The 144,179-nt window shown below is 39.6% G+C and overlaps 1 protein-coding gene across 2 annotated transcripts; it reads left to right on the top strand.

The window, feature by feature from the left end:
- Positions 1-40,721: 40,721 nt before the first annotated feature.
- On the top strand, positions 40,722-136,574 carry KLHL14 (kelch like family member 14). 2 transcript variants are annotated; one of them, XM_037154520.2, is made up of 9 exons: positions 40,722-40,778; positions 42,741-43,730; positions 70,451-70,572; positions 113,675-113,764; positions 121,157-121,235; positions 128,726-128,916; positions 128,996-129,154; positions 132,154-132,311; positions 134,455-136,574. In XM_037154520.2, exons 2-9 carry the CDS (start codon positions 42,784-42,786, stop codon positions 134,593-134,595), a joined length of 1,887 nt encoding a protein of 628 aa, XP_037010415.1. In that variant the 5' UTR covers positions 40,722-40,778; positions 42,741-42,783; the 3' UTR covers positions 134,596-136,574. The 2 variants fall into 2 exon arrangements, with proteins under 2 accessions (XP_037010415.1, XP_037010414.1); XM_037154519.2 differs by lacking the exon at positions 40,722-40,778 and adding an exon at positions 41,185-41,262.
- The last annotated feature ends 7,605 nt before the right edge of the window (positions 136,575-144,179 follow it).

The following is a 144,179-nucleotide window of genomic DNA, read 5'->3' as shown; positions in this document are numbered from 1 at the left end:
GACATTCTTTTTATCCATGTTTTTAGGTAGAAGTTTACTAGAGGTAGAGGCAGGCAAGAAGCAACTGTTTCACCATATCCCACCCTGGTCTCTCCGCTCGGACCACGACAGTCATGGTTTGAAAACAAAAAGTGGTAGCAGAGTAGAAGAGGAGCTGAGGAGAAAAGCCCAAAGCAAGGGGAAATTGTTCTCTTTTAGTGTCTATGAACTATGCTCAACAGACAGAGACCACCCAAACAAGAACCGGGACCCCTGGAGAGCTTCTCCAATTTTAATATATATATATATATACCACAGAATTCATCTGAATGACAGTTCTGATTCAGAAGTTCTAGGCCAGACCTGAAAGTCTGCCTTTCAAACAAACTCTCAGGTATGGCAGGTGCTGCTGTTCTGAAGCCCACACTCAAGCTTGGCTTTAGAAAACTAAAAATACTGCTCCGAGATGAACAATGACAAAACCACCTTCAAAATCACTACGCCTTTTTCTGTGATCTAAATTCACTTATTTGCCAAGAAGGCAGGGATTTCAAGGCTGAATTTGAGGAATGCATGTTGTCAAATTCCTAATCCAAAAGCGGAGAAAGGAGTGATTAGCTGTCATCTGTACTATAAATTATGTCAGCTAGAAAGGATATCATGCCCTGGCTGGTGTGACTCAGTGGATTGAGTGCTGGTCTGCAAATCAAAGGGTTGCCAGTTCAATTCCTAGTCAGAGCACATGCCTGGGTTGTGGGCCAGGTCCCCAGCAGGGGGTGCACAAGAGGCAAGCACACATTGATGTTTCTCTCCCTCTTTGTCCCTCCCTTCCCCTTTCTAAAAATAAATAAATAAATAAAATATGTTTTAAATAAGAAATAAAAGAGAGGATGTCTTTAGAGAATTTCAGCCCTTACTTGCTGTCTTTCAATGGGCTTTCCAGAAATGCTGACTAATTTAGAAGATACAATCAAATTTGTTAAGTCACCAGAAGAGAATAAACAATGCCTAAATGAATGTTCATTTTTTTAATTTATACAATATTTATTGAGAACCCACTATATCATGGGCACTTGGCTGGGTGCTCAAGATACACCCAGGACCTAAGCAGACACATTACTTCATGTGGAGAGACCTTGGCAGGATGGGAGAAAACAATTTCTCTCAGGGTCCAAAGACAATTTTCCATGGAGAAGTCTGAAGGTGCAGGAGGGTGTACCGGAGCTGCCCCCGCCGCCCTGCAGTAGTCTGGAGAAGAAAGGAGACCAAATCTGAACTTAACTTAGAGTGAGTCTGGGCTTGGGAGCAAGTTACGAATTCTTCCCCATATTTAACACCCATTCCTTTATACCTAAACCTTAAGTAAATCCTCATTAAATTTACAATATGATATTTGCAAATGCTGTCCTGTGGGAAACTGGGGCAGAGCTCATGCAAATAAGGTTCAGAAAAAAGGAATGATTCTCCGCTAGGGATGGGCTAAGGATGGCAGGCGCAGCTGCCAATAAAGTTAGCTGTCCTTAGTGGATCCGCTTCCTCCTGAGGGGCAGCTGAGTACAGGTGACTGCATGGCGGAGAATGAGGAGGCCAGGGGAGAAGACTGGAGTCTGTGCTCAGAGAACATGCAAAGCAGCATCTTGGGAAGCTCCCTCAGACGTGAGAACCAGTGGCTTTGGGGCAACTGCATGTGTCTCATACCATGTGCACCGACTCTGTAGCTTGACTCTCAGAGTGTGATCTGATTTTCCTTATTTCTAAGTTCTTCCATGTATTCAGAACACTGAGGCCATTTAATTAAATACTGTCTTGCTAGTGCCCTAATCTACAGTGGTCACAGGAAATTTATTATGAAGTCGACTTTTCATTTTTGCTTATTTCTATCCTTTGCTCCTCCTCGTCTTCTCTGTCCCGTTTGCCCACAGCGTCCACGACTCCATCTGCAGTGCAGCCCACGAGCACTATTTCATCCTGGGGGACAGTCCTTCTTTGCCGCCTGCACTACAGCAGCCGTGACTGGAGCGGCACTTGCTTAAACAACAGTATGTCATCGAGACACAGGCTCTTTTAGGGTCAAAGGCTCCTCTCATGATCTCCTCTCCATTTTTCTCTCCAGAATCACTTTTGTTGATACACAAAAGTGCCTCACAAAGGTCCCGCTTATTCTACAAGTAAACTTTTAAAGCGAGAGGTTTCCAATTGTAGAACACTTTTGAAAGCTGAATCTGGGCCTGTGGATGACTGAAACAGAACTTACTGTCTCTAAATTTTAGGAAAATGCATAGCATTTAAGTCGAGAGTATTTTAAGGATTAGTTGGTAGTTTTGTTAATTTCAAAATATTAGGGTCTCTTAAATAATAAGTTCCTCTAATGAATTTGGAACATTGTGTTTGAACATATCTTGAAATAATAAAACTACTGTATAAAAGAAGGAACCAAATATAATAACAATTCCCAGTGAGTAGATTACAGAGTTAACAGCAAGTTTACTTTGTGAGGCTTACACAGATGTGCACTGATGAAAAAAATTCTTGGCACAACTGGTCAGCAAAAAAACTGTGTTTACTGAAAATCAGTTATTGCTACGCACTCTGCAATACCTGATAGATGTCATGTTGTTCTCCTGAAAATGGGAATGGGACTGTCCTTCACCACTCAGGTGTACAACGCCCAAGGGCACTGCCCCATGGGCTGCCTACCAGCAGCTCCCAAAGGACCAAGACACTGGTGAAGATGGGAAGACTCTCCAGACGATGATTCGAAAGCCCTGACTCAGCCTTGAGGGCAGGGGGAAGAAGTTAAGGAAAAGACAGGAGAAAGTTTGTCTAATTGAGACCCATTCTAATAGTTTGTAAAATAAACAAAAAGAAAACTAGGGAAACCTGGTAAGAAAGAAACAACTAAAAGTTTGTGCCAAGTTATTTTATGATGAGGGAATTCGGGGGGAAACTCAGTATAATTCTCTAGTATCATGTACAGGAAAGTAGGATCAGAAATCTTTATTTTGAAAGCTCCTTTGCTAATCTGCTTTTCTAAAAGTATATTTTGTTTATTTCTATGTCAACTTCCCTTCTCCTACCCCCTCTTGCATATTTTAATAAATATTTTTATCAATATGCAGAAAAAAGACACAGATCATAAGTGTGCAGTTCAGTAAACTTTTATGCAATGAGCACACCTACATAACCACCACCCAGATACAGAAATAAAAACCATCACCAGCCCAGAAGCCTCCTGTGGACCTCTCTCAGTCCGTGTTTCTACCTCTTCCTCCGGAAGTTACACTGTCCTGACCTGTAACACAATAGATTAGCTTTGTCTCACTTTCCATTCTATATACATGAAATAAAATAGTATGTACCCTTTTGTCTCTGATTTATTTCATCCAACATTGTTACTGAGATTTGCATTGCAAAGAACAGTGGTTTGTTCATTTTTATTGATGTGAGGAATTCCATTGTGTGAATATACTAGAACTCATTTCTCCTATTGTTGATAGACAATTGAGTTGTTGCCAGTTTTGAACTGTTATGAACAGTTATGAATAATACTGCTATTAATATACATATATTAGCCTGTATAGAATGTATCTAGCCTTATAATATGAAAAATAGAGCCATTTACTGAAGAAGATACAAGATACAAGAAACATTGTACACAGGACAAAAACTCTTCAGTCCCCTTTAAAGTAGGCACCTTGGGACCTCACACAGTTCTCCCAGCATTTCTTCCACTGCTCAAAACACTCTACAAAATCCTTTGTTGCAATCACCATCAGCTGCACCATTGTCTTTTATAAAGTGTCCTTTCTGGAGTCTGTTCTATAGGTTTAAGAGTCTATCTTGCTTCAGCGAGTGGCTTAGTTAGTTGGAGCACCATCCCATACACCAAAAGGTCAAGGGCTGATTCCCAGTCAGGGCACATGGGACGAGGCATGTATGGGAGGCGACCATTTGTATCTCAAATCTATATTTCACCCTCTCTCTTCCTCTCTCTCAAAAGTCAATAAGCATATCCTTGGGCGAGGATTAAAAAAGAGTCTATATATAAATGTCAGGTCCATGCTGTCTCATCATAAAGATATGCTAATAAGTTCTTGATATCTAGCACCGTATATATTCCCATTTTGTCTTTCATGATTTTTTTTATCCCTGCATTTTGCATTGTCACATACACTTTAGAGTCTTGTTGATTTCTACACTCTCTCCCCCCACCTCAAACAACACCTACTAGAATTCTGACTGGGATTACATTAAATAATAAACCAAGTTGGAGGAAGTTAATAATTTATTGAATCTTTTAATCTTGACTATATTATGTCTATTCAATTGATTAAATCTTTAATTTCAATGTTTCATGGTATTCAGTGTAGATCTCTTCCTGGTGAGCTAACCCTCTGATCATGAAATCTCCCTGGTAGTTTCATCTTTTAGTTTCATTAAATCTTTAATTTCAGTGTTTTATGGTATTCGGTGTAGATCTCTTCCTGGTGAGCTAACCCTCTGGTCAGGAAGTCTCCCTGAGCCTGCACCTCTCTGATAGCGGTGTGCTCACTGCAGAATTTTCTCTTCTTTTTTTTCTAATTTTTTTATTTAGTTATTTTTCAAGTACAGTTTTCTGTTTATTTCTCCCATCCCAGCCAACCTCCCATGCCCCCACCTCCCTCCCATTTCCACATCCCCTTAATTCTTGTCCCTGTGTCCTTCATACTTGTTCCTCTAAATCCCTCCCCTTTTTCCCCTTAAATTCCCTCCCCTCTCCCCTCTAGTCACTGTCCCCTTGTTCTCTATTTCAGTGTCTTTGTTTTTATTTTGCTTGTTTGTTTGTTTTGTTGTTTAGCTTCCTGTTAAAGGTGAGATCATACAGTATTTGTCTTTCACCACCTGGCTTATTTCACTCAACATAATGCTTTCCAGTTCCATCCATGTTGTTGCAAAAGGTAGTAGCTCCTTCTTTCTCTCTGCTGCATAGAATTCCATTGTGTATAATATGTACCACAATTTTTTGATTCATTCATTTACTGACGGGCACCTAGGTTGCCTCCAACTCTTGGCTATTATAAATTGTGCTGCAGACTGGTACAACAATTATGGAAAACAGTATGGAATTTTCTCAGAAAAATAAAAATCGACCTGCCTTTTGACCCAGCAATTCCACTGCTGGGATTATACCACTGCAGCATTTTCTTCCCTTTTGGCTAACAGTGGCACAGGGTCATAATCATAGTTATTTTCAAGTCCATGTCCTGTACTCCACTATCTGACTTACCTGTCCATCTCTATTCTATTTATTGTTTTCTGTTGGTTTTTTGCTACCTGGTGTTTTCTTCTGGTGTTTTTCTGCCTATTGATTTGTTGGTGCTGTTGAATACCAAATATTGTACATGACAGTCTGAAGCTCTGCATGATGTCATCCTCTTGGAGAGATGATTTACTTTTGCCTCTGGTGAGTAGTAAAAAGAGGGGTGGTTTATACTAATCCAAGTTTGGATGGACTCAAATTTCCATTTTTGTGAGAGCTCTTTTTCGCCACCTCTATGGGCAGAGTGTAGACTTCAGGTCTCAGTGAAAAACTGACATGTTTCGCCCTGGCTGGTGTAGCTCAGTGGATTGAGCATGGGTCTGGGAACCAAACAACTGGGTTCAATTCCCAGTCAGGGCACCTGCCTGGGTTGCAGGCCAGTTCCCAGCAGCGGACACATGAGAGGTAACCATACATTGATATTTCTCTCCCTCTCTCCTTCCCTTCCCCTCTAAAAATAAATAAATAAAATCTTTAAAAACACTGGCATGTTTCCTAGGTCCTGCTTTCTTAGGGAGCCCTGAATTGTAATTTTGTTTCTCTGGGGCCACAAGACTCCTGAACATTTACTTGGCTTGCCATCCTCTTAACTGATGGTTTCTCCTTGGCTTTTCAACCTCTCAGCTGATACTAATAAATTAACAGATGCCGTTGCTCCTCAGGACTTGAACTCCTCAAGCTCTGGCTGCCCACATAGCCCTGAACTCCAGTGTTCATCTTCCCAGCATTGTAAAGCTGCCCAAGACTCTGCTCTGGTTTTGAGCCCTCAAGCCCACCCCACCTACAAATTGGCACATGCACGGAGGGGAAATGTGGCACGAAACACTGGGGTAACCTCGGTGCACTTCCTCCTCCCTGTGTTCATGGCCCCTTCAGTAGGGACAGCCTTAGTAACTATTCTTACCCCCAACTTCCAACTCGAGGTTTCATACCTCCAATCAGCGACTTTTCAGGCTTCTTCCAGCTTTTGTACTTGTGCTTGACAGGAGGACTATTTCAATACCAGGTAGTGTCAGAGCCAGAAACATCACTCACTCACTTCTGAAATAACATTACTTTAGAAAAGTTCAGTCTCCCTCGGCTGTGCTGAGGTGAGTAGAAACTACAAAAGGATTGTTTGCTCGGAGGAGGGGGCAGAATAGTATTGCAGAATATTTCCAAGTCTGGCTAAGGTGATAAAAGATTTGACTCAAATGAGAAAACGCAAAAAGAAAACTGTTAAGGGAAACTTAAGTGTTAGTGGTACAACCATCCCTTTCTATCAAGAAGTTTTCTTTCTATAGTATAATGATCAAGAAAAACAAATAACTCGCACATAAAGCCTCTAATTTTGCAGGCGTCAGTGCCGAGGATTTAAACAGGTGGTGCTAGGATAATCCACCTCGGGCAGATCTCGTGAATTAGAGCCGTAGTGATTGGGAGGTGTGTAGACAGGGCTCTGTGAAGGCGGTACACAGGCGGTACACATAAAACTTGTGACTTCAAGGACGATTCTTCAATGTGCCATTTCCCACACTTTACCTCCTCCGCCGGGAGAACTGCCTTTACGTGGACGGGACTGTGTGACCCATCTGCCCTATTGCGAGATTCAGCCCAAATGCCAACACTAGGGTTTCCCGGCTCCTCTGAACACCTAATTCACATTTCCTGGACAGCTTTTATGGAACTCGCATCTGTCTTACTAACATTGTCTTTGTTAATGAATGCTTTCTCCCACTCAGAATTAAATCGCATTGACATCAGAGACTGAAATGTTTTCACCGCCGTTTCCCCTGAAGTACTTTGTGTGTATAAATAGTTGTTGGCAAAATAATTATGTTGAAAAGCCTAACTATAATGAAGGGCTGTATGGCATTCAATATAAATCAAATTACAAAAATAATTCTCTCCACTTGTACTTGGGGATAGTTCAATATACCAAAATGTAAAGATATAATAATACAAAGGTGAAGCGTAATTGCACGCCATTGCAGTGTGTGTGAGTGTGCTTATTGGTAGAAACCTCCTCCCCCCTAACAATGGATGGCCAATTGTGGATCATTCGTGCTGACAAATTCATGCTTCATTTGTAATTATCTATGCTTATTTGCATAAAAACAATTCAAGTAAAATCCACAAACATATTGTTTGAGTTCCTACAATGCCAGACTCTTTGTTGTGTATTATGAGAACCACAAACAAGTGTAATACAGGGCGAAGCAAAAGTAGATTTACAGTTGTTCATGTAGAAAACACTACAATTATTGATAAATAACTACACAAGAATAAACTCCGTTTCATGTACTCACAGCTGTAAACCTACTTTGCTCCACTCTGCATATTAACCCTGCTCTCAAGAGGAAATATTGAGGTGTTAACACATTAAAAATAAAACTATTGATACAAGAGTTTTAAAAAATAACAATTGAAGGGATGTCACTAAGCAATACATGATTAATTACCTAATGAATTGTAGCGGCAATCATTGCTTTAGGAACTGGCTGCAGGGTGAGCACGTTCTGAGGAGGCCGTGGCCAGGGGTGCCGCTGGGGGAAGAACATTTGTGTTCTGCATGGAAAGCCCAGGTGGGTCGGGGGTTGGGCGGCTGCAATCCAACCCCAGCTCCATTAACCAAGCCCTCTGCCCTGATGCAGCCTGCTTCAAACTAGAGAGGAGAGGCCTTTTTCTCATTCCCACAAAGACACAGGATGTACCAGGGGACCCGGACTGAGTGGGATTTTATGGAAAGGGCGACATTTGAACAGGGACCTTATGAAAGGTGTAAGATTTGAACAACTTTGAGCACCAGTGTCATGTGTTGTGATTCCAGCAGAAGTACCATAAGTATGTTTGGAGGCCACTTGTGTAGGAAGACTGTCGTGTTCAGCAGGGGAGTATTTCAAGACAAGGAAACATGGGAAGATATATGAATCTATGCATGCATGAATAGTCTCATTCTCCAGGAAAAAGAGTATAGGATATGTTTTGTGGCTATTGAGAGCCGGTAAATGCTTTTGAACAGTTTACAATTGATTGGTGTTTTTGCAAGATTTGTCTAATGCAGGATATGAAGTGAGTGGGAGAAGTGAGAGACACGAGTCTGGGCTTCTCATTTGGACACCTTGTAATCACCCAGGCACCATGTGATGAGGGTCTGGTCCAGGACAATGGCAGCTGTAATAGAAGGACAAATGAAGAGAAATACAATAAAAAAGTGTAAGATGGCCCTGGCCAGGTGGCTCAGTTGGTTGGAGTGTCATCTCATACACCGAAAAGTTGCAGGTTTGATCTCTGGTCAGGGCGCATACTTAGGTTGTGGGTTCAATCCTCAGTTGGGTTGAGGCACATGTGGGAGGGAACTAATCGATGTTTCTCACATTGAAGTCTCTCTCTCTCTCTCTCTCTGGGTCTCTGTCTCTCTTCCTCTCTCAAAAAATCAATAAAAAAAACATATCCGTGGGTGAGAATTAAACAAATAAAATTAAAATAAATGCAAGATAATTAGAAAAATAAGAAAATTGGGAAAATCAGGAGGAGAGTTTTATTTACAATAAAGGTATTTTACTTATTAAAAAATTCCTTCTTTAAATAAGTTTAATGTTTCTTTTTTCTATCTTAATGTAATGTATTCAGTGGTTTTTCTTAACAGAATTTCACAAGCCCTCAAAAATTCTTCAAAAAATTGTATTTATAATTGTACTTATATCTTGAGACTCAATGAGGTTGCACAGTACTGTAAGATGGCTAAAAGCATGGCCTCTGGAACTGGACTTCCTGAGTTTTACTGAGGCTCAGCACTTGCTCCTTATATGGCCTTGGAAAAGTTACTTCATTTCTCAGTACCTCAATTTCATCATCTGTAAGATGGGGAAATAACAGTATTCCCTGGTGGGATTGTTGTAAGGGATGAAACATCACCTGGAACACAGTGTTAGTCATTGAGAATATTCTAATCCTTATTATTTTTTATATTTCTCAGGCCATATTAGCCTGGGGCTCAGAAAATGGTCTCAAAGTCTACTTAATATTTCTCTGACCCCATTAACACCTACTTTTCAAGAATTTCAACCTTCCTCCTCAAGCTGCCAAATAAAAAGTCCTGGAAATCACAAGGAGGTATCTCTTTGGGCCTTCAGGATGCCCAATTCCTTCTGCCTTAGGTGCTCATAATGGCATTACGTCAGGTTCCACTGCTGCCCATCAGAAGCTCTGCCATCGCTGATGCCAGCATTCAATTTTGAGGGCTTTTAAAGGACACCATAGAGAGTGTGTCATTATCAGTTCCACCACTGCCAAAGCCACCTGCTCTAGTGCACTAGGACCCTCCTAGGACAGTACGACTTCTCCTGCTTCCCAGTAGAGCTGTAGACATCTTGGCTGCCGATATTAATGCTGCTTATATCTTGTGTTCTTATCCCTCAGAGGTGGGGAAATGGCTCACTTCATTTTTACTTGGTCTTCTTTTTCTATGCTGCTCACCCCAAGGACTCACATTCATATCCTACTAACTAACCAACTGGACCCTTCACATGACAAGCACCCGCCATACTTAGAATCTCCCTGATGATTTGAAATTACCCTTTGCCATTGAACCTCCTTAGGAGGAGGTCTTTCCTAAAAGGCTACTTTATCCCAAAGGGCAACTCTACCTCCAGAAGCCTGTCAAGATTTTGGGAAATACAACATGGGCTCAAGGTGGAATTCCTTGTCCAGTTGACTCCAAAAAATATGATAATGTTACAAAGCAAGACCACTTTTCTCAAAAGGATCGAATTCATAAAAACAAATATTAACACGAGGAGATGTGTTTTTCTATAAATGAAAGCTAGATGATGAACAGAAAAAATATGTGGAAGCATTAGAGAAATAAAAATAGTCAATGTGATGCAATTTCAACCCCCTGACAATGACAGATAGACCACAGGAATGGAGTCAGATGGATGCTTGTCTCTGAGTGCGTTGCAAAAATGTTCCCTCACACAGCTTGTGAAGCAATCAACAGGACCAGGGGCTATTCTGGACTTAGTCCAAGGAAATGAAATAGGTGAAATGAATACTGTAACGTGGAAGCTAATAAACCCCTAGGGGAAAGTTATCATAATATCACCAGATTGGAACACACTTCTGAGAATATTTGTGAATGGTAATAGAAGTATAAAAATATTGGAAATGGGGAATGAGTTTAAAAAAAGTTGATTGGAATCAACTGTTGTGCACTATAATGGAAAGGTATACAGTGCTGTGAAAGAACATATGTCATTTGCTATCCTGAAATTCAATTCTAATAACAAAAGTCAATGTAGTCTCATAAAAGTGTGGTAATGGAAATCAAAAACAATTTCCTTATTTAAAAACACTATCAGCTTTGATATAGGATTAGAAAGAAGGAGAGAGTCATGAGCAAACTTCATATGTTCGTGAAGTGAAGTTTCAAAGGAAGCTGAAACTTCCTTTGAAATTGCAGAAAGGGCGGGGAATATGGAGTCTGACTGCCCCAACTTCATGAACTTCATGACACTTCTCTCATTCCCCTCTATACAAGACACCAAAATACCTGTTTTAAGGTAACTGCGGTCCACAGTAAGTCCAATCAGTCATGTGAAAGCACTCTCATGGTGGATGACCCTTGGGTAGATGCTCAACAAACATCACCTCCACTCCTTTTATCACCCTTCCTTTCCATGGCCAGCAGCGTACCAAATGTTAGCTCTCTTTTCTCATGTTCTTCTTTCTTCTACCAAGATAGTAGTATCCCCATTGCCAGGCCAGCTCTTAAAATCTGATGGTCCAATGATAAAGACAAAAGAGTAGAAATGGTCTTGAGAAATCTCGAGAGAATAAAACATATAAATGAACCACATGATAGAAAATGCTTTCACAAGCTGGCAAACAGTGATCCAGATTAAGATAGCTCTAAACTATAAAAAGAGTTAGTGATGGATTGATTTTTCAGTGTATAATGGAGACATTAGATGGGCAAGACCAAATGATTTCTAGTTTCCTTTCAACTCCTGTCTTCTGATTCCAGAAGGACTGGCTTCTAGGGAGTAGGGTTGGTGAACCACAGCAGCCTCCTCAGATCTGTGGCCCCTAAAAGGTGGGCAGCACAGTCTCGGAAACACACAGGTGCCACACATACATGATTTTCAAAAGCTACCAAAATTGTACATTTTTAACATGAGAGCTCTGTTCAAGCTTACACAAGGACCTACACAATAAAATCAGGAGTAATCTATCTATCTGCTATTTTTACCAAGCTCAGCTTATATGGTATAATCAAAATGTAATTGTATTTTGGTCTTCCCTCTTCCTTTAAAATGTATCCAATGGGGAAGTTATACCCCGCCATTAAATATCCTCTTCACTTTTATTTTTACTGTTTAGTAATAGAGAGTTCTAGGTTCACTTTAGGTTTAATAGTCAGATGCCCATTGCTGGTAATTAGTCAAATTCTACACTTGATTTAGAGTGAAATCTTCTCCCATTCACCCACTGCGGGAGTTTTGGGTAAGCTGCCTGCCACCTGCAGGGCAGGACACTTCTTTGTCCAGTGTGACGCTTCTGTTCCTCCTATCCTACTCATTAGCTATGGTTTCTTACACCTCCTGGTTGCAGCATAGACAGCCAGAAGCAGAAAAGTAGGCAGGATAGATTCTTATATGAATCGGTGTTGCTTATACAATCTGGGCCTGGAAGATATTTAAACTGACTCCTCCACTCCTGGAGATAATAGTGGCCAAATTTGGCAAGGCCCCTGCTGGTCACCTCCAACTCTATCTCTATTTTATGCTTCTCTTTGAAGCCCCTCTCCTCCACACACCCCAACCCCTACCCCAGCTTTGGTCTCAGTTCTCAGATGGTCCGTTCAATAGCAAGTTTTTCTCAGCTGACATATTATTGCCTCTTTTAGACCAGCGACTTTGCTAGGACATAAAAAAGCTTTGGGCTATTCCTACATCAGATCTCTTTCAGTCCCTAGGGGTTTACCTCTTTAAACTTATGGATGAAAAGTTCCTTTCTGGATGCAGCAGAGACTCACCTCCACTTGGCTGCCGAGCCACCTCTCCAACACATCTTGTCTGCTCTTCAATGTCCTGGGCTGAAGTCAGACCCAGTCCACTCTGGGCTCAGACCCAGAGAAGGGATAATAAGCAATCCTTTATGCTGTCCATTACACCAAGTGAGGGCAGGAATGTCCACAGTCCTCTTTCCTTAGAGAAAGAGGATTATGTTAATGCAGCTTTTCCTGAGAGATGGTCCTCGAAATGCTGTCCCTTCCTTTTCTCAACATTTATGCACCTTCCATTTTAGTTTTCCCTTATTGTCAAGCTCCAAGTTTGTGAAACCACCACTAAGTCTGCTTTAAATATACAGATTTTGATTCAGCACTCACTTTGTGTGCAATATCTATACTATCATCCAATCTTGCTCAAAACAAAAATTAACTTCCTATTACATATACACATATCAAATTAAAAATAAACACTGGATAAAGAAGAATATCCACTATTTTAGTATTAAAGAAATATTGCACCAAATTATGAGAAACTACTCGATTGCACCTGCAATATTGAGGTGTTCATGTATTCATTCATTCATGTATTCAATATTAATCGAACATATGTCATATGGAGGTACCATGCTAAGTTCTGTAACCACAATGGTGATAAAAAAAAATCATTGTTCCTGCACAGTCTACAAGGAAAGCATCTGTCCCATTTTCACTTGCCCTTCTTATTTTACAAATAGAGACTTTATTAAGTTCTTGTCCTCTCAGTTCAGCTTGGGAAACACACTATTTTCTTCAATGTCAGCCCATATGAGGCAATTAAGTTAACATATATATGAGAGAGCCAGTTCTTGGCAAAAAGTAACTGGAGTATGTGATATGAAACTGTTACTTAAAGTCCTTGCCAAGGTTTTGTGTTATTCAAACCTGAAAGTTCACTTAATCAGAAGTGCCTCTGGTTGAACACCATGGGTCAGTAGGTGAAGCAATGGCATGGAAAGGACTCTGGGAACATGAATTTTAATTTGGTTCTGCCTCTGACTGTGACCTTGATCAAGTCCCCAAACTTGTATCTCAGTTTCCCTGCTATAAGAGTAGTGGAAGTTTATAATGAAATTGGTTGAGTGTTGTGCTGTTTTCTTTACATCTAGAGAAGGCAAATTAAACCAGAATATCTGTTTTGTGTATATTGAAACTGAGCTACCAAAAAAAAAAATCAAAGGATGTTTCTGGATTCAAATAGTGAATGAGAAGCCATGAAAAAGTTGGAGCTGAAAATCTAACTCTCCAATCTCTTTATCTTGGTAATATTCTCGACAATGTTAAATATGAGTTCAGGTTTTAACATTTCTGTTTTTATTTCTTTCTACTGTCTTACACAGAAATGTTCTATCTTCACTCTTTCCCATCCTTAGTAAAAGAAATACATAAACTGCTTCTGGAGGCCATTTTTTTATCTTGTGGTTTAAGGATGATGTGAGCTAAATGAAACGTACTGAGGCCTTTTTATGAGTCAGACACTGCCAGACATGAAATGTACAAAATAATATGATCAAACAGGGCATACAGTTATTGAGGCCTTACTACATGCTGAGTGTTTGGGTGGATTTTTCTTTTAATTGTCAAAACAACCCCTCTAGGGTAATAACTATTCCATAGATGATAAAACTAAGGCTCAGAGTGGTTAAATATGCTTCCCGAGACCACACAGCTAGTAAGTGGAAGAAGCAGAAGTTTTCCCGAACTTTCTAACACTGGAGGCCATATTCTTATCCGCTTAGTATCCTGCCTTGCAAAGATAAATGAGATTAGATAGAACCTCCTGTGAGGTAGTTCATGGATGAATGGAGGAGAAAGATTCATAAATAACTGTTATGGAAGTACAGAGAAATATGCAATTAAACTTGTTTAGGGCTGGAGCAAATGGGTGTGTAAGAAAGTGTTGCAAAAGACTATATATGACTTTGAGGGGCAAATGAGGGGTTGGAGACAGACGTTCCAGAAACAACATGATGCTAAGATACTGCAAATCTCTAAGGTGTCTTGGGGAAGAAACTCTGAGTAGTTAGTTGAGTAGTTTGAGCAATGTAGAATTGGTTCCTTCCTTCCTATGGGTTCATCTACTCTTAGGCCTTGCAATGGCTACACCAAACCTGAATGTAGACATAAGATTTCTAACTACTCTGCCTTCTTGCCCAAAGTTTATGGGTTAGGGATAATCTACAACTGCAAACATATTACCAACTTTACATCAGCCATTGAGAAAATACCACACAACCTGTTCCATTGCCCCCCAAGTAAAAGCATAAAATTCTGAAAGAACTTTAATTAATCTATAGATGAATGAAATTTGTATGATTGTGGAGCCATCAACAGACTGATGATAGCTTTTCAGACAATGACCTCCTTGTCCCTAACTTCCAAGTTGGCCCCACGCTGCATGCGATACCAACATATAGGCAATGGAATGAGTTAGGGTTCAGAAAAGGGTGCAAAAAAGTGCTATTGAAGGTCAGAAAATGGGAAGGAATAAATAGTAAGAATGAGAATGCAAGCAGACATGAGGAAAATAGAGAAAATTCCATTTAGAAACATTTCTTAAAAACTATGATAATCCAGGCTCAGATGTAGGCTAGAAAGCAGGGAACTTGGCCTTTATTTGATGTTATTTTAATACTTTAAATAAAGTGTTATGAATCCCTAATATAAAAAAGGAATAAAACTAATTCTTTAATATATTGGCATCCCTCAGTTTCTGCATCAGAAGTCTTCTACTTATGTCAGTTTTATTTCTTTTCCTTCTTTTTTTCCTAACAACTCATGGGGAGTAGTTTAAATAGGATTTAAATTAAAATACATTCTAAACCATTCTACAGTTGGGTATCCATTTGGTTTAAATCCTGACCACATACACAAATTAAAGTCTTATCAACTTTATTCACACATAGGAAATCCAAAGAATCATATTGGAGCTCATTTTTGCATTGTTGGAGTATGACAATGTAAAATGTTTGCCCCCAATGAGTTATACTTAGAACAAAATAGAGAAGGATTTAGATTTGCTGTCTTCCTGTTTGTAAACTTCCAGTTTACTTTCTGGTGTTTCATTTCATCTTACTAGATGGCTATCTCTGAGCATAAGCTTAGAAACATTTTATACAGGGGTTTTACATATATTTCTTCATAAGCTTATATTATTGTTACTTATCAAGCTTAATAAATAAAACAATCAAAGATTTTTTGAGAAAACTTGGAGAAAAATCAATGGGAATAGCCAGTTAACTTTGTAGAATATAATATTTGCATTCTGAAAGGGAAAATAATAAAATTCCTAAATAAAAATATCCAGGTTTGTAATAATGAGGATATGATAATAATAATGTCTACAACTAATAATTTTATATCTATTCTCTTTAACTGTTGAATTTTTTTACTCTTAGATGGTGTCTTTCTTATTTTATACTTGGAGAAGCCATGTCTTTAAGACATTAAGTACCTTACAGAAGATCACATAGCTCATAAGTAGTATAACATGGACTCAAGTTCAACTCTACATATGCTAAAGACTGGATTTTAACACTATATTTTATGGCCTAAAAATTAAGTGACAGATTTAATCCCGAATAACTATATAAATCCAGATTCACAGACAGCTGCCAAATTCTATATTTTAATGCTCTCACCAAATACTTAATTCTTTCCTCTATCCTTCATGTAATCTAAAAACTCTCTTCTTGTGGACTCAGACTGACATGCTTATCCCCATAACCAGCTCTTGGCCTTAGTTTAGAGCCATGTGAAGTGCTGTGAGTCAGCACCAAACTCATGCTATCTTGTGCCTATTATTCAGGCCCTCTGAATGGCTTCTAATATCTTGTTAGTGAGGGATTCTGACCTGGACTCATGACCCCATGTTGCCAAAAACTTCTTTTATGCCCACTTGCGTGTTCCAGAATCCTAATCTCAGTATCTGCTCCCTACTGCCTGTCTCCCAGGCTTCTAGTCCTCTTTCCTCCTAATCTCTCCCTCAGCTGACCTCTCTGTCATTAATCAATGGTCCACTTGCCAGTACTTTTTGGGCCTAACCAAACTCCCAGCCCTGGTCCTTATGGCTTTATCTCTGGTCCCTTGTCCCCAAACCCTGTTAGAACATGCTTTGAAGCAACAGTTTGGTATTTCCAAAAAGAATAATCAGTTTGAAGCTTTCCCAAACATAAACCTTGAAAAAAAACAAATCCACAAAACCCGAAACTGAAGATACTGGCACGCGTATCACATGTGACTCTATCATGGAACCAGTCACAAGTCCAAAGAGGAAGGTGGGAAGGAGGGCACAGAGGAGAGATCAGGAACTGGCTTGAATGGTGTACATTGTCAAACATGCAATTGTCTATGTCTAGCTTATCTCTCTTAACTTACAATCTCTTTAAAGAATACTTGAACTTCATTCCATTTTAAAGCCCACACAATGTCCAGAATAATGGTCCAGAATAATGGACCAGTGAGGAACTAGTTAGCCCTCATAAATATATATGCAATTAATTGATTGACTGGCTCTTAATGAATTTACTACAAGCAGCCTTTTGATCTCTTGGTTTTCCAAGACCATGTGTAGCACCTGAATAAACAAGTAAATAATGCATATCAATAACCCTTTTTATCAGTGTACCTTCCCTATGCTGGGAGGATTTTAGAAGCCAAGATAGGACTAAAATTATCAGTCTAGTGGTCTGACATTCATCTTCACTTCCTGAAAGGAAAGGAAAATTAAATAATAAATTAAAGGCAGGCAAAGATAACACTAGTCCATGTAATTTAGGCCTATTCTCTCTCTCACACACACACACACACACACCTAATCTTTCAATGTACATCTACCTCTGGAGAGATTAAAGTGAAGTATAACTCAGGGCAAAAATTAAAAGAGAATAAAACATTCTATTACCAACATCCATTTGGGAGCAAATGGAAAATAACACTAGGACTTTGAAAATGATTGGGTTGGGTAGTCCTGAGGATTTCAAAATGAACTGCCTTCCCCTCTGCCTTCACCGTACAAAGGAACAAAGAGCTGAGGGGCCATGTTCTAGCCAAAAGCCTTTACACGTTTGCATTATTGAGGTAAGGGACTGTGAGGAAGGGACTTAAAAGAAGAGCGTGTATTGTTCATGAAGCCTTTCAAGCATTGCAAGGGTGGAATTCCATCTGTTCAGTTCAGTTCAGTGAGCCGGTTCACTTTTAATGGTTCACTGAGTTGTGACACCTAGTAGAAATTACAACCAATGTTTTTTAAAAAACCCTTTACATGATCATTTATGAAACTGTGTCATTTATGAAAGTTTACTTTCACAAAGTTTTCAGCTCCTAGTGTTTCTGCTTTTTCCAGAGCATCTCTCTTTTGGTAGAAATATATAAATAGATAGATAGATAGCATTAAAAATGACACTGAAAAAAGGAATGTCTTTGTTGAGCTCTGTTTTGAGCACTGGCTTAATTTGTGCATGATTTCAGACAAACACAGGAAGTCACAAAGCTTTCACTCAAAGTTTGCATTCACCTAACCATGAGCTCTTTACCCGTGAAAAAAGCTACAAATGACTAACAATCCTTGAAGGAGCTTAGCAGATACTCTACCTGAGGAACAGGTAGAATTCCACTCTACTCGGTTGAATGACTCGCTGAACAATACCAAGTTATTAAGTTTTTCAGGAGCAAGAAGGTGATGGGGGAGGGGGCGCCATCTGAATCCTGCTCAGTGGCATCTTACAAAAAGCCTGTGTGCTCACACAGATCCTTGTAGGAGGCCATGTACTGATCAGCAATGATTGTGATCTTAGATCACCATTTTCACTTACCTAAAGGAGAAGAATAAAGTGGTGAAATGATATAATGGCACAGCGATGGATGGTTATTTGCCATATATTTTGCACATTGGGCAAGATGAAGGAGAGCTCTCGTAAAAAAATTCAACAAATAACAGAGTACCTTCCCCCTAGTCAGAACAACCCACCTCCAAGCTGCCAGACCTCCTTCTCACGGGGTGAGGGAAGCATGCAACCTTTTGGAAAAAAAATAGAAAGGAATGCTTAAGAAGGATTTCCACTGCATGCACTGGAGATCTAAAAAGAAATGGAAGTAAATCTCTAAAACAGAAATCTAAGGTAGAAGAAAATGCAAAACAGCTGACCACATTAGACACCAAGTCTACTTGGTTATGTCTTCATCATCAAATGCCAATGATGTTTTTGTCTCAACACACATAAATCATAAGTTTCAGTTCACTTCAAAAAGTAGTTCCAGCATTTTGTTATGATCAGTACTCAGTGAAGGAAGGGGTATACAACACAAAACAGATGAACTATCCCTGAGTCTCAACAACAGAGAGCTTCCTACTGGAAATACCATTTCAGCAAATAAAAAAATTCTGATTTTTTGCCAAAAAAGAAAATAATTCAAAATTAATGACTCATTTAAGTGATACTTTGACCATTTTTACTTTCTACACATCCCTAGATTACAGTTTTTATTTTGCAGCTCAATTTACCGTATTACTCATCCTGAGAACTTCTCTTTGAACTGTACTCTTGTCTTTCTTCAACATCACTTCAGATTTCATCAGTACCACATCAAAGCAGGTAGGGTAGAGAAATGTTAACTGAGAAGAAAAAAAATCTCATGTGAGCTTTGCTTTTCCAAGGTCCACTCATATTTCTTAAGAAATTTCTTCCTCTGGATTTTTTGGCTGTAGATCTATGGATGTTTTTGTTTTGAGCATGTCCATTTGCATTTGTCCCAGACCCTAACTCTCAACCATCCTCCTCTTCCATAAGAGAGACTGGACAGCTAATTTCCAGCAGGTAGTAAGCTAGATCAACAGCATGATCTCTGTTAATATTTAGAGAATTTGATGTTCTTGCTCTAACTCTTTTTAGCCTATTTCCTTCTTTTCCAATTTTTTTTCATTTTGAATAGTGAACTCTGTTAAGCAAATAAGTTTTTGTCAGGTGAAGACTAGTAAGTGACTTAGGAAGCAGCTAATAGGTTAATTCTGTTCACTTTAGCTATTCACTTTTCTTTAAAAAAATGATATAAAAATGCTTTGGGTGCTGCTAATCACCTCAATAAAGAATAAGCACAAAAATATCTCTGTCATTAGGCCTGACTTTTGATTAAAATCTATAACAAAAGAAAGTGCTTCTCTCCAGAAATGAATATGGAAATAAAACAGCCTTTCTCCTTTGACAAGAGAAAACAGTCAAATATAAATTTTTAAAAAATAAGATGCTTCTGAGTACTGTCTGAAAGTAAAGATCAGTTATTTGTGTGTTTGTGGATTGAATCTTTGTTTGATATGGTCTCAGAAGCTAATGTGGGTGGCGTTAAAAAATCACAGCATGATTAAAGATTGCTAGCATGCTTTATCAAATGAAAAGGAGAAAAAGAGGAAGGCCAGGCCTCACTAACTCCTTGGAATTTCTGGAAAACACACTGACCATGAAGACTAGGAGAATAGAATGAACATTCTATTCTTCACATTTTAAAGGGAGCTTTTCATAGTGGTCTTTGTTAGATACTACGAAAAGTTTGAAAACAGGTAAACTCATTGGGATGTGGGGAAGAAGTTAGAAAATGTCCAGTTCCCTGAAAAATTGATCCTTTTGCCCATTCAAAAAGTAACAAATGTCAAAATTTGTGTAATAATTTCTAAAGTAGAGAAGTAAAATAGGGATTTATTGGACAACTATTGTGTTCCAGGCATGTCACATACTTGCTCTCATTGAGTGTTCATTCAGCCCTGCAAGGGAGATACGACTGTCCTCATTTACTACACGAGAAGGTTGATGCTCCATGAGATTAAGTCGATGTCCTCAAGTCACTCAGCTGGAGAGTGAATGGGGGACAAGAACTCAAACTCAGGGCAAACTGGCACCAACCCTCCTGGTCTTGTGACTACACCACACAGACCTCAGAGACAACTAATGTTGGTGTCTCCAACCCCTGCATCCTTCAGCTCTCCTTCCCCACAGGAAGAGCCTCTGACAGCTTCTCCTTCCAGACCCCAACTAAACAGATCCTGGATTTCTCCATTCACAACGAGGTAGGTACAAATGCCCTAAACCAGTATCTGGATTTCCCCCCATGTTTTCAGCCTTAACTGAAGGGATTTTGTTCTAAGAGGAAATTCTGGCATCTGCAGGAAATGACAGGAGGAGAGGCGTTCTCCTTGTGACTTCCTCCTGGTTTACACAAAGCCTCCCTCACTCATGTACAGCTTTAAATATGAGTGTGTGCAATGCACCATGCAGAGTTCAGCAACATCTTTTGGCTAACTAGCTGACATTTTGGTGCCTAATAAAAGTGGACAGAGCCTGGGGGAGTCAATTACAATAAGGGTACTGAGCTAGAACCTCACTGCATAAGAAAAGGAAAAATAAAGAATAAAGTGGCTAGAGTTGAAGGAAAAGTGTAACAGGTAAGCTACAGTAATAGTTATATTAGCTGATATCATAAGCATTGTCCTTACAGTCATGGGATGACTTATACTAGCTGAATGTCCCTTACCCCATGGCTAGTAGATTTCAGACATTGTATTTAGTACACACACACATATGCATACACAACTCTAAAAAAGCAATCATAAATTCAATATTTATGAGCCCTTTTAAATTAAAGCAATTAAAATTACTTGGCACTGAGGTTTTTTTAATAGTCATCTTGAGATCATTTTTTACATCCTGGGGTACCACAGAATCAAAGTACCTTATGCTAAAACTATTTTGGCCTTCAGACAATTAACTCCCCGAGGAATTTAACAGAGGGGCTTGTTTATAAGGGAGACTCCCTTCACATGTCTCTTCAGGAAGTCCAGGAACAATCTCCACCACAATCCACAGGGATTCCCTATGACCTTCAACACAGCAATTTTAACCTTGGCCTTTCCTGCCCACTGTGACACTTGCCAAGATTGCTGAGATCTTCCCAAGAGAGTGTGAGGAAGAAATCAAGATGTTGCCAACAGTTATTTTCACATAGTCCACACTAGTGATTCTCCCACTTTTTGCTTCAGGAACCTTTACGCTCTTAAAAAACATTGAGTACTCCAAAGAGATTTTAGTTACATGGATTAGACCTATTCATATTTAGCTGAGCAGAAACAAAAAGGTAGACATTTAAAAAATATATGCAATAATTTATTTTAAAACAACCAACCTGTTGCATGTTAAAATAAATTATAACTTTATGAAAAGTGACTATTATCCAAACTAATAAAAATTAGTGAGAATTGTGGTATTTAAAAATGTGTTTGCAAGTCATTTGAATGTTTGGTTTAATAGAAGAAAATTAGATTCTCTCCTGTCTGCTTCTGCATGCAATTTGTTATCATATGTCGGTATGGTAGAAGCATATGAAGAAAATCCACACTCACAAAGACATTGTTGTAGCCATTTTAGATAATTTAAGATATTCCTTTTTGATATTATATTAAAACTTGACAAGTGATCATTTTTTTGGATCAGCCGTGTAGTAAGGAACATGAAATTATATTAATTAACTTTCTATACTCTGTTACATTAAAATCCATTGGCCTACCTCGCATTTTTATGACTTCTTTACCCATGTATGATTTTGTATCATCAAGCATTAGTATTTGGAAAATATTGCTTCAGGGAATTATGCAGAGTCTTGTTGACACATACCATTATAAATATTTTTTAAAATCACCTATTAATGGTACCACCAATTTCATTGGCTGTTTAAATCATGTTCATGGTTTGAGTGCAAGTTTTCCAAAATTTATTTTATCACCAAAAAGTTTAAATTTTATCCTTGACAATAAATATCAGAGATATTTTTCTTGAAGTAACAGTTTCCCTTTGTTCATCATCAGGAACAATTCTGCCATATATCCAAGTCTGAAGATACCTCTCAGTCATTCCTTCAAGTCAAGTCATATTACATGAAAAAATGGCCAGTTTAGCTTGCAACTCGAAAAGTTGCACAAGAACTTTTCCTTAGGACAACTGTTTTACTTTGAACTTCCCATTTTGTCACACAGAATATTAGACATATATGTATTCAAGGTTAAGATGTAATATTGCTTCACCAAAGATGTTTGTAAGTCATACTGACAATCTTTTGAAACTAAAAGTGCATAGCATTTAAGAGTACAATGATGGCTAGTTTAGTGTGGCGCCATGGCCTTAATCCTTACAAAGGCTCTGGCGGTTTTACCCACATTGCTCTCCACCGGCAGTACAAATGTCAGCATGGTAAAAATGCAATTGTCTTTGCTTGTTATAAAAAGAGTTTTGACCTTGTGGACCCTCTGAAAGGATTTTAGGCACCCCCAAGGGTCTACAGACCACACTTTAAGTACTACTGTGTTATACAAAAAATTTATTGTGCTTGTAACTGCAAGAAACTTGAGGAAACTTAGAGCTACTAGAGATTCTACACTCTTGCCTTCAAGTCTTCTCCGTTTTACTGGCGGTATTGTTTAAAAGGTATGTAAGTGTTCAGGTGACAGTTTCCCAGGTGAATGAGTGTGTTTTAGTTAGTGCTTTGTCTGCTGGCTCCTTTCACTTACTTGACTTTAGCCCCATATTCAAAAATCATTTGGGTTCTTACAGCTATCTGTCTTCTCTTGTGTTCTGAAGAGTTGGATTGCTTAATTGTTCCAGAGCAGATATTGTGTCTTAATTCATCTTCAAATTCCTAGCATGTGATTCTTCATTAAGTGCTCAGGGAAAATTGAGGCTCAGTGAATTAAGGGATGACAGGAAAGTAATCTTCCAGGGTGATATGGTTCATCTTTATTTTCTTACTGCTTATTTAGGGTAAGTAGTTGATGGTGATGTGGGAATTATTTAGGAATCTAAGGCAGGGTCATTTTTGGGACAGTTATATCCTTTCTTTGTAATCTTTATATTTATCATTAAGACTGCATGCCACATTCCTGTTGCTAAAAGAAATGCAGGCTATCCGAATGTGCCTGTCTAGTTCCTTTTCTTCTAGCATATGAGAATTGAAGAGCAGCTTTATTTTGAATCAGTAGAAAATTGTGTATGACTGTTCCTGATACAAATTGTAGAAAACCTTGGTATTTCCTCAGATCTTGTGTGAATCTTCAGTGCACTAACTGAAGAAACTTGTAATCAAAACAGGTTTGAATTCTTCCAGTGTATGCTTAGGAACAGCAATCCTTCTCCCGTAGTTGTTTTACTTTGTCTCTGGCAAAAACTAATAGATCAGCCAATATTTATATATTCTTTCATGTTTTACAAATCATTTCATGTACACTCTCATTTTCTTTCAAAACAAGAGTTATCACACATCAAGGACATTCTATTCGCCAGTCTCTAGTCCGGAAAGACAACACACACAGTTCTGTTTGATGTTAACAAGAGCTCTGTGAGGCAGGTATAACTCTCACTCCCAATACACAGATGAGGAAACTGAGGTTAGGTGGGATAAATACGTTGGCCTTCTAGCTGGTAAATTACAGAGCTAGAACTTGATCCAGTTTTTCAACCCCAAAGCTTGAATTTTGTCCACTAAAGCACACTCCTGGAAATTTAATTTTGTTACTCTTATTGAAAATACTCCAAATTCTTTATCAGAAATTTGTTTCAGAACACTGCGGTTTGGGATCTGCTGGTTGGGGAACACTTGCAAAAGGATTTAGAATCTTAGGATCCATGTTATCTTTTGAGTGTCTGAGCGAAGAAAGAACATCATCAAACCCTGAAATATTTGGTTAGGATGGCAGTCCTGAAACATCAGTAAAGCTATTGATTCACACCTTGCATACACTTAGCACTTTAACTAAGTGCCAGGTTTTTAAGAAGGGTTTCACTTTACTTTCTCCCATTATCTAAAACTTTTAATTTTAATCTTTAATATTATTTTTGAAATTATTATTTGTCATATTTGATATACTAATAGAACATAATATTCTAATTTTATTATAGGCATAATAAAAATGGCTTTAAGAATCATTTGAATCACTTCCTAAATATTATCTGTACGATCCTGAAAAAGTATATTCTCCCATCTAATGCTATTTAATACAAAAGAATATCTGCCTAATCAATGTGACCCAGTAGCCCTCTTGGGTTTATGTTTCCCACTCAAACAAAGACAGTAAGTCCATCTCTGCAGTGCCTCTGTAAGTCAGTGAGCGCTCACTCTTGTCGAATGTCTTAGTGTCAAATATGTAGTTAGGAAACCGAAATGTTTTTCATGAAATTCTCTCTTTACCCAAAAGGATTTGGCCTAAAACTCTGTAGATTTTCCCCTTAATTCACTAATGTATCATACTTAGATATTATTCATCTAGGTGTTCATTTATTAAATAATTTTCCTTTTATTAAGTATAGTTTCCACTGCCAAAGAACCAGAGACATAGAGACAAAGAGAAGGCTAAAACATGGTCTGTGACAGTTTGTGTTTATTATTTTTTCCTGCAATTAAATTGCACTGATTCAGATGGTATATTTGAATCCATTGCATAATCAAATGAAATTTTAAATGTGTCAGCACTTTGAAGATTGAAAAAATACTATACAATGTTAGCTGTTATTATTATTAGGGCTATTTTAGCACAAATTGAGTCATCTTACTGCCTGGTCCAGTTATCTGGAGATTGAAGATACATGAGATAAAAGTAATATAATTAAATGTTCAACAGCCAACATGTAGGAGTATCCCTAAGATTTCAGTTGTGTGGAAACATTAAGAAATATTAATCTTCAAACATGTTTGGTGGATTGATTTGAAGATACAACTAGACTCACTGTGCAAGGCTGGTTCTTCTCAAACTTGAATGGACCTGAGAATCACCTACAAGTCTTGTAAAATCACAATTGTTGGCTCCCAGCTCCAGAGTTTCTGATTCTGTGGATCCCAGGTGGAGGCCAAGAATTTGCAGCCTGAATAAGTTCTCAGGGGATGCTGGTGCTGCTGGTCCTGGGGCCATACTCCGAGTGTCCCTGTTGTAACCTAGGACATTGGGCTCACACTAGAGCTTGGAGTGTGAAACTTAATAACAAATTATTTGTGCAAGTGAATCAGCAGCTTTCCCATTAATCAATGTATCAATAAAGGCAACCATGTTAAATGTTGTAACTACATCCATAGCAGAATGAGAGAGAAGAGAAAAAAGGAGAAAAGCTTCTAATAAAGGACTCATAACTGAGCCAACATCAGTGAAGGAAATAGAGAATCTTGCTTTTACTGCATTTGAATATTACCTTCAGAGTCATGACTGTAAGGACTGGAAGTGCTACAAAGCTAGCGACTTGATAACATCAGATCTGGAAACAGAAAAAATAAAAATAGTAACAGAAAAATACAATCTTTCCTCCCTGAAGGTAAAAGGAACACTTTAAGTAAGCTCCAACTGTCTTTAAGATACTGCATCCCATCCATATGTAACAGCCCTCACCTTAAGTCAGATAAAGGTTAACTTCATGGAGCATGGAGGGCACCACTAAGTGATCAATTGCTTTAATAGACAATCTAGATTCTTGCGTGCACATCTCTCCTTGGGGCTGCTGCTCTCCCTCGGACCCCTGTGGCCACTTAACCACTGCACATCTCTCACATCTCTGTAGACAACAGATAGAAGCACACAAACCTTTCTAAAATTCTAAGCAAGACCAGGATTGCCCACACCCCCCACCAACTCTTGGACTCACAGAAACACAACAAAGTCACTGTTAACATTCAGACACAACTCTCACCCTGCCAGTTCCTAATGATGCTTGGGAAAAGTTGGGTCATCTGAAATGAAATGATTTTGCCTCAAGTTAACCTGTGATCCTAAATGGGGTCTGTAGCAGTTAGGATGCTCATTCTTCTATGAATTACAGTGACTCCTTGCCCCTCTTAAGAAATTAAACACACGGGTTTTATTCTCTCATATAAAACAGATCCAATCAAAGGCAGTCCAGATGCAGTGTGATGGTTTCATGACATTATCAGGGCCTCACATCCCTTCAGGCTCTTGGACACCCCAAGCCCAGGTATCAGCCTCGTCTTTGTGGTCCAGGAGGTGCAGCTGAGGTTCCAGCTAATATAGACACATTCCAGGCAGCAGACAGGAGTAAAGGAAGTAAAGGGGTGTGCTTCCACCCTTCAAGGGGGACATTTTATATGTTGCACACAAAAGCCCCTCTTGTATCTAGTTGTCAAAGGGCCTGGGAAATGATAACTGGGCAGCAAGCAGCTCAGGTGAAAATTAAGGTTTTACCATTAAAGAAAATCATGGATATTGGGTTAGCAAATAGTAATTGCTGCCATCAAGTCCAAGAAAATTAAAGTTCTTGCTTTCCATCATAGAAAGGAGTAAAAGGGTAAAACACAGCAACATTACAAGTGTGGGTCTCCCACTTTGCAGAACAGAAGAGCTCCTTGGAGTGCCTATTGAAGTTAGCACTCTAATTTGGTTATTGTGGTCAGGAGGTACCAAAAACCACACTTTGAGAAACTCAGCTTTACAACTTCATTACCATTTGTCAGCCATCTGTCTGTGACTGCCTGGAATGCTACTGATCATCCCTTGATAGCAAATTCTGTTCTGTTCCTTTTTTTACTCTTTTATTCCCTATAATTAGTCTTACAAATGAGATGGACACACTCCCCAAAATATTTGTTCCATTCATACAGCAAAGTTGGAACGATAATGACACAGAGCAATGCAATAAGCCCCTCCTTGAAGGCACAGGGTGAAGGTCTTCCCCAGGAGGTGTTAACTTGGGTTCCAGAGTTGTAGGAGCACCAGGGCCATGCCTCTCCGTGACTTTGTTGGCTGGAAGCAGCTGGATCAGGCATGGCAGTCAATCTAACTGTGAGTGATTAATAGCCAAGCAGAATCTCTGGAGCTTTATTCCCCAGTCTCTGCTCTGCTTCCCCTTTAAGACTCAGGTAAACGTCGGAAATGGACCTAGGGATTATAGCTGACAAGGGGTAAATGCCTTCGTGTTGTCCTCCAAAGGTTAAGGTTCCCCAGACCCAGTGGGAAGCCCCAACCTCCAATAACCATTAATCCACTCTATACTGGTAGAAGTGAGCATATTTATGACTGCAGTTACTAAAGGGTGAAATAAAGATTAGATTTTAGTTAGGAACGCAAAGCTTTTGAGATCAATACAAGCTCACTGCTGAAATCAATCTAAAGTTTGGAATTTTTAAGTAAAGATTTACTGGGCTTCCTTGTACAGTTAATTTTCCAAAGGGAAAATAAGCTCAGAAATGTAATGTAGTAATCAAATTGAGTAAACACTAGTTAGTTTCTACACTGACCTTGGTTATGCACATGTCAAATAAGTGTGTAAAGCAATAAAAACGCCCATATTATAGACTGTAAATTTGCCAATAAACAGGTAAAACCAAAATACACATATAGATTTACTTGATAAAAACACTAGCAGCTACATTTGCCTATTTGAAAACAGAATCAATAGACATTAATAATGAAGTTATTCGTGCATTTCCCTATTACTGTGAATATTAAGTGTTTCAATTATTTCTACTTAGTTTGATAGATAAACGTATAGCCATATTTTATGAAAGTTCAAAAATAGTATAGAATTGTTCTTGAAAACAAAAGCTACCATTTGGATAAAAGAGCAAGTGGACTGGAAACACGTAGCTTGTTATTCTCCTCTGGTGTTCATGTTTGATGCATGTATACAATTTATTATGCAATTTCTTGAGATTTGACAAAGTAATTGTCTGGCAAACCATAGCTTTAATGATTTTTTTCTGTTTCGTATGAAAAGATGGTAGGTATTTTAGGAAAATGGCTTACTGGGTCAGTGTCTACAAGCCCTCTTTTGCTTGTTATATATCTGTAAGTTGTGGATACCCAGGGATATTTCAGGAGGAGTGTGATTCCATGTAGTAAATTCATTTTTTTCAGCAGAGTAAGTGCATGAAAGCTTACAGTAAGCTGTAACTTCAGAAATTATTTAAGCTACTCCTGGGCCCTCATAGTGGAACTGCGTATCTTCTTGGTAAGGTAGGGAGGAGAGCATCTCCCACGTGAAGGTGATACTGGAAGGCAGGTGCAGCCTTCGGTTAATTTCTGAGTAGACTATTGAGATAGCTAGCAGATTGGTGTATTTTCTGTATGCATCTGTTAACGGTAATACATATTCAGTTGTTAGAAAGTAGAATGATCAACTACGCCTAACTTATTTGCTGCTCAGACTTATTTGCCACCATTGGCTGCCAGGAGGCCAGAGGTGGGCTTTGAAAGCCTGTTCGCCTAGAGTATTCTCCTTCCATTCACTCCACACTGTGGAGCAGAGCTGTACGAGAATTTGAACTCTGTGGACGTGTGTTGCCCCCTTGAAATATTTACAAAGTAGAGCGAATTTTTTTTAATTTGCTTAATGTTGGCATCTGCCACCTGGTGCCTCACTCTTGGGAAACATACAAAGCCACTGAGCAAACATGTGTATATATTATTAAACAGTAGAATCCACTTGGGTCATAGGAGACATGCAATGTTTCTTACTCCATTAAAGCTATTACATAGTCCTAAAGCAATATTTTCATATATACCCTCTAAGAATGGGTAAAGTAATTCTTAAGTTTTACTAAGTACACAAATAGAGTGATTAGATATACACTATGTGTATATCTATGTATGCAGGCATGTGTGTATGTAATTGTGTAATTCCTGTGTGCATACATATACTACGTACATATATATACATATACAAAATCACCATGTCTACCCTGGGTTGGAGAACCTGACCACTTAAATGCTTGTTCAGATGTCTTGATCAACAACAAATTATTTTCTAAAAAACTTGGCAGTTTTCAAAGTGCTTTAATAAACTAAACTTTTATTAGGAAATTCACTTAGCACAAATACCCTGTCTGCTTCTGACATGCAGCCTTGGGAATAAAGCAATTTGGAATGCACTGCTATCATAAATCCAGATGGTTTCAATAGAAGCTAGGTTAGCAGTTATGATACCAGAAATGTTTCTAGGTTTGTGCAGATTTCAGAACCATACTGATGACAGTTATATTTAAATGATCAAATTTCCAGACAAGGCCAGTTCTCCCATTGCACGAAATCTCAAAACACTTAAGACAACGAATGAGCACAGAAGTCATCTTATATATAACATTACATATTTTGTTGAATTAATGACTGAATAGTGAATGGAATCTGTCCATATATCAACATAACGGAACAAACAAGTCCAAGTCTCCTGCCCCGGTGGTGACAAGTTAATTGCCTTCGTGGCTCTGGATAGAGAGTTGAGCCTTTCGGAGACACAGGATTCTTCTAGGCCAGCCAGGATGGGGACTGATCAAACAGAAGGAAGTTCTAAGAATCTCAACTCTTCATTTCATACAAGACTATCCCTAAACACAAAGGATTCACAAGGAAAGCTACATTCAGTCTGCACCTTTGTACACCAGAAAAATCCACCTATTTTCATGGCTACTTATTATAGACTTGAAAGGGTTCTCAAAGAAGCAAATGCATGTTACATACAAGGACAGGTACACCTTCTCTGGTGCCTAAAATAACAAATTTTTAAAAGCTAGCAATACCATACCATTGTAAAATCCACAAAAATAACAATTTTAACTAACTAACTAACTGCCTAAGACACTCCTATATACACTCATTCCCTTGATTTTTGGCTTCATAGTCTTCAATTGCATAATAGCTAAGATTTTATTTTCTAGAAAACAAAAATAGATCACTTAGTCTTTCTAGTCTTTAACATATTGATCAAAATCTGTGTTTTTATTATTAATGGCTATAAAATGTCTTTCAACTTCCCAACTTGTATGTATCAATAATATGATGTACTTGGGGAAAACTGCATTTTCTTTCATAAATGAGCTATAACATTTCAAGTCTTCTTGTTTAGGGAATTGTCTTTAAATATCTTCATATTCTTTAAGGACTTGCAATCATATAGGTTCACATTACAATACAGTTTCTGAACCAACACTTTCTTGCCTTGGTGCTGTGTGAGTCAGCATAATGGAAATCAGAACACCCTGGTAGTCATTCTTTCATTAAGGAACAACTTAATTCCACATGGGAAGTAATTGTGAACACATAAACGCATCCTACTACATGCTACCAACCCAAGCCACAGTAAATTCTCAATTGTAACGTCCCTTTAGCTGTATCTCAGAAATGCTCAGGGCTCCTCTAACACCATCTTACATGAGGGATATATCGAAGCGGAAACAGAAAGCAATCTTAATTGTTTGCAATTGAAATGTCTTATTTTTGGAAAATTAATACATTGCTAGTTCCCCTCCCACAGTTCATGCAAATGAGGGGCCTTTCCAGGGTTTAGCCCTCTCTGATCACTGAATTGGGGTATAATCTGTCTATGGGCTCTCATCCTTAGGTTGGAAGGCCCCAGCCCTCTACTTACTTTAAGCGAATTTACCCAAGCTCTGCATTATGAACTGAGTGTTCATATCCCAGGCCTCGGTCAGCATTTTCAGAAAATAGAGACTCAGAATTTGAGAGATTTAGAGCTAAAAAAATATATTAGCAACCACACAACCCCCCCTCCCCACTCCACAGATACTTTTGCATTATTTTATCAGTTTACAAATTATTTTGACATATGTTAGCTCCTTTTTTTTTTTTTCTTTTTTCTTTCTCCCTCCTTCATTGGTCAGATTGTGGCCTAACAAAAGGAGGTGGTGGGTGCTTTTTCTTATAGCTTCTCCACAATAGGCCTGTGTCTGTGAACTTGCTCTAAGGTAAGACTCCTGACATCTCTCCTATTAAATAGACACTGGATTTTGAAAAGTCCAATCGAAAAGATATTGGACTTTAATTGCGAAGTATTCATTTTCCACATGTCACACTGAAAGCATTTGAAGCATAGCCCTATTATATAGAAAATCTGAACATCATTACTAAAGGATGTAGTATATTCCTTCATAAGAGCACTTCTTTATATCCTGTGAGAGCTCTTTATACTCTAACGTCTCATCATTCCCCAAATAGGACAACAGGGTTCCTGTTCTTCCTCTTCATCACATTGTTTCCCATATAAACTGTTTAAATTAACATAAAGTTGGCTAGTAATAGAGGAGAGTTGAAAACATCGACGTGAATAATGTTTAGCTTAATAAAGATATGGATAGTTACATATAGAAACATTCATAGAAACGCGTGTGTGTACAAGGTTGTTATACATACAGATAGTTCCTTGCTTTTCAGCTAATAGGGCCTAAAAGAAGCACCCTGCTAGCAACTAGCACACCTAATGCTCACATTTTCCTTTCCAATACCATTCTCTAATAAAAAGGAGTCCAGGTTTTTTGGAGAAATTATTGATTCCAGGACTGGGGCATGAAATATACAAGATGACGTGTAATACCTTGTCATGCCATGAAGGAAGGAAGGGAATGAGGTGAGTAATGATGAGAGTATGTCAAGAAATATAAGAGCCAACTGCAAAACCTCCCAATGGCCAAAGATAAAACAGTTTGAGCAACAAAATAAATTGGTATTGGATTATAACACAACATACAAAATAAATACCCACAGGTCCATAGTGATATAAGTGAATGAATGAATGAATGAATGAATGAATGAATGAATGAATAAATAAGGGAGAACAGACAAATTTCCCTTGCAGACAAGTTTTAAATATTTCTGTAGATATCCCACCCCAGGAAGCTGGAGCATAACTCTCACTCCTTAAGCACAATAAAGTTATTATGAATATAAGATATGAAGAAATTTGCACTAAGACAAAAACTGGGAGCAAGAATAAATAGATATTTCAAGGTATAAACAGATCATCTGTAAGGAAAACTAGACTAAGAAACTTAGATCAATGGGCTAGTGAATATTCCAACACAACAATAGCTACCTTCATTTTTAAGAATTAGTAAGATCCATTTTTAATTTTTTGAGGTCACTCCCCGCTGCTTTCCACAGTGGCTGCACCAGTCTGCACTCCCACCAACTGTGAAAATGGTGCCTTTTCTCCGCATCCTTGTGAGCACTTGTTGTTTGTTGATTTATTGTTGACAACCATTCTGACCAGTGTGAGGTGATATGTCGTTGTGGTTTCAATTTGCATTCCTCTGATGATTAATGACGTTGTGCATCTTTTCACATATCTATTGGCCATCTGTATTTCCTCTTTGGAGAAATGCCTATTCAGGCCATTTGCTCATTTTTTAATTGGATTGTCTGGGTTTTTTTGGTGTTGAGTTTTAAAGTTCTTTATACATTGGAAGTTCTTTGTAAATAAGGAGATATTAACCTCTTATCAGATTTCACTTCTGGGAATTTATCCCAAGAAACCCAAAACACTAATTCAAAGAATATAAAAATACAATAGCCAACCAAGATTTGGAAGCAGCCCAAGTGCCCATCAGCAGATGAGTGGATAAAACAACTATGGTACATTTGCTTATTAGAATACTACATGACTGTAAAAAAGAAAAAAATTATCCTTTGTGACAGTATAGATGGACCTGGAAAACATTATGCTAAGTGAAATAAGCCAATCAGAAAAAGACGAAACCATATGATTTTGCTCATATGCAGAATCTAATGAAGAAACTGAGCCAACAAACAACATAGAGACAGACTCACAGGTAGACAGCAGGCTGACAGCTCTGGTTAGGGGGTGGAGAGACCCAGTGTTAAAGAAAAAGGGCACATGGACATGGACAACAGTGAGGAGATTGTGGGGAGAAGGGGTGGGTGGAGGGGAAAAAGGGTATAAGGGGGGGATGATCATGGGAAAATGAATGAATGAATGAATGAATGAATAACAAGTATTGTCAAAAAATAGAAAATTGAGGGTGGAGAAGATTAGAATAATTTGCAAATTTGAGTAACACTTTATGATAAACACACATTGTCTTGCTTATAGGAAAATAATTCCATGCTTCTTTTTTAATGAACATTTAGAATATGGCATTTCTACTGTAAAACAAATACTTTCCCATAAACTTTAACTCTTCAAAAATGTTTGATGCATTAAAAATAATTTATTTATGAACATAGCTAGTATAATTTCTGCTATATGTTCAGAATACTTTCAATTTTTGATTCATTGTCTGTTTATGACTATTTACACAAGGATGACTGGGTAAATATCTCTGGCCTCAAGCTTCTGTGCATTTTCCCAGAAGAGACAATTTTTTTCTTTTTCTTCTTTTATTGTGTAAACCTTCATCTGATTCCACAAGTGACTAGGAAAGTTCCCAATTTTTTAGGGGGGAATATTCATTCTAGTCAGTTCTTCTCAATGCAACCCTAAACAGTAGTTAAACAAAAATTCTCTCTCTCTCCAAATACTGGAAAACCAAAACGAGAAAAGTGATTTGTCCAGAGCCAGATAATGTCAAAGACAGAAGCTGAAGCACATCATCCTCTCTCATTTCAATCATTGCCATGAAGGCCTGTTGCCTGAAAGCTACTTGTCAAAGTCAGGACTACAGTCCACACCCTATCATGAAACTGATTAGTAACAAATAGCTTAACCTTTTACCCAAGAATGTACATGAAATTCCAAATGTTCCCCAAGATAAAAGAATGATGGTTTTTAAAACTATGGGTAAATAAACAAACACAAAGCACCTCAAGAACAAAGGCAAAAGTAGTGGTACTTTTGTTAAAAGTGACCAGTTGCTTCTTGACTAGCACCCTGAATTGTTGCAACCCTGAGAAAAACAACTTCTTTATTACTTTCTTCCCCTAATATTTGTTGAGCACAAGACAGAAAAGCTAAGAGATCTTTCTAGCTACATATGTTTATTCAGTTTTTATTTTACAAACATTTACATTGCACTCAGTATGCATCTGGCGCTGTTCTAAGCATTTTTACAAATATTTACAAAAATTTAAGTGTCATACAACCCCAGGAAGCATGTGCTATAATTATCTCCAGTCTTGGATGAGAAAACTGGGGAAGGTTATATGCCCAAGGTCACAAGGATGCAAAGTGGCAGAGCAAAGGTTCAGACACAAGTGGTTCTGCTTCCCAAACCCATGCCTGGAATCACAACACTGTGCTACCTTTGTTCAGCAGTGCAACGCGTCCAAAGAGGGAACTGCTCCTTTCGGACGTTTAGAGCACTTTGTGGAATGATGGTCGAGATAAGTTAAAGATTTGAGGAAAGCACTTGCTCGGGTCCCAGTGAGCTCTTATCTATGTATTGTGAACAATAAATTGTTTATTTTGCAATATAGTATTATTCATTTTTAGACAATAGCTTCATAATCAAGAGACTAATAGCACTTTAGTCAAATACCCAATACAGTCTAATTTTTACCTTTTAAAAAAGATTTTATTTATTTTTGAGAGAGAAGGGGAATGGAGGGAGAAAGAAAGGGAGTGAAACATCAATGTGCTATTGGTTGCTTCTCTCACGCCTCCAACTGATACCGAACCAGGGACCTTTTGGTTCACAGGCCGGTGCTCAGCCCATTGAGCCACACCAAGTAGGACCAGTCTCTCATTTTTAAATATTCCCTTGTTCTTTCTGCTGTTAGCCTAATAAATCTGAAAATTCTCTATTACTAGTCTACCAACATATGTATGGAAGAAGTACTGTGGGCAAGGCACATAGCTATGGACCATGAGAGATTCTACCAGACACAAGTCTCTTTCTCCCAAGAAGCTGATAGTCTAATTGAAATCATAAAACATATTTCCTTAAATAAGTGACTAATAATATAAAGCAATAAATAATAAATATCAAAAGAGTATTATAGATAATAAGTGCTATAAGGAAGTTAGAGGCCTACATCTTTCTGCTTCAGTAGTTCATTATATATACCCTACTTTTTAAATTAATTTTATTTAGCTATTTTTCAAGTACAGTTTTTTGTCTATTTTTCCCATCCCAGCCTCCCCCGCCCCCTTGCTCCCCACCTCCCTCCCATTTCCACCCCCCTTAGTTCTCGTCCCTGTGTCCTTCCTATTTGTTCCTCCAAATCCCTCCCCCCTTTTTCCCCTTAACTTCTCTTCCTTCTCCCCTCTGGTCACTATCCCCTTGTTCTCTATTTCAGTGTCTTTGTTTTTGTTTTTTTTTCTGCTTGCTTGTTTGTTTTGTTGTTTAGCTTCCTGTTAAAGGTGAGATCATATGGTATTTGTCTTTCAGCACCTGGCTTATTTCACTCAGCATAATGCTTTCCAGTTCCATCCATGTTGTTGCAAAGGGTAGTAGCTCCTTCTTTCTCTCTACTGCATAGAATACCATTGTGTATATGTACCACAATTTTTTGATCCATTCATTTACTGACGGGCACCTAGGTTGCTTCCAACTCTTGGCTATTGTAAATTGTGCTGCTATGAACATTGTGGTGCATAGGTTCTTTGATATTGATGTTTTAGGGTTCTTAGGATATAATCCTAACAGTGGAATACTCCATTAGAGTAATTATCACATCTTAATTATCCACTTAATGGGTTTAATTTACCTGCTTGTCCCCTTCATAAGAATGTTAGCCCCTTGAGGGCAAGGATGTAGTTTTATTCATAATTGTATCTCTAGTTTAGCACTTTGCCTGGTATATAATAAATATTTAACTTATGCTTGAGGAACGAATGAATGAAAGAAGTTCACCCTCAGGCATTTCTTTTGTGACCACTGCAGCCGAACAGTTAATCCTTGGAATCAGAATGTATTAGCTTAAGTATCAGCTCTACCTTTGAAAAACTGTGTGACCCTGAAAATTTTACTTGATTTCTCTCCACTTCATTTTCTCATTGCTAAAATTATAATAGTACTGTTCTTTACCAGCTTATTTTGCTATGGAACAAATCACCCCAGAAACAAATGGCTTGAAACAGCAGCCATTTGCGTAGCTCAGAGTTCTGTGGGTCAGTAATTCAGACTGCGTTGGTTGTCCTGTCTCTGCTGGGCTCATTCATACACCTGAGTTTAGTTATCAGGTCAGCTGGAAGTAGGTGGTACACGTGGAATCTCGTCTACCACCAGGCTAACCTGGGCTTTTTCACATGGCAGCTGGCAAAGGTTCAAGGAGGGAGAGTCGAAGTATACACGGCCTCTGAGGCTCAGACTTGGAATTGACACGAAGTCACTACTGGCATCTCCTATTGGTCAAAGCAAGTCCACACTCCCGGGGTGAGGAAATAGGCTTCACTCTTGATGGGAAACCACAGCAAAATCACATCAAAGCAGGGTGTTTATACCCAGAAGGATGATCTACCACACTCTCACACAGGACTAGCGAGAGGATTAAGAAAATAAAACACCTAAAGGATTTAGACTAGTGTCCACCACACAAGTAATGAGCTCAGTAAGTATTAACTATTATAGTATTAAGTTAATTACTAGTATATAGTAATACCGTAACTATTAAGTCTTATCCTGCTCAAGGTTGTCAGGAATAGTTTCACAATGAAAATGTAAAGAAACCTGAGTTTAATCTTGAGAAATAGGTGGGATTTTTATGTGTAGAGAACCCAGGCCACGTGTAAGGACACAACATAAGCACAGACACTATGCTGTGAAAGTGGAATATTGTTAGAAAACAGCTAACAACAGACTCCCCAGAAGACCTTGAATCAGATCCTGGGAATCCAGAATGTTTGCCATAAAATGGGGTTTCACCTTGGGGCAACAGTAAATCATTGGCTTTTGACAAAATGCTAGCCATTAACAGCATTTCTTATCTTTTACTGTTATTTCACATTTTCTGTTATTCGGTGAGCTTCTTGATGCTGATAGCTTTGTGATAGCTCTGGCCATGTCTTCCCAATATTTAAAATTAAAAAAAAATAGAAATATACGAGCTTTGTCTGGGTTTTCCTACTTCCTGGCTTTAAGGAAGCTCTGAGGTCCTTCTGTACTCAAATCTGTTTCATCAGTGAAATGGGATAATTTCTCTCTTTATCCATCTGCTTCACAATGTTAACAATCTTAAAGGTCAGGCCACAGGAAATAGTATTTACTCAAGAAAAGAAACACAAAGGAACGCCAGACCCTGATGTTTATACTCACAAAGCCCCATCAGGAAAGTCAAGAATGGGGAAAATAAATCTTAATGTGGCTGCCCCTTCATGTTAGGTGACAAAAAAACTTCTAGAACTACCCTGAAGATAACCTTGAGCTTGTCCAGCCCAGTGAGACTCCCTGACACCCCTGGGTCCCCGCCACACTGAAGGCTGACCAGACTGCTCCGAGTTAGTGGCAGCGCTAAGTTGATTGCTCAGTGGCAACCGTTTCAGAATCTTTCTACTGTACATAGTTTAAATGCACAGTCACTGACAAATAATTTTGATAATTCCGTCCAAGGATGAAGACTGCTTGAATTAGATGACTTACATGATCACATTTAATTTTTTGTAAGACAATTCTGGCTTCTCTTACGCCATGTAGAATCCATCCTGCTGAGTGCTCTTGACTAGTCCCATCCTTCCTGCCATTTTAAAAACAATAGTGGCGGAGATGCAAGCCTCTGATGGTGCTCAGCAGGACAGATCAAACACACAGATGCAATTTATGTACGTTAAACAGTGAAGTAGGATAAAATTCAGATACTTACAACCGCTTAGGAGCAGGCATCTGATTGCTGCAAAATGAATCTTTCATAACAGGATTTATTGTACATAGTGTCATATCATTTGTGAGTTCTGCAATAATTTCAGTCAAAACCAGTTGGAGGTGGGAGATTTACATTATATCTATGATAGTTTATGCACAGGTTATAAAACGATGTCTTTATTATCAATATTTTTAACTGTAATTTTTCTCTGTAATTTTAAACATTCTCAAATAGTATAACTTTAAAGCCCAGATGAAAACAACCCAGCTGCTTTGGAATTGCACGGCCTCAAATCCCCTCACTTTCCATTCCGCCTTTGTTAAAAAGCAATACAATTACAGATAGTCAAAATTTTTGAAATGTAGCTTTTATATTGTTGGGAAGCAACAAAGATCCTAGAGGTCATCATGAGTGACCAATATATCCTATCAGAAAAAAAAATTCAGAACAGATATTTTGAAGTCTACAGAACACACTTAAATGGCTTTGTTTTAGAATGGAAAGATGGTAACAATTTAAGTGATCGCTACTTTTATTTGCCTTTGGATTTAGTTCCAAATAGTTCATTGGAAACTCATAAAAGATCAACATCAAAGCACACAAAACAAATTGTATTTTGCATGTTACAAGAATTTGATACCAATCCTTATAGACCTGATATCTTTAATTGCTAATGAAACAGAACCCCCCAAAGGTGCTATGTGATAGTCCCACAATCTTCCTATTCAAGACCTAAATAAGGGAAATGAAAAAAAAGAAAAGAATCAAAACAAATAATAGGGCCCAAAGACCTGAATAATCTCTCTTTACCCTGCTTTAAACAACAAAAAATCTTCTTTTGCCTTATTTCACCATGTATTTGGGCCTTTCTATTATAAATATGAATATGAGAATGTAGCATTTCAACAAGATTAGAATAAAGAAGTCTTACCCTTAGATAATCTAGGACCATGATGGAGAAGGGCCTTTGTAAGGGAAACATTTTCAGATAGATCCTTTTTCATCTATTCAAGAGGAAATATCCTATGTGCATGTCAATGTTCACCATTCTCAGTGGGGAAGTCCCTATTTCTGAACCAAAGAATTTCAGGTTTCCCCCTCCCTTAAGCAGGTGTCTTTCCATCTCTCACAAATTAAAGAAGAAAGTAAAAAGACAGCCTTTCAATGGTGCCCTGATGTGTATTTCAGTAAACTTATTAATCAGAGCACATATAAATTGGAATGAATCATATTCTCATACTCAATAGCAAACAAAACTCTATTTAACTCCTGTCCAGCTTTCTTTCATGTTCATCTTGTTCAAGGGTATACCTTCCTATTTCTGCTTCTTCTTCTTTTTTTTTTTTTCCTTTCTTTCCTGGACAGCTCCAACCCCCATTGACAACCAAAATACAGGGCTATAAATGTAAAGGTGCAATACATCATGGGGTAAGTCTCAGGAACGTGTCCTCTACCAAAATGCACACGAAGCTCTCTAGTACGGGTAAAATCCTGGAATCCTGTTGGGGTTCATTTTGCATGCTAAGCAGGGTTAAAATTGTGAGCTCTGTGTGGTTGTCCTTATTTATCAGATGAGCTACAAAGTTGAAGGGTTACCTCAATGAAATTGCAGCTGAGTGCCTTAGCTCTTGATTCTAGCTCCTGCAAATCAAAAAGTCCTAACTGAAAGACAAATCTGACAGTATAATCTTCTAATAAAAAAGTGACTTCTGAACCCTTATCTGTTGAATTGACAGAGATGGTTGTTTAACCAGACAAAATGATAAAGAAAATATGGTTTCCCACAAGATCATAAAGCTTGAATAGTGCAGGGAAACAAACATAAGGCAGGGGGCTTTCACCCATTCTGTCTACCAGTTCTGCTTCCCCCACCCCTTGACCTCTGGGGGTGCACTCAGCCACTCACCTCATAGACAACAACAGCTAGTGTCTTCCAAGTCAGACCCCACCCCCAATACCAAGACACTGCAAAGTGGCATCTTGGCATACTTTGACTCAGACGGTTTCTGCATTTCATAGTTGGGGTGGGGGGGGTGGAAGGGAGAAGCAGCATACCAATGTAGTGAAATCTGGAAACAACAGCATATATACAGACACAAAAAAAAGTTTGCATATTGCACAGAGTGCTTGAAGATCATAAATCTATGCATGAGAAAGATGTAGTGGAAATTTTGGGGGGGATTAGAGTTTATTTTTGTCATCTCTCTGAGACAGCTACTCATTCATCCAGATCACAGCTAAGAAAAAAGCTGGTCACAGAAATTAGCAGTTTCAGCTCAGCAGCGAAGTCGCCAGCCTGTGAAGGCAGAGAGAAATTGACTAATTAGCAATGCGCACTAAAACTTGACGGTTCTTTATAGAGAGAGAGAGAAGAGAGAGGGAGAGAGAGGGAGAGGGAGGGAGGGGGGCTCGCTTTTTCCCCTTCTTTCTTCCAAAGATGTTTGAAATCGCAGTCATTTACGCTCGACAATTTTTACAATAGCCTTGAGCCATAATTTTGCGAGTCTCTCCAGCATCCATCCCCCTGTACGGTCTCTCTCTACTGGCCAAGCACGACCGTTTCTCTCCCCAACCGTGGATTTCCTATTACTCTCGTTACGACTCACTGAGCCCCAGGCCCAAGGATAATGATGTGTTGTTTCTTGGTAGCATAATTTGTCACACGTACATTTTTTCTTCTTCTTCTCTTGCAGAAAGCTCTGCTCCCTCTCTCTCTCCCTCTCTCTCCCTCTCTCTTTCTCTCTTTTTCTCCCTCTCCTACATTTTCTTGCTGTTGCTAATTCATGGTGATCAAATGATGTACGACAAAATAAATTGTAAAGAGTGACTGCCAGGAGTTGGGAACCAGAAGGTGTTTTCCCCCTCCCAAGGAGAGCACAAACCTTTAAAAAGGAAGGACAATTGATTTTTGGGGGGGAGCTTAAGTGAGCCTTGACTTTGCAGCTGGTTGAAAGCAGGTAAGTTTCTGGCCTTGTGTCTGCCTTGCGTGTATTTGTTGTCTTTGGGGTTGTTGGTGGGGGGAAGGGGTGGGGGAGGGAGTCCTGGGGAGGGGGGCAGTTGTGTGCAAACGCTCATAAAGATTAAAACTATGGCAAGAAATAAGCAGATGAGGGGGAAAGGCAAAGGAGAACAAGAAGGAAGGGTAACAGGAAAAGATGGGGGTGGGGTAGGGGGGAAGAGACAACGAAGCGGAGAGAGTGAGAGAGGTATGACCTGGTCCACTTAAACAGAGAGACTCTGGGAGATGTTTCAGAAAAGCCAGCGCTTTGGGGGCGAGTGTGGGGGGGTTGCTGCCGGGGGAGGGAGCTCGAGAGAGGTTAGGGTCCACCTGGAACGGGATGGTAAAGTGAGTGGAGAGGAGCCCAGTCCGGTATGAATAGGAAGCCGGCGATCCAGGACCGGCGCCAGGCAGGGCAGAGTGAGCCGCAGTGGAAGGGGCAGGTCCGGCGGGGTTCCTCGGAGCCGGGCGACGGCGGCGGCTGTCCCCGGCGGGCGGGCGCGCGGGCGGGATGTGGGCAGAGGGTCCCTTTCTGCTCAGCCCTAGAAGGTGCAATTACAGGTTAAGGACCCGGCATATCGATTTCGCCTAGCCTCCCCCATCCTGCCCTCCTTTGCCTAAATGTGGGCGGCTCAGACTTTTTACAGAAGTAGTTCCAGGGCCGGGGAAGTGGGGGTGCCCGAGTGGAGGGGGGACGCTGGGGGCTGTACCGAGGGGCTCGGAGGGAAACTGCGGTTGCGGCGACGGTGCTGGTGGGATGCAGAGTCCCCTCAAGGAACTGCGTCCCCCGCCCCACCATTAGACAGCCCCCCGCCCTCAACACCTGCGTGTTAACTTTGAACTTCTCACAGTTATTGGAGTTAAAGCCACTGCGCCAGGTGCCCGGGAGGGAGGGCCCGTCTGCCCGAATCCCTCCTGCCTATCGCTCTGCACGCGCCCCAGTCGCCCCACTTCCAGCTCCTCGTCTCCCTCAGTGCCGCCCTGCGAGGGAAGGGGAGACACTCGTTGGAACTTCTGCGCCTTGAAATGCGGAGGGCGGGGGAGAGGGGCTGGGGGTAGGGGGCTGGAGGGATCCCCCTGTCAGGTTTAAAGGTGTCTCTGGAAAATTAGTAAAACTGGGTGGTAACGAGGAGACCAACAGTTTGCAAAGCAGAGAAGCAGGCAGGGCCGGGGTGAGGGAAATGAGCTAGAATTGATAAGGACAGCTCCCGCCTCTGCCGAGTCCACTGAGCTGGTCCTCACCGCGCTCCACTGCACTTCCTCGGGAGAAGAAAGGGCTTTATCTGCTCCCTCAGACTATTAACCCAGGAGTTTCTCCGGGTAGCACGGATAATCGAAAGGGCTTTTGGAGGGCTAAGAATCGCCCACCCGCACGCTTGTCGGGGCCCCGTTGCTACCCCCCAAAGCTGTACCAACTGCGAAAAGCAAAGCTGCGGGCGCAAGTTGACCTGGAACCGCCTCCATCTGTCGCCTCGGCACTCTCGGGGCACCCCCGGCTCCCCACTCCCCGGCCTCTCCCTTCATCCGGCCCGGCATGGACACAAGCCCACGAGGCGTCTCGGCCTCAGCCGCCACTTTGCCGTCGCTGCGACCACTGCTGTCGCTGCCAAGAGCCGAGCTGGGGCGGTTTTAGGAAAGTGAGGGACGAAGTGTGTGGGCGGTGGCGACAGGAGTAGCAGAGAGCAGAGCGGGCGCCCGGACCCCAGGCGGGGCCCTCCTGGTGGCGCTCACGGATCCGGCGCCTTCAGACCTTCCCCCCAGGGTCGCGGTCTGGAGGCGCGCTGGGCCGGAGCCAAGCAGAGAGCACTGATTGTTGTTCTTCGCCCTCCCCTCCCCTCCACACCCTTCCCCACCCCGGCCACACCCCACCCCCTCCACTACCCTTCTCCTCTCTCTCCCATCCCCCACCCCTGTCTGCCAGGCTGGAGGAGGGTTTAAAGCCAGGTGCGCCGAGTCAGCTCGCCATGTCCAGATCCGGGGACAGGACATCCACCTTCGACCCCAGCCACAGCGACAACCTGCTGCACGGCCTCAACCTGCTTTGGAGGAAGCAGCTGTTTTGCGACGTGACCCTGACGGCCCAGGGCCAGCAGTTCCACTGCCACAAGGCCGTGCTGGCCTCCTGCTCGCAGTACTTCCGATCTCTCTTCTCCAGCCACCCCCCTCTCGGGGGAGGGGTCGGCGGCCAGGACGGCCTGGGGGCCCCCAAGGACCAGCAGCCGCAGCCGCAGCAGCAGCCGTCACAGCAGCAGCAGCCGCCGCCACAGGAGGAGCCCGGGACTCCTGCCTCCTCCCCCGACGACAAGCTGCTGACCAGCCCCCGGGCCATCAACAACCTAGTGCTGCAGGGCTGCTCGTCCATTGGGCTGCGCCTGGTGCTCGAGTACCTCTACACGGCCAACGTGACCCTCTCCCTGGACACGGTGGAGGAGGTGCTGTCGGTCAGCAAGATCTTGCACATCCCCCAGGTCACCAAGCTCTGCGTGCAGTTCCTCAACGACCAGATCTCGGTGCAGAACTACAAGCAGGTGTGCAAGATCGCAGCTCTGCACGGCCTGGAGGAGACCAAGAAGCTGGCCAACAAGTACCTGGTGGAAGATGTGCTGCTGCTCAACTTCGAGGAGATGCGCGCCCTGCTGGACTCGCTGCCGCCCCCCGTGGAGTCGGAGCTGGCGCTCTTCCAGATGTCCGTGCTGTGGCTGGAGCACGACCGCGAGACCCGCATGCAGTACGCGCCCGACCTCATGAAGCGCCTCCGCTTCGCGCTCATCCCTGCCCCGGAGCTGGTGGAAAGGGTCCAGTCAGTAGATTTCATGCGCACGGACCCTGTCTGCCAGAAGCTGCTGCTGGACGCCATGAACTACCACCTGATGCCCTTCAGACAGCACTGCAGGCAGAGCCTGGCCAGCAGGTAGGAGACCACAAAGAGGAGAGCTGGGGTGGAGGTGGAGAGAGAGGCCGGAGGGAGGGGAAGGGGTAGGAAAGAGGAGGGAGGTGGGTAGGCTGGGCTGGAGGCTCAGGCAGGCTGAAAACAAACATAAACAAACAATTCAGGCTGTGTGGGGGAAAGTTGGTGTCTTAGTCCCTGAAAGGTCAACAGAGAACTGGTCTATAATAGCATCCTTAAGCACTAGAAAGCCCACATTCTCAATATCCTCAGAGCCGGAAATGTGGGACTTGTGGACGGAAATTGACAGACAAGTGGGGCCAGAGGCCAGGGCAGTTAGAAGTGCAGCTTTGGAACCCTGTGTGTCCCGTCCTCCCTCCAAATCAAAATGAGCTTTGCTTAAGGCAGTGGACTCTGCCTTGAGAAGTCTCCCACCCCTTCACCTCTTTTCCTGCCTTGGGTGCCTTGGGCCAGCAGAAGTGCCTGGTGTGCTGGGAGAAAAAGGCTTACATTTTCTCTGTCAGGAGTTCTAGTTGTTTTCTTGGGGTGGAGGGGGTGGTTTAGTGCATGGGGTCAGGCCCCTTTGGAGGTAGAGCTCCAAAATGCTTTGTCTATTAGGGTCTCTACTGGAAATTGTGGCATCACATACCCCAGCAAACTTTTCTATCTTATGGGAAGGCTTTCCTTTTCACTTTCAAAGTAGAGCAAAGCCAGAGATTTCAGGGTATCAGAGTGCATCCCGCCTGCCGGCTCCCATCTCAAAGGGGAGCAAGTTGAAGATTAGGAGGAGGGGTGTCACCTAGCTTCTTAGTTCTGTGCACCTGCTCAGAAGTCAGAAAGAAGTTGGGGAGATGTTGTGGCTGTTGTCGTTATGTGGAATCTGTCCCTTGTGTGTATTGCAAACAGGATTACAGGTCAAAGGGGAGAGAGAAAGGATGCTTTTAAAAATGCTGCTGAGATTTTCTAAAAAAAAAAAAAAAGACGGTAGGATTTAACCATCATGTTTTACTGGCTCCAATTTTAAAACCCTTTTTGAGGAGCCCAAGAACAGGGTTGCTTTCTCTTTTTAGAAAAAAGAAGCAGTATCTTTTCAGTTTCTTGTGACAAGACATTATGACTGCAGAGGCCAGGCAGGCTACCCCAGGCTAATCCACTGGAGTGTTTCGTGAGAAGTTACATGGTTTAAAATTCCATGATAGCATTTTCCCATTTAGAAGGATGTCAGAAGGATTGGGTCCACCATGTGCAGTCTTGTGGAACTAAATGTTTATTTTTCCCATTGTGGTTGGCGTTTCTGCCAGTCCCAGAAGACTGAACTTTCAAGAAATGGAAGATATTCTCTATAGCTGCTTAGGCCCCACTAGTGTTCAGGTGAGGCCCACAGGAGGCATGGGAAACCTTGAACTTAGGGACCTTGTAAGTTGATTTTTGCTAATATTTGTGAGAGCTGAGTTAATAAATTGTGGTGTCGAAAGATGATGGCAAGATAATACAATAGCACAAGCAAAAATCCAAATCACTGTGGGCTTGAATAGTGAACACAGAGTCCAAGTGGGAACAAGAATGTGGAATGTGTATCTATTTTATAAGGGTTTTTCATCTGTCTAGAGCTTACCATCAAAAGCTTACCATCACAATTGTCAGCTTAGTGTGATGGGCAAATGTCACCACACAATGGACAGTGATGATTAATATTCTGTTATTTAGCCTTTATAACTTCTAAATGACCTACAAGTACACTTAAGTTAGCACAGAAAATACATACTAAGGATTCAGACAACATAGCTGTAGTCCTGGACATACATTTATTCCTATTTTTTAAAATATGTATTATCTAGTATAAATTCAAAACCCCAGAAGGATGATAAAATTAAAATTTAACTTGTTTTAAGAGTAATGTTTGGAAATGAGCATTATACATTTGGTCCAATAAATAATTTCTGAAGCCCTCTGTGTACTTGTATGAAATAAGTATGTCTTAGGGTTCAAGGTTAGAAGAGTTGACTTTCAAAATGTAAAATCTACTTCCACCTTAGTCTGGATTCAGCACACCAGCTGGGGCCTGCTGGCTCTGTGCTGGTGGAAGGCGGAGATGCCAGGCTTCCCGGCCCTGCGACGACACCTTCCAGGGTCACTGGGCGGTGTCATTTAAAGGACATGTATTGGTGTCTAACCACTGAATGCATACAAGTGTCATGGATGCTGCAAGAATCTGATGCTTCTGTGTAGGCAGAAACTGTGTTTTCCTTTAAAAGCAGAAGATACAGAAAATAGTTCATGTGGACCTATTGTTGATCTCAAATTAACATAATTTAGGTTTTGTTACAGTATTGATAACCATAGTAATTTAATTTGTAGGTACTAATGACATTATTCTAATGTTAATTCACAGAAAGAATGCAAGAATGATCATCAAGTTCTTAACTTTAATGTAGCAATCAATATCTTTATATCAGACTATTATTATGGTATCAGTGCAGTGCAGAAATGCTCTTCCAGACTCACATGTGATTCAACAGAGAGATAAATGTGTTAAACGATTGTTTTTGCAATTGCATCACTTTTATTGAAGATAGTTGAATGGAAGGGCATTCATTATATTTATTACTTTTTGTCCACTTGTAGTTCTTTCTGGTCAAAATACCAAAAAGTTCCTCAAATTCAGAAGAGGGGTTGGAAAACTAAAATTGATCAGTCAGTTGAAATAAGAACAACATATAAACAAATAAAATAACTTCAAAGAAAATTGACTTGTTAAGAATATGTTATGTATAGGAAATAGGCCTATTGATATAACAAAATTTAACCATATTTATAAAAATTATTAAATAATTTTCAATTTTTATTAAAACTAGAAAGAAAAAGCAACACAATTATAAAGACTATAAATACTCAAATTAATTTTCAATTTTTGCTCTAGTGGCTTCATTTTTTTCTATGTCATTTATGCTCTGATTCATATTTTATTGTAGCAGACAAGCATTAAGGATAATAAATTAAAAATAAAAGACTTATTTTCATATATTCAAATATTTACATAACTAATTTAAAACAATAAGACTTGAGTAGACAAAAAGTAAAATATTTTCAAGTATTGTTTCTTTGTTATTATGGTTCTGTTCTATTGCAAGAAATACAAAACTTAAGAAATAAGTTCTTGAAAAAGTTTTGGAAAGTGATTATTAAGAATTTCTAAAGCATGAAAATTGAATTTAATAAAGGGATAGGACACACAATATTTAGATCACTAAGAAGTAAACATCAGAAGACTTAATATCTAAGTGTATCTTAAATAACCCAAAGTTTCTTTTTGATTTATGTTTTTCTAATTTTAATGCCTAATTTAGTAATTGTCCCAAAAAATCAAACTGGCCTGGACTAATTAAATTTTCTTTTACATTTCCATTGCATCTCACACAATGTACCAGTTGAACAAATGCTTATTGAAAGCCAAAGGAGTTAAGATTATAAAATTAAAAAGCCCCCATGTGACACTTCACCAATGTCCTTCTCAATCTACATTACTATTGTACATGACAAAGATCCATTGAACCTCCTCCAGGAAAACACCTGTAGTAGAAATGCATTCATGAGAATGATTACATTTTTAAAACATTTAACAACCAGCTGTTACAGTCCCATGTAGAGTTCTGTATTAGAATATAGTTTTTAAGATATTATATTTTGTAGAAAACATAAGACTACCTTATAAAGATTTTGCTTCCTACAAAACATAGCCTATTTAAGGATTTCACATAAATTAATGTAAAAATCTATTTAAACATCAGGAGTACTAATAATCTATTTGCTAAAAGGACCTGCAATTATTAAAAAGCCATTAGATTTTCTAACACACAGTTTTATTTCTGTCTTGGGTGTTTAGAAAGTGTTGCTCTAAATGTAATACGATATTCTCTATTGGCTCTCTTTCTAAGAACTGAATAACAACCTTAGCAAAACAAACTAATCTTGTATCTAGGCATTCTCTAAATTGTTACTTTGCTTTATACCAATTTGATACCCTCACATTAGAAGTTGTTAGGTAGTTAGATTTTCTTTCAGAACTTACTCAACCATTCAGAATACAATTTGTTTACTGCATGAAACAGGACCATTGATTACAAAATTATCTCCTATACCACAGGTGTGGGAGACAGATAGTTATATCCTATAATCAAAAGGCAATTAGAGTAGATATTAATACATTGTGTTGGCGAAGAGGACATATTGACAGAAGTGGACATGTTCACATTTTAATTTTGCTTATATTTTCCCATATTTAGGAACATGTGGAGGTTTACTTATTATCTTAGCTAATTTCTAAATATCTCAATTTTTCTGACATAAAAATGTAGTAAAGAATGTTACTTTATTTAGAACAGCTATACTTCATACCAGATGATGTTCTAAGTATTTTACATATTAACTCATTTAATGCTCATAATAGTTCTAAGTGATGGGTACCATCATAACTTCATTCTGTAGACAGGAAGACTGGTGCACAGAGAAGTTCAGCATTTCGTCAATAATTGCACAGCTGCCAAGTAGTAGAGCCAAAGTCTGAGTCCAGGGAGTGTGGCTCCTCAGTCTCTGTTCTCATCCATGGCGTTCGGCTTCTTACTATGGTTATCTCTATGCTAGGATACAATCTGGTGATCGTTCTTAGAGTTATGTATAGACTGAAGACTTTCCTTTTAAAAAGAAACTTATGAGGGTTAAATATTCATTTATCTGGCTTTAAAAGAAGTTCAGGAGAGATACTGTTCTAAGCCTGGGGCTGACATTTTTTTCCTGTAAAAGGCCAAATAGTAATTATCTTTGGCTTGCGGGGGGGGGGGGAGAAAGGCAGGTTGTCACGTGATCTCTGTTGTCACCACTCTTCCCTTGTAGCACAAAAGCCACCATGGAAATGCATTAATGAATGGGCATGGCGGGTGACGATACAGTGTCATTTGTGTACGCAAAATTTCATGTACGTTTCACATGTCATGAAATATTATTCTCCTTTTGATTTTTTCCAACCACTGAGGAATGTGAAAACCATCCCCTCCGTTGCGGGCTGCACAAAAACAGGAGGCAGGCTGGATTTTTTTCCATTTTTTTCGAAGTTTGCTTACCCTGTTCTTGGCACTTAGGAGCCATCACTAAACAAAATGGACACAGAATTTTGTATTTTTTCTAGTGGAAAGAGTCCCAGTGATCGTTTTCCATACACTTGGAGAGAATTCAAGACGAAATAATTCTACCCTGCCAAGTTAAAATTGCAACTTCTCATAATAAGACTTAAAAATTTAAATAGTAATTCCAGGGAAGTAAATAGTAATTAATTAAAAACAGTGAATGAGTTACTCATTTTTACAAGCATATAGATGCTTGGATATAGAACCAAGTATAATAGATTGGTCATTATTCAGAAGAGGGTTAAATATTATTTCCATGGTAGTTTAATAATTTCTAATTGGAAATTAGAGTAGCCATGTACATTTTACACACTGCTCTCTTTGATTGACATGCATGTATTCAGCCAACTAATCTAGGCATATAAATGAACATGTGAACAATTATTTTTCTAAATGCCAACCTGTATTTCCAGCTGCTTTGATCAAAGGGCACATGTTGTCAGCACTGCTGCCCTCTGAGTGAATCAGCTGGGCTAAGTGCAATGTGTCTGTAGGGGCTCTCTGCTCTGTCCTAAGGGGGTAACTCTGGAGGGGCACTCGAGCTGTTGTGGGTTTGGCTCCTGTGTGTTTACTCCCCCACTAGACAGTGACTGCTCCGAATATTTCCATCGAAAGCACTTAACTCCCTGTCTGATCTTGACCCAAAAATATGAGTTCAATACGAATTGGAATTTGTCTTGAGTACAACTGAGGTCAACTCTCTAGGATCTGGCTCAGCTCAGTGTGAGAGGTGAGCTGAAATTCTTTCACACCGGTCTGCCACAATTAGTTATTAGTTCTGCGATTAAGGGGTTAAATAACGAGTTTGCTGAGTTTTGTCCCTATGATAGGGACTTACTGAAAAATAGAATGGGCCAATATGTTTTAAATAAATCAATAAAAATAAGAACTTTCAGTTTAACCATGGAAAAAATGATTGTGAAAATAAAACAAAGCAAAACAAAGCCTTGAAATTTTGACATAAACCAAAAGGTTCTTGCCCCCACCCCTAGATTTCTGCACACTGCGGGACTAGGATGATATCAGCTTCGTTTCTGTGAGGGCCATAGAAAGCTGTTTGTGTGTGTGTGACACTTACAGGTAATGAACGCAACAGGTAGCATCCAGAATTACCAAAATGCCTGTATATTTGAATAACATAAAACAAAATTATTCTAATTGGAAATTTATTCCGTATCTGTTTTGTTTCAAGAAAGCCATTTTAACAATGATTGTGCCATAAATGTTTATACCTTCTGTTATTCATTTAGAATTTCAGAAAATATATCTATTGTCACGTCCTTTCCATTCACTTCCAAAAGCGTTCATGATGCTGAGTTGCTGATGACTGCTTTAAGACAAACAAATAAACGCTGTCATGATGGGGGCAGGAGAGTGAGCTCACCAGGGGAAGGACTCTCAGTTGTAACACAGATGACACAGTGACTATGTCCATTTTACTGGAAGCATCAGAATTAATATTAGTGAAAATAGGGTTAGAACTATTTGCATCATTAGAGGCAGTAAGATACTAGAGTTAAGTCTGCAATAATAAAGGAATGAAAATAGCAACTATTTATGATGTGAAGAAAGAAAATAAATCACAAGAAAATGAAAAGAGAAGAAAAACAGGCAGTAAGGAAAAGGCAATAAAATATGGGAATTCAAAGAAATTATTAAGAGAGAAGCAATCTGAAAAAGAAAAAGAAATAGGACTTAAAGAAGGACAGGCAAAGAAATTCTACTTGGAGATTAGGTGTTCAATATTTGTTGGACAAATAACTACAAATGTAGAAGCATTTATATCACAAAATACCCAGCTTTTATCATTTAGAGGTAAACATAGAATTCCATTAAAAGAAAAACACAGTCCTTGAAAGAATAAAGTGTTTCCCAAAAAAAGGTCAATCATGGTAACTTCATTCCTATAATGTGATTCAGTTCAATAATTATGTATTTGTAATATGAGTTAATCAAGACATTTAATAGGAAGCTCTTTGTTCTTGGGCTGAATGCACTGAATGCAGTCTTTTCAGAAGTGTCAGGGTTCAAAGGGGACAACCTGTTATGCCAACAAGAGGAAATGAAAATATTACTACGTTCTTTGTAAAATCATCTTAATTCCCAGAGTAATTGGAACCGATAGCAGAACTGAGTAAAAGGGGACCTTCGCCACCTTGGGCATCTTTTCTAAACCTGTACCCATGACCGTGTCATGCCTTGCAGTGGGAGCTGGAGATGATGCATTGCTATTTGTCACTAAGAAGAAGTTCTGCTATTGACTGGCCCCTAAATTTGTACTGAGCATGTGTAATGCTCCAAGCCCTGTGCTAGGTTCTGAGATGCAGAGTTGAATAAGACAGACATGTTCCTGACTTCATGTAATGTACAGTGTAGGGAAAAAGAGGAGGTAATTACATAAGTTAACCAGAGTGGTAGCACATGCTACGGATTAGAAACAAGTGATGTGCTAGGAGACAGTAAGTGCTGCTGTGGGTGCTGCAACCTGGTCAGTGCGGCCAAAGACTTTCTCCTCTCCAGAAGAAGTTAAGATGAGCCTTGAAAGATGAGATATCCAGGTAATGGGTCTAGGGGGAAGACAGCATATGCAGCTGGGGAAAGCACAAGCCCAGAGACCAGAAGATACAGGAGCGTCTGGGCAGAAAAGAGTTTGGTGCATTCCGGGAGCTGAAAGGCGGTACATGTGGTTAGAGATTGAGCAGGAAGTATTGTCTAAATCATGGAGTAATTTGTAGGCTCTGCTAAGGATTCCCCCTTCCATGCATGAATTCCATAGTGCAAAACTCAGCATGTTTTTTACCTTCAAAATCATAAACCATGAATGTATGTTCTACCTCCATGTTGGCTGAGTCCTACATCAGTGAAATGGGTTATAGTTCTAGTCACTAGCATTTTGCTAACAATCAGCTGAGACAAAGAAAAATCTAAGTAAACAGAAGATGCTCTTTAAAATTAATCTGTTACTGATTTAAAAAGATATGTTAAGCAAAATGGACCCGAATTCACATTTTGCGATGAAGAAAAATTGTGAACATAGCTGGGATTCCACTGATAGCACAAAATTCATAAAACCAGGAGAATGGGGTTGAAAAGATCCCAAAGGTGACCACAAGGGCATCAGAAAGAAGTGGGGAAATCAGAATTTCTCCCTGTTATCTAAAATTTATATATAATTCTTTAAAAAGAAGGCGACGGCCTTTTCAGCTGTTCAGGTCTTTCAATCCATCCTTTCATGGAAGAGAGTCCCTCTTCTTTTTAATCTCATTGACTCAAACTTAGGGGTTTCCTTTGCTGCTGCTCCCAGAGCCTCCCACAGACACGTGCCTGGGTCCCTGCTCCCAGCGCGCCTGCCAGCGGGCTGGTAAATGGCCCCTGCCCAGGGACTCCGAACTTCCGCAGCTCAGCTGGGCCACCGTATGGAGACTGGCGCACTGGAGGCTGCAGTGAAGTGAACTGAAGAATCACAGTCGGTTTCACTTCCCCGCCTTATGTGCCTTTAGGTGCCTCTGAAGACAGACAAGGCCAGTGAAATGGAGAAGAGGAGAAAGAAAGCACTGATATTAAAAAGGAAAGAGTCCTTTAAAATGTAGAGGCATTGTTGGAAAATGTGGAGAGATGGATGTGTGTGTATCCACAGCCAACATGCATACCGTTGGGTTCCACCTTTAAATGTTCTGTGCAGTGACTTCTGAGATGTGTTTTTATAGATAAAGGTCTATTTTGTGTGTGAGGATGGATGTGGAACAGTCACCGATTTCACAGTCTGGCACTGAGTGAGGAATTATTGGGTTGGGAAGGTCAATTTTTTTTGCCAAAAATGAAAATAGTCATATTTATAAATCCTGCTTAGAACAAAGCAGCAGACCACTGTCTGGTCCTGATTTTTAGCACCCTTCAAAACCAACCACATCTGACACCACAGGCAAATGGAAGAGCTTGGGAGAGAGAATGCATGATCTGTGTGAGCCAGAAAGGGAAACTTTAAAGAAAAAAATTCCAGTGTTTTAAAGATACACACCAGGACCTCAGCACTTTCTACCTCACACACATTAACAAGGGCTCATCGATACTACGAGGGATCCAGCCAATATTGGTGTATTAGAGAGGCAGAAGTGTGTGCCTCGTAGCACAGACCAATTTGGTGGATTGGTTACTATGACAACTGTACCACTACTGTCAGTGGCAATTCCTGTAATCTCCCTGTTTTAAGGTTTTCACAAGTGTTCACTCCAAAATGACATCTGCAGGCAGGCACTACAAAATAAAGCTAGTAGATACAGATATAAATATATATACAGATACAAATATAGATATATGAATGAGAGAGAAAATATGACATAATAGGAGGTACAAATAAAAAGGTATCTTAAACAATTCTATTGCATAGAAATTAAGACCTAACAGTCAGATGCAGGTCAAACCCCATCTTGGACACTTACAAGCTGGCTTTCCTTTGGTAATTTATTTAGCTTATTTTCAGTTTTCAGACTGCTTACCTATAAAATGCACATAATAATACCCACCTCATTAAGACAATTCTGATTATTGGAAGGATTTGTATATAACACATTATAGTGCCTGGATGTGAATACTTGATTAGTAGTTTTTATTTTTAGAGCAATGCTTCTGTTTATATATAATTGCCTTTCTATTCGCTTGTGAAGACTCTCAGTCCATACATACAACATGTTCATTCCAGAGCTGGATCCCCACAGCTTGAGTCCCAAGTGCTGATCTAATAGGCATATTAGATGGCGGGCCATTTGGCCCACCCGTGACCAGTGCTGCAGTCTGTTCCACCCTCCTGGTTTACCCCTGTCAGCAATTGGGAAAGTTAAAAAAACCTCAGTGGATTCAGAGTAAACACTTTATTGAGATATATTTTGCATCCCATTCAATTCACTCATTTAAAGTGTATAATCTAATGGTTTTAGTATATTCACAGAGTTATATAGCCATGACCACAGTTAATTTTAGAGCATTCTTATCACCTCCTGAAAAGCCCTATACCTGCAAGCAATCAGCCTCCATTTCCCCCACCCCACCCCCCACATCCCTAGGCAACCCCTAATCTACTTTCTGTCTCCACAGATCCATAGATTTGCTTATTCTGTAAATGTCATATAAATGGAAGCATACAATATGTGGTATTTCGACTGATGTCTTTCATGTAGTTTAATGTTTTTAAAGTTCATCCATGCTGTAGCCTTTTATGGCTGACCAGTATTCAACTGTATGGATATACCACCTTTTCTTCATTCATCAGTGTGGGACATTCGGGTTTTTCCACTTTTTGCTCTCATGAATAATGCTGCTATGAACTTTCATGTACAAGTTTTGTGTGGACGTATGTTTTCATTTCTCATAGGCATATACCTAGAAATGGAATTACTGTGTCATGCGTTCTAAACACTAAAAAAATGTTTAAGCTTTTGAGGATTATTTTCCAAAGCAGCTGCACCATTGTGCATTCTCACCAGCAGTATGTAAATGTTCTGATTTCTCCACATCTTTGCCAACTCTTATTATCAGTCTTTTAGACTATAGCTGTTTCAGTGGGTATGAAGTTTTATCTCCTTGTGGTTTACATTTCACTAATGGCTAGTGATGTTGAGCATCTCTCCTTGTGTTTATTGGCCACTGTTATTTAGTTAGTTATTTGGAAAAATGTGTATTTAAAATCTTTGGTTTTTTTCTGTTGGTTGTTTTTGGGGGTCTTTTTTTATTGAGTTGTGAGAGTCTTTAGAGCATTTTTAGTTGGGTTTCTTGTGGTGCCTAGATCATAGCCAGGGCCACCTTCTGCAGGAATTGGCGGTTCTATTTGACAAAAATGACAATGCATGTAGACGTATACTGGAAAACTCTCCAGGTACTTTTATATGGCATATATGTCTATGATTAAAAATGTTGGTGTTTGGTGGTTGATTTTGTTGTCATTTGTTTTCTTTGTGTGATTATCTGGGCTTTATTCTCAGTTAGGCATTTATTTCTTAAGTGGTAGTCTGGACTTGGGGTAGCAAATCTTCTACTCAAAGAAAAAATGACCACTAAGTTATTTGCTTAAGTTTTCTTAAAGACACATAAGGAAATTTTTATTCAACCTATACAACAACTAGTTGTTGCTTATACAACAACTATTTTAGGGAAATGAGATAAAATTCTTTGACTGCCAAGACAGTAAGTAAGAAGAATATGTCAAAAAAAAAGCAAACATAAGAACAGACAGCCTCAGTTGAAAGAGGATGCAGTGTCCCTTATGGGGTTCAGCGGGAAGCAGCCCAGCCCGGGAGTTTCAGTCACAGCTGAGATGCAGCTGAGGCCTCCACTTTACACATCACCTGGGCAATTTCTGACATGGAGAAGCTCATCATGATCATAACTTGTCCAGTTGCATCTTTCTTTGTTACAGCCTCCTTACGAGTCTCCTTAGAGACAAAAAAATATGTGCAGCTCTTGATAAGAAATTACTTACTACTCTTAGTAGGTTATACTGTTACTTCACTAGCTGTTGTTTTGAATGTGTGGCTCTGGAAGAATATTCAGCAAACCATCTTCTAAGTTTAATGTTTATGCTTCTGGACAGAACAATTTCTATTTCGATCATGGATCTCTTTGAACAATCAAATTCTTGCTCTCTGTTAGAGGGTTTACTTCTCTACTTATAACAAAGATGACTTCAGGCTATCGTCATAGATCTGAGTGCAAAATGATACAAATTTTAACATAACTTTTTTTATCTGGATATTCAAGGGTCAAAGTGTTAACAAAGTATCTGATAATGTTATGGTGTTGTGTATGTTCTACCAGCAGATCCCAAGAAAGCAGATAACCTCTCTAAATTAGTCTTGTGTGTGTAGGTGTGTGTATAGAAAGCAAGCATCTTCCCTTGGCAGAAGTTTTGGCGACACAAAGGAGGGAGCTCGTTCTAGGCAGTCTCTTCAGAACCCCTAGAAGCCTAATAAACTTCAACTGTTACTCATTCTGATATTCAAAATTAGGGGTGGTTGGGGGAAGCAGACAAAGCAAAACTGAGATATTAACCACTCTAATGCACTCAGATGAATTCAAGGTTGGTGATTTCTCCAGAGCTACGAAGCAGCCGCCTAAACCAGCCCCAAGTAGTGTTAAGTCGAAATCCACTCCAAGGAAAGGCACCCCTTGCACAGGAAAGGAGCCCCTCAAACCTTCAATCAGCTCAGTCAAACTGAGAGCTCACGTTCCAGAAAAAAATCGTCTTTTTGATCTAGAAAGAACCTCACTGCAGATGTTTCTGGAGAACACTTCACATTTTTTATGGCAAGGAAATTTTAGAGTCTCCGAACATATGAAACACTGAACATTTCTGAAAGCCCAAGGAAATGTGTATCTATACCCTTATAGACACTAATTAAAGTCTGCCACAAAAACTTATGCAAAACACTTCTCTCCACTTAGCTGTATCTGTGCTTTCCCTCCTCATTGCCCTCCCTCCACTGGAACATTGCTACCCATGAACATTCACTACCTGTGCCCAGTAGCTGCACACCAAACAGAAGTAGAGCAGGAGCCTGCCTCCTCATTTCCTAATTCCCCATTCAGAGGGTAGTTAGTTGGTCTACTGCTATAAAGCATAGCTGTTGTGCAGTGAAAATTAGGAAGCCCCTTTATCAAGGCAATAATGTGAACTCGACCATAGAAGGCTCTTTCTCTAGTGTCAGTTCCCACAAGTGGGTGTGAGGCTCAAAGGTCCTCAATTCCCACAAGCAGTGTGAGACTCATGCCCTACGTTCTTCTTGGCTGGACAGTTTTGTTAAGAATGGCTATATTCGACTTCTTGAGTTGCCATAATGGAATAACACATGCTGGGTGGCTTAAACAACAGAAACTTGTTTTGTCACAGTTCCGGAGGCCAGAAGTCCAAGATCAAAGTGCCAGCAGGGTTGGTTTCTGGTGATGCCTTTTTCCTGACTTGTTGATAACCACCTTCTTGCTGTGTCTTCACATGCCCTTCCCTCTGTGCGCACAGGGAGAAAAAGAGAGAGAGAGAGAAACACTGACTTGTTGCTCCACCTATTTATGGGTTCATGGGTTGACCCTTGGATGCTCCTCGATCCAGGATTGAACCCACAACCTCAGCATATCTGGATGATGATGCTCTAGCCAATTAAACTACCTGGCCAGGACCACTTTCTTTTCTTACAAGAACACTAGTCTTAAAGGATTTGGACCCCACCCTGATAACCTCATTTAAACTTAATTACCTTGTAATGGAGGTTAGGGTTTCAACATATGAATTGGAGGGGAGACACAATGTAGTTCATAACTAGGGTCAAGAATAAGACACAAGGAGTCAGAAAATATGTTAGGCAAGCTAACTGAAATGTTGCTTTTCAACTGACTTTATACAGGCAAAGCTATATGGGTGGTTGAGCAATTATCCAAGTTAGCAATATATTAATAGCTCTTCCAGTAATACAAAGCTAGAAGAGAAAAAATGGAGATCCTCTTTCCTCCACCCCCCCCCAGAAAAATCTCACCTCAGTAGTTCTCTTAAGAACCAACCATAGAATTTTTTTAAAATAAAATATATCTTCTCCGGCCCTACCCCAGAGATTCTAAATAAATCAACCTGTAAAGTGGACCCAGGAACCTGCAGATTTAGAAACATCCCAGGAGGTTTTGTTACCAGTGGTTTTTAAATCACACTTTGAAAATCATGGGACTAAACAAGTAATTGGCTTGTTTTTCAGTTTGCTACATAGCTATAGAAGATGGGAGACAAATACTGATAGTAGCTCATTGAAAGAAAATCTTGATGAAAATTTGTTACAAAATTAAAAGAAATCTGAATAACTCACATAAAAGAGAGAGAGAGAGCAATGAGTCAGAGGGAAATTTACAGAAATTACAAGACTCCAGGGATTTATTTCATGGTGGTGAAATTTGGGTACCTAGCACTAGAGATTTTTCAGAATGATTCAAGCCATGCAGTAGAGTGTCCACAATACAGTGTCAGAGAATGCAGTAAATTTCCCCGGAATAATTTGTTTCTGCCTGTCCAAGATCTAATCACTAAAAAGGATTGTATAACGGTTTAGCTGATTGGGTGGGTCTTGGAGGCTTCTGCACATGTGCTTTGGAGGTGATGGATATGGGAGGTTACCCTAGACCTTGAAGAGCGCTGGAGCTGAGGTTTACTTAGTTAGCCCCTCCAGGGTTGGCGAAGCAGCAAAGAACAGAAAGAACTAGCTCCCCGTGGGGAGGGAGAGGAAGAGAGGAGGAGGATGAGAGATTCCCATTTCACTCCCAGCAGCAGGGTGTCTCTAAGCTGGATCCCACAAGCCACACCTCATTGTCTCCACAGTGCACACGCACCCCAGGCCTGCCGCAGTCCCTCCTGCGTATCTATCCCAAAATAAGGGTAACCCTTTTCATTTATCTTAACCCCAGGATGATTTCATAGACTCATTCTTCCCCTAAAAACACATGCTGACCCATTTAGAAGCTATCAGCTGAAACTCCCTTCTCTGGAAGACAGGTACCAATTTGTTGCCATGAATATTCCAAGAGAAGCCTGGAGTAATCTATTTGGTTACTAACTAACTTTTCTCACTGTGTCCCTGCACGGCCACTCCTGCGGTGACTCTCCCACTGGAAACAGCCTGCTTGCCAGGAGGCTGGCTCTGGCCCCTCGAACAAGCTTCCTCATTTCCCACCAGAAATCTCTCCCTGGAGTTAGAGTAATGGACAAAATCAGTTCCTAGACCATCAGGTGAGGTCTGGCCTTGCTTCCCTTCCTTATCATCCTGAATGGCTGAACTTCTTTCTTTGGAATGTGATTTTGTTAAAATGCTCATCTTTACTGTTATGCCCTAGACACTCAGGCAAGTAATTTGCAGGGAGGGGGTGTTATACCCTAAATTTGAACTGTCAACATTATTCTACATCATTGTGTCTTTCTGCATTTTTTCTTGTGCAGCAGGCATCAAAGTTTCCCTAGGTCAGGAAGTCACTCATCTCTTCACAAAGCCGGCCAGATGGGAGGCAGAGAGAGAGAGCAGTCTCAATAATGAGATTGGTTCTCAGGAGGCAGCGGCGTCTCATAATTGGGCTTTATTAGGAGTTTAAGTGCAGGCATTACATATGGGTTCATCACTAACATGAGAGTGATGCTTTATCTCCTTTTGCCACTAGGCTACTTTTCGACAGGCTGCACAGACCCACTTCTCTCCTGAGCAAGGAGAAGCACTGGCTGTTATCACACAAACATTGCGGGTCCCCTCCCGCTGGTTGGGTAGCAAGCTTCTGTGCTAGTGAGCAGAGAGACCCTGCATCCCACTTGCAGGAGGATTAGTCTAAGAGGTAGTACTCACCATACAACCTCCTCACGGGGATGTGGGGAGGATTCATGAGATGGTATTTCCATTGCAGTTTATGCCCTTCCAAAGAAAGGCACTGAGTCCTAGATATCAGAATTAGGGATTATATAGGTAACCAAGAAAAAAAGATATTGAGCCACTTCTAGTTACTGAAGGAAGCTTAATTCTGGGAGGTGGGGAAGGAGGAAAAAGCAGTGAGTAGGAAATTGGCCAGAAGCCATTGTCCCTCATGAAGCAAAGGACGAGGAATGAAGTGTGAAGGGCTTTGTGCAGTATAAAGACAGACCCATTCTGGCCCTTGAGACTTATAATCTAAGTCTTCTGGGAACCTTACATTCATGATTCAGATGAAGACCTTAAGACTATTCTGTCATTTTTGTCTCTGCCATCGTTAGTCAGTCTATAGGTTTGGTGCCCAGAAAAATGTGGCAAAAGCATAGGTGGACTTCTACACCCACATGCTGAAGGACATGGTGGTATTCTGGAATTAGTATATGTCAGGGAAGAAATGTGGGAGGCCCCTACAGGGGCTGGGCTGGGCTGATGGAAGGTGGTTAATTAAAATGACTAGGTGCCAAGCTACAGCCACTAAAGATGCCGATCTCATAGTCAAACATGTAAGTAGCTGAGTTGGAATTAATTAGGTTTTCAGAGGTCCAGATTTTAAAGTCCTAGTTTCTTTTATTTATTATAGTGAGTCTTCAACTATGGCTTACCTCCCCCTGGTAGGTTACGAGACAATTTCAGATGGTACACAAGAAAACTTTTTTCTAATTTACTTTAATAGTTTAGGTATCACTATATTTTATTATATTACTAGATTTTAACATGTAATAGAGCTAAAACTCAATTAACTTATGAAGCCCATGATTCAGAAATATAATTGCTTAGGGCACGATTCTCAATACTGGTTGCACATGAAAATCATGCAGAAAGCTTAAAAAAAACACCAGTGATAGGTTTCATCCTACATCATTAAATCAGAGAGGTACCCTCATTCTAGATACATTTTCTAAAAGTTCTCTAAAGAGCAGCCAACATTAGGAAGCACAAGGAAAGACTGAGATTAAAGACTTGTTTAAGTGAGTAGTTTTAAATAAAATATTAAGTAAGCAATATAGAATGCGGATATGGCAGATATAATGAAGAGCCTATGTCGTGCTAAAAACTGAAATTCGGCAAACCTCCCGCCGCTGTGGGTGGCTCCTGTCCGAGTGGGCAGCACTGATCCTGAAGAACAAAATGACAAACAGAAATATCCAGTCAAAACGGTGGGTGTGGTGGTGTGGCAACAGCGAGACCGGTTATTTGGACCTGATGGAGTAGGGAGAAAAGACCGAGGGGTTTGGGGCAGGGCTGGGTGAAGGCGGCGGGTTAGGTCTGGGAGTTAGTCAGTAAGACTGTCCATTGCCCAGTATGCTACCGTCTGACTCTTCCACCCTGGAGTCCAGAAATGGGCCTTTCCCTTGTTCCCTTTTGCCTCTGACACCACCCCCACCACCACACTTGCTGACCGGACCTTAAAACAAAGGGGAAAAGAGGAAGGGTGATAAAGACTCTGTAATGACATGTTCCTGGGTAGTCCCTGTGATCACAAGGGACTTGGACTCTTTTCCCCAACTCATTCTTTTATTTGCCATTTCTCCAATCATACAGAAAGCATTTATGGCCTCTCTACTATATTGCTTTTAAGTATAGTCAGAATTTTTCTCAGTGAACATGCACTGTCTTTATAATATGATCAGACAAATTCCTAAAAGGACTTCATTTTAGAAAAACAAAGTATGTCCATGACTGACCACTCTCTAGTCATAACAGAGCCAGACTCCAGGTGGGAGAAATGTCAGGAGACAGGAGGCAAGGCATGTCCAGCAGCGCCTGAGAGTCTCAGAAGGGCGGTGTGGAAAAGCCCTGGAGATATTTCCTCTGCGAAATGGAGGAAATGAAACCCATCCTGATGCACTGGAAAAGGTGCCTGAGACCTTTTTCCTCTATCCTTTCATCTGTTAAATGGGGATAATGATACTTTGTGTTTACCTACCTCAGAGAGGCATTATCAGGTCTATTTAAAGGCTCTTCCCATGAAAGCTGCTGTGTAATTACCAAGAACAACTATGATAAAGAAACCTAAATACAACAGCAAATCAGCTGGAACAAACTCTCAAGGGAGTTTACTTCTCTGGAAAATTTTAAGAAAAGGGTAGCAGCTCTCCTCTGGGGACTTTGGGCGCCATTCTAGCTGGAAGTTTAGGGAATGCTGCCCGCTCTTCCAAGTGTCCTCCTGGACGACCACCCAGGACCTCCTCCGCTTACTTTCCCCAATGGTCTCAGCAGTTTCCATCTGAAGCTCCTCTTCCAAATGTTTTCAGCCCTTCACTCGGAAACTCTTGTCCCCAAAAAGACGCTCAAGCAAGGCATTTACCTCTGAGAGAGAAAGAGAGAGAAACATAGGCAGAGGCAGAGAGAAAAGGGAGGTTGAAACTTGTATTTTATAGGTGGTAGGATATAGGGAATTTCTTAGTAGTTTTGGAAAAGGGGATTGGAGTTGATCATTAATGTCCAGTTTTGCTGAAATTCATCAGACAAAGAAGGTTGGGTCGATTAGACAGAAGCAGGAGTTCAGATGGCAAAGACAGCACCACAAGGACAGCTGAGGGAGGGCCAGCCCCGCTGAACTGGGCTAGTGGGAGTGTGGTTGGGATGCAGAGACAGATCAAGGACACATCACAGCTCTAGAGTTCATGGCACTTGGTAAACATTAAATATAGCAAAAAAAGGGAGAAGAGTCAAGATTACCATAAAACTTGGTGACTTGGATATCATAGGTTTCGATGACTTCCTTCCCAGAAAGACAGGGCAGCCAAGAGAGTGAGTAAATTGAATTTATGAATGAGATCTGGATCAGTGCCGCTGTAGGAAGCCTAATGGTTTTTATTTTTATGAAGCACGTTTACGCAGTGAATACAAGGTGGGGCAAAAGTAGGCTTACCGTTGTGAATACACAACACACAGAGTTTACTCTTGTATTATTATTTATTAATCACTGTCTTATTTTCCACACAAACAACTGTAAACCTACTTTTGCCCCACCCTGTATTTTGGCTCTTTAAAAATGGTGGAACCTATGGTATCTGCAAGGATTCTAAGCACCAAAAAAAAAGGCAAAATTCCAAGCACTGGTTTTCAACCAAGTGATTTGTAAGGTTTATAATTCATATTTCAATTGATTACTATGGTAACCCTGTAAATATTTTCCATGTGCAGCCCATATCCCAGATCTGATATAAAGATCTGATAAAATTGCTATGGAGATCTACAACCCCATGTCCTATGGAAAGCCAAAACGCATCCCCGTTCCTGTGAATCCCTGAGGTTTGCACCTTCCTGGCTTTTCCTGCCTCCTCCTCCTCACCACTGTACATCACCCCTGTTCCACCAGATGTGAAATTGCCCACCACTCACTGCTTGTGTAAAATGCTGAGCTATCATAGGTTTAGTCAAGGCCACTGAAATCGGAAAGTCACAGGAAAGAGTCGTAACATTCCAATCTTCCCCAGCCTCTTCCTCCTGGGTTATGTTGGGAGTGTTCATTTTTATCTCCCCTCATTATGCAGAGAGGCATCAACAGCACAAAGTGGCTTTTATTTGTTGAAGAGGGAGGTTTTCTTTACAAGTAGCAAAGATTTATCTTCTCATTACACTTAGATGACTTCACTTAATCCTCAGAAAATTCCCACTTCACAGATGAGTTAATTGAGGCTTGAAGAGGTTGAGTACAAGCCCAAGGATATAAACAATGAAGTGGCAGAAAGAGAATTTAAACCCAGGTCTGGATGACTGTTAAAATTAACTTGGCCTTTGAAAGATTGAATAATGTTTATTCACCCCAGTTTACTTTGCCACTTTAAAACCACTTCATTTTTCATCAAAACTTTGTTAAAAAAAGAAAGTCCACACTCCCCTAAAGACCATGTATGGGGAATGATAGAGTAAAAACGTCAATGATTTGGTATCATTTCAGAGAGAGTCAGGATAATGAAAGTAGCTGAAAATGGAAATGCAACTCTATTGTTTTTAAGTGATAAAACTTACATGGAGACATAGGCCACTTGCTTGTCGCGCCTGCAAATTACACAAAGGTGTAGCTAATACTGATGATGATGGCCGTAAGGATGAGGAGGACGATAGTATTTATTCAGCACTGTTTTAAATGCTTTACACATATTATTTCTTTTATCCTGAAAGTTTTTAAAAGACCTATCTTAGGTCTGTTGTTTTCCCTACTTTATAAATAAGCTTAAAGAGAACAAAGAGGCCGCCCCAAGGTCACTCAGTGTGGGACAGCGGAAGCCAGGTGTCTCAAGTTAGCTGAGGCTCACACCTTAACCACCAGGTCCTGCTTCAAACACTGTGGTGTTTTCAGTCGATTTCCCCACTAGGACGGGGGTAAGTGCCACGAGGAAGAAGGAATTTATCCCTGTCCTTCCCACCAATACCTCTGGTGCTTAGAACCGGACCTAAAACTTAGTAGGAACTCAGTAATTATTAAAGAATAAATGAATCAAAACAAAGTGCCTAAACCGGTAGAGAATAGGAAAAACATTACAAATAGTAATGCATTTGGTGTTGGAAATGTTTAACTAGAAGAAATAGAGGATAGGGAAAACCTGGCTTGAAAACACTTGGCTTTAAAAAAAAAATCTCTGTTTGTAGTGAGCTGGAAGCTAACAGGAACCCAGCACCGAGCTGTGGCTGCTAAGACTATTGTGATTTTAGAAAACCTTGAAAAAGGTGCATATGTTATACCACATACCACATTTTCTATATTGTGGCAATCTGACCTTCACATTTTTGGAAGGGACAATGACAGTGTGGAGCTACTCAAAGGAAATGGACAGTATGTTAAGGGAAACGAAAAGTTTTTCACAAAGAAGTGGGCATTTTCTTTTTTTTTTTTTTTTTTTTACAAAACTTTAAAATTTATAAATTAATATAAATGATTAATAAAAATAAACAGCAAGTCAGAGAAAATTCAAGCACAAAAGAAATGGTGTTTCTTCTATTAATTCTTAGTTCCACAAGGTTTTTCTTTCTAAATTATGACTGAAACTTACATCACAGAAACTACTGTTTTGTATCAATATAAATTTTCTTAAAATTTTCACTTACAAGTTTAACTTCATGATATTATATAGTGGCTTTCACTGATTGATTTCCTAAGGTTAAAAAGTTTTACATTCTTATTATACACCAAGATTACACATGCTTTTTAGCTTTTTTTTATTATTTTTTAATTTTATTTAGTTATTTTTCAAGTACAGTTTTTTGTCTATTTTTCCCATCCCAGCCTCCCCTGCCCCTTGCTCCCCACCTCCCTCCCATTTCCTCCCCCCCTTAGTTCTCGTCCCTGTGTCCTTCCTATTTGTTCCTCCAAATCCCTCCCCCTTTTTCCCCTTAACTTCCCTTCCTTCTCCCCTCTGGTCTCTATCCCCTTGTTCTCTATTTCAGTGTCTTTGTTTTTTGGGTTTTTTTTTTCTGCTTACTTGTTTGTTTTGTTGTTTAGCTTCCTGTTAAAGGTGAGATCATATGGTATTTGTCTTTCAGCACCTGGCCTATTTCACTCAGCATAATGCTTTCCAGTTCCATCCATGTTGTTGCAAAGGGTAGTAGCTCCTTCTTTCTCTCTGCAGCATAGAATTCCATGGTGTATATGTACCACAATTTTTTGATGCATTCATTTACTGATGGGCACCTAGGTTGCTTCCAACTCTTGGCTATTGTAAATTGTGCTGCTATGAACATTGTGGTGCATAGGTTCTTTGATATTGATGTTTTAGGATTCTTAGGATATAATTTTCAACATGGGAAAGAGAAGCCATGTGGCAACCACCTCCCAGCACTTGAAGAGCTGCCATGACACAGGGATGAAAACTTGCTCCTTCTCTCCAGAGTTTTGGGTGGATTTTCAGCTCAGCATTAGGAGAAAAAAATCTATCTAACACAGCTATCTACTGGACAGCTGTCCATTAACTGTCTACAACAGAGTCAGTTCGCAAAAGTAAGGCCCGTTTCATTATGAGTTTTTAACTGAAAACAATAATTACTTATGAAAAAACTACTAAAAGGATTTCTACATTATATAGAACACCAGACCAAGTCAGTGGCCCCGTCTGCCTGGCTGTTATAGAATTAGCTGAAAGACTGTGCAACTATTGTTTTTTAAGGCCCCATCCCATTGAGTCATAATCTCTGGGAATAATGGGAACCTGAGAATTTACGTCAAGAATCTAAATTTTGTAATCCTCTCAGTGATCCTGTTGACTTACCAGACTTGGAAATCATTAAACTAGATTACTTTAAACTTCTCTTCTAACTCTCTGATTCAGTGATGCTTAGAAAACTACAGAATATTTTCCTTAATAAATAAATGAGAATTATTTATAATTTGTAAAGTGAATTTAGTCTAAATGTACACTGGTAGCTCTAAACTGCTAACAGGGTACCTGACTTCTTAAATAGGTTAATTTTTTTCTTTCTTGTTTGTTTGTTTATTTGTTTGTTTGTTTTAGAGAGGGGAAGGAAGAGAGAGAGGAAGAGAAACATCAATGTGTGGTTGCCTCCCACACATCCCCCTCCTGGGGACCTGGCCCACACCCAGGCATGTGCCCTAGACTGAGAATTGAACCAGTGGCCCTTGGGTTTGCAGGACAGCACTCAATCCACTGAGCCACACCAGCCAGGACAAAAACTTGTCTTTCCATCTAATGATAACTTTATGCATCATGGAAAGAAAAACTTTATCTGGCCTTTTTCCCAAGTATTAAAGTTCCAAATCAGTGAAATAAAAATAAATGAGACTTTACTGTACTTAGGAAACCAGTATGATGAAAAATTTGTTTACACCAGGAGGTTTTAGGTCATTCTTCAATCATTCATCCCGGGAACCAAAGTACATATGCGCATGGGTACACACGCACACACATGCACACACACAAATGTGACACATGGCAAATGTTGGGCAATTACTGAGCCGGAACAAAGGAAGTCTTTAGATCCCATCTCCTTTTTAACCACATGTTTTTCTGTGCAGGAATCTAGGAACTCAAATCAAAAGCATCCAAGTACTATTTTTAATCATAACATACTCAGCTCTTTGTTTCAATTTCTCTAATTCCTCACCTTGTAAATACATTACTTCGGTCAAGGAGGTGCTAAGATAATAAGTAAAAAGAAGTATTTTTAAGATATTAACATATCTGAAGAGAACATACACATTTTGCCTAAATTGTTTCCCTATGTAAAGAGCTTTTGAAAAGTAAGCCATGTTGCTATGTGAAGGAACTCTAATTATGCAATAGAGGCATGTTCGTAGATTTTGCCTAATCTAAAATTAAACCTGTAAGGCTTGGCTGGAATTATTTAGAAAAGAATCATTGAAACCCACTTTAGCAGGTTAATTCTCCTAATTTTGTTTTCCTAGTTCACAAGGTATCTTTTTTCATGCTGTTTTCAAATTGAAGTTCACATATACCTAACAAATAGAATAATAATCAGAGTTCTCAATATCTGATACATATCATTATTACCTGTCATTATTGTAATTTTCACTATTATAATTGCACATTGTAAAAGGAACAGAAGCTTTTCTACAGGAATTATTCACATGTATTACTTTCTAGGAGTAACTGAATTGTTGACATTGCACTTATATGAAAGTAAAATATGTAATGGTTTTTCTCATTTGTTTTGTTCTAGGAAATGTAAAGTAATCTTTATTAGGTCCCTTTATAGACCCAAAAGGTTCATAGTTTTATGTAATGTCCAAATATACACTTTCTTATAACAAGGCTGAAAAGATAGCCAATAAATTAAAGTAATAATGTTCCAAGAACAAAATTGTAAGATAACAATTAGGTAGTGAAGTCCATTTAATTAGCTTGCATTTATATCCATAAACTCAGCAAGAATCTCTATGAAAAATATAACTTTTCTTTTTTAACTATTTAATGAGATCTGGTGTGTTGAAATAAAGCCCTCTTTATACCATCAATATCTAAAGACTGAATAATAACAATTTACCTTAGAGTTTACACAGAACTTTCCTTTTTACTCCATAGTAATTAACCCTAGAGTCCAGTTCACCTGGCTCTAAATTAGAAGGTATAGTAAAATAAATATTAAAGATTAAATTTGTATTTAAATAAGACCTTAGCCTGATAAAGTAGAAGGCCTGTGTCCAAACAGTTCCGCCACTTGCTCAACTGTAGGAACCGCCTCCAGTCCCCGTAGGGCGAAGCTATTACACCTGCCACATAGGGCTGTTTCGAGAGTCAACGGAGGAAATGGTGAGAAAAACACTCCAATGCATTTTGTTGTTTTACATGTTCTTTCTTCTGTACTATGCTACTTCTCATGTGTTATTCTCTTTTTGGTTTCTATGTGCTTCACCTTCACACAGTAGAATTTTAAACTTCATTTAGAGTTAAGTCAGTACTGGGTTGGGAAATTGTGTAGCAAGCTGTAGAAACAAAAATGTTCTAAGTAAAATATCATAACAAATTGAAAGAATAATGACATAAAACATGCAAAATAGAATGTGTCTTCCCTCATGAAGAAGGCCATACGTAATGAATTCAAAGCAATGCTCCTTCCCAGACAACACACAGCCAATGAGGGTAGATGGGAATTCCTCACTTCCCTGTAATTCCTCATCACAATCCCTGACGAGGCCTGGATGGTGTAGAGATTTATCTCAGTTTGTGGAGAGCTTCCATTGCCACTATGCTAGCTAATCCTTTGAATCATGTCATTGTTGGCAGGGTAGAGGTTACCATTTGTCAGCTGTTCGGTGACTTACATGTTGATAGTCTCAGTCCAGTTCTTAGGGGACAGATGCTAATGACTGGCTCTTTGGGCAGAGAAGACAAAGGTTCTAGTTTTTTCTTCATCTGCAGAGATGGTCCATTTAGGTCAATGTTGAAAATCACCAGTGATTGGTCCAGGGAAGCTGCCTTTATTAATTAATAAAACGACCTTACAGACATATTTGAGTCATGCAGTTATGTCCCTTTGTCACTCCTGTAATGCATTTTAAAAGCAGTATAAGTATTTAAGTGGTAAAGATTTCATTATATTGCTTTAGCGACACCACCACTGGAAGGAGCCCTTTCCCCTATGTCTAACCAGCAGATATTGGTCCCTCTGCCCACATCTGCGGTCTGGCAGTACATAAATGTGTCATGTCACGACAGCCACAGAACTGTGACTTCCGGTTGAACAGGTCTGTCTACACAAGGTAACTGACAACAACCTAAAAAAATTTTTTTCTCATCTTGATTTCTCTTATACTCACAGAGTGGTTGATTAAACCAGTGGTGGGTTAAAACTACAGTATTAAAAAATAGTCCTATATTACTTCTGTAACCATGCATTTAAGAGATTATATGACACATTAATTTTGTATGTATCTCTTCAATGTAAAAGAGAGGTCCCTCCTGCCCTGAGTTTCCTTAACCCCTCTCAACAAACCACCCCAGTCACTGAAAACGTCAACATATGAAGCTCTTTGCTATTGAATTCTCTTTTTATCCCCCAATTATTGGTCTACAAGGGTACACATTTGAAGTACTTTCAATGCAGAGAAGTTGGGTTTTTTGTCTGTGGCAGAATTAACATCACACGCCGATGCCACATTAGGCAATTCTCCTGTAAGCGTGGTTCCTCCTGCCAACGAGTCCCTACTTGGAGTTTCTTCAGAAGGTATTCTTCCTACTGAGGCATACACAGTGCAGTCAGTGGTACCAGAGTTTCATTAAAGGAATTCTCTTGTTCCCTTTCTTCACATGGAAATGCTGTTAACTGTATTAAGCTAACTCGCCCCACGTTAGGTTCTTAACCAACAAACAGTGCTTCTCCGCAAGGGCATACTTCGCCAAGCATCCTTGAATCTGAATGACGGCTGAATACATAATAATGGACTCAGAGCCACACTGTGGGTTGTGATCATATTTAAGAGGAACCCTTTTGTACTTGTTGACTTTTTCCTTCAATCATGCTTGTTCTGTTGCTTTCACCACCACCTTCAGCCTTCCAAGTAAATGAAAAGTTCAATTACATGTAAAGAGACAGTTAAATCAGCAGGCCCCCCGTAGGGGTCTGGGCCTCCCCTCCCTGCTCCAATCACAAGTGTGCTCAATCCATTACTGTTCCTGAGGATGTACATCCATCAGGCCGAGTCTGCCGGCCAGGGTGCATCCTATAGCTTTTACTGCATATGAGACGGTGCAGGCCTGTTCTCAGGAACTGCCAGGCAGACTGGGAATCACAGTCACGGTTAATAGCAGTGAATTGCCAGTTCTTGATGGGTGGATAGTCACTCCTTTCAGTGGTTGCCCCCTGGGGGAGAAGGTAGGAAAACAGAGGGAGGGAATTAGAGTGACTTTGCACAGTTGAGCAGGTTCATGCCGCTGGATCGGTGGCAAGCATTGGCAGGGCTCCACTCTAGGGAGGCTCAAAACAACCTCACAGTCTCATTTTTACCAATCGGTGCTGCTGGGTCACCCGTGGTGCCCGGGGAATGGGGTGGTAGGCAGGGGCGGAGAGGGGAGTGGGAGCCGGGAAGGGGAGGAAGGCAGAAGTCCCAGCTAAGTTAAACAAACAAAAGGTCCTGATCATACTGGTTAGCCCACCCCAGTTAGCCCTGGGCTACTAATTGCACCAAACTTGTATTTGAAGTTCCCTGGGTGATTAAAGAGTTGGCTCACAAACTCTCTGCATAACCTTAATTTTTTCAAGGTTCTTTGAGTGGAGAATGGCTTATAATAATGATTTTGACTAATACGATTTTTGACATGCAACTTTAATGCTTAACCTTAGTACAACTCCAGAGCATTTCATGTGTACTCAGCTGTAAAGAGTGATGATTTAAAGGGATAATATAAGAAAAAGGTCGTTCTAGAATGAACCTCTAACAAATTGCATAAAGGGAGCTTATTATTCCATGAGTATGGGGATATGCGGCTCTTCTGATCATTTTTCTGCTTGGTTCAAAAAGAATTTGTTGAGACACGAATGGGAGAAGAAACAGGAAAAAATGATATCGAAATCTGCAAGCAGGGAACATTCTTTTGATGGTTATGATTCCGATGCCACAGAAAAGGCTCTACAGTAATATGGTTATTCATCTCCTCTTTTGTTTTGGGTGAAGAATTCGTTCTAACAAGAAAATGCTGTTATTGGTCGGAGGACTGCCCCCGGGGCCGGACCGCCTTCCCAGCAATTTGGTTCAGTACTACGATGACGAAAAGAAGACGTGGAAAATACTCACAAGTGAGTGCCTGCCTTCGTTTATTTACCTACCTGCGTATTGCACGTTAGAACTGTCTTGAGTTATTTGAAATCATGGTCAATCAAATTAGACACTTTATTGATTTGCAACTCTTTGGAGGTCTGTTTATACGGCACCAGGAATTGAGAGTAAGAGATTAAATCAACATTGCAAAGGTGGCCAAGTTGGTAGTGGAATAGGCCTAAATTAAAACTGGCCTAAAATCACCAGGAGTTTTTGTTGCTGTGTGTGCTGAGATGGTGAGGGGGGTGGGGGGGTGACCAAGATATTCCAAAAGAAAATCTTTAGTTATTTTCTTGTTCATCAAGAAGTGAAATGTTGGCTAATGGCATTGGTAAGTTTTCACATCAGATTGGTTGTTCGGTTTATTGGCTCAGTAACTAATATTCCTTTTGCTTTTTAGACATTTTACTCATTAATTTTTAGTCTGCAGAGCTTGGTTTTCAGAGAAACACCCCCTCTATTGCGCCACAGTTTGGACAGACAGATAGAGTTGTGGCTTATCCCCAACTGCACTAAATTGTGCTTGCAAACTTCCACCCAAGATCTTCCTCCCTCCCTCCTTAAAGGGTGATTGTGTTTTACAGCGAACCTCTTGCCCTGGGCACTGAGATTTGGAACTTATTGTTATATTGGTTATGATTCCCAATCTGATTCAGTCATGGAATCAAAACTCATCGTTTCCTGAGTGCAGCGGGCTGTGTGCACCAGCCCCTCGTGGGCACAGTGGCTGCCCTGGTCAATAAAACCAAATTCTAACTGTCAAAATTTCCCAGAGCTGTATAAATAAAATAATAAATGAGCGATTTTGATCCATAAATCAAAGCCATACATTTAAAACTGACAAAAGGGAAAGTTGGGCTTTCTTATTGCATATGTCTTTTAAGTGGTTATATTTATCAATTTTTTAAAAAATCACTTCCTTTCCTTGTACTGAAAGCCCTTTAAAATAGTATAAACATGACAACAGTTTGCCCATAAGAGCAGAGGAGGAGCAAAGACATATGAGGTGGTGCTTGAAATAATACATTTTGGGGCTGGCTTATCCCAGCTGAACCTGCGGTAGCATTGTCCAGAAACTGCCATAAGAAAGCTCCCTGACACCTATCCACTACGGCTGTAGTATACAAGTGGTAGAGCAGTAGCAGTGAGATTAAGAACAAAAAAGGGAAAATACCTTAAAGATGCCTTAAAGTCATTTTTAATCTCTTTTTGACAAAAAGAATGACTTAAATATCTGAATGCACGACCAAGCTGTGTTGTAAAGATTCATCAGAAACAAAAGCTAAAGTAAAACTAAAGAATTCATTTTCTAACACTTGATCAATAGAGAAAGCCTATATACAATGAAATGTGAATACGAAGAGGAGGAGAGGAAGGACAAGAGATTTCCAAAGGGAGATAGAGAAGGAGGAGCTAAGGGACAGGGTAATAGTAGACCCAAGCAATAAATGATGTTCATTTACAAATCCAATTGTTTTTCTAAATATGTGAGGCCAAGTCCGATGCACTATTTGTTTGAAGTCTTTCTTAAAGGCAGAAAGACTAATTACGGTAGTGTAAATGATACCTAGGAAAAGTCTTATGTTCATTTTGAACAATGTTCTGAGATGGGGTAATCATCCAGCTTAGTGTCCAAACTGGGACACTTTAGAGCATGACATGGGGACCTATTAATTACACTGGGACAACAGGTATGGACTGGCACATATGGTCACTCTACTCAAATGTTTCACAATACCTGATAGAACTTTTTGCTTAGAGAGATGTAGTAAACAAGCATGAACTTGAACCAGTCACACCTGGGTTCAAACCCATGTCTATGACCTTAAGCAAGTTATATACAAGTCCTGAGTCATGGGTACTTTACATCATAATCTGAGTATTACAAAAACAAAACTGTGTTTATAAACCATCTAGCACCTAGCATGAAGTCAGTAAATTGTAGGTACTGTTGCTGCTATTGTAACACCACTACCAATAGTAGTGCAAGAACTGCACAGGCCTTTACACCTTAGGCTTCAAACAACTGATGTGCTCCACAAACGGGAGAAAAATTGCACCACAGCAGTCACAACACCTGGACCCCCTGCTGCAGAGCAGGGAGTCTATTTTCCATTGTTTTTATATGTTGGGTGTAATAGTCTACTAAGAAGTTGAGATGAGTGTCTGTTGACTTCATTCATTACATTTGAAATGGAAGAAAGTAAAGACATAATATGTAGAAAAGTTCTTACAATGTGAACACACTTAAAGGTCTTGAACTTTTTCCTATGTTCAAGCATAACCAGAGTTTTGAAATAAATGTCTACACTACTCATACTCCATTTCGTGGAGACTTGTACTTTAAAAAATAGAGTTTACTACCTGCTGGACTGTGACCCCAGGACCCCAAGTGCAGGCACAGTTTTTAGGTTTGCTGGACAAGTACACACAGTTTATTGGGGTGATTTCTGTGGCTGGTCTGAATTTTCAAGTTAAGGCACGTTATTTGGCTTCATTGACTAAATAATGTAAGGTTTCCGCATTATTTGAACCATCTAATCATAATAAAAAATGTTTCTCATTGGAATGAGAAAATGTCCAAATTCTCCCCAAATACAACACAACATCAGGGACTGCAGAGCTTCCGGCTGCCATTCTTTTGACACAGAACAGCTGCTGAGCTAATTGGCAGGGAGGTGAGGATGACGGCCCAGGCCAGGGGGCAGCTCCTGGTTCGGGGTCTGCTTATTGACTGAATGGCCATCTCCATACTGACTAACAAACAGGCTAACAAGCAAAACCCAAAAACCTGAGGTTAGCTGGAGTCTGTGAGTCTCAGGATCCTTTGCCCACTTGGCTGGGGCGAGCATTTCACAGCCTGTCACACAGACACGCTCCTTTTAAAAAGAGGCAGGAGCACAAATACTCCCCTGCAGAAGCCATCGTCTTCACACACATTATAGAATTAAAAGGAGGGTCAGTCATAATGTTTCTTGGATCTTATCCTGTTGTGTTACTTATATTTTAGAAATATAGGGAGACAGGGGCAAAAGGGGGAAAATTGGGATGACTTCTATTGTTTGTAATAGGATATACAATAAATCAATAAATAAGACATATCAAAAGGGAATAATCCTGTTATATATTAAAATATCTACAAACAAAATATACTTTTAGAAACACTACAGTAATAATAAACATTTAAATAACAATAAATTGACTAAAGTGAAGATAAATGAAAATAAAAATGCAGTTCCATATAACATAAAAAAGCAAAATTCAACAGTCAGCCAACCAGTGGTTTGATTTACCCAAACAACAAAGGGAACAATAATTCTCACCAAAAAGACTCTTTTGGTAACATGCTGGCACAGACTGCATTTTTGTCCTCCTCTTTGGAAAAATCACTTACTATAACATTATAAAATTAATCTTAAGAATAGTGACAGAGCTCCCCAGTCTCTTTGAGAAAAAAATTTAAAAATTACATGTAAAAATGACTGTAAAGCCCTTTTGTAAGTGTGAAATGTTAAGTGATAACAATAAAATTGGCATTGTTGTTCTCTTGACTGTTAATAATACAAGGGAGGTTAAAATGCACTTCCATTCATTTTTATTTTACAGTACTGCTTTTGTTGCATTTCTCACTCCTGCATGCAGTCTCCTGTTTCATTCTTAACTTATTAGAAAGCAGTACAGGAGACATGAATACTAAAATGGCCAATGCAAAAAAAGTGCCTCCTGCACATTGCAGGCCCTACATTCCTGATGCAGAGATTGAACAGAATTTCCCTGGCTACTGTGTACTCTTTTTTTTTGCATATTTCTTACATATCAAAGTTCTTTTGGAGTCCAAGTGTGGGAAGCTGTGGACATGCCTCCCCAAGACAGCACCGAAGAGCTGTCATTTCTAGTTGCAGAACCCACTGACCAAGTTCTGTACTGGTGGGTACAGAACTGACTTCCTCTGTTCCCAGGGCCTGATGTCCTCTGTCCTACATTTCAGATAATGACTCTACTTTTTTAGGTGTTTCTTACTGCTTTCTGTGAGGAATAATAGTGAGAGGCTTCCAACATACATATTTATCTTCCCCCGTGCTAATGGTGACTTCCTGCTGATAATATAGGAGTGAAAATCAGAAGAACTAAGTTAGAAAGGCGTGTTCCTCCTTTTGGCCAATGTAAGTTCCCTTCGTTAGAGGTCAGGGGAATGCCTCTTTTTCCCTCTTCCTTCCCTGTGATTTGCAACTCCGTTTTCTATTTTCAAGTGCAAGAATTTGGGGACTTGTATTTTTAAGTCATAGAAAATAAAGGAAACCGTTGTGCAGAGGTTTCCTGGGTTGCGCCCTCTGGTCATGGAGGATAGCTAACTTGATCACCTCCGTTCAGGAAGGGTACTGCAGCTGGGTGTCATGGATTGTTTTAGCAGAGTCACAAAGATCAGAGGCCGGTACGATCTTCATACCTTTTAAAAAATATTTAAAAATATAATTTCCACAAGTTTTGAAGGAATAGTACAGAGAAAGCAAATCTTATATAAGACATTGAACTTCAGTTCCCAAAGATTATAGGTTTGATCATATCTGATGTCTGAGCAATGGAGAATGGTTTAATTGTTGATTTTTCGAAGAACAGTAAGCCTACACGCTGATGCATTCCATTGGGCTCCTTTCCTCGGACCTTCTGTGTCGTGATTTCAGTTCATTTTTTTTCTCTGAGGATGTGTTAGGGGGAAAGCCAAGTTCATCAAAAGCAAATAATCATTTCTTCTTCTTATTTCTTTAAATGTAAGTTCAAACAAAGTTTTTATACCTGTGGGTTTCCTTTGACCATACTATCTTTTTTACCAAGAACCAAAACCCACAAAATTACTTCATTTAATTTCATTTCTAAGCAGGTAGGTAGAGTTCATAAATAGTGCATTTCTCACTGCAGGAGCACCTCAGATAACAATGAGATGCTTCCAGAATGATCCTGAAAATGCCTGGGCAGAATTTGGACTTACTTATGGACCTCATTTCTTCATGTAGTAAGCCATTATTGAACACCTGCTCTGTGCTGAGTGGTGGAATGTAAATAAAACCATCTCTCCTCTTAAGAACCTAAAGAGTCCATTGTAATGTAGCATGCTAAGGGGATAGGGAAAGTTCATATTATAGGAGTACGTATATAAAGGGGGCCCTGATCTACATATGAGAGGTCAGAGAAGCTTTCTTATAAGAGACCAACTGTAAAATTTGGGGGGAAAAGTGAGTAGAAATTATCAAGGCAAAAAAGTAGATGAGAAAGTACTTTAGTAACAACAGAGTCTGGTACTGAGAATGCCAAAAGGCAAGAGAGAGTTGGTGCTTATAGAAATTGAAGTGAAATTGTACATCAATAGGAGAGTCAGAGATTGGGGAAGTATGTGGTGGGGCTGGAGAGTTAACCAAGAAGCATATTATATGGGACTCTTTCAAGGAATTGTTAAAATGGGTTCAAGAATTAAGAATTGAGAGTAGGGATTACCCTTCTAATTTTTTTCCAATGTTAGTGAAAACCCAGTGACCTAAAGATATTATTTATAATAGCATGTAGTTGCTCTCTTTTAGCTTGAAACTTTTTATTTTAGTTTGTGAAGTAATTGTTTCCATAACTTGGGACAAAAAAAGATAGAGAGAATTGTGTTTGGATTTTTAAAATATGCTAGCATCTAATTTTACCTTCCATGAGCTCAATTCTAATTTGAGATACATGGCTACACATTGCTATATATCTTGAATTATTTGCTACTATGTATTCATGCACCAGTGCATTAGTGGATTTTTTCATAGATTTTTTTAAAAAAAATATGTGTGGTGGTCACTCCAAATACTGTATTTTAAATAAGTTGGTGCCTAGAAAAACCAGTTGACTTTATTTCTGATTTATACCCCCCTTAAATATAGCAGTTGCCTTTTTTCCAGGAAATAGCACATGCACAGATAATTTTGATGACTCCTTTACACACAAACGGTGGTATTTACTACTGAATCTGGCATGAAGGAAGTCGGAGACATGAGCTGCTCAAATTTGCTTCTTGTCATTCCCAGGCAAATTGCAGACCAAGGCTGGCAAAACACTGAATGTAAGGACTGAAAGGTTAAATGATCTTCTTGTCCAGCCCTCTCACTTTGCATATTCGTTTCATTCATCCAACAAATATAATTGATATCTTCTGGATAGCAGGTATTGCTCTACACACAGAAGATGCAGTGCTGAGTCAACGCAAACATCATCATTCCTTCATTAAGCTCAGAGTTCAGTGGGGGAACCAGCATTAATTAATAATCCCAGATAAAGAGGAAGCAGGGGCTGGGAGGGGGCGGCAAAGCAGGGGGATGGGGACATCTGCAATAGTGTCAACAGTAAAAAATAAAGAAGAAATACATCAGTAAACCCAGATAGCAATATATAATAACAAAATGTGACAGGGCTCCGAAGAGAGGGCATAAAATGTATAAGTTCTTGTAATTAAGTAACCTGATCCAGTTTAGGAGTCATGGGCAATATCACCAATGAAGTGGCATTTAAGTCACTTAACTTAAAGTTAAGAAGGAGTTACCCAGTTGCCCAGGTAAAGATGTGAAAGAAGATTGCTCCAGGTTAGCTAAAGTGCTCAGACCCTGCAGAAGGAAGGTGACCGAACAAAGAGTGAGGGGGAGATAGATGTGACATGTGGCTAAAGACCAGTGGAAACCAGACCATGTGGGCACTTCTATGTTAGGTTCACAATTTGGGCTTTTAAGTCAGTGAAAGGTGGCATCATACACAGAGGCACACGATGACTTGGTGGCAGAACGAGGAACAGAGCACTAGTCTCTGTATTTCCATCAAATGGCGCTGCCTCATGCACCACAGCCGTCTGTCTCACTAACACATGCCGTTAGCCGAGAGTCCGAGCAGATGAATGGCCTTGTACCTCCACTGACCCATTTCGCCCATGCAAATGTAAATGGATCCAGCATAGTACCACATTCATAGCATAGAACTAGTATGCACTAATTGAATGAATAGCCTACCCCTAGTGGTCAAGTATATAATCTTGGTGACATATCACTTGATGTGAGTGATAAAATTTGAAGTAGTGTAAAAAATGAAACAACACACACACTCACACTTACATATACCTACCCACATGGAACAACATCTTTCCAGACAGATAGTCCTACATTAAAATACACCCCAGACCTCCGCTGACGGTGAGACTTTGGGCAGGCCACTGTCTGACCTTTCTCATCTGCAAGGGAAATATAATCCTTAGATTTATTGTGAGATTTAAATCAAATAATACAAATAAAGCTCTAGACATTATCAGCAATATCGTTGTTCCTCACTAAACTTTTATTCTATTTTAGTCTAATTTGCATTTATATAAGCAATCAGAGCAAACCAAAAGACAATCTTATCATCTACTTTTATCATCAAGAGTTTGAGAAATAAGACATAACCTTTGTTACAGAACAAAATTTCTATTTCTAGCATGAAGTTTCTGTGTATCAGTCAGGATGGGCTAGGTTATGCTATGGTAACAAACATCTCCAAAATCTCAGGGGCTCAAACCAACAAAAAAATTATTTCTCACTCATGCTACATATGCAGCACAGTTGTCAGAGGGCATCTGTCTGTCGGAGTCTTTCAGGGACCCGGGCATGTGGGGCTCCGTCTTGACATGTATCTCTACCATCAGCACAGAAGGGGGAAGAGAGTGCCCCAGTATCTGGACATTAGATATTCCATGTCCTGTCCATGCCGTGCTCAGACTACACTCACTCCTCCAGAGGAGACAGCATCCCAAATCATTAAGCTCAGTGTCAGTCCCTGGTGAGGGACCATTATCCCAGTACCACGTTCATTTGATCTGGGAACAAACTAAAGCACAATTATGGGGTCCCCTCACATATAATGCACACTGATAGGTTAAGGGCAGGATCAGCACAATAAACACTTTAATTTGGAAAGAGCATAGCAATTGAGCAATCCCACCTAACAGCCATTGTGAAGAGTGATATCCAAGTTTGCATTCCTTGATGGAGGCCTCTCTAATTCTGCTCATTGTTCTCTATGGTCCCTGCCTCCACCCTGTAGGAGATTTTTCTTCTCCCCTACCTTCCTTGGCCATGTCTGAAGCAAACCTGACAATATGTTCTTCCTGGGAGTGGAAGATTTTCTAAGTCCATTTCAAGTCTGTAGGCATTTAGGAGACAATTGTTCTCTTAGGTCTCTAATTGTCACAGCCATTTTAGTCCAGGCTGGTGGATCTTTTGGCAGTTAATCCTCCAGAAAACTTAGCTGCCTTCTTATGTTTTTTTATCCACTCTATGGCCAGTGTTTGTATTCACAGTTTTTTTCTAGTATACTTCTTAGATTGCTTTTTCCTTTGGTTTCTTGTCCCCATTTTTCTCTCCCCTCCTCTAATACTCTTTCTCTACAGTCATACATCCACCAGGCTTTGATGGAATAGCTCCCTTTTACTCATTTCCCTGAGTTGAAAGAGGTTACTTCACGGAAACTTTCTTCTAAGACACTTTGATGCAGTGAATTTACTCTGAAAGTCATATCTTTAATTTTGTCTTTGCCAGTAAACCAAGTTTTCATTTACCTTTTTGCTCTAAATTCTTCTCATTTTGTGTATGAGACATAAAACCAAAATGTTTAACCCCATGAGGCTGAAAAGCTTTACTTCTTTCAATGCTGCCCACTGCTAGACTGTTGGACGCTATTTTCTTTCAGTCCTGCTCATCAGTGAGCTGTGTTTTGCGGGATCTCTCGTTTTTGCAGATCTCGCCAAGTGCAGCCAACAGCAAATAGCACACCATCAACATTCTGTTTTCCAGCCTCTCCCCTCTGAGAGGTAGATGTTCATTAAATAACTGATTAGCCATCCAAGTAAGGGCAAACCACAGTTTACCAAGTGGTTTTCCATCCCAAAATGTGCATTTCCATCCTTCCACCCTACAAAATCAACTTCCTTGGTCATCAGCCACTGGATGCTCTTGATACCAAGGCCTGCATCAGTCAGATTAGGCTAGGCTACATTAGGTCATCATAACAACAATTGCAAAATCCTACTGGCCAATGTAAGTACAGATTTGTCTCTTTCAATGTCATATGTCTATGGTAGGTCAGTGGGGGTCTCTGTTCCACACCTTTTCATTCCAGGACTTGGGTTCATGGAAGCTCCAGGATTTGGCACATCACCATTTCCGTGGCAAGGGAGAGGACAATTTCACACTGACTCTTTGTGTGTATCCCTTGAATTAACATATTTCATTGTCAAAAACAAATCACTTGGCCACACCTAACCTCATAGTGCAGAATAGAGAAGTGCAATCTTCCCAAATTCTCAGGAGGATCATCAAAATATTGGCTTAATAGCCCTAATCATTACAACAGTGCATCCTTATGTTCAACAAATACTTGGTTCACTCTTCTTGTCACATGAAAAATATTCTCCCTTCTCCAATGAGCATTCATTAGGCAGAAGAGATAGCTGCTCCATGCGTCTTTCCACATTTTCAGCGTGATCTCTTGTGAGGACTGATCTTTAGTCAGAGAAGATTAGATGCCTCTTATCTTATAGGAAAAGTTTAAAATTGCATTTCAAAAATTATTATACTGCATTTTAGGTGGAATATTTTAAAGTTAGGCTCCCCTCAAAGAGTTTAAACATGTCTGTTATTATATATAATATTACTATTTTTATTGTTTATTATCCATAAACTATTATACATCTATAATATAGTTGTGCAAATATGTAAATTATATAGATACATGTAACTCCCATAGAACAGAATGGATTTTATCATTTAGAGCCCCCTTGTTGAAAAAGAATTGAAATGACTTTCAAAATTACAGCAAAAAAGATATAATTGGGATAAGTGACTATTATATTCAAATATCTTTATCATAACAAAAAAGTAATTAAAGCAAAGTGCAAATAAGCACACTGTTTCTGTTTAGGTTCATGGGCTGGCTCTGTGGTGGAGTTAAGGACCAAATCTGTTTTTTCATGACTACTGGGCCGGTTAGAAATTTTGGTTTTGTGTATCATAGGAATAACTACTGCTCTATGACTACACCCTTATATTTATTAATTATATTGGTCTTGATGGAGCAAACAGTTGGGCTTCACAGAAAGATGCCTTAATAGCCTGGCCACATGTAACTGTCCTTGACAATGGTTTTGTGAAAGGCGAGTCCAGAACAAGCACTTTCTTACCTCCCTGTCTAGGTATCAAGGCAAACTAATGCTCCTTCCAGGGTGTGCTAATTATTAATCCTCCTGACATGCTTTCTTTGGTCATTAAGTCTTAATTTCTTTTAAGAAATATGAGATTACATTCCAGTTCTTAGCTAGAACAATAATCATTGTGAGCTTCAAAGACTGAAATCTTCTCACATTTTTATGTTGAGAACACAAAGCACTTTCCGAAAACCCTACTGCTAAGGCAATGATGTATCACTTTCACTTTCATTATATGTTTTTAATCAGAGCGTGACTTCACACTAGACAAAGCGATGCTTTATGCATGGTCTCACTTGTTTTTGCTAAAATCTTTTGACATGATTAATTTTACTTTAATGCTTTTGTCTTGTTGTAATGGTAAGGATGATGGGTATAAACCAGGCAAAAATACATGCTTTTCTATTATAATGCCTCTGAGCATTAAAAATATCTTAGATGAAAAGGGAAAAAATCACAGGAGACTGGTCCAACTGGAATTAAATTTCTTGCTACCTGAACACAGAGTACATGAGATTTTTTAAAAAAATGATTCAGTCATTGTTTTCAGTTTTATTTTTGGTATTTTTATAGCAATTTATTCATCTGTATGATTAGATCTGAAGAAGAGGAGAGATTGTAGCTCTCGGATTTCTTGATCTCATTTGTCGCTTTGTAGCACTTACCTCCTATACAGTATTAAGGGACCAAAATATTAACCGATTCAATACAAGGTGTATTTTGACCAGATCAAGGAAAAGCCAGCCGTACTTCTCCATGGTGATGCCTGGCATCAGATATGTGTTAGTTTTCAGCTGTTCTACTTTTCAGTCTACAGGAATTAAACACAATATCCTTTGTCCAAATTACAGAAAAGTAGTGATAGGGAGGACTTTAAAAAGAAAACAGTAGACCACTCAAAAAGTGAGGCCTGCCTTGTGAACAGCTGTTCAAGTATCAGTTTTACCATATTCACTTTTTCTTTTACTAAATGACGGAGTTGCTTGCCCATATTACAGGAGTGTGAGACCTTCCTTTTTTCTACCCAACTTGTCTGCTTGTTTTACTTGCCCCTAAGTAAATCCTATTACAATAAAAATGTCATCTGACGTTGCCCAGTAGAACTGTATGCAATGATGGGAATGTTCTGTATCTGCACAGTCCAGTGGGGCAGCCCCTAGCCATATGTGGCTATTGAGTACTTCAAATGTGGCTAGTAGGAAACTAAATTTCTAATTTTATTTCATTTTAATAAACTTACCTTTGAATAACCCCCTGGGACAAGTGGCCTCTGATTTAACAGCACAGCTACATGGCAGAACATTCACTTAGGAGAGCTGTCTGCCTCCCGCACTGGTCCAAACCTAGTCCCCAGTAAGCAAGGAAGAAAACAGATGCCCTCGTGAAATAACTAAATTCGAAGAACACCCAACGAACCACACGTAAGCCCTCTCTGACGTACTAGGGTTTCATCTGTTGTTTTCACATTCTCTCCACAAATCCCCACTTTTTCTAGTTTACCTGAAATATTCAGTTCTTGAGGCTACCATAACAAAGTACTAAAAACTTGGCAGCTTAAAACAACAAAAACTTATTCTCTCACAGTTCCAGAAGCCTGAAGTTCAAAATCAAAGTGTCAGCAGGGCCATGCGCCCTCCCAAGACCCTAAGGGAGGAATGCTTCCTTTCACCGTCCTAGTTCTTACTGGCTCCCGGCAGTCCTGGGTAGTCCTTGGCTCGTAGCTGCATCATTCCAATCTCTGACTTGTCTCCACATAGCCTTCTTGCCTGTGCCTCTCCTCTGTGTCTATTTCTAAATCTCCCTCCCATTTCTCTTATCACGACATCCGCTTCAGAGCCTGTCCTAATCCAATTTGATTGTATCTGCAAAGACCCCATTTCCAAATAAATTCACATTCACAGGTCCTGAGGGTTAGGATTTAAACATATGTTTTAGGGGACACAATTCAGCTCTCTACACCTAGCAAATGATACACATAAGGAAGAAACACAGCACAACAAGCAGCTGTCAGGCACACGTTCTAGGAACTTCACTTGCATTTATTCAAATTGTACAGCGTAAGATGAAATCTTACAGCGTTTAAATCTTATGGTGTTAGGAACTATGGCTATTTCCACTTCAGATGAAGAAATGGAGGCAGAGAGACATTAAGTAATTTGCTGAAGGTCACACAGATGGTAAACGACAGAGCCAAAATGTGTACCCAAATGAAGCACCAGGGCCTGCCCGGCTATCTGTTTCTCATTACTGTAGGAATAACAGAGTGTGGATTGTGAAGGAAGTTAAAGGAAAAGCAAGATTACACGGGCTACTTCAGCTTTTCATGCAGAATAAGATATTCTTTACACAAGTATACTAGTATGCTTGTCTCTATGTTGCACCTTCCCCTATCCCCTTTGTTATTAATTGAAGACTACAGGCAGAGCACTGTATTGGGTTATTTCTAGGTGAAAGTTATTTTAGAATGGGGTGATCTTTCTTCTGGGGGACTTGCAGATCCTGCCACTGCTTTCTGTGAGTACCTCCTCACTTTCGAAAAATCATAATTGCAAAATCCTAGCACCACAACATGATTTTTTAAAGAGGGGAAAGCTGTGTATCTATGTTCTCTCGGTGGCCTGTTTTATCTGGTATTAACGATTCTGAGGTATTCCTTGGGTCTGTGGTACCTGGGGAAACCTCACACCTCTGTTTCCTATTCATTCATAAATGTATTTGAAGTCTTCATTACCATAATCATTAACTTTACAAAACACCAGTAGCTGCTTGTGCATAAACGTTTCCTTGGGATGAAATTATTTCTCCCCAAAACCCAAGTCATTTTTCCAACCTGAGTGATAATCAAAAGACATGTGTGCAAATGAATTAAAGAGAAGCCAATGGTTAATTGCTTTCAATCTCATTACTAAATTTGCAAGGTTTGATATCCTATATTGTGTTTGTCGTAAATACAAGTAAATAGGTTTCCAGATCTAATTCAGAAAACAATCCAGGATGGTTCTCATAAGCTGGATGAGTTCTTTCATGCCTTACCCCAGTTCCAGCCTTGAACTCAAAGCTTGAGCACACGTGGATTCAAGATGGAACCCGACGGTGGCGCTACCCAGCACTTTCCCAAGACAGATTAACCTTCCTTGACCTTTAGAAAATGTTTAAGTTTTCCATACTGTTATTTCTTTAAAGAACAAAACAGAAAAATAAAATATGTATCCCTTTAGGAAGCAGTTTTTGTTTCTTTAACCAAAGAAAGTTTAATCATTTACAAATATGATAGTCAACTCTGATTCTATCGCGCCCTGAGGGAGGTCAAGGATGAGAGTTCAGTCCCTCTTACAGCTCAGCTAGCTCCGCATAGAGAGAATCCTTTTTCCAGGGCGCACACAGGCTGCACCGCAACCAGATCCCCACAAGCGTAATAAGTGACTCTTGGTAATGGAAGCCCATTGAAAGAGAAGATGGAACAGTACAAATCCATTAACGCTACTGGAAAATAATAGGACGTTTATTTTTCCTAGAAGTAGGTCAGTAACATCATCCTCGTGCGCGCGGCTTCCTTACGCGGAACCGGTGGGGGCGGGGAGAGCACAGAGCGGTGCTCCAAGGTCTCCTGAGTGTCGCTTGTTTGCGGTGTATCACATGGCACTTGACAGAGTGCGAACACATGAATATAAACAGATTTCCCAGAACAAGTAAGTAAACAAGATAGGAAAAGACTTCTTCTTTTCAGAAAAATGTGTGAATAGCACTTGCCTTTCCAGGACTCAGCAACTTTTTTCATAAAGGACCAGACAGTAAATATGTCGGGCTCCGAGGCGGGGAGGTCTGGGCACAACGACTCAGCTCCGCCCACGTGGCGTGAAAGCAGCCACAGACAATGGAAATGAATATGACAGGTTTTACTTTAAAAAGACTTTTAAACACTTTATTTATTAAAAAGAAATGGAGGGTTGGACTGGACATGCAGGAGGTAGTGTGCCAACCCCTGTGCTGTAATCTAAAAGCACATTTATTTTATTCACAAATCACACTGCTTGGTTGTAAAACAATACTTGTTTGGATAATCATAACCAACACTGATTATACTGACTAAACCCTTTACAGGTGGTAGCTCATTTAATACCCACAACAATCCACTGATACAAGTCCTACTAAGACACACATTTCATAGAAGAGGAACCAAAGCATAAAGAGGTAAAATAACTTGTCCAACACCATGAGGCAGAGCGAGGTTCAAACTCAGGTAGCCTCACTCCAGAGGTCACACTCTTAAGTTACAAGCTATACCAACTCTCGGGGAATGTTTTGTGACCCATCCCCTTTAACATCAGACAGAACCCACTCTGAACAGAAACGAAACACTTCCTCTGCCCACAACATGGAGTGGACATGGGAGCTACCGCATTGATTAACTTCACTCGCCTGGCCTGGCTCACAGGGTATACCCCACAGACACAGTACAAATATCACATCAGGGGATTAGCTTACCTGCTTTCGAGGGCCAATGGGCAAGTCCCAAAAGTAGCTCAATTTCGGCTCATTAGCCATGGGGTCTTGCAGGACTTCCTGCTTCTGCTGAGACAATATCAGCCTTTCAGAAATGGGTCCAGCCCTTTAATGCATGTGCTTAGATTTTTCTATCTTTGAATTTGCAAATATCTGTAACCTAACCAGCCTCTTTTCAGAGTATACATGCAAAATAAGGGAGAGAAAGACAAAGAAGAGGAGTTTTGATTTTTAGCAACACCAAATGGTAGTGACATATTAAATGAGCACTTATTATGCAACCAGCATTGTGTTTAATATGTTACATACATCTTATTTAGTGCTCACAATATCCCACGTCCCATTTTAATGCCCTTGTAACTACCCTAGTAAAGATTTTAAAAACAAAGGCGTAGGAAGACTTACAGTTAGTAAATATATGAGCAAATATTCCAAGGCATGAATCTTTGACCCCAAAAGCTAAATGCTTAAGCACTGCATGGCACTGTCTTTATGGAGGTGCTCTCTCTCCACCTCCATGGCTTGAGGCTGAAATAAATGGAGAACTTCGACATGCGAGACACTGCGCTGTGAACCTTATTATGGTTTATCTCATTAAATACTTAAGAGTGCTTCACCTACATTGTGAGGTTGAGATTATTCTTATCCCCATTTTGTTGTTGAAGAAATTCAAGGTCAAGCAGTGTGTCCAAGCTAGTTTGCAGTGGGGCCAGATCACAAACCCAAGCAATTGGCTTCAGAGGCTACCTCTCACACTTGACATTATCCTGTCCCTAAAATATTCGGGATAAGAGTGGCCATATATTGAAGGCTCCCTAGGATAATGGAAATGTACATGTTTATTTATTAGATACATTTTATCCTCATAACCACACTTGAAAGTATCCTTATCTACTCCTTCCAACTTTCAAGCCTATCATTTCTTGGGTCCCCCATAATAACCCTGTGAAATACACAGGTCAGGCAGTATTATCACAATGACATGTGAGGAAACTAAAGTTCAGAGCGGTTAAGTGACTTGTCAAGGTCATGCAATAATTGATGAATTTGTGACTCACACTGGTGGCTTCTGACCTAATTTAGCTCCGTGTTCTTTCTATTAAACCATGTTCTATGGAACCTTATTAGGAGTTCTTTGACCTGTAACTAACATTATTTGATCTCTTTCTAGTATGGTATTTTTTTCCAACTGGATTATTTAGAAAAGTATGTATCAGAAGATTTAAATCACTTGAGCCATTTTGAATGAAAAATAATTCACTCTTAAAAAATAAAAATAATTCACTCTTTGTTTTCGTAAAGTACAGGGGTTAAAATTCACAAGGTTCCAGGTTAGAGCTAAAGCATAGTTGATGAGCAACACAGGGTTCCAACAGGAAACAGATGGCACTGTTTAATCAGAAAGCTGCTTACAGCCCTGGCTGGTGTGGCTCAGTGGATTGAGTGCTGGCCTCAAACCGAAAGGTTGCCGGTTTGATTCCCACTCGAGGCACATGCCCGGGTCGTGGGCCAGGTCCCCAGTGGGGGCATGTGAAAGACAACCAATCAATGTTTCTCAACCTCACTTCCTTCCTTCTTTCCCCTCTCCCTAACAATAAATAAATAAAATCTAAAAAAAATTATAAAGCTGCTTACAGAGGTGTGGGCAAGGGCTGAGAACACCTCAAGGAATAGTGTATCCCTCCCCCCAGGGCTAATTACAGTGGGTGCTGTTACCACCTCTAGGCCTGAAAGGCAAGGGGAGGGAGCAGTGACCAGAACCAGAGACAGGGAAGGCTGTGCTGAGAGAACCATTTAATAGGACCTTCATTCAATGAAGAAAGGCAGCCCACACTGACCCAGAGGAAGGAAGCCAGGGGAGGAAATGCCTGACCTTCTGGCTGAAGACAGGGAGCCCCTAAATGTCCTGCCTAGTGCCACTGGTGCCCGGAAGAACTGAGCAGGGTCACTGGGGATAGAGAGTGGATCTGTAGGGACAATCAGAAGATACCCGGCATTCACCAGTCATGAAGCTTCCTTTTATTAGAGACAAAAATCTGTGATTAAAAATGTCAAAATATCAGTTCTTTGGAACTGCAATACCTAGTTTGGCATACCAAAGCTCCTTAGTACCTGAGTTGTTCTATATTTCTTATTGGGTCCAACTGGCCCACTACCAAGTGAACAAACTGGAGTGCAGGCAGGTAGGTATCAAGGCGACAGTGACATGCAACCATCAAGCCTGTCCACCAGTTACAAGTCAAGCCTGTACTCTGAGGTGTTCTAGACCCATCCCACACAGCAAGAATGACTGTGAATGTCTGTTTGATGTTTAAAAGATCAACTAATATTCATCTTCCTCATGATTCTCTTTGCCAATTGAAGAAAGTCTCCATGTACAGCACTATGCTTTATACACATTAGTGTGACAAAGTGAAAATGAGTAGTTTGACTCACCTTTATCAGAAAGCACAAGTGGGGTTTGTGGTGAGAACTGAAACCACTGTCTTCCATAGAGTAGCCCCTGTTGGGCTGTGAGTTCCTTATTTACAGAGCACGGTTCTGCGGCCGTATTGCCCTCTCCTTTTTCCCAGGTTCCTTTTCTCTCTCTCTGTCTCTTGTCATTGTTGCTCATATCACATTAGATTTGAGGCTCTATTTCTGATGTTTAGAAAAGGCACTAAACATCTGAGAGATGGTGTGGGCTGGGGTCTCCTGACTGTCACCAGATGCTGAAGGAAAAACCACTGCCTTGAGGGTCCAACAGGAGAGCCACGCTGTCTTTAGTTCAAGGTCAGATGGGTATTTGTGGGCTTCAGTGGGTGAGTCGGCCAAATGGGTTCACTGTACTTGAGACTATCGAAGAAGGCTTCCCCAAAGTTGTGTGTGGGGGGAGAATGAAGTGTACCATATTAAAATTGTTGTATCACATAAAGGCTTTCAGATTGGTCACTGAGGAAGGCCAGTCGTGTAAAAAATAAGTTTGAGTAATTATCCACTTAAAAGAAATATGCCAACGTTGGGGTAGAGGAGTCTTTCCCTCCAGTGAACTTCTGTAAAAATGTAAATTTCATGGACATCAAGCCTGAACAAATGCTCTGGGAATGTAGGCATCAATAACAAGTCATTTTTAATGAGTATTATTAACTTTAATAGAACTCTAGTTTGAAAGTCATTTTTTCCGTTCTTTTACCCCTTAAAAATGGCGTCCATAAGGAGGAGCTTCCCTGTTACCTCTGCACATTTTTGGGGTGCGTGGTGCTTGGGACAGCAGGCTGTCAGACCCCTGCCGCACCGCCCCCAAAGCTGCCCAAGGTGGGCGTCACTCTGCAAACTGCTAAAAAATGCCCAGGTGTCCTCTCAGCAGAATTTGAAGTGTACACTTTGCCACTTTCGTTGCCCTGTGACTTCTAATTTTATCTCAATGTCCAGAGGTGTGGAATTGAGGGTGTAATTGTTCTAGCAGCTTAAAGATGGGCAGCCCCACAGCCCTAGCACACTCCTGGCCCGCGTGTGAGTAAAGAGCCTTCTCTTTGGAGAACGTACTTTGTTCTCACCTGTACTTTTCATCTGGCCACTGTGCTGTCTCACAGTTTTCTCACATTTTCATTTGATAAACGCAATGTGAAGAGGATAATCTTAAAATACTCGTGCTTCAGAGGCAAGAGAAGAGGAAGAACTTGAGGAGGAGGAGAGTATTCTTAACATAGGTGAGGAACCTTGGTGGGCCTGGTGATGAAATCACATGGAATGCAGTGGGCTTTGTTTGGCAATGGCTTCTGATCCAGAGAGAACCCATTCTGTGCTTCTTGTACTGCAAACACATCCCTCGTCTCAATGAAAGTTGTACTTATCTAGCTAAGTCATTGTTTCAATACAAAAATGTAGCTTTGCAAAAACATACTCTCTCATGCACCTTCCCGGATGCCTCTTTAAGTGCTAGTTTTTGGCAGAAGGTTCCCCACAGCCTTTACTCATCCCGAATACCCTGCCTGCACTGTGGGCTCCTGACAGTTGGTGGTGGACCACACTAATCTGTGTTTCCTTCCCAGAGCTCTCTCTTGAAACTAACTACTTCTGCATTTCCAGTTGCCTCCTCCTCACCTCCATTTGGCCTTAAATTTGTCATCTTGCCTTCAAACCCATTGTCTTTGTCCTCTATTGCAGTAAAGCACATCTTTATCTCCCCAACCTGAAAACCTGTGTCATCCCAGCCTTGCCCCCGTCTTCATCCCATCAACAATGCTGTCGCTCTCACCTTCTGTATTTGTTTCAATCATTTCCTCATCTTCATTCACACCGTTATTCCCAAGCATAAAATCATGAATGAGTCCCCAAAACACAAGAGGTGAAGTCCAGCTCCTCTGCACAGCTTCCAAATCTTGCCTCCCCAGATATGCTGTTTCTCCCACCCTGCTCCTTTCCCCCCTGGTTCCCCACACCACGTGCAGATCTCTGAAGTGCGGTCCTTCTGCCGCCTGGGCCATTGCTCGTGTCCTTTCTTCTGCATGAGGTGCTCTTCCATTCAGCCTAATTCCACACTCTTTGTGTGACACTTGCTCAGTTCCAAGCTTTGTGCTAGGAAATTGAGATACAAGTAAGACACGGCCCATATTATTAAGGCCTTTCACAGGAAACAGAAATGAATCGGTTCCGCATAATGTGATAGGCCCAAGATAAAAGTCGGTCCAGGGAGCTCATGCCATTACACCCACTTGGCCATGAACCTCCTTCCGACCAAGTGCCAGGGTCACCCCTGACCCACCTCTAACAAGTGCTTGCTGCCTCCTCTGTGTTGTCACAGTGCCCCTCCCATACTTGCCTGGGAAAGTTTATCATTTTGTATTATACTTGTTCAAATGTCCGCCCTCCTATTGTGGAAGCAAGAATGTTGCACCTTTTTTATCTTTAGAGCCACTGTGTAAATCACATGTAATATTTATTGAAGAAATAAGCAAGTAGTGCTTAAACAATAGCAACTTTAGCAACCTTGGTGATCAGCAAACTAACAAACATCAAAGTCTGTTTTTCTTCACATTTTATTTATACAGTAATCAGTTTGGATGAGTGTTACATCCAAATGTTCGATATATACATATATAATGTTATATAGTGAGTCCCCAAAGTTGTTAATGGTGAGAGAAATATTCCACTCATCCTGATCTTTGAATAATGGATTTATGGGATATGGACATATCTTATTTAGAGTTCAAGTTCAAAAATTGTGGGCCAGTGTTGAAAATGTACTGTTTCCCATGGACTTTTATTAAGTAGCTAATAGAGTTGCACAAAACAGGCACCAGCAAAATATCTGTTGAAATAGTGTGTTTCCATCAAATTGTAGCCTAGTAAATTATACATTTTGATGGCACTAGCAGGTTCTATTTTGACAAAGTGTTCATTAAAGCTAGACTACCAATATTGTGAGTATATCTATGACACTGTAGGGATACACAAAGATTAAAAATAGGGTAGAGCTTATCATAATGACTACAAAATACTGAAATTATTTTTAAACTCTGACTAGTATAATAATCCAAAGATATGTGGAATTTAAGAATTGCTTTTCTGCTCTGCCTGGTGACTCAGTTGGTTAGAATGTCAAACAGACATGCCAAATTTGAGGGTTTGATCCCTGGTCAGGGCACATACAAGAATTAACTAACGAATGCATCAGTAAGTGGAACAACCAGTTGATATCTATCTCTCTCTCCCTCCCCCACTTTCTTCTCACCCTCTAAAATCAATAAATTGTAAAAAATTAAAGAATTGCTTTTCTGTGTGAAAGAAGCTCTTAGATAACTACCCCTCAATCTAATTTCTCTTTTGGTGCTAAGTGCCCATTGATGTTTAGTATCTGAGCTCTCTTGCTAATCATAAGACCCTCAGCAAATCATTGACATGTTCCGAGCCTCTTGGCTTTTTTTAATTTTAAATTCTGGGGAATAATTCCCACCTACCTCACAGAGGGTGAATGGAAAAGTCCCTTGTAACCTGGAAAGTGACAAACAAATATAATGAGAAAATTGCAAAAAGCTGGGAACTGCTGAAAGGTGGGTTGAGATCAGGTACAAAGAGTCAAGTGAAAACAATTTAAATCTTATTCTGTAGTCACTGGGGAGTCACCAAAAGTCTTTGAGCAGGGAAATAACATAATTAAATCTGTGGTTTAAAAGTTAATTTCAGATGAATTGGAAAGGAGAGATTGGAAACAGGGTAACTATTTCTTACATAACCCAGGCAGGGGATAATAAGGACCTGATTTACAGCCATGGCTATGAAAACAATGAAAGAATGGCAAAATTAAAACACATTTCATAGATAGAATTAAACATCATTTGATAATTCTGGGCAGCAGAAGGTAAGACACAGTCTAACTTGTTGGCCAATTCGAGCTGATGCCTTTGCTCAGAAGAGGGAAGCAAGAGGATCCAAGTTTAGAAGAGAATGAAGTTTAGTCTTAAACACGTTGAGTTGTGGTGTCTACATGTATCCTACTCAGCCTTGTGCCTGGCATACTGCAGGTGCGTAATAAATATTTGTTGAATGCATCAGTGAAGGAATGAAGAATTAAAGACTGGGAGGTATTTAAAGGAAGTTATCCAGAAAAGATTGGGGACACTGGTCTACATGACAGAGGAGAAAAAGCCAGAAATACAAATTCTGAAGTCAGCACGTAAGCAAACAGCATCGTTGACATCTGAAAAGGAGAAGAGATGGAGTGAAAGAACTGATGACTCGACTCTGAGAGAATAAGATTATGTATGTCCATGTCTGGCATAAAGCAGGCTTCCATAAGTAAGTATTTGCTCAATATATAAATGAAGGAATGAATGAATACTATTTCAGGAATAGATAAAGAACAGCCGGGCATCTTGTAGTAGCCCTTTGCTTTGTCTGAAGTGTTTTATCTGAATCATGGACTAATTCTGCAATCCATTATCTGGCCCCCATGAGGAAAAGTGAATTATATGGCCTAAATTCAAGACAACCGTGAGGAATTTTTCCCCTTTTCATTTTCACTTCCACGTGTTTCCTTCCCAGTTCAGTTTATTTACTTAAATCTACCATCAAACTGCAGTTATAACAAATCTTTCTTTAAGACTGCCTATACTACAACAGGAACTGAAAGCACTTTTTCATGTACTAAATGTGGGCCAAATACAATAAAAATATCCAGTTCATTCACTTCATTTACTGTGACCCACATGAGAGGTTTTGGAGTATTGGTCCAATGCCTTGATTGTCGCTGGGCAGGCCAGTTTGGAGAGAGGACCTCTGGATCTCAATCTGAATTGGCTTTTTGCTCTTATAGGCCCAAACCAGACTAGCAGACGAGGATATCAGGACGAATAATAACATGTAAATACCTGGCTGGTGTAGCTCAATGGATCAAGCATGGGTCTGTGAACCAAAGGATTGCAGTTCAATTCCCAGTCAGGGCACATGCTTGGGTTACGGGCCAGTCCCCAGCAGGAGCCAGTTCCCAGCAGGGGACACATGAGAAGCAACCATACATTGACATTTCTCTCCCTCTCTCCTTCCCTTCCCTTCTAAAGATAAATAAATAAAATCTTTAAAAAAAGAATATGTAAATAATAAGAAATTAAACTTAAAGCTTTCAGGAGTCATAACATTTTTATCTTCAGAATTATTATTTGAAAAGAAATTTAAGATATAAACTAGATATAAAACATGATGTGATAAAAATAGCCAATTTCTAAACATTAATTATATGAAGTAAAGGAGTCAGGTTGATGGTTAAAACCCAAGGATACTAAAAACTTCACAATTTACAAAATTTTAACCTTATCACTTCATTCTCTCACCGCATACCAAGAAAAAAAGTTTTTTCATACTGAATACATGATCAATTTACTTGCATTTACTACCACTTTTTGGCTGTATCCGCTGTCTGAAGATTTAAATAACCAAAGGACAGTGTGGAAGGAGGTAACAAAAGAAGTAATAATACCAGAATAATATACAAACGAGGCCACTGGTCATTGAGTAATCATGAGTTGACTATATGATTTATCATTATAATCCAAGAAATCTTATTTCTCTGTTAATAAAAATTTTCTATTAAAGTTACTTCTAAATGTCATATGAACATAATTCAGAAAGTGAGAACATAAAATTAGTGTCTGTTTCCAAAGTACCATTAAGGCCTTTTAGTAATTTCACTGATTTTTTATGTTTTGCAACTGAAGATCCACCTAAGGACATTTTTTCATCTCATGTTGTGTAGTGGACATGAGTTTCAGGCAGCTCTCGTCAGCTTGAAGGCCCTGACTCGTTCAAATACTACTTTCCCCACAAAGGGTGATCATACTGATTTGCCACAACCATCTTTGACTATTAAGAATTCTGAAAGTTAAACTGCTACTTGAGATGAGGTATTATAATTCATAGAGGACCCAGGCTAATATGACAAGAAAGAGTAAAAGATAATGTTGAAATGACTTAATCAAAAAAGGATCATCCATAGTTTAAATACATGTGTCATTTAGAAAAAGCAGCAAGAGTCCTTTAAAGTAAGAAGGAGGACTCTTTTTATTCTCTCAACTTCTTCACTTAATTGTTTGTCTGTTCAATGAAGGTAATTTACTGTTTTGAAAGTGAATTCAATAAAATGTAAAAAATGCATTGAATCTACTGCAGAAAACATCATCCATAGTTGAATGCCTGTGTATCTGTAAAAATCTAAGAGAGAGCTTTACAGAAAGGAAGAGAACTTTATTTTTTTCAACTCTTCTAAATTTTTTTCTTTTTGACTTAAAGAAATTTTCCATCTAAAAAACATTTGGAATAATTCTTTTATGGAAGTATTCTCTAAAATGTAAAGAAAACCAAATTATTTTTCCAAATGTGCATACATGATATAGAGAAATAAAAGTTTATATTGATACATGATCAAAGTTGCTTGTAGACAAAGAGAAGCGGTAAATTCTCACTCATTACATCTCTGTCACAGGGCTTCTCGGAGGATGTTGAAGTTATTGGAAAATCTGGCTTACTTTAAAAATCTCTCTTTAACAATATTAGCTCTTAGGATATTGCTGCTAAGTATTTGTCCATCTGAGTTTCTATAAGAGGAAATAAACCATTGAATATTTATTTGCCTGCAGCACTGAAGTATAAAGTTTGAATGTAGGTTACCATGAATAGCTAGAGAATAAAGAGATTTTGGTCCAGCTCAAATATTTGGAATTACTTAGGAGGGATGGAGTAAAGAAAGTAATACTGGTATTATTCTCTACCTCAGTAGGATCTGCATCAAAAAAAATGAACGCCAGAGTTTTAAAGAAACCCCCTAATTCTTGTCTTACTGTTGCAGTTTTCCTCTTTGTTTTTGTTGTGTTTCCTAAGGGCCCCATATCTTAGCCTAGTTCTTGATGTTTTTTTCTGGGGGGCAAGCAAAGAACAGAGTACACCATCTAGTGGCGCAGTTCAAAATTGCAGCTGTCCAAGAGAGGCGCCTTCGACCAAGATGCAGCAAGGGGCATCTGCCGCCATAGCAATTAACAGACTCAGATCTTCCTTCAGCACTTCTCCAAGTGCCTGAGGAACGCTGAAGTGGTTGCCATGAATTCCAAAGGGAAGCTCTCACAGCACATAAAAAGATTCAATCTAGGATGTTAATTTAAATAGCCCACAGTTAAAACGCCACTTTATTCTGACTACGTATCTATAATTACTCTGCTTTAATGAGAGCTTTTTATTTGCCTGCTTAGTGCCAGAATTAATATTACTACTGTAACACTTTGTTATATCATGAAGTAAGCAACTACAGTGAAAGAGGAAATAGGTTCCATTTGTGATCATATGCTAAGTGAATTGCTTCTCTAAGCCATCATCAGCCAAAGCTGTGGTTGCCAATCTGTGAACTCTGGGAGAGCCGTGAAGCTGTGACCAAGGGTCTTTGCGTCCTGAATCCAAAGCCACAAGGCACATACTCTATAAATTGAATATATGATGTCTTCTATGTACATTGGATTCATACTTGCAATTCAGATGTAATTAGTAAAAGAGAATTACTGAATTATCAGTAATTTATGCATTATATAATTTTCATCAGTAAATAGTAGTGCATTGCTGTCATTTTAGGGTCTGGAAAAAGAGATTTATACTATACATTTATATGTAAATTACATAAAAGATAGATTTAAAAATTTTTTAAATTATTTTTCAACTACAGTATTCGGTCTTTTACTCCCATCCCAGCCCCCCCCACCGTGCTCCCCACCTCCCTCCCATTTCCACCCCCCTTAGTTGTTGTCCATGTGTCCTTTGTACTAGTTCCTGTAATTCCTTCCCCTTTTTCCCCTGAAATTCCCTCCCCTGTCCCCTCTGGTCACTGTCCCCCTGTTCTCTATTTCAGTGTCATTGTTTTTATTTTGCTTGCTTGTTTGTTTTGTTGTTTAGCTTCCTGTTAAAGGTGAGATCATATGGTATTTGTCTTTTACCGCCTGGCTTATTTCACTCAGCATAATGCTTTCCAGTTCCATCCAAGTTGTTGCAAAGGGTAGGAGCTCCTTCTTTCTTTCTGATGCATAGAATTCCATTGTGGTAAATGTACCACATTTTATGGTAAATATACTATAGTTTTTTGATCCATTCATTTACTGATGGGCACCTAGGTTGCTTCCAGCTCTTGGCTATTGTTAATTGTGCTGCTATGAACATTAGGGTACATAGGTTCTTTTGGATTGGTGTTTTAGGGTTCTTAGGGTATAATCCCAGGAGTGGAATTGCTGGGTCATAAAGCAGGTCCATTTTTAGTTTTCTTAGAAAATTCCATACTGTTTTCCATAATGGTTGTACCAGTCTGCAATCCCACCAACAGTGAACTAGGGTCCCCTTTTCCCCACAACCTCTCCAACATTTGTTGTTGGTTGTTTTGTTTATGATAGCCATTCTGACTGGTGTAAAGTGGTAAAAAGATAGATTTTAAAGAAACATGATGGTCCTGATTTCAGCAGTCCCCACTTCTGGAAATTTATATGTTTAAAGATATTTGTTTAAGTTTTGTTTATCATAGCAACTAATTGGAACCAAACTCCTCTTGGACAATTAGGGATTATTTAATAAGTTTTAGTTTATCCATGCCCCCAAAATAGCATAACACTATTAAAAACTATTCATTAACATTCATCTGTATTTTTTGAAATGAAAATAGTTTATCACATAGTTACAGGTAAAAAGAGCAGATTAGAAAAGCATATATATCATAATCCATTCATATGTATTTGTATGTAGATAAAGAAAAATCTACAAGGATATCTTTTATTCCAAGAGGAATAAATAATGTATTTTATCAAGCATAATGTAAGAGAAAGAAAGAAGTCAAGGATACCTCTAAGGTTTCTTTGTCCAGAGCAAGTGGAAAGATAGAGTTGACATTGACTTTGGTGGAAAGGAGTGTTTGACAGGGAAAGCCGGGGGTTTATTTGGGGGCATGTGAAGCAGGAGAGCCCATGTGCTACCCAGGTGGATCCGTCATGCCATGTGGCTGGAAGATCACCGAGGTAGTGAGTGTGGGTGAAGGCGAAAGGAGGCAGGTTCTCGGAACATGCCAATGTCTACAGACTGAAGAGATGACCAACAACCAGCAAGTTTCCAGACCAGGGAACACTCAATCTGGTAGAAGGCGGATCCAGAGAGCATGGTGCCCCAGAAAGACACATGTGAAGGACAGAGCTGTTGACTGTGTCAAATCATAGATCTCGTGAGATGAGCACTGAGAAGCGACATCCTATTTAGCAACATGGATGTTCAAGTTCACAACAGCTGTTTCAGTGGAACGATGAAGCTAAAGTGTAATTAGAAAAGGTTTAAGCAAAAGGGGAAGGGGAAAATTGGAAAGTCAGGGTAAAGACAAGTTTCCAAGGATTATTTATATAAAAAGAAACAGAGAAATGGGTTAGGTAGGAAGAAGAAGATATTGATCCAAGAATTTTTTTAAGGTGGAAATGTAACAGCATGTTTCTCTGCTGGAGGGAGAGATCTGATACAGAGGGGGGGAGATTAATGATGCAAGATGCGATAAAATTCTTGGAAGAATTATCCTGGAGTAGATGAGAGGGAATGAGACCTAGTGCACAAATAGAGGTCTTGACTTTAGACATTAGCGTGGACAGTTTATCCACCCTTGATAACAAAAAGAAACAGAAAGGCAGATTGTGTATAGGTATGCTGATGAAGGTAATTTGGTATGTACAATTCGGGGAGCCTGTGGGAGTTCTTTTCTAAATGTTTCTATTTTCCTCGTGAAATAGAGAACAAGGTTATAAGCTAAAAGTAAATCCGAAAGCAGATGTTAGAGTGTTGAGAAGAAAGAAGATGTGAAATAGTCCTTTAGGACAAGTCAGAAAATTTTCTGTATAAGGGCAAATATTCTGTCCCTTGCAGGCCATTCTCTCTCTGTTGCAACTATTCAGCTCTGCCATTGCAACAAGAAGGCAGCCACACAAACTGATAGGTGTGACTGTGTTGCAGTGAAACTTTATTTACAAAAGCAAGAAGTGGGCCTGATTTGGTCCACGGGCCATAGTTTGTTAACCTTTGATCTAGAAAAATGGGGTAGTGAATAGTGTAGGAAAATGCAGTAGAAATGTTAGGCAACGATGACAGGAATTTTAAAGGAGGCTATTCACATGGCATAGCTACATTTGATTGTGTTGGTGTGGACACGGGGCTGCATACAACTGAGATTTGGTTTTGCTGTGCAAATAGGAAGCATAGAGAAAAGAGCAAGAGAGTCCAGATTGTATGCTAGGGGGGTATTGCAAAGATGAGCAGTAAAATCTCAGCCTGGTCAGGAGGGAAGGAAGAACATGAGGGCAATGGGGTAGAAGGGAGAGTTAAAGGAGGCATCAGTGGATTTAGACCTCGCTAGTAGCCTCTGATGCTCTGACACTTTCCTCGAGGAAAGAGAACAGTTCATTAGCTAATTTATCGATGAGCAAGAACTAAATAGTGATTCAAATGATGTCACTTTGTTGGGTGGCAATGGATAGAGTGGTCATCATTATGTGGAACAGATATAATGTTTCTCCCCATTTTGGCAACATGAAAGGAAGGAGAATTCAAATTCCAGTTGGAAGTCGTATTTGAATGGCAGTCTTGTTTATAATAATATCTCGTTTCTTTTTATGAAGGTGAAACTTATTATTCCCTCTCTTCTTCCGCTTTATTATATTAAAATGATCTTGTCCATTCCTTCTCCATGAATAATATGTATATCATAGTCATTTTTAGTTAGTGGTTTTTCTTTTTTTCTTTTAATGTCTCCTTCATTTTTTTCCTGTTAGCCTTTTTATATGTGGTTATGTTTCACATTTTCCAGGTTGACACTTGAAGGTTTTTATACTTTTTATAATTTTCCTCCTTATTGACCTTTCCTCTTCTGTTGGATTATTGAGCTTTAATATGATGGCTTTTAATTCTAGCTGAAACATACCCAGGTGATGAAAGAATGTTAGCAAGATCAAAGGACAGGATCTATTCCCTGTTCACACCATTCATGCTTTACTCTGCTTCTTACGCCTTCAAGGCCTCTCCACTGAGAGTAACAGACTCTTTGGTATTCAGGGACCTCCCTGACCTTGTCTCTCACTGCTTTTCCAACTTTACATCCCATTGCCCCTGAAACCTCACTTTACAATCCAGCCCCACAAACCTGCTAACAGTCCCCAGCCACCGTGCCTTTGTGCACACCGATGGTGTTGACTGGGATTCCCAGAGCCTCTCTCCATCGGTCAGTTCCTCACCCTTCCTTCAAGGACCCAACACAAATCTTCTTGTAGCTATTATTTTCGAAGACGGCTATCATCACCAAGCCCTTATTATATGAAATGTTAAAGGGACTTATCTAAGAAAAAGAAGATAAAAAACATGTACAGTGAAAGGACAACAAACTCCCAGTTATTAACAACCACACCCAAAACAAAAGCAAACTAAGCAGACAGACAGGTAGATCGGGAGCGGAGCCACAGAAGTAGAGGTCACATGGAGGCTCAGCAACAGGGGAGTGGGAGGAGGAGGGGTGAGGAGAAGGTACAGAGAATAAGTAGCATAGACACTGGGGGGGGATAGACAGGGGGAGGGCAAGAGTAATGTGGGAAATGGAGAAGTCAAAGAACTTATGACACATGGACATGAACTAAAGGGGGAGGGATGTAGGTGGGAGGGGTGTGCAGGGTGGAGTGGGATGAAGGGGGGAAGGGGGCAACTGTAATGGCATAATCAATAAAACACATTAAAAAATAAAAAGAAAAAGAATTACTCTTCATTTGCCTCATCTTTCTCTGCACTTCGGACTTCTATGGTATTCCAACCTACAGTCTGCTTTGCATTTTGTTTCTGTGTCCATGTAAATTTCTCTTCTGTTGGACGTAGGCCCCATAGTCAGGCACTATGCTTCTTTTCTTCTCTGTTTCATACACAGCACATAGTAGGTGTCTAATATATATTGGGTAAAAGTGAAATGAAATCTCTCATCCTTGTCATGCAATGCGTATTGTTAGCATGTGAGTTTAAACCACTTTAAGCATTGCCATCATAACTTGAAAGTTTGGGAGCTTGTGTCATTCATTCTAAACATCTACCCGGATGTGATCCTCTTTGGGGAACCATAAATTCCTACCCCATAAGCTCAAACAGTGTTTTAAATTAATTCTGTATCAAATTCATGCTTTAACAATTCCATACTTTTATTAATTACTTAATAGTGCAAGTGAAGGAAATTGGCTTGTTGGGAAATGTTTTGTCTTTTGTAAAATGAAACAGTGCAAGAATACATAGTGAAAGAACTAAAGAATGAGGACAATAAAAGAACTAACATTGATAATTTGTCTGCAATAAGCCTGGTGCTTGACATAAGTTACCCAATTAAATTAGGTTCTCACAATAGCCCTGTGAAGTGGATAACTCACATCTTACTGATGAAGAAAATTGAAACTCCTAAACTCACACAGTGAAATGATATAAAACCCAGATCTGTATGACACTGTCTTCCATTTTAAAAGGCAAAGTGCATGTGTCTCCAATATTGAACCAAGTAGCTAAAGCCACATGCTTTTTGAATTGCTGTTTCACCTTAACTAAATCTCTCCACCTGAAAATGTCTAAGTATTTGTTGCAAGTTACAGACCCAATGCAATGCAGACTATTTTGCCATTAATTGAACAAATATGTAGCCAGTGCCTAGTGTGTGCAAAACGTTTTTCTAGGCACTTGGGATTCAGTAAACAAGACAATCGTGCAGCTACACAGGAAAATATTAGAATATTATCTACCTATGTAGCTAGTATATTCATGTAGAAATAGTTTATAAACAAGTAAAAATTTGTATCATGATTAGCATTGCTGAGTGCTACTAAGAACACTAAATGAATGAGGAGCAGTGGATGACAGGGGAGGCCTTTTTAAAGTGGGATGGTCAGAGAAGGTCTCTCTTTTCAGTGGACACCAGAGAAAAGCGATGGAGTGAGCCATGAGAATGCACAGGCAAAAACAGATGAGGAGGAGAAAAACCCAGGCGCAAGGCGGATGTGTGTTTGTGCCGTGGGGAGATGGCAAGAAAGCCGTTATGGCTGGCACACCGTCGGTGAGGGCACAGCGGTGGGAAGGGAGGTGGAAGAGGTGGCCAGCAGCCGGACCCTGTGCTCCTTGTAGGCCATTCTGAAAACTTTATTCTAAAAGTAATGAGAAGTAAAAAAAATGGATATAGAAGTGAGTGTCATCATCTGACCCAGGTTTTGGGAAGATCATTGTGAGTGTTCTGTAGAGATCAGGCCAAAAGGAACAAAGAAGAGAGCTTTGCTGGTTAGGAAGTTATTGTAAAACTCTGGAACAGAAAGAGTGTATGGGGCCACATAATCGGGAGGGCAGGACAGCAGAGGCCTTAGGGATGATTCAGAAACAAAATTTCAAACTACCATCAAGATTCACTCTTTGTGGGCTTCATTTCTCCTCACTCCTTCTCCACTAGGGCCTGCCTCTCTTTTCCATAGACAGCTGCAGGCCCTGAGAAGGGAAAGTTTCCTTCTTATCTTTGAGGGGCCCGGTGGGATCATGGGACCATTTCTAGAGCAGTCCCTTACTGTGTCCAGCACTGTGATTAAGGGTCCAGCTTTCTGGCCCAGGAAATGAGGTGCTTTAATGAGAGCTGGAAGAAGCAGCAGAATGAAAGAAGTTGGCACCTTCTGTTGTTTTTTAAAGACAAGGTGAAGCACCCTGTGAAGGCAGCAGAAGGCTATGATGGCTGGGGAGAGAGAAGGACGGCACGTCCCTGCCGCAGGAGCCAAGCCCCCGTGACTTACTTCCTCTTCTCTAGAATCTTGGACACAAAGTTCCTACGCTCTGTTCCCACTGAGTCACTCCTTTCGGGTGGTCTCATACGTGTTTGTATCAGTCTCAACTCATCTGCACCATTTTCTGGGAAAATAAAAAGGGCCGTAGTGTCAAGTTCTCTGACAAATTTTCTAGTACCTGCTACAGGACAGTGTCAGCCACGAGTGGATTCTCAGAAGATCTGCACACTCCAACCAGAGGAAATCTGCAGCCACACTTCCCCAGCTGAACCTATTCATGGGGAGTCCGGAAGCAGTCTTGTCATAAATGTGTACATCCAGAATCCTTTATTGAACCAGCTTCCCATTCGGAGCCAATGGAAAGCAACTTGATTTTTCCCAACCACTAATTTTTCAGAACCTCTCTGCTGGATGTCTCATCTCTCCCTGTGGGCTAAACCTCACGAAGTTCTTAAAGCAGCACCAGTGCGTTAAATCAAAATTTGGTTTTCCAAATACATCGGAGGTTCCTCTGTCCTCTATTGTACCTGAGACCCCTAAGCGCATCCCCAGGTTCAGTGATTCGCTAGGATGACCAACAGGATCAGTGCGGAGTGGTCCTCACAACTATGACTCATTACAGCAAAAACAGGAAAGGAAAGTCAGCAAAGGGAAAAGGTGCATGGGACAAAGTCTGAAGGAAACCAGGTGCAAGGCCAAGAGTCTCATCTCAGTGGAGTCACATGGGACGGGACACTTATTCCTCCAACATGAATTGTGACAACAACCAGGGGAGCTCATTAGAGACCCAGAGCCCAAGGTTTCTACTGGGAGCTGGCCAGGCAGGCATCTTCTGCCTAGCACATACCAAAATTTCCTACCCTCATAAGAAAAGCAGGCATGTAGCATGAATCACTTTGTTTGTCTAATTTGGGCATAAACAGCCTCTCTTATTTAGGGCAGTGGTAACACTCCTGAAATCTAAGTTCCCAGACATCAGCCAAAGGCCAGCATTGCAAACAGGCCTTGCAAGCACAGCAGTCTCAGGCCTGCTCTGTTAACCCTTTATTTGCTTGGTGCTGCCTTTCGGGAGGCAAATGCTGTAAAGCTGACTTTTGTGTTTTGAATAGCTGCCTTTATGGGTTCCACTGTGAAGCTTTCTGAAGACTTCCTACTGCGCCGTTGGCTATGGCCACACAGCTTCTGTTAGAGACAGAGGGACCTGGCAATCGATCTTCTTGGGTGGAGGATCCCTTCATGAAGTTCTGGTCAAGCAAGTTTCCCAAGCACCAACTCAGCCCCCAGGTACTAGGGGTTGTGCTGGGAAGATGCTAGGTAGAAGTGCTCCACCAAGTCCACAAGTACCAGCCACTCCTGCCCCAGCTCTCTCCCCTTACCCTCCCATCACAGACAGCTTCTGCCAGCCTCTTGCTTCAGACTTCCCCTGTGCCTGTCCATCCCCGGGAGGCATGGAAACATCTGGCCCAAGTCTCTGTTCCACCAGCATCTGCTTTGTCTTTGGGGCGGAGGATGGGAGAAGGGTTGACTTCTTCTGTGGATGAAAAATGCCCAGGGCTCCCCACAAACGCTCTTTTACAAAAACCCTACTCACTAATCGCCTTCCATATAATTGTATATATAGGCTAAATATGTATATGTGTATCGGTTTACATACATAGATACAATCAATCAAAACTAGTTTAGGAGCAACGGTAAGCAAGTCCTACATGGATGGCCTGGCATATATCTTTAGATTAGCTTCAGTCTTAGGGGTCTCAGCCTAAATTCTGACACAGGAGAAGTGCCAAATATTCATGCACAGTCATAAATACATTTGTAAGTAAATATGACTTAACACTCAATAACTGTCTAGTTTTGCCAATAAACGATGGTGCCAAAAAAAGGAGAAAATGGAACTTCAGTATTTACCACATTGCCCTACATGTTTCTCTCTGCGGATCTTTGTATCTTCAGTTCTCCACTTTTTCCCAGCAGCGCAGAAGTCAGAGCTTTCTCAAGAGGCAGTGCTGGGTGCCCTTCCAGGCCGAGGCCACCTGCCTGGGGCTCATCTCTGTAGATGATGGGCTGCACTTTAATTTCCCATGTGTGTTACAGCTATTGACTAGTATAACCTTGAGTGACCCGCCCGACTAGTACTTCCTCGATATAACACACACACGCACACAGGTACACAAGAACATACACATACACATGCACGCACCATGGTAGAAATGGCTTTGGTAGAAATATGTAGCATATGAATCTGAATCTTTATAGTGAAATATGCTTTGAAGTCAGGTAAGTGCAGTAGCACAAGAGCACACTGAAGTAACTGCTTCCAGGATGATCAGGTGGCTCGAAATGTCAGAGAGATTTAATTGGTGCAGAGGCCGTTGCTTTGGATTGTCTAAGGAGAGCATGCTCCAGAGGGAACTGGAGTTGGGGAGTGGGCCGGCTGCCCACAAGGACAGCGCAGACAACGGCACCTCCCTTGTATTTGCTCCCACGTTCCATAAACACATTTTCTCTGGCTTCCACGACATAATTCATAGTATAATAATATAATTCTAATATTGAGGACATTTGGGGAATTCATCTATTTGTAGTAGTCAATTTTTATAAAATAATCTAATTAAAATAATAAGAGTGCTAGGGCCTAACCCAAGCTCTGGCATATAGTAGGTGCTCAATTAATATTTGTTAAATCCATGTTTGTTTGTTTGTTATTGATAATGATCTTGCAGCTATGACAGACAATCTGGAAAACCTTTTTTAAAAATTTATCTTTAGAGGGGAAGAGAAGGAGAGAGGGAGAGAAATATCAATGTATGGTTGCCTGTCATGCATCCCCCACTGGGGACTGGCCTGTATCCCAGGCATGTGCCCTGACTGGGAATCGAACTACAATCGTTTGGTTTACAGGCCCGAGCTCAATCCACTGAGCTACACCAGCCAGGGCAGGAAAACCTTTCTTAATCCTGTGATTTAGCTTAAGCCTCTCTTTCTCTCTGAAGCGTTAGTTGTGTCCCGTCTGGTGCGTGTACTGCTGGTCCCCCAGAGCACTGTGAGTCTGTTTATCTGTCTTGGAGTTCTCTTTCTGCACCGTGGGCTTTGAGATGCAAGAATAGTATCCAATTAATCTTCATGTGCTCAGAGTTTAGCACGATAACCAATAGTTCCTCAAATGCATATTTTGAATGAAATGAGTGAATGAATGTGTTGATACACAAATGTTTGTTAAGTGTACCTTTGATATCTCATGGGTTATGAAGTGAACAACTAGAGTTCATTTTCCCACATTAAGTGTGTGTGGTCTACATCCAAAAACACTTCCTAATAAATTATCATTATATAGACCACACCCATTTCCTTCCTCCTTCCCTCAGTAACTGGGAACAATTGTGGGACCACCCTCTAAGAAAATTGAAACTATTTCACAATCAGTTTTGCTGTCTTCTTGCCATTTTATCCACAGTTTAAATAGCACTGCCTCCCTCATTCTTTGTCAAGGATTTTTGTATTCATAAGTTTAAATAATATCTGTTGCTTTACTACTTTAACCCATTTACAGCATTGACTATGTTTTAATGAACCTTTTTAGGTGTAGAACAATGAACAGTTCAATTTCCTACTGCACCAAAAGATGCTATCAGGAAGACACTGTGTCGGCTCTCAGGAAAAGAAACAGCAAAATAACATCAAAGTATTAGCATGTTTTACCACTTTGTAAAAAAGAAAAAAATTGGAATAGATCACAGTTTTTATTCCCAAAGTTTTTTTTTACTTTCCAGAAGTAAAATAAAACTATTTTTAATTTCTAACTAACATGCTAGGAAGTATTTGGAATAAAATAGTCAATATTGTAATAACATAATTTAGGACTGTATTGGTGAAAATATTCTAATTTAAATAAAAAGAAGTCAGTTTTGCTTTTTCTAGCTAGTAGATGTGCTATTTTAAACCCCTTAGCCTCACTGGTTGTTAGCAATCTCCCCCTGCTCAGAGTTAAAATTGTAAACAGACAAGGATTTACTAAAAATCTTTGACCTTGACGCAATCAGGCCTGAGATAGCTTCTAATGAAAGACATCCAGTCTTTGAAGAACTCATAAACCTCCATCGTTGTAAACTAACATACACACGGCATACAGGGTAACATCTACTCTAGAAGCCATAGAATCCTAGTCTAAGGCACATCTTCCTCTTTTTCTCCCCTTTTCCTTCTCCACTTCCTCCCTCCTTCATATTCTGGTACCCAGCACATTTTTTACAAATTCCAGAGAAGAAAATTCCATAGTCTTCCTTGGCTGGCTAGCATCCAGTCATTTGTGCTACTGACATTTATTGTTTTACTAATGTTTCTAATTACTATGTTAGGTATAGGGATGCCTGAGTCTGACCCAGCTTTATGTACTGAGCATAATGTCAGGAATAAAGCTGTAGGGATGACACAGCCTGGCCTCAAGGAGCTCATAGATCCCATAGGATGACAAACAAAAGACCGGCAGTTTCAGTACGTTGCGCCATGACGTGGCAAGTAGACAGTAAGGCCGGCATTCAGTACAATGACTGTACAGAGAGGGAGGAACAAGGCAACACTCACTGTCAGGAAAAATCCCCCTGAGATACCAGTTTGAACTAAGACAGAGAAACAAGCTCTCGCTCTCTTGGTTTTCACACAGCCTCCAAAACCTAACACATGTGCACTTTTTTCCAGATTTTCACTTGAACTCACTTCCAAAACTTTGTCTCCAGTGGGGCTATGGAAACCTGGCCTGCTGTGTGCAGAACAAATCACGAGTGAGGGAGAAAGTGGTGACACCCTTTGGGTTAATTCAGAACCTCTACCAGCTCATCACTGGAATCAGACCATGTGAACTTCTTGTGGGATTTAATTTTCCAGACTAAGTGTCCATAATGATCCAATCATTTCCAATACACAACACATTTCCATTCATTCATAGTTTGCGGAGATAGTACAATCCAAATAAAACAGAAAAAAGTAGCAGCCTTTTCTGTAGATTATCAATAATCTCTTCCAAGCACGGCTTCATGCTGGATGTCTGTTTCTGTCTGCAGAGAGGCACTGGCCAAACAGCTGGATCTTTGCAGAAAGACTGGGTGGTAGGAATAAACAAACTAGTAAAATTTTTAACATTATTGTTTCTCAATTACACTTAGTATAAAACTGAAAAAATCATTAAAAACACCCTCTACAATCTCATGCCAAGGTATACTCATTCAGTACTGTTAAATGAGGCATCTTTCTTTCAGGTTATATTTGTCTTCAACAGCATGTAATTGGTATTTGAATTTACGTCAATGAGTAAATATTTCACAAATACATATTCTAGCAATGCAATAGCTTTCAAGATATCATTTATTTTGCCTGTTTAGATAACTCTGTAGAAAAGCACTTTAAAGACAAAAATAATTGTAGGTAGCATAAATTATATGAAGAAATTAATAGCCAGCAGAAAAAATCTATAAAATGCAATGGATTTTAAACACAAGAAAAAACACCCAACCTATTTCATAATGAAATAAGCACAAATTTAAATTTTAACTAGGTTCCAATTGTGTAAAAAGGGGTACAATATCCATCAAAATGTGAAATGCACCCATCCTTTAGCCCAGAACTTTCTCGTGGGGGAATTAATCCTACAGATAAACTCCTGTGTGTGTGTTGAGTGGCTATAAGGACCCTCAGCAGAGCATCTCTGGTATTCGGAGCAGCTGCCAAGCATGTCCCCTTCTCTCCATCCCTGGAGCCCCTTCCTGATTAAGCCTCCACCATCTCTCTCCACCGCCCTCTGTGATCTCCCTTTGCTCCCTCTTCTACCCGAAACATCTATAATGGCCAGAGTAATATTTTTAAAATGTAAATCATATTATGTAATTCTGCTGCTTAAAACCCAACCAGTGTCTTTCCATCAAGCGAAGACTACAATCCTGATTTATGAAGACCCACCTACCCAGCCTGCGCCCTCCCCTTGACCTCCTCTCATGCCTCTTTGGTCCTTACCCTTGCTGCTCCACCCGCAGAGGCTTCCTCCAGGCTTATCAGGCACATCCAGCTCATTTGTGCTTCAGGGTCTCTGCGTGGATTCCTTCCCCTTATTTTCTAGCAATGGTGACTTCTCACCCTTCAAATTCTACCTTAAGTGTTGTCCCCTGTTAAGGCCTTCCCTGATCATGCCAGCTAGAGTGGTAACCAGGCGCTCCCTCTCTAACACACTGTCCCATTTTATTTCTTTGTATATCACATCACCATGACGGCTGTGTTGCTATGAGGTCTGTATTTATTTGTTTATGTTCTTTCCCCTATAATGTAGGCACTATAAGAACAGGGACATTGTCAGTGTAGTTCCCTGCTGTATTATCAGCAACCAGAAAACAGTCTGCACAGGAGTGTTTAGTGAAGTTTGTTGAATGAATTTATACAGGACCCTCAGAGGGAATGGAGTACACCATAGGAGACCCATCAAATGGAACACTGTGCAGCTGTTAGAAGAATGTGGTAGTTGATGGCCCAAGGGTTGTCCTTTGACCAAGACAGCATGATGACCCCTGATCTGCCCTGAGTCTCCCTCTAGACCTCATCTCAGATCCCTCTGTTCTGGGTCTCCTTGCTGTTCTTGATACACTCTGCACCTGTGCCTCAAGGCCTTTGCACTGACTATTCCTAAATCTACATCACGCATGTCTCACTTCCATCAGTCTTCTCCTCAAAAGTCATCCACTCAGGAAGGCCTTCGCTGACCACTCTCCAAATTCCTCACCCTGTCCTTCCCTCACCTCAGACCTTGCTTTACTTTTCTGTACTGTACTTGTCGTTGGAAACAGAAGTGCCGATTTATCTGTGCACATGTTCATCATGTGCTTCCTGTGGCCAGCACATTCCTCGTTGCTGTTCTTCATGACCTCCCCAGCAGGTAGAACATTGCCTGGCATAGAGTAGCAGCTGAAAACGGATTTGATTGGTGGGGAATGAATGAATGAATGTATTCTTGAGAACAAAAAGAAGCAAGGTATTAGACATGTGCCCATAAAACACTGCTGCCATTTGTGTTAAAGAAGACGACTCATATGTATACTATCTGTGGAAGAAAATGAAGACACAGCAACAGGTAGCCTCGGTGGTAAGGGGCTGAAAGGCAGAGGGTCAGGAATGGAGGAAGACTATGGGTCCTCTGTATCCTTATTTTTTATAAGATTATATTTTCACCATGGACATTACTGTTAAAAAGAGAAAGAAGTATGTCATATTTGACAGTTTTTCAAGTTTATGTATTTAAGGCCAAAAGGAAATCAAGGCCCTCATAAATGTGACATTGAAATGATAAACATTCAATGAACATTTCTTTGGCATTTGTAAACTCAGCTTAGCCCTATGCAATCTCTTGCTTAGATGTTCATGAAAATTTTGTGGTTATGAAGGATACCTATAACTTTCCTGTAGAAGAGCTATTCATTCTTTAGATATGAAATGTGGGAGGAAATAGTGCCTATCTCTAGCAGAATATGGCCTTCATAAATACAACAAGCCTCTGCACATTTAATATACCAGGAAAAGGGCTTCTATGCCCAAGATACTTTGAATCTGCTTACAGCGTTGAAATATGCCTTCATTGCTAAAAAAAATAAATAAAAATAAAAACCCTCTGCCAATAGACTCTACCCATCATTGACTGGCTTATTTTTCTCAGTGTTTTTCTGACCCCCATCAAACAAATGTATCCTACTTTAAGAAAATTCGAATATCGGATGTATAGAAAAATCTCTAAAGAAGTGCCCACTTGCTTTAATTAGAATTCCTTTAAATGTGAAAATAATGAGCATTTTAAATATGATTTAATACAAAAAAATTATACAGAAATTTCAGGAACATCATCACTGAAGATACAGGTCCTCGGTAATTACTTGCTGGTTGGATGAACACACCTATTGAAACTCAGCAGAGTGAAATGGGTAAGAGCGCAGGTTGGGATCCGGATATCCCTGTGTCTGGATTCCCTCTGCCGTTCATTAGCTGAGTATGACCTTCAACAAGTGACTGAACCTCTGAAAACCTCGGTATTTCTTAAAGAAATAAAAGGAGTGAGCAGCACCACCCTTGTAGTTCGTCGTATTAAATGAAAGGTATAGATAAATGCAAGTAAATAAAATATAGGTGTACTTTATCACGTATATATTTTATCATGTAGTAACTATTATCTATTATTTCCCTCATTTAATATCTGCTTGCCTGAATGGGAGCAAATGAATGGCAAGAACAAAACATAAGTTTTATCATATTTTCAGCAATACAATATAAGCACTTATATATTATAAACATAAGTATATATATATGTAGCACTAGCACAGTACCTGGCACATGGTGAATATTCAGTAAATGGTGGTTACTATTGTGAAAAGTAATACAAAGAACTCTGAGGGCTCGAATGATTTCTTCTTAGTTATAAAGACTTATTTACTGCCTAACATTCTAGCATACTTTATTGCACTGGAACAAGGAGGAGTAAAAGATGGTGTGGCCTTATAGTTATGGGAAAACAATTAGCAGACATATACGTGAAATGTGACAGAGATTCAACTCGGAACAACTGTTAACATGTATTGAGTGTGTGGTGACGAGTCATTCTGCAGAGTGAACACTGAGACTTCATATCCTCTCCAAATTTACTTCATAATATTACCTGCTTCCTACTTTCTCATTTAAAAATATTAAATGCAAATGTTGTATTTAATTTCCCGGGCTAGAACACAATGTCACTTACTTGGAGTGGGAAAGGCAAAAATAGTACAAATTGCTTCAAATTTAGAGACTAAATGACTGTATTCCCACAGATGGCCAAAGGTTTCTTTTTCTTTTCTTTTTTTTCACCAGTTTTCTGGCCTTCCCCCTCCTTTCCTTGCAACACTTGTAGTTTGTTTAATAAAAGTTGAGAATTCTCACAAAGGGCCTTATAAACACGTGTTATTAGATTTTAAATCTGATTTGAAAGTGCCTCTCTCCTGCTCCCTCTGAGTAAAGTGACCTTTTTAAATGGAGGGAAGTGGGTTTAGATGACAGTCATGATAAATGCGGTCATGTTCACTCAATAAAATAAGGCCCAGTGCATTTGAGGATAAATCAGTGAAATGTACAGCCCCACCTGTCTGTTTCCATCATTCATTTCCACTGTCACTTTCACAGTGGCTGATGGATCACAGTTGCTGTAAAATTAGACAGCCTTTAATCTCATTTCATCCTGATTAGCTTCTCTTTACCCTTTCCCTCTAACTCACTGACTGACACGCTAAAAGCCCACACTGGGCTGCCTGCGAACGTAGAGAACAAGCTTCTCCTCCATGACCTGCTTGTGAGGGCGGGGCTTGTGTCCACCTCTAGAGAAATCTAGAAAGGGTCAGGCATGGACTCTTTGTGACTTAAAAGGTAATCAATAAGTAAGGTACCTAATGCCATTTTAAACAGATGTCTGCCCTTGCTCACTGCCCTATCTGCTTTATTTTCCTTCAGGTTTAATCAGAAATCAAAGAAAGTAGGTCTTTTGCAAAACCCAAACATTGATTTAATATAGATTTCCTTCTAATAAATTTGGAGCATTTTACATTCCAAATAATTTCAAAGTGCTTTTGTGTATATTTATAGCCTCTTAATTCATGGTAATAACTCAAAAAAGACAATAATTCAGGAATGAGAATACTGAAATACTCTGCCAAGAAATATAGCACACAAGGCTTAAAAAACAGAGTCAATATGTGTAGATAAATAAGAATACCTTCAAGTAGCCTTTATATTAGAACTTCGAAGACCTTCTCTCTTATTTTAAAGGTTTCAACAGTTTAGTGCAATAGTTTCATTTGTTTGCATAAAGCATAACAATAGGGGTAATCAAATGAAAAAAGAGGCTTAAGAATAAATCATCTATTATTTCCTTCACTTAATTTCTGCTTGCCTGAATGGGAGCAAATGAATGGCAAGAACAAAATTAAAGTGTTCATTTTTCAGAGATAGTGCTGCATTATAAAGTTGGACTTCTAGTGAAAAAGAAGATAAGATAGCTTTTTATTACTTATAAGATTTGCACATTGAATGGACCAAAAGTTTAAAGTAAATATCGGAAGAGTGGCTGTCATAAAGTGAGTTGGTGGTAGTGGCCTCTAGTTTTGAACTCCCTTCCCACATGAGTAGATGCATGCAGATGACAATCAGTGCTATAAGTTTACACTGACCAGATGACGTGATGATGACCTGAGTAGCCCCAGGCTGTTCAGGGTATACATAACATATGGGTAGCATAGTTTAGTTTTTGGTATTGTGGAACCATATCATAATCTAAATAATGAGGAGTTAATTTCTTTTTTAAAAATGTTCAAACCATATCCAATTCTAGTTGCTCAATGTACCCAGCACACATTCTGCCCCAAATGGATTCTGTAGAATCTATATGGTTAAAAGCGTTTCCCAGAGAGATAACTGAGGGTTGGGGGGACCGAGGACATTCCCAAGATGACTCCCTAAATCAATTGACCCAATTAATGGACCTCGCAGAGCCACAGCACACCCAATTTCTTCTACATTATCTCCTAAATCAGAGGTTTACATACCAGTGCCTCCTCCTTTGTGCATATAAGTTCAAAAACAATGAAGAGTCACAGTAAAAAAATTAAATGATAAAATAATCAAAACTCCTAAAATCCTTCATTCAGTAAAAAGCGCCAGTGATCTGGCTTGCTCTCTCAGAGGCTATCCTGTAGGTTCCAAAGCTTTGCCTGTTTCCTACTATTTTTATTTACATATCTTAGCCTGCTCTGCACATTCTGAGAAAAATTAAAACAGAAAGACAAATGAAATGAGTTGTATGTGCCCCCCCAGATGTGCTGGGGATGAGATAGTGGGCTCTCTCTTTCCCTCTCTCCCCCCGGAAGAAGAGCACCGAGTCAGAGCTGGCCTTGGCTCATATTGATTTCCCACCGCACTGGTTTCTTAAGTGCTCTGCTGATCCGTGTCAAGCAATAAGTTCCCTGCCTGCACATGCACGTCGCCTCCCCATTTTTCCTCACCTAGATTTAAGGTGCCCATATGATGAGCTGAACAAGGACATCATTTTTACTGCTGGTGTCACTGGGCCCAAACCCCTGCATGTGTGATCACTAACGCTGTGTCCATGTACATTTACCACGTGCTATCCTAACAGCAGAGACCAACACCGCACTGTGAGTGGGGTCACAGGGGTGTCCTCTCCTGGCTGTGTGTGTCTCCCAAATGAAAATGTAAATGAGAACAAAGGCAGAGGAAGCCGGCTTTCATGGGTTTCTGAATGACACCCCCTCTCCACAGCCACCAGATCGGGGCAGGGAGAAGGGCGAGACGAGGGGAATGAATATTTGTGATGTTCCTGATGGTTTGGGTCTTTGTCACAGAAGAGCTCCTAAGCAGATAGATAGAAAATGTGAGATTGTGCTGCTAATGACATTGTACAGGAAATTAAGCGTATACATTTGGAGAAGGCATTAAATCAGCAGGACCTTAATTTAAAAACTTAAAACTGTATGGAAATTCAGCTTGCTCATTGCTGTGGAATAGAAAGCTACCAAGCACACTGAGCCTGTTTATGGAAAGACTGCCAGCAAACCAAGTTTGGGCAGAGCATCCTAATGGCTCCGAGTGTATGCACGGTTATTTCTTCCAAGAAGTAACCCCAGCCCTGACCATTTGGGAGTTTCAATCACTGCTTTGGAATGAGATCCCCATCATCAGGCAAGTGAGGAGAACTTAAGAATCGAAAGCAGCATGACAGGTTGTTCTTGACTAATTTGTGGAATAACATTATGTAAAATTAATCAAAAGGGGGTGGGCTTGCAGTTGCTGGGAACACATCATTGAGCCACCGAGGATCAGGGGGCGCCTCGCTCTGCTGCTTGGCTCTCTTCTTCCTACTGACTTTGTCTCACATTTTATACACTTCGGTGAAAGCAAAGCATGAGCCAACGGGCAAGTTCTAAGATGGAAAATTTTACACATCTGTTTTTTTCTTCTTAATTCCAGTTATGCCGTACAACAGCGCCCACCACTGCGTTGTGGAAGTAGAGAATTTCTTGTTTGTGTTGGGCGGAGAGGACCAATGGAACCCTAACGGTAACTATTGAACGACGTAATGGTGGCTGCTCATTGTGTGTTCAGCGAAAGTCACCAGTAACAGTCCATCCCGTAATTCCTGGGGAGAATATGTATCTGTGCAGCAGGGACAAGTGAAGTAGTCGGTGAAGTGGGCTGACAGTTGGAGGGAGGGTCAATCACTGAGCTCGCGGAGGACTGCGCAGCAGAGCGTTCACTCACTCACTGCCTGGGGATTTAGCTTCGCACTGATGCCCCAGCCCCTCTCCCGATCGGTCCCTGGAGGAATTGCCACAGCGCAGGCATGGGCTCCCCAGAGGCAGGTGGCAAGCTGCAGCTACTTAGAATTCTCACCACCTTCTCCACCACTCTTCTCCCATTTTACCAGTGCAATAATGCACTTCCAATCATTAAGCATTATCTGCAGTCACACTGCACATAACCTTCGCTGAAGTTCTTTAGCAACATTTATTACTTCGAGTCGTCCCACCATTTCAAGAGCTTCTCTCAGAGATCATCCACCATCCTCCCTGTTGATGGGATTACTTCATAAATTTATCGCAAAGAGAAATCAAACGCTTTAATACGTTTCCCAAGCCAAACACAGGGAGAGAGCATTGTGCCTTGCAGAACACGCGAAATTATCAAGATATTTTTGGAAAGCTTGCACGTGAAGCAGGAGTTGCCGTTGTAGCCTTCTGTGTAACAGAGATAATTATGACTGAGAAACCATAAAACAGCTTGCAGGTACACATTTTTACTTTAAAACCCCAGAACATCCAGATGAAATTACATATACTGCATATATTTTATTGTGAATGCTCTCTTTCAGCATCTGCACCAAGGCAAATTATAGAAAATTGTTACATCTGTTCACTCTAGAAAATCTTAAAGGAAAACAACCCAGGCCACCCTCCAAGAACACTTCTTAGAATCAAGCGAGGGGCACATTCTTTCTCAAGACCTGCAGCTCAGTTGGTCCACATCTTTAATGGTTGGAAAGGAGACAGTTCCTGGGCTTTGTGAGAAACAGATTTGCAACAGGAGCAAAAATGATATGCAGTATCTCTGCTCTAACTTATCTCTGAAATAATGGACTTGACGTTACCAAAAACCCCGGAATACGTACAATGCCCTGCAAACTCCCCGTTTACTGTTTAATGCGTTTTAGATTAAAACTAACCCATGACCCAAAAAGAAGCTGGGAAGCCCTGTTTCTGATGGCCGTGCTCTCTCCGCCCACCCCTCTTCCCAGGTGGAATGAGCCCCTGTCAAAATACCAGTCTCGATGCCACAACTCAGTGTTCACCAAACTTGACGAACCGACCATTCCAGCAGACCTTAATCAACAACGTAGGAAACCTGCTCGCTGGATTCACACCCCTCCCCTGTGTCCTAAAGACCTGTAACTGCTTTCTGTTCAACTTCTATGGAAGACACATGCTCAGAGGATTGGGTTGGAGAATTAGGGGAGAGTTAATAGATATATTCCTTCCTCTACTCTAGAGAATCAAGATTTTATCTTTGAATAATATTCCCATAAACCTGTGTCCAAGGGCCTCACCGATTTGCCTTCCCCCACCCCTGAGAAGAACAGCAATTTGCTTTAAAGCCCTCAGTGAAAATGCTGTGACAAAGACTGTTGAGAGCACAGCCCTGCATTTCCTGTGGGCACGCCTGTCACCACCCAATGTGCCCCATGTGAAGGCACACTCTTGTCAGACCAGAGGACTGAGTCACTTTTGAAAATTGTGACTGATGCTATTTCTCTGACTGAATGCACATGTTCCCTTTTGCTCCAGCCACTAAGAGGCTCGGAATTGAATTTTAGTACTTTTAGTCTCAGTATGGGCCCAGCAGCTCACTCCCTCTTTCTCTGAGACCCTTGTTAAAACCTGCCTCCACCTGCAATGCTGAGCCGTGCTTCCTGGCTCATTTGGCAGGCGGAGTCATTTGGTATAGATCTGAGAAAATGCTGATGAAACACTGATGGGCCCTCCTTTATAAACAGAGGAGAATTGTTACACTGTGAGGCAAGCAGACATTCTTGTCAACCAGTCACTGCTCCGCTGAGGCCTTCTCCCAGGTGAGGGATGAGGGTGAGCCGAGAGGTGGCCTGTTCCGCTGAGGACAGTTCTCCAGGGTGGGAGCAGGTACAACCATGAGCACCCAGCACTCACAGCAGGTAGGAAAAGGGGACACCAGTCTGGTGAAGAGATCTGGACCAGGAACCAAAACACACATTCACTACAGTCCCTTCAATGTTTTCCATGTACCTTCATATACCACCCATCTGGTCAACCATAGTTGACTCTTTTTAGCATTAGTAGTAATATGCATGGAGTACTCATTTTTGCTGGGAACTTTGCTAAGCACTCACCTCATCATTTCACCTTATCTTCACACCCGTCCCCTGAGGCCCAGTCCACGATTGCTCTAGTTCTGCCATGAGGAGACTAAGCCTGAAGAGGTTAAAGAACTTGCTAGGACACACGGCTTGCAAGAAGCCTAGCTGATTTAATGTAGGTCTATCTGACTTCAGGGCCTCAGTCTTCAAACCATGATACTACACGGCCTTCCCAGACCAACATTTGTATTTGGATAGATAGGAAACAACAGTCATTTTTCCACTGATCTTGTGAAATTAAATCCTTATTGTATCACAGTGGCCAGTGGTTCTCACTTTCTCAGAAACAAATCTCTTCCTTATTCTCCAGTTAGGGAACCAAAATGGAACTTAATCATCTCAAAAACATGGGATTTTCATATCATAATACCTTCTGCAATCAAAAAATAAGCATCTGATACCAAAATGTATAAAAGATAATAATCCCAAGAAAACATAATGTGCTTTAATTTCATTTCTGGCGGGGAGGAAAAATAAAAAACCCATAGGTTAAAATATTGCATATATGTCAGCTCCAAAGATGGAATCTTCTTGAATTACACTTTAGTTCTTATGAAATGGTGTCTGAGATGCACGTCCTTTAATGAAATACAAAATTGTAAATTTCAGTATCTGCTTATAAAACACAAATATGTACTCATAAAACACTTTATTTATTGCTTGTCTCGATTATAAGACCAAAATTTGAAGTTTTAAAACATGTTCCTGGGAATATAAACAGGATATAAATTTTTCTACTTAGCCATAGACATTAACTCCTATTAACATCCTTCATGTCATTAGTGACAGAAATGCATTGTAATAGTCTAATACAGATGCATATATTCTGGCAGAGCCCCAGCTTACAGAGAACAAATTTCCATTTGTCACTTCCTGATGACTGACGCCCAAAATACTGCTCATGGGGGACTTCCTTTCCCTCCCATTTTCTTCCACTCCGCCGCTGACTGGAATCTGCCACACCTTGCTATATTTTACCTGTCACCTAAGTAAAAGCCAGCAATGAGCACAAAGGAAAAAGGACTTAAGGACAACAGTGTGGTGATTTCTGCGGGGACTGAGGGGGGAGGGTATATGGGGACTAAATGGTAACAGAAAAAATATTATAATGATTATGTTTTTTAAAAAATTAAAAAATAAGACTTTTTAACAGACTCATAAAAAATGGTGTCTGGTGGCAGAGAATTACCACAGAAAGAGAAGAAAAGGAAGAAGAGTTAGGAAAAAATGGAAAAGATTAGAAAAAATGAAAACAGTGAAGAGTAATTCAAAATCCCATTGGATGTGGCCACCACTCTCAAGCTGCTAATGGGGTCTCATTAGAAGCCACAAGGATGGAGTGAATAACCTCATTTAATGTCACCTCCCTCACCCCACCACAGTCATTCCCTCTGAGGTTCACTGTGCCCCTTGCACATCCCTCGCCAACTCCAGAATGTTTTCCTTCTTCTTAGCTCCCTAGTCACTCCTTGCCCCTTTGAGCACCATTGACCCTGCCTCTGGAAACTTTCTTTATCTCGCATGCATATCACACCAGATCCTGCTTAGTCTTTTCTCTGATTGAAGGCCACTACCATTACCACTAGAGACAAACATTCCAGTTTCTACCACCACTGCTCATCATGGGAAGGCACTCTCGGTCCTGTTACGGAGAGGAAGCAGACGTCTTCTTCCAAATGAAATTCTAAACAAAGTTTCACTGACAAACATTCTTATACATGGTGGATGTGTTCCGTATTTCTACTAACGGCATTAATTTTCAGATGCATTTTGGAATCTACAGGGTTAATGATTGCAAAATCTACAGACTCCCTTATAAACCAAGTCTAGACATAATTATTCCTTGAGTTGGAGCCTCTCTTTATGGAATCCGAATCTTTTGGATTATTCTTAGTCCAAGAACTCTTAACTCTTTCTGTATTCCCAAAATAAAACTGAAGTTGCCACCTAACCAGGTCATCTCAACTCTCGTACGTGATCCTGAGAACTCATGATCTCACATCAACAAAATCCCGATAGTCCTTGAACTGTCCTCTGAATGCTTCCTCCCACTTTTCCAATCATAACCTGGCTATTTCCCTAGCCACCCTCTTTAATGGGGACCTGGTTTTCCAACCTTCCCGTTCTTCTTGTTATTGGAGGTGGGAAGCTTTTTGACTTCCTCTTAATTGTCAGTCCCATACCCTTAAAGCTCATCACTTTAAAGGATGTCTCCAGATTATACCACCTGCTGGCCCTTTTCAGGGCAGCTATCCACTGTTTTCCTGATAATGCCACCACCTTCACTTGACCCCACTGCTTTCTCACTGTCCCCCTGTAATCAATCACTCCAACACACTATACCAGCAATCCTTGTATCCACCTCCTTCTGTTATACTTACCTAGTAAAGCTTTGATACTGGTTAAATCCACTCTTTTCCACCTTGCCCCTGCCCCTGAGCAACTAAATGTGGATATAGAAAGCCAAAAGCCACTCTGACTACTACCAACCGTGTTGATTACTAGCCAACTCCACTTAATTTTCCTGGTCAGTGCACTCTCCCTCCCTCTCTCCAGGTTAACTATTCCACATCTTCTCTCCCAAATAAATGCCTTTCCCCAAAACCTCCTTCCTCCCTCGCTCTGCATAGGCTATCTTCTTAGTTCAATTACAATAGAAGCAATCAGGATAAAATCTTTATCTTGCTACTACCAAATCTATTCATGTATTACTCTATCCTTTCTCCTATTATTGTTTCTGCTTCAGTCTAAGGCCTTTTCTTCATTCCCTCTTGCTTGCTCAAGCACCTTTCAATACTCCCAAATTTAAAAAAACAAACGAGCCAATAAAAGCTTCCCTGGATGTGACATCCTCCAGGATAATCTCCTTTTTGTGGCAGAAGTTCTAAAAAGTATTCCCTACCCTCTTTTCCCTGCTTTCCCCCATTTGCCCTGGAGGAGCCCCCACTCAGGCCTTCTTCGCCACCTTCCCATTGTCACAACGCTGGTGGGGCCGCCACCACCAGCCTCCATGGCTCCAAATCTCATGGTCGGTTCTCAGATGCTAATGCCCCATTTTGAAACACTATTTGACAAGGCTTCCAAAGTACCACACTCTCCCTTCTATCTCTGCTAATTTTTTTTTGCTAGTTTTCCTTCTATCCCAGGGCTAATTCCCAGGATTTACATTACCTTCCATTTACATACCCTTTCCCTAAAGGGATTTCATTCTGTTCTATGACTTGAAATAATATTTCTGAAATAATATCCTACAAATTTGTGCCTACAGCCTCATTTAGCCAGTGTCCTTCCAGATACTTTCACTTTGAGATCCCATAAGCTTCACAAGGTTAAGTCCAAAACAGAACTCACGACTTCTCTCCCCAACCTGAAAACTAATCCTGCCTTGTCTTCCCTACCTCTAAAATCCAACTTTTGAGTTACTTAGGGTAAAAACCTGGCAAACTTCCTTAATTAAATCCCTTTTACCTCATACTAATAATCAATTAGAAAATAATTTTTACTGCTTCCATGAAATAGATCTCAAATCCGACCATGTCTCACTGCCTGTGCCTTTATTCAGTGACCTCCAGATAGCTGCCCCCACTTCAAGAGTGGCCCCTCTATAATCTACTCTTCACACAGCAGCCAGGGTAATCTTTGTAAAAGATAAATGAGGACCATATTCCTTGATTGCTCAAAACCCTCCAGTGCCTACCCGTTGTTCTTGTAACAAAAGGCACAATCCTACACTAGTCCATGAGGCACACTGTTCTGGACCTTACACCTCTCTGACTTCTGTCCAAGTCACTCTAGGATTCTTGCTGTTTTTGGATTCAGGAGCAGCCCAGTGACTTTATACTTACCTGCCTCACAGGCTCATTCTGCAGATATTTGCATGGCTTGCAAATGGCATCTAGGGCCATTCTACTTATACAGAGGCTAGACCTCCCCTCTGTATAGCCTTCCTCTACTTGATAATGCTACATATTTGTTTAGTCACTTACCAAAACAGGAAGTTAACCTTTCTTTTTTTATTGATAAAAGCTAGAACAATAAGACACATAATAAATGCTAAATATGTAACTGTGCAATTAATAATTGTGTTTTGTGTACATGCCTATATGAAAACATGCACACACACAAGCTCACATTCACTTCCTATCTGTTTATTCCTGTGGTCAAATTCAGTTCTATGGGTAGTTACACATATATGGATAAAAAGCAGACTTTTAGAGTCAAGACTTCAGGTGCTTTAGATGCTTGTCATCAGATGCTACACATAAAATAGAATGCACTCTTCGGCTTCCATTTCTTGATGGGAACCTGTATGCAAAATGAGAATAATTTTCAAGCCTCACAGGCATTACTGTGCTTATTAGGTTCAACAGAGGAGATAAGCTAGTTAACCAGCTCCAGGGACTCATGATTCCCATTCAGTACTTGCACCTTTGATAGGTCACAACAACTGTACTTCCCTCAAATATGCACACAGAATTTACACAGCACAGATTAAAACTCTTATTGTAGTGATTGCTATTATTTCCCTGGAGAGAGGGTGAATTCTACCACTGCTAAAATTCTTGGTTCATTAAAAAAAAAAGCAAACAAAACAACCCTCTAATCAGACATATCACATAGGGTATTCTCTGGAACTGATTATTTATAGGCAATAACTTCATATGTTTAAGGCATAAAAACCCCAAAACCCAGAAAGTTTTATCCTAACTTTAGGATAAAAGTAGTTTTATAAACAGACTAGCTTTTATTACTATGGTTCATTTATTTTTATTCTAACTCATTTAAAAAAAAAGGACAAAGGAGAAGTGAGGAAAAAGGAAAAACATTGGGGGTAGCTTGTTGATTCTTTCACTGACTTTGTCACTTCTCAGACTATGGTAGATGCTCCCTCTACTTAATTCATCTATTTGTTAAATATGTGAACAGAGGCATCTTATTAAATACTATTAAATGTGGAGAACAACAAAGACGTTTAAGTTTTAAGTGTCTCAAATATATTTTTACAGGAAAACACAGTACCAATTTTGTCAGCCGATACGATCCCCGATTTAATAGCTGGATACAACTTCCACCCATGCAAGAAAGGTAAGTGCTTATTTCTTGTGTCTGAAACATTTGTGGCTGCTTTACAGGAAGCATGGGTGCTGAACGGTTCCATGGTAAGGTGTGCTAAATGGCACCGATGAGAGACAGATGAGGCGAAATACAAAACTCGGGCCGGCCGATGTAGACTAACTGCCTTATTGACTCAATGGAGAACAATAATTTAAAAAGTCAATTATTTATCCTAACATAGGAAGAAAAAAATGTATGACTTTTCCCCCTTTAGTACAATTGCATCATTTTTTTTTTTGCAAGCAGAGCTACAATCTCACTGGCTATCCCACTCTCCTTGATTATATGTGTTACATTTAAATCCTATAATTGAAATATAAAACACCATTCTCACCGTGATATGCATTTCGATGCAGAAATTTTAATACTAAAGTTTTTAAGTCTCACTGATTCAAATCCTTTACATCTGCCTCTTTCCATCGTACATTCAGGAACAGGTCATTTGTTAGCTTTAAAAAAGGAACAGTTTTGCAAGGTGGCCTCTCATTTTTTATGTACAGTGTTTGTCTCACCCAATTCTCCTAGCACCAAAGGACAAGATGACAACTACATTTATACCTATTTGGCTTTCTTGACTGTTACTTAGGCGTGAGGCCGTGTCTTGATATGCCTACGTTAATTCACGTGCTTCGTTTTGAACACTTGGTTCTATTCAATTACTACCTCAACATCCTCGTGAACAAATTCTTCAGTATAACAGTAACAATAATCTACCACCTATTTTCTCAGTGGAATTATTTAAGAAATAAATATTCTTATTTCCTTGAAGACCCTTCGCCTTAAGGTTTCCCTTTTTTAAGTATTCAATCCAATCAAATTAGATCCTGAATCATAAATTCCAAGTTAAAAATAAATTTTGTGGTTATACCATTCATTCAAAAATGGACATTACTGCAGGAAGACTACGAATCTCTGTTATTATAAAGAAACTCACTTTCTATTCCAGATAAGTAATGAAAATGTTCTTTCAGGAGACTAAATGCTGTGCACTGAAAATAGCAAGGCCCAATATATTAAAAGGACCCAGACACTTTCAGGAGTGTCTAATTCTAAGGTACCCCAAGAAATTACCCTGAGTTAATGTCTTGACGAACTTCTCAATCTTCCTGTTTGTATACAGGGATACTCAAAACTCCCGGATGTCTTTTTCCTTGTTCCCCTTTTTCTGGGACTTACTTCCCAGTTGCTGTTATTGTTAACTGCCATCATTTTACCCTTTAATCAAAACCATTGAAAAAAGTTTTACTTAAACAATCTTTAAAAAAGAAACAGCAATAACATATCTGAAATGTCAGCATCTCATCACCGTGGTCCCCTTTGCTGGGGGCTATACACCACGATAATTAACCTTCACGCCTTGGTTTCGGAGGCATAACTCACGTCGCGGTCAATTATTTCACTCTAGAGCCCCTAAGGATGAGAAGTGTTGCTGCAAAACCTAATTAGTAATTTTTTTCAAATGTGTATTGTTTACTTGATATTCTGTAATGACTTCCTCTGAGGCACAATGGCCTATCATGGCAGGGTCTTACTTAGACAGTTTGGAGCAGCTCATTGACCTGATAAAAAGACCCGCCACGGTCCGACGGCGCCCGGCAGCCACTGTTGACAGGATGGACTGCTTAACGTTTCTTTCTAAGTCATTATGGTATATCATGTCAGGTCCCTAGTAAGAGAAGTTTTGTGTTTTTTTTTTAGATTTAGAACAATCAACTCGATAGACCAAATAAAGAGCTCCTAACAGAGCAGAATGGGAAAAGGCAGATCTCTGCCTGGTCAGTCTTCTAGCTTCGTGTGTCCTAGGGGGTGGTTGACCCAGGCAGCAAGTCATAACTTAAAATGCAATTTTTCTGTCACTGCTGAGCTTCCATTCAACATCACAAGTATAATCAGTTACCAGCATGGTCTAATTAGTGATTAAACAAAGAAAAACTAAAATATATGAGACAGGCTTCAGATCAGAAAATAATTTCCTTTAACAGTTCATTGAGTTGATTTTGCATTGTACAGGTTCTGAATCAAACTCAGCGGCAGTTCTCCAGCCCACCCCACATCTGTTAGCTGCTACCAGACTGCCAATCAGTTAGCAAACCGATTAAGAATAATAGAAAGAAGTTGTAAAACACTCTTTTTACAGACTGTTTTTACAGAGCTGGCTTGACGGATTCCTAAGATAGCTTACCTAATTAGAGCATCCAAAAGAGTCTAATAAAGTGCAGAATACCATCCAGTTCAGCCAGAAAACAGACACATGGCCTCTCAACTTCCTCAACCATGGGTTCACTCATGAGTTGTATACCTGCTACCTATGAATTTACCAACAGAAATGATTAAACAGAAATATAAATTTAAATGTCATGCAAATGAGTTGTTTGGATTTGATTTTTCAGAGAGAAGAGTGTAAAAAGAAAAAAATTGAATCAATAAAAATGTTTCATTGACTTCAATTTTTTTAAATAAAAATAGACATTTTAGTTATTATTCTTATGGAGATCTTACTCCCTAGCTAGTCTAGGGAAAAAAGGAGACAGAAAAAGCAGTTTAGAGAATAACAACAAAGCATGTTTCACAGAGTATGTGAACTCTAAAAGCAAGTGCATCAGAAATTTTCCAAATTTAACTATTTTGTTTCTAGAAACCTACAAAAAACAATGTGAGAAAATATTCTGTTTAAAAAATCTATCGTTGTTTTCAAGCGGATGATGAAACTCAAAAATTTCAACTGAGATAAGGTTGTAATAATTCAGTCTCATGCTGTAGGATATAAACCAGCCACCCTAAGGGTAAGAAAGGACTTGTAAAAACATGGGCAACACTCAGGATTCAGTGCAGGTTTGCAGAAGTTGTATGAGTGCTTTTTAACTTACCTCAATACACTGAATACTGCCTGTGGTGGGGTAAGGGGCTGTTGCGGGGGAAAGAGATGATAGATGTAAAATACAAACAGGATAATCCCATTAAGGAATCATTAACAATCTTAACTTACTTCTCCAAAAATAGCCTCTATAGCCTAAACCAGGTCTGATCTTCATGTGGAGAGACAGGGCAGGAAGCATTCCCAAGAGACCTGGTACAGTAAAATCTGAGCCTCGAGCAAATGTTCACAGTTGCTGACAGACCATTAACCAGTGTTTCTATAATGCATTTCATGAATTCTCACTTTGGACATGCAAGGGATAAAGTCAGAGGCTCAGAATCTTCACTATTGGAATTTCTACATAAAAATGCACTTTTGTCAGGAAGTAAATCGTGTTACGTTGTGTTTTGTCCTCCGCCCCCTCCCCACCCGCCCTTAGTTCCTGACAGTGACACTGTGTGGATAGAGCTAGGAATACACGCCAAGCATCCGATTAAGAATGCCTTGGCAAAAAAGAGAGCGAGTTCTGGTAGGTTGACTCAGCGTCACAGTGAGGGAGGAAGGAAAAGTAAGAAAATGGCAGTTTGGACTAGATAAAAGGAGTTCACACTTCTAAAGAGAGCTCTTTCTCTTATTCTTCACTATCAAAACTGAAATGAAGGGTTTTCATACTTGTCATGACTGTTGGATATTTTTCTCTTAAAATTATATATAATGCATAGGAGAACTCACCATACAACCCACATAGTCCAAATTATGTTAAAATGGCCCTTTAGTGAAATTAGTAAAGTATTTCAGAGGCTCCAAGGCCTGTCGTAGAGTCACAGAGCAGAGGGACTGATCTACCCTGGGTCAATGTGCAAAGAAACACCTATGTACAGATTTTCGTAAATGGGTATCAGTCTTTTCAATGAAATAGCTTAACTGAGAAGGTAAAAGCACCAGTAAAATAATCTTGACTTATTATATTTCATTAGAAAGCTATTGAAATCTGGCTAGAGAAATGAAAGAAACCAGTGGCTCATCTGTATGCAGTTAATTTTGCAATCGTTTTTAAACCTAATTTTGTATTTCAGTGAGATCTTACTCCTTGAGTAAAGGAAATCCCAAATTGTTTAGGTTTGCATTCCTTTGAAAATCGGATTAAATCCTCTTCCAAAATCTTTCCCCATACTCTTCCCCAAAATGCACATAGGCAAAACACATATGTACAACAGTTTATTACAACTTCAGAAGGGCTTCATGCACTCCTCAGAAGACATGGGCCCAGGTTAACCACCCTTACTTTATGAAATCTGTCTCTTCTGCTCTTTATCCTCCCTCCTACTCTTCCCCTTCCTCTTTTTTCCATCATAGTTGTTCATCACCCTTCTGAATCTTGCACAGCACATTAAAAACAAAAATTAAAGAAAAAGCCAGGTATTACTCTAAAATTATTAATAATAGTAACAATTTCAGGACTCTAAAAAATAACTGAACCATATGATCCCCCAATCCCACTTCTGCGCCTGTGTCCATAGGAGTGGAAATCAGTGTCTGGACAAGATATCTGCACTCCCATTGTAGCATTACTCAGTATAGCCAAGGTGTGAAAACAACTTTTCAACAGATAAATGGATAAAGAAAACATGATGTGTGCATGTAATAGGACATTATTCAGCCATAGAATTGAAGGAAATCCTGCCATTTGAAACCGGAAGTCATTATGCTAAGTGAAATAAGCCCGATGGAGAAAGACAAACACTATGTGATATCATTTATATGTGGAATAAAAAAATGTTGACCTTAAGGAAATAGAGACTAGACCTTCCAGGGGCTAGGAGTGGGGGAAGGGGAAGTAGTTGGTCGCAGATACAAAATTTCCGTTGTAAGAATAAGTTCTGAGGATATAACTAATGTATAGTGACTGTAGTTAATACTGTATTGTACACCTGAAATTTGCTAAGAGAGTAGATCCTAAGTGTTCTCATCAAAAAAAAAAGTGGGGGTAACTGTGTCAGGTGATAGGTGTGTTAACTAACTTCATAGTGGGTATCCTTTTACAATATATGCATATATTAAATCATCACATTTTACACTTTAAGTATATTACAAACATATTTGTCAATTATACCTCAATAAAGCTGAAAATAAAATAAAAGTGAATACATCGCCATGTATAATGTACAGTATGAAAATAAATCATCTACACAAATATTAAAGAACTCAGTTGTCACTTAAAATACAGGGGACCAAAAGTAGGTTTACAGCTATTGAAACATGAAACACAGAGTTTATTCTTGTACTATTATTTATTTTTTAATTATTATATTAATTATTTGTATTAATGATCTTGTTATTATTTTGTATCCTTACTGATGATTTCTCTTTTAAGTAATGATGGCTGCTAATTTAACCAATGACCAATTAAAGTAGGTACTTACAATACTGTATACCTACTTTTGCCCCACCCCTAAATGACTAAGAAAAATTGATATGCAAATAGTTTTTAAATTTTATTTTCAATTGCATTCAACATTATTTTGTATTAGTTTTAGTTGTACAGCATAATGGTTAGACAATCATATACTTTACAAAGTATTCCCCCCAGTATTTCAAGTAACCACCTGGCCATAGTTATTACAATATTGTTGACTAAATTCTCTGTGCTTTACTTAATATGTCCATGACTATTTTGTAACTGCCAATTAGTACTTCTAAATCCTTGATCTTTTTCACCCAGCCCCTGAACTCTACCCCACCCACTTTGGCATCCATCAGTCTGCTCTCTGTATCTATATGTATGTTTCTATTTTGTTTGTCTTGTTCTTTAGATTCCATATATATAGGTGAATTCATATGATATTTGTCTTTCTCTGCCCAGCTTATTTCACTTAGCATAATACCTTCTAGGTCCACCCATGCTGTTGTAAATGATAAGATTTCATTATTTTTATGGCTGAATAATATTTCATTGTATATACCACAGCTTTTTTATCCACTCTCCTACTGATGGGCACTTAGGCTGTTTCCAAATCTTGGCTTTTGTAAATAATGCTGCAATGACAATAGAGGTGCATAAATTGTTTTGAATTAGTGTTTTGGGTTTCTTAGATATAAACCCAGAAGTGGGATCACTGGGTTAGAAGGTACTTTCATTTTTAATTTTCTGAGGAATCTCTACACTGTTTTTCACTGTGGCTTATATGCAAACATCTTGATGGCTGGTTTTTAAAGTTACTCAGGTAATATTAACTGATGGGTTGTGAGCATAAACAAAATGGCAGGCACTATACCAAACACTTTATATGTGTATGTGCAAATAGCCCCACATTGTGGAGGAGCAACCTGAGTCTAGGAGGGGTTAAGTAATATGTCAAAGGCCACACACCCAATACATCATAGAGCCAGGCAATCTTATTCCAGAGATGAAACTATTAATTAAGATGTTATATGCTGCTTCCCAGAGGTTTCAGTGCATTGTAAACGCAGCTTGGAAAATCTCCAAACCATGTAGGATTACCTGATTAAAACTTTTGGGACTTCTCACATTGCTATTGACATTGCTTAAGAGTCTTAGCATCAATTTTTATGGAGACCATAATTCATTGAACATAAATTATATTCACTAAGAGACTTGGCACTTAATTGTACTTTGTCAGTATTGAACCATGTGTTATCCTTATGAATATATAATTCTAGTAGCATCAGTGAGAAAAAAGAAGCAAAGGGTCAAGGATTTGCTTAAGATGTCAACCTAGTCTTTCTAACTCCAAATTTTTGAGTCCTCTTTGACCCTGTATTCCCCCTCAGCTCTCATATCTTATTAGTAACCCAGTCTTATATCTTCCTTTAAAATATCTTTTTTGGCACCCCTTTCCATGTTTTCTACTAAAACTCTAATTTAGGTCCTCAGTACCTCACTTCTGCATTACGGTCTACCTCAGAATTGGTCTTCATGTCTCCAGCCCTTTCAACACAGCTTGCATCTTTTTCTTTTGGTGGCATAGTGAGATCATTTATCAAACAGCTACTAAAAAATGCATGTAAAATACGTGTAAGAATCAACACCAAACACTACATAGATGAAATCTCTATAATGGATTATATAACAGCAAAATTTCAACACTACTCAGTTCACAAAAGTGTCTCCACTTGCCATAGTAGTGGGGGGAAAAAAGAGAAAAAAAGATAATTGAAGAAAAATTTTGATGATGTAGTTCTCTTACAAATTGGGAACAATGACCCTTGAAGGACCATAAAGAAAGTGAATGTCAAGATAATTTATTATTGTTACATTATCTACCTCATTTTTTACTTTGTCTTACTGAGCTGTGATATCCTTTCAGGGTACCAAATTTCCCAAACATTAATGAACACTTTACCAGTGTACCAAAAGCAAGATAAGAAGAGCTAAAATAAAGAGTTGGTGAATTGCTTTAATATCAGAATGTTACCCAGAATGGGCAATGCATATGATTACTGTATAAGGTTTCAGTTGTAGAAGGTAGCTATATGTGTGATTTCCAAAGGTTTGCCACCCTTTCTGAGGCTGCTGGGCTCCCTTTCCCTGATGGACTGGACTCCTTTTGTGATTTACAGCGGAGTTTTTGTTTTCATGCAGAAGAGCCAGTTTCTATGCATGTCGGTTGGACAAACATTTATACGTTATTGGTGGACGGAATGAAACCGGCTATTTGTCCAGCGTGGAGTGCTATAACCTAGAAACAAATGAATGGCGTTACGTGTCCTCTTTGCCACAGCCTCTGGCAGCTCATGCAGGAGCAGTGCACAATGGGAAAATATACATTTCAGGCAAGTCATTCCTCCACGTTCTGTTACAAAGTTCAGTTCCAAGGCACGTTCTTGACTTGTATGTATGTTTGATTCCCAGGGGGTGTGCACAACGGAGAATATGTGCCATGGCTATATTGCTATGACCCGGTGATGGATGTCTGGGCTAGAAAACAAGATATGAACACAAAACGCGCCATCCACACTTTGGCTGTAATGAATGATCGCTTGTATGCAATTGGAGGAAATCATTTGAAAGGTATTTTTTTAATCACAATAACATTTGCATATCATGTTTCTTGCTAAGGGGGCTTCTCGTAAGATAATCATAGTTAATTTAACCAAGTAAAAACTATGTTGACCAAATAAAATTTACTCTGTGTGAATTATCAATACCCTTGGGCAAGCATTTACTTTGGCTCCTCTGCAGATAGGATTATTTTTAAGTTACCACACCTGTTAAGGAAATGAGCAATGATGTCTACAGAAAATTTAAAAAAAGAAAGCATTAATAATTGCAGAAGCGCAGACAATTTGTTGTAATGGTGAATTCAGTAAAATAGTTTATCTCTTTTCATCAAAGTTACAGTAATGAATTTTGTCCAGAAAATTGTTTTCTGTAGTAATCATAAAAACTTTAGTCATAGCCATGCAAAGAAGCTAATATGTGATTTTTCTTAAAGAAAACACTTGGAATTTCCTTTTTTAAAGATTTTATTTATTTACTCTTAGAGAGAGGTGAAGGGAAGGAGAGAGAGAGAAATATCAATGTGTGGTTGCCTCTCACGACCTCCCTACTAGCGACATGGCCTGCGACCCAGGAATGTGCTCTGACTAGGAATCAAACCAGCATCCTTTTGATGCACAGGCCCATGCTTAATCCATTGAGTTATACCAGCCAGGGCAACACTTGGAATTCCGTGTCTAAATTTTGAATTATCTCTTTAAAAACAACATCTATAATTCTCAAAATTTTTTACTTATTTTTTTAATTAAAAAATTTAAAATCATAATAGTTTAGTGCTGTGTCTTGGTTCCTTTTCTTCTCCATATCTGTATATGCCTATGACTTTTTGTAGTATATGTGCATGTATGTAACTTTAAGTGCATTTCTATAACACTGAATTTGATAGCAAAGCAGAGAGATGTATAATATTGAGAATGTTAACTGCTCTGGGCCTCAGTCTCCTCATCTGCAAATGAAGAAACTGGTCTGGTTGGTCTCTCAACTCTCCTGCAGCTCTGACCTTCCATAACCCTTGAAATTGAAATAAAGGAAAACTAGGCCATCTGGGTATGGTAGATAAGGCCTGTCTGTGCATCATTTTTCAATTAGTTACCATCTTTAAAAATGGGTTAGACAGAGAGATTTTTCTGTTTTTTAAATACATAATCACCCCTAAACATAATAAAGACCAGACAAGTATACTTTCTATGTAAATTCACCCACCTTCATCCTGAGTCGGAAATGTCCTTTTCCTGGTCTGTGCCTGCTGCTCACTTTAGAGCTCGCCCCATGGGACAGGATCAGCTCTACTGCTGCACCTGTTGCCTTCAATGCTTTTTCTCTTTCACTGGTGCTTCTTCCTGTCAACCCATACACCACACTGTTACAGCAACGTTTTATATTAACTTCGTAGTTTTCGCATAGAAATTATGATTTCTGCTAGTTTCTTTACACAAGAATGCCTAACTGTTTTAGGAACTTTTACTTCTTATCGTTATACTTGGACAGAAAAAGTTTGAGTAATGACCTAAATGAAAAGTAACATGCACACATCAAATTAGCCTGGCTCAGAGAGGCAATGTGGCATAGAGGACAGGGCATGGGCATCGCCTCTAAGCTCACGTTTGAATCCCAGCTCCGCACTTACAGCTGGGGGGTCTGACTCCTGACACTTAATCTCGTGTCTGTAAATAAGGGATAGTGGTCCTTTCTTTTGTAGTTGTGAGGATTATAGTCAACAAATGTAAAATGTTTACTTGGTCCAAAGAAAGCACACATTTCTCATATTGTACCACTAGAACCTTAGAACCAGAAATTTGCCCAAATCCTCATTGCAAGTAGGTATGCTTCAAAAATTTTTTATCAACTATCTTAATGGTAAAGGAAAGGAATATACCACATAACTGCAGTAAGCACATTAATCTGTTGTTCCAAAATCTACATGACTTACTTTACATAAAAAGTGAGTGGCCTGAAATATTCTGTCTACCTTTTCAAAAATGAAAATCTCTTTACTCTTTGGTCTACCTTCACAATTAATTTGAACAGTTCAGTATGCTGTTTTAATTATATTATATGCCTTGTAATTGTCAGCTAACAAACATCTATACCATGAATTTAACTAGGAAAAAAATCATGAAAGATTTAGTTTGCTCAGTGACGATGAGGCCCCAACTTGGGATTTTTGACTCCTTAAATTAAAGGCAAGGGTCCGATTAGAGTCCAGTAACCTAAATTGTTCACTGTGACCTAGTGACTGCCCGAGCCATGAAGAAACTTTATCAGAAGCTGGAAGGGAAGCCCTTCAGTGAAAGTTAGCCCCCTACTCAAAACCTTGATCCTTGGCGGATACTGGAGACAGTTAACATCATCATAGCTATTTATAAACATAGGCTGTGAAAAAGATAAAAATATGCTGAACGACAAATTTTAATTAACTAAAACATTTTAAGAGAGTTAACTGCTCATTTAAGAAAAGCAATGTAGTTTCATCTGCCAAAGTGTGAACTTCAAAGCCTGTTCCCTTGGATTCAAATCTCTCAGTCTATCTACTTACTTAGCCATGTGAATTACTCAAGTCATTAACTCTCTGTCCCTCAGTTTCCTCATCTATAAAATGAAAATAATGGTATAACTATCTAATAAGATGACTGACAGGATTAAATGAGTTCATTTATGTAAAGCACTTTAATAAGATACAAAATGCTTGCTTTAACTATAATTATTTTAAACCTTTTAAAAAGGTTTTAAGAAACCATTTTTAATAAGATGTACCCCCATATAATCAAACAATGACATCAAGTCAGGTATTTTTGCTTTGAATTAATCTGGAACATCCAGAAGTGGGTTGTTTGTTTTAGATCTTTCTGACATATCTCCTCATTTCATCAGTAGATTTATACATCTCTGCCTTAAAGTCACAATTATCTGCTTTTTGGCTCTAGACCCTTTTTTAAAAAAAGAAGCCCTAGCCTTAAATTGGGACCATGAGAGTTTATTCTTCTGTAATTCCATTCTGCTATGTCACTTAGGTTTCTCCCACCTTGATGTAATGCTCGTGGAATGCTATGACCCCAAAGGGGACCAGTGGAACATTCTCCAGACTCCCATTCTGGAGGGCCGGAGTGGTCCTGGCTGCGCGGTGCTTGATGACAGCATTTACCTTGTGGGAGGCTACAGCTGGAGCATGGTAAGTGCCCACAGGGAACTGCTCCTCCTTCTTTTTCTTTGCGCTTCCTCATTGTTTCCCTCGAAATGTGTTATCACCCGTGCACGTACCTTTTAAGAGTATCATGCTTATATGCAAACCGCAAATCACTTTCAGTAGTAGAACCAGTGTGGTTGCTGTGGATCTGGTTTGCTCCAAGATCAACTGTCTCATGAAGTGGGCAAGGTCTGTGGTTCTCTCCTTTCCCCAAGTCTTTGCAGTTATGGCTTTTCAACTGGCAGACAGACCAATGTGGTTTTACTGATGTTCTGTTGAAATTGTTTGAATTGGAGAGTCTAAAAAGTTTCTGGCCAATAAGGTATGAGAACGGAAATCAGTTGTTCAGTATCTACAAATTCCATTTAGGATGTGTAATTTGCCATTGTGTTTCACTTTTCTCCCCGCCTTATCATTAAAGCTTCCAAACATGCACCAAAATTGAGAGTACCGTGGGCCTTGTTCACATGTCGTCCAACTTCAGCATCCATCAACATTTTGTCATCCTTAACTTCATTTATCCTTTTTTTACTTTTATAAATAATTTTTTATGTTTTTATCATTGTTCAATTACAGTTACCCCCATTTTCCCCCTACAACTCTCCCACCCTACCCATGTGTACTTTCTTCAAAATGAAGCAAATTCTAGACATCATATTATTGTACTCTAAATGTGTCAGTAGTTATCTTTAAAAAAATCATCATTTATATAAACACACAGTCATTATTATATCCAACAAAACTAACAACAATTTCTTTATATCTAATCTATATTTAAACTTCTGTTCATTGAAAAACATGTACTGTTCAAATCAATAGGTTAAAATGAGTCTCACTTGTATTAGTTATCACCTCTTACACATTTCCTGCAGACTGGAACATTGTCCCTGTCCCACCTCATGTTCCATGCCACTGGCTTGCTGCAAAGCAGGGTCGGTTATGGTGTAGAATATCCAGCTCTCTGTTATTAGCTAATGACTTCCTAGTGGTGTCATTTAAAATCATCTTGCCCCATATTTCCCATAAGCAGGAAGCAAGAGATAAGAGCTTAAGTTCAGCTTTTTCTTTTAAAAAATGTTATGTATTTTTGGCAAAAACACTTGAGTAGGTGGCTCTATCCTTCAAATTACATCATATCGGGAGACACATAAGGTCTAGTGGTCTACATAATCACATTTTACATAATGACATCTTATTTTTTCTTATTTGTGTGTATTGGTTTTATAAGATTAATTTGTGGTTTCAATAATGTGAGTTTTATTTCTTTGGCATCAGATAAGGTTGTTGTATAAAGCTTTGGGGGGAACTTTAGAAAGTTATTAGTTATACAGAGGCACATATGTATTGACTTATATAGCCAGCTATCTGCACACGTGCCTGGTTGCTGGTACGAGTCACTAGCTGCGAGAGTGTGCACATTTGGAACCAGACACCCGGGGTTCACTTCCAGAAAATGATTGTTAGGTTGGTAGGGAATTTTGTTTGTCACTTATGATAAAAAGAAAACTGTTTTGGTCTGGGAAGGGAAATGTTATACAAGCCCTAGCCCCAGAGGTTGACAAAGAAAACAAGATTTTTTGTTTGTTTGTTTCTCATGGGGCTGGCCTCTTGAAAATAAATAAATCATGTGGCCTTTTGAACATAAATAAATGTGTGAAAAATCAGCAAGATTTTATTTCCAGTTTATTTTTAAATGGTTTTGAATCCCAGCTCTAATTCTCTCTACAGTTGTAAAATGAAAATGAAAACACGAGGCAATAATCTAAGATCCAATTTATTTCAATTATTTGACTATTTAAGGTAAATTTGTTAAAAGTTAAACCAGCAGGGTAATTTCTATTTTTTGGTCAATTATTTTAAGGGACTTGTTGATCATCTAGGATGTTCTAGGTACTTGAGTTTTATTATTTGTCACACACACACACACATAAGAACAGATTTTAAAATCTTGTCAATCTCCAATTTTGCCTTGGAATAAAACAGTTTCAAAGCCATTGTTTTCATTTTGATGTTTTTAAACAAGAACAGAGAGTTGATATTGTCTTTGCGAGGTGAATGTGATAAATAAGGTTGCCATTGCACTTCTCTGAATACTCTTCCCTAAACACTCCCTGTTCTACCATTACAGGGCGCCTACAAGTCATCTACAATATGCTATTGTCCAGAAAAAGGCACCTGGACAGAACTGGAAGGAGATGTAGCAGAACCACTGGCAGGCCCCGCCTGCGCAACAGTTATCCTGCCGGCCTGTGTACCTTACAATAAATAACACCACGAAACTCTGGGGTGAACAGTATTCCTTTCTAGGAAATAATGGCAGGTGACATCACGCTTACAACTAGGAACAGTGCATTTGAATGGTACAGCTGCTGCAACCCACCTTTGGTTGCTGATGATTTACAAGTCCCTGCAAAAGAAAAAGACCTGTTCTTCAGCAGATACGGTCTGTCATTCAAGTCACAGCAAACTTTCTGTGGTGACAAACTCTTCCATTTCAGACTGGTTTTAACTCGTCCCAGCTTTACAAAAACTCCTCCTGCGGATCTTAACTTACTAAAGGAGAAAGATAAAATACAGAAGAGTACCCTCAGAAGGACCTAAGATCAGTATTGTGCATTGTAGTCTACCCGCATGTGATCTATGTTGAAGTTTTGGGGATATTGTGTTCATGAATGATTCAAAACTGGACCCACTAAAATACTTGCCCCGCATTATGGAAATTGCCACTTGATTTTATATTCCTAACCTGTGGCTACTTCACAGACTCCATAGGCAACACACTCATGGGAAATTGTATAAGATCAAAGAAAAACACAGTAGTTTCCGTACAACTTTATTTCACGTACCTTCTGCCCCTTATAGCCTCATGGGATCAGAGAAGAAAAGCTGCTGGGTCTTATGGCAATCGCTTTCTGCCCTATCAGCTCCAGGCTAACCAAAGTCATCATTTCTGTGTCCTCAGTTTTATCTGAAAGATTAAAACAAAGTACACAGCGTCACTATTCAGTTCATGGAGGATTTTTCTTTCTTTTTTTTTTGCAGTATATAGATAAGTGGTGAACACACCTGTTATTTGCTTCAAATGGTAGGATTATCAGGCAGTCATACAATATTGTGTTTTCTGTTGGATGACATATCTGACCCAAACAACCCACAGTAAAAACTGGGAGATTGCTTTCAGTAATTCAGGAATAAAAAGAAAAAAAATTTTAAGTACAGTCCCAGTTGTCCCTCTGTGCTTAAATACACAACTTAAAAGAGCCACAGAAGCAAATTATAGCTCCTATCAAATATTTCCCCCTCTTCCTTACCTTGGTTTTAGAAATGGCCTTAGATTTGGCTCTAGAAAAAGCACATGACTCCCCCTAATTATTCCCGCAACTCATCATGTGTGTTTGTCATCACCAGAGACGCCTGAGCTCAGTTGAGTGAGCAATAGCTGGTTGCCCTTCGGAGCCTGAGGATTCAGGAACCAAAGATTCAGAGAGCACGAGATCCTCTCAGTCTGGCCAGTGGAAAGAACCAAACTGCCAAGAACATGAATTTGATTTTCAAGCTCTTTGGATCTGGAACAACATCTGTTAGGAGTAAATAAAAAAGCTTAAAATATTTTTAATCACCCAGAGATGTTGTTGATTCCCTCAACAAACATGTCATTCTAAACAACACCATGGGGGAAGCCACAGGTTAAAAAAGCCTGGTGATAGGCGTCACTGCAGAACATGTCAGGATGGACCGGTGTCCTGGAATCCAGTGCGGTTTCCACAGTCGAGTGCAATCTTCGTTGTTTTGTATTTATTTGTATGTTCAGATCCAAAGGATCCGTTGTAAAATATATATATAAATATATATCCAGTGCAATTAAACTTTCATTTCTTTTTCCTTGAAAGCATATGAATAGAGAGAGAGAGAGAAAAGTTACAGTACTTTGTGGGAACATCCCAGCTGACATCGCAAGGAGAACATGGTCTGCTTCGGAACGTTTAGTGTCCGTGGTCACCATCCCGTCTGGATGTCTTAGTTTATACAAGGGTATTTGCTTTCCCTAGACTGGTTCTTCATTTATTTTTACTTCTAGCCAACATAAATAAAAGCATTTATGAGAACTATAAGTAAAGCTTTCTGTATTTCAGAAAGACACAACTATTAGAAAGTGAAAAGTGAACAAATAAGTCACAGGATGTAAATTTTGTACAGTATTAGAATGTGTAAATGAAGCTTGCTTGGAAGGGGAAAACTTTAAATAAAAACTTTATGTACTAATTCAACTGTCTCTCATATTTTTACTTATAAACTTATGTATAAATCTCTACATCGAATTGTTTAAATGTTTGTAATATACAAAGGCCCAATGTTTTTATTCTGCAGTATACTTTACCAGTTTATTTAGCTTCCTGGCAATACACACACATACATAATGGACAGTACTAAAAATTACAGAATGCTTCAGGAAAAATGTTGTGAGTTCAATCTGACTTTCCACTATAAAACTGTTACAATAAGGCATAACTTACCCAAGATCTAATAGCTAAGTATTCATAGAAATTATTAGAAGCACCATATGTATTAAATACTACTTGTACACTTTCTAAAGAATAAGTGAAGCACACATTTATTTTTTTAAATTTTTCAAACTTATTTTAAGAGAGAGGGGAAGGGAGGGAGAAAGGAAGGGAAAAACATTGATACCCAAGAGAAACAGATAGGTTGTCTCCTGCACACGCCCCACCCAGGAGCTGTCCCACAACCCAGGCATGCACCCTGACCAGGAATCGAGCCAATAACCTTTTGCTTTGCAAGATTATGCTCAACCAACTGAGCCATGCTGGTCAGGGAAAGAATAAGTGAACCACACATTTAATTAGATAAATTCTCCAGATACATTTAATTTTATTTTCTTTTTTAAAAAATCTGAGAAAGAAGCTGTAGGGCAAGGAAAGAGGCTGTGGGAGACAATAGGAAAAACTGAGGCATGTAGTTGAAGGTATCGTTGGGCAACCTTCCAGGTAAACAGTTATGAAGGGTTGTAGGCAACTTCCTGAAACTTATCATTTAGAAAGAATTTACTTCAATGCTTCCCAGTTAAATCTACCATTATTAAGCTTTAAACTCACAAAGGATTATTTGATCCTTCCTAGAAGTATTTTTTGAAAGCAAGAGTAGTGAGATTTCTGTCTTCTTCCCCTGCACCTTCAGGTCTCAACACTAGCGTGGCATACCAGAGAAAGGCCCCTCTCTGAGGTAGCCCCTGTTATCGCCTTCTCCAGAGTCAATGGCTAGTTGTCACAGGGCTTCTCCCAAACGCCCTGAACTCTCAACTCTAGTGCTGACCAGCTAGCAAGAGTGATTAAGTGAATATAATGATCTTTTCCTAATCCCAAGCAACCACCTTTTTTAAATCCATAACTAGCCAGGCTAAAACTGGGAGAGTGAGCATAGGGACTAGGGCTTTTAATTAATTGATTGTGTCTGTAGACTTAAAGTTATTACCTGCATTTCCCCCCTATTAAAACCAAATTTATATTTTCCCAGCTGCTTGACACTGATAGCACTTAGCAAATTGCAAAATTATCAACATTGTAAGTATCAAGTATTTACTGAACATCCCAAAAGGCAGTCCATACATGCCAGAGTTCTCATTAAACTGGGTTCTCTAGATCAAAATATTTTTTAAAATGAATGACTAAATGGGCCAAAACAGGACTGGTAAGCATACCAAAGCCAACTAATACACACTGGTGGGTATCTTAATAAAGCGGGTTCCCGTAGGTGGGCTAGCATGAAGATCTTGACTAATCAAGCCTGACTTCCTAGGAGCACCTGACTAGAGGGTGTTGAACAATGATAGAAAATAAAATGGCAATGAGAAGCAAAAAGGCCACACTAAGAAAATATCCAAATAGTATGTTTGCCTTGCGTAGCTGTAGTTGCATAATGATGCTCTGGATAGTGTATTCAGTGTGGACCAATTATTAGATGGGGTTTGTTAAAGGAGATATTTAACATTTGTTGACTCCACAGGCTTGGTGCCATGACAAGCAGTTCAGTTCTAGAGATGCATTTGAAAAATGTGCTTCAAGAATACAGTACGAAAGTTCAGGAATAAGAAACAAACCCACAAATTGTGTGGATTATTCTGTTCTATTTTATTCTATTATAGGCTATTGTCTGCATATAGTAAGAACTCAGCAAATCTCAATTCTTCACATTAGCAAAAGTTGTAGTTAGTACGTTAGTGTTTTTAACTCTTTAATAATGCTAAAAACAAGATGGCTTTGGAGTCGACAGGTAAGACAACATACCGCTCAGGCTCAGAAGAATTCGACTACTTCAGGTAAAGTAATCCCTGATGGCAACCTCCTCTTTCATTTTTAACATCACAAACTGACTCCTCTGTGACCTTCCAAATCTTCCATGTACAAAATAATGACATTTGGGGGTGGGGGGGGGCAGGTAAACACCTGGCTGCAAGACAAAGGTCATCCCACATTTAGGGAGATGGCAGGCTCCTGGCTTTCAATTAAGTTGCTCAAACCTGGGACATTTGGGAACCGATTGAACTAAATTAAGAAAAGGAATAAAAAGAGCAGTATTTAGTTATTAATTCAAAGTTATTATATCAAGAATGTTCTATAACACTTTCCACTAACTGAGTGCTTACTGAGTCAGGCACAATGCTGGGCATTTGATACATATATTCTTATTTACTCCTCTGAACAGCTCTATAAGGTAAATGATATTCTTATACTAAAGGTAAGGGCAACTCTGCGAAGAAAAGATAAACTACTTGATGAAGTTAAGTAGCTGATAAGTAGCAGAGCTAGGTTTCGCACCAAGGCATTAATCTAAGGTCATCCTCAAACTACCACAGTCTCCTGCTCACAAAGAAATTTCCTAAATCAATCATTGGAAGTCCTGTGGGAATTCCTGGTGGATTGGCTGCTTTTTCCACATATGAATAAAACATGCTGGGGGGGTAAACAATTAATGATAACGTATTATGGTTAATGCTATATTGTTTGTGAGAATGAACTACAGAGAAGCACAGGAGTGAGCAGAGCTAGCAGGAACTTGCTCTGTGACCTTGGGAAGTCACTTAGTTTCTCCATCTTTCGTTTTGTTATCTGTCTATGGAGTGATAATCTTTTCTTCAAAAAACTATTGTGAAAATCATGTGTAAAGAATGTGTAAACAAACACTCTATCTTCTAAGCTCCGAAGTAAAATATAAGACACATAGGATATGACAATTAAGTTCAAGTTCTAGCCTGCCTTGGGAGATACCTTAAAATGTGGCCCCAGCCTCACTTTTAAGTCATGTTATTCTTGACTGCTCTGTTCATTGAGTGACATGAATCTGCTTTTCCACAAACAACACAGCTCTGCTTTTCCAACTTTGCCCTTTTGCTTGTGCATTTTCTCCACTGAAAATGCCATTTCATGCTCAACACTATGTATTAAAATCCTGTCCTTCAAAGTCCCCATTCAAACTCCACTGCCTTCATTAAGGCTTCATGGTCATGACAGTCTTATGTGACACTTTTCATCTGACTTCGATGACCAACCCTTTGGTGTCTCTGGGCCACACTGGAATAAGAATTGTCTCAGGCCACCCATTAAATATACAAACACCAACAAAAACAAAAATCTCATAATATTTTAAGTAAATTTATGATTTTGTGTTGGGCCACATTCATAGCCATCCTGGGCCATGAGCTGGACAGCCCTGCACCTATTCAGTGCTATTTGTAAGATTATATACTAGATTCGTTGTTCTTTGAGGGCAGAGATGAGTGCAGTATGTCTTAAATAAAGCCATGAAGCATTCGTTGAATAAGGTACTATATTTAATGTATAATGTAATCAAATTATAAACATTTGGGGAAATACAAGGGAAAAAAGAAACTTACTTTGACTCCACCATCCTACACACTAACTTTTACTTTTGGGCAGCGTGAGCTCTCACCGGTCTTTTCATTGCATTCTGCACAACTGAATTTATATCTTGACATCTTAACTTTTTAGCATTTCACAAGCATGTTTCCCTGTGACTAGGTGGTCTTTATAGCAAGTTTTAATGATTTCAGAGTATGCTGAAAGAACACTCAAGCATTGGCAGATTTTGACTTATGCCCTCAAACAACACTCTCATGGGTTCTTTCTGATTTCCTCCCACCGATTTCATGCCACATTTCGTGTTCTCCTCAACTGCCAGTATTGTTTCACCATAACAAACACTTTAAAACTTCTGCCTCTCTGGAAACATTGCTTATTTAGTTCATCTCTGGTCATTTTCCTCATTTAACATCTCTGCCGAGAAATGCGGCAATTCCCCCAACCTCCAGGATCTTCCAGAATGCTTGTGGTAAATTGTACTTTGCTTGTGAATGGAGTTAGACCACCAAAGATTCCACTTCGGGCCACATGGCATTCATACAGTTTGGCAGGAAGTTCTTTACTTGTCTTACAAGTTTGTCTTAAAAGTAATTCAGACAATTAAAACCAGCTGGGATGGAATGCCACATTAAATTTACTCATTTCTTTTCCAACTGGATTGACCAATGTTAATCTGACTTGCAGGAAAAAAAGAAAAGAAAAGAAGGAACTTTAAAGCCAAACAGCCCTGGAGGCTACATGTCTGATGAGAAAATATAATCCAACTCTCTGACTACCCCATCCCTAAGGTGGTCATTATCTCCTCTAAATTCCTAGAATATTTACTAACTATACTGTTCAGGTAGCACCTATCATGTCATATTATATTGATGGTGCTTTATGGTATATGTATGCCTTCTTTTAACTAATCCTCTTCCTGTAGAATAGACAATGCCTGGAATGTGTCTCCCCAGAATGCTTTGCCCCTTGTGGTACTCAGTAAATGGATATTTCAGAGGTATTAACATCCCTGGAGTAGCACAGGTACTTCTGACTCAGACGTTTCATGCTCATAATCTTTAAAATGTAAATTATACATGGATTTTCTCAAAGGCAGTTCTGGCTGCTGCCAATATGACAAACCCTGTCTGCAAGTGTGTGCAAGGTAGTTGCCTTTGTTAAATTAACCATGTTTTTTCTATTTAATAACTGTGAAAATCAGAATTTTTAATGCAAAACCCTCATTCAGCTGTGTTAAAAACCCTACTATTATAAAAATTTTTGCCCCAGTACATAAATGGGAGAGTAATTGTGTAATCCTGGCCTCCAGCTCAGAAAACATTTACAAATTCTGTGAAGAGTGATCTCTTCACAAATGATGAGTATGAATATATAATAAATCTCTTGGTATTCTCAGAGAATATGCGGAGAATATTTTCAGTATTATACTGTCAGTCTTTTGTTCATTTATTCCTTCCACTCTGAGCAAACCAATGTGCCCTGTCAAGAATATAAGTATATGTAAGTAATTGTAGTGCAAAGTATATGTACAATAAAAAATATAAATAAGGGGATTTGGAAGTTCCAGAAAGGAAGAATTTGTGTCCAACTAGAGGAATCAGGGAAGGTGGGGGCAGAGAGAATATATGGTCAATTCTGAAGAATAGGTAGAAAACAAAGAAATATTTTTCTTCAATTAATATTTATAAGCTAATTCTTCAAAATACAGTGTATAACAATTAGGCCAGTTTCATATGGAAAGCTGCTGGGTATTGTAATTCCCTCCAGATCAGTGTAAGGAATGTGGTATAATTGATGAAGAAAATGAAGTGTGAGGGCAAGGACTTTTCATGTTTAGACAGAATGAAGTAAATCTGTGGCAAGACAAGATTTTCACTGTGGTGACTAGCAAAATATGAATAAGGTTTTAAAACATATTTTATATTAAATATTTCACAGGTATTAAAGTAATTAGGACTAGATGAACTCAAGTTCCAGAGGTGCCAGAGATAGAAACAGTGTTCTGAGGACAGCTGATGACAGCCGGTGATTTTTTCCTCTGGGGACATTTTTAACTTTTGGCCACAAGTTGTTCATTCTTGACCCACATAGAGAACCTATTGCTATGGGAAAGGGAAACCAGCCAACTCTCAGCTGTCACAAAGAACTAGAGTGACAAGATGAAAACCTGAGGAGCCCTAGGTTTTCCTCAGAGAAAACACACAGCCGGTCTTCCTTGAGGGTCGTCTTTGGAGTTCTGGTGCTACACAGGAAGATGGGGAACTAGACCAAAACTTCTAGAAGGCAGGGAAAAGTTCCCACAAATTTACAGTGTTCAGGAACTTGACTTGCCAGGTGAAGAGATCTACTTCAAATACATGACTGCTCATCCCTGTAAGACATTTGCAAATTTTAAAGGTGTATGAGTTAGGAGGATAAAGAGGTAGGCTGAAAACCATGGGAGGGAAGAAGAGCTGAATCTTCTCCAGACTTCGAGGCTGAGGGGACAAAGATGAGACTCTCAGCCAAAAGCTTGAGAGAGAGTCTGCCCTAGAAATAGGGATGTATCAAAGGTAGACTGAGATATATTGAAATGAGCCCCAGCCAGGCTCAGTCCCTGATGAAATTGAGATAATCACCTTCATACTCTATCTGCATAAGAGAGAAAGGCAAGAGCCTTCTTTGGTAGAAGAGAAAATTATATGGAGCTACTACAGTTCTTTTAACATAAACGGTGCATTCAGTCAAAAATTTCTAGACATTAGAAAAAATAACAGAATTAAACAGATTAGAAATAGATTCACTGCTGATCCACAGTTTTGAGTTAGCAAACAAATAACTATGATTGACATGTTAAAATGAAGGAAAAGTAGACAAATCAATGAAAGGATAAAGAATTTCATCCAAGAGTTAGACTTTTTAAACATTAAATGGTTATTTAAGAAAAACAACAATATGTTACATTAAGAACTCAGTGAATGGAGTTAACAGTAAATTAGACAGAGACAAACACAGGCCTGGTAAACTGGAAGGGAGGTTAATAGAAAATACCTAAAATGAAGTATGAAGAGAAAAAATAGATGAATTTATACATTAAAGTGAAAGAGACTTCTGGGAGATGCTCTAAATGTCTAATATATGTGCTGTTATAACTCCACGAAGAAGAGAGATGGTGGTAAGCCCATATTCTAAACAATATTGTCCAAGAATTTTCCAAAATTGTTAAATTATATCACAAATTATGCCCACACATTCAAGAAGCTTAACAATCCAAGCTGAATAAGGATAAAATCACACAGTATATCTTAGTAAAATTCATGAAAACCAAGGGCAAAAAATTAAAAAGTCACCTTATTTTAAAGGGATTACAATGAAATTTTCAACTTAGTTTCCAACAGAAAGGATGAAAGCCAAAAGACATTATTATAACATTTTTAAAGTGCCGAAAGAAAATAAAAGCCAACTCAGAATTTTATATCTAGTGAAAATATTCTCAAAAATATGAAAATGAACAAAAAACCGTTTTAGACAAATAAAAACCAAGTAAGTTCATTAACAATAGGTCTATGTTAAAATAAATACCAAAAAGATACTTTCAGGCAAAAAGAAAGTGATGACAGATGGAATCATGAAAAAAATAGGAAGGAATTAAAAACACGGGAAAAAATAAATATTTGGGTAACTATAGATGACTATTGGCCATACAAAAAGTAATCGTGAATTCTTTTTTTTTAGCTAAGATTTTATTTTTTTTATTTTTTTTAATATAAATTTTATTTAGTTACTTTTCAAGTACATTTTTTTTATCTATTTCTCCCATCCCACCCCCCCCGCCCTGTCTCCCCCCTCCCTCCCATTCCCCCCCCACCCAGTCCTCATCTCTGTGTCTTTCATACTTGTTTCTCAAAATCCCTCCCCCTTTTTCCCCTTAAGTTCCCTTCCCTCTCCCCTCTGGTCGCTGCCCACTTGTTCTCTATTT

This window comes from Artibeus jamaicensis, unplaced genomic scaffold, assembly GCF_021234435.1.
Source record: "Artibeus jamaicensis isolate MK-2021 breed Jamaican fruit bat unplaced genomic scaffold, CSHL_Jam_final contig_354, whole genome shotgun sequence".
NCBI lineage: Eukaryota > Metazoa > Chordata > Mammalia > Chiroptera > Phyllostomidae > Artibeus > Artibeus jamaicensis.
The sequence above is the reverse complement of the archived record's forward strand: the minus strand, read 5'-3'. Positions and strand labels throughout refer to the sequence as shown.

Bases quoted from the DNA above. Each gene is read 5' to 3' on its own strand.
- KLHL14 (XM_037154520.2), top strand. From the start codon at position 42,784: ATGTCCAGATCCGGGGACAGGACATCCACCTTCGACCCCAGCCACAGC. The intron at 121,236-128,725 runs GTAAGTGCTTAT...GTTTTCATGCAG, and splicing joins CTTCCACCCATGCAAGAAAG to AAGAGCCAGTTTCTATGCAT. The intron at 132,312-134,454 runs GTAAGTGCCCAC...CTACCATTACAG, and splicing joins GAGGCTACAGCTGGAGCATG to GGCGCCTACAAGTCATCTAC.